The following is a 121,529-nucleotide window of genomic DNA, read 5'->3' on the forward strand; positions in this document are numbered from 1 at the left end:
GAATGCTATTCAGCCCATTGTATATACATACCAGACTTCTTTATTCAGTCATCTGTCAGTTGACATTTAGGTTGTCTCCACGTCTTGGCTTTTGCAAGTGGTGCTACTATGAACACACGGGTACATGTATCTTTTCAAATTATAGTTTTGTCTGGATATATGCCCAGGAGAGGGATTGCTGGATCATTTGGCAACTTTAAGCAAATGCAATTCCTAAACAAATAAGATGTTTTGAATCAATTGACTTTAGTTAATTTTCAAATAATTTTTCTATAGCAGTATTTTTAGGTGTAATTTACATACAATAAAATGCCTACATCTTAATTATACTGCTGGATGAACTGGACAGTCATATTCACCCATGTAACCATCACCCTGATCAAGATATAGGACATTTCCATACCCCAGAACATTCCATCTAACTGCCCTGCAGTCGTTTCCCTCTTCCACCTGCCACACAGAGCCAGCTGCATCTACAATGGGTACTATATTCTTATGTGACCAGAAAATGGAACCAAAGATGATTTTACAATTTAAATCTGATAAAATAGCACTAAGACCCATAAAGCTCCATGTTGCCTGCAGCTGGTCTTAATAAGCTTCTATCCCCTATCAAAAGCTTGTCTAGAGACTTTCCGGGTGGTCCAGTAGTTAAGAATCCATGTTCGAATGCAGGGGACAAGGGATCGATCCCTGGTCAGGGAACTAAGATCCCACATGCCTCTGGGCAACTAAGCCTGCATGCTACAACTAGAGAGCCTGCACACCTCAATGAAGACCCTGCACAGCCAAAATAAATAAGTTTTTCTAATATGTGATAGGAAGAAAGGCAAATGACCTTGAGCTTAGCTCAATTAACAGTGTGAGTGTAGATGTATGTGTGTGTGTGTGTGTCATGTTCAACTCTTTGTGACCCCATGGACTATAGCCCTCCAGGCTCCTCTGTCCATGGGGTTCTCCAAGCAAGAATACTGTCCATGGGATTCTCCAGGCAAGAATACTAGAGTGGTTTGCCATCTCCTACTTCAGGGGATCTTCCCAACCCGAGGATCAAACCTGTGTCTTCTGTGTCTCCTGTATTGGCAGGTGGATTCTTTATCACTGAGTCACCTGGGAAGCCCCAGAAGGTAAAGTAATTTACAGCTAAATACAAAGTTTACTTTTTAAAAAACTTCTGATTTCACCAGGTCATCATTTGAGTTGAAGTTGCGAATTAGGTAAGCTAAACATCTTTTCTTTTGTCCTAATCCAACATTTTTTTTTTTATTGGAGTATAGTTGCTTTGCAATGTTGTGTTAGTTTCAGGTATTACAGCAAAGTGAATTAGTTATACACATACATACATACACTTTTTTAAAAATTCTTTTCTCATATAGCCCATTATAGAGTAATTGAGTAGAGTTTCCTGTGCTACACAGCATATTCTTCTTAGTTATCTATTTTATATATAGGAGTGTGTATCAATCCTAATCTCCCAATTTATCCGTTCTTCATCCCCCTACCCTTAGTAACCATAAGACTGTTTTCTACATCTGTGACTCTGTTTTGTAGATAAATTCATTTGTGCCCCTTTTTTTATAATCCACATATAAGCAATATATAAATGTTATATAATATTGCTTATATGTGGAATACTAAAATAAAGGCGGGGACCTGGAAAATTTCAGGACTGTATAGTCCATGGGGTCGCCAAGAGTCAGACACGACTGAGCGACTTCACTTTCACCTTTCACTTTCGTACACTGGAGAAGGAAATGGCAACCCACTCCAGTGTTCTTGCCTGGAGAATCCCAGGGACAGACAGGCCTAGTCGACTGCCATCTATAGGGTCGCACAGAGTCGGACACGACTGAAGCGACTTAGCAGCAGCAGCAGCAGCATACAGAGAGCTTCTGAGTACTCTCTTCCTACTTAGAATCAATTTACTCCACTGATTTTTCAGTGGTTCACTTTTCCCAGTTTAAGGACATAGGCAATGGTAATTGACATATAAGAAAATTATGAGAAAGGCACTTGCAGGTTTTGGTACACTGCAGATTTAAGAAACCACTAATACTAACAGTTCTACTTATAAACTCAGGTAACCAATTCTGAAGTGTCATATCCAAACAAGAAGTCTGAGACCACATATATTGAAATTCCTGGTTCCTCTCAACCAATGCATCCATATCCTAGAGAGGCATTTTGTCTCTAATTACAGCCAATGGTGTGCTGGCTTCCAGGAGTCAGAGCTCTGTTTGGGGGTGCGTCGCTGAATACTTGGGTGCCAGTTCTTTGATGAGATTCACGTAGTCGGTTTTTTCTGCACAGGCCCGGCACTCTTCTCCCCAGCCATGCAGTATCTGCTTCAGCTCTGCTACTCTTAACTTGGACAGGTCCACTGATGCCAAGTCCAGTTTCTTTTCTTCATGACAAAAAGGAAAGGGATACATTAAAAAAAAAAAAAAAAAAACTAAGAAAAGCAAATGGTGTTACTTATCTTGGTATTGTCTACCCTGTGATCCAAAGTGGGGAAGAATTCCAAGGTCTATGGAAACCAAGACATACCTAAGAAAAATGTATCATATATAAAGCTATTTTAGGATAATTCATGATCTATCAGATTTCCTCTCCATGGAATCATACTTGTTGCAAAACGGGGACCTATGCAGTGTTCCTAAAACAAATAGCACCACATCCTAATTGCTACTTTTAAGGCAAAAAGAAGGGAATCAAGAGGCTGGTGCCTTGGGATGGCCTTGTGTGTGGCCAACTGAAAGCATGGATTGTAATTTACTAGAAAGTATGGTTCACTTTCTCTTTTAGTTTTTTTTTTTTTAATGTGGACCATTTTTAAAGTCATTATTGAATTTGTTAAAATATTGCTTGTTTCATGTTTTTTTTTTTGGCTGTGAGGCATGTGGTATCTTAGCTCCCCAACCAAGGACTGAACTTGTACCCTCTGCACTGGAAAGTGAAATCTTAATCACTAGGCTCCCAGGGAAATCCCATGGTTCAGTTTTTATAGAAAGATATGTCTGAGGTAAAACGGGTGAGCATATATATCACAAAGCACTAATACAAATTAGTTTTTAATACAAATTTAAAGAATTTAAATACAATTTTAAAATATAAATTTAAAGAATATAAATAAAATATAAAGAATTTAAGCTAGTTTTAGAATACAAATTTAAAGAAACACAAACACATGAATGAAATTAGGAGCATTCTCACCAATCCTTAACTATTCTGGATCTCAGCTTAAACTCACCTGATTTCCCCTCCCCTACTGAGATCACCAAGCCACACAGAGTTGATTTACAGTCCTTTGGGGTATACCAACTTCTCTAATGCTGATGCTTCTGTACCAGCCAATCTGGTTCCTAACATTCTTGCCAATAGTATCTGTCACCAGCATCTAACTCCTCTAGCAAGACTACTATTTCCCTATTTATAGATTATCTTCAGAGGATGTCAGGAACTCAGCTACCGCTCTATTGCCAAGCCCAAAAATAGAAAAAAAAAAATTAAGCTCATCTGTAATATACTCATGACTATGACTTCTGTATCAGAAAGGGGCAGTTTTTCTCTTTCAAAGGAAAATGTCCTACCCACCTCCCCAGCCACTAGGTGGATGCTTGCTCATAGCTACAGCACTTCAGTTGACTTATTCAACTATTAGTTCTGGGACTTCTCTGGCTGTCCAGTGGTTGAGACTACACACTTAGCTCCCCAACCAAGGATTGAACTTGTACCCTCTGCATTGGAAAGTGAAATCTTAATCACTGCAAGAGGCGTAGATTTGATCCTGGGTCAGGGAACTAAGATCCCACATGCTGCATGGTGTAGCTAAAATATTTTTTAAAAATTAGTGGCATCCTAGGACTTTTTTGGTTTGACATCTTCTGAAGCACTTCTTTTTGACACCTACATGAAAGAACATGGCATTTAAAAGCCTTTTAATAACCTAACATAGCTGTCAAGTGACCTATCAAAATTTTCCAATAAGTGTATCCTAATTTAAAAGTTGAATTTTAGACTTAGGAAAAAACTTAATCAAGGCGGTCAAAGATCTGTACACAGAAAATGACAAGACTTGGATGACAGAAATCGAAGAAGACACAAACAAATGGAAAGAGATCCCATATTTATGGTTTGGAAGAATTCAGAATGTCCATACTGGACTTCTCTGGTGGTACAATGGATAAGAATCCACCTGCCAATGCAGGGGACACAGTTTCAATCCAGGAAGATTCAACAGGCCACAGAACAGCTGAGCCCGTGGGCCACAAGTATTCAGCCTCTGCTCCAGAGCACAAGTGCAACTACCAAGCCTGTGCACTGCGATTACTGAAGTCCACATGCCTGGAGCCTGTGTTTTGCAACAGGAGGAGCTCAGCATTTGAGTATGGCGTGCTTAATCATGTCTGACTCTTTGTGACCCCATAGGCTAGCCCACCAGGCTCCTCTGTCCACGGGATTTGCCAGGCAAGAATACTGGAGTGGGTTGCCATTTCTTACTCCAGGAGATCTTCCCCACCCAGGGACTGAACCAGGTTTCCTGCGTCTCCTTCATTGGCAGTTGGATTCTTTACCACTGCGCCACCTGGGAAGCCCTCTGCAACAAGAAAAGCCACTGCAATGGGAAGCCTGCACACAACTAGAGAAAAGTCCGAATAAAGCAGCAAGACCCACAGCACAGCCCAAAATCAATAACATGAAGTTTTTTTTTTTTTTAACTAAATGTCTATACTATCCAAAGCTATCTATAAAACCAATGTAATCCCTACTAAAATGCCAGTGGCACTTTTGCAGAGATAGAAAAAAAAAAAAGTCCTAAAATTTGTATGGAATCACAAAGGACCCCGAACAGTCAAAGCAGTCCTGAGAAAGAACAAAATGGTGAAGACAGTTAATAATGCTGTATTGTATATTTGAAAGTTGCTGAGAGAGTAGAGCTTAAATAGTCTCATCACAAAAAGGAAGGGTAATTAGATGATATAATGGAGCTGTTTGCTAACCATCACAACTGGTAATTACATGATAATGATGGAGATATTAGCTAACATGGTAATCATATTACACTATATAAGTTTATCAAATCAACATATTTTATACCTTAAACTTACCCACTTTTATATGTTAATTATATCTCAGTAAAGCTGGAAATAAATCAAAGTTGTATACAGAGCCTTTTTTATTTGGAGGGTCATTACACTCTGTGCTGCAGAAAATTCTTCCATTCGTGTGTGTGTTTGTATTTTGAATTTAAACTTTTTATTTTAATTGGCGTGTAGCCAATTAACAATATTGTGATAGTGTCAGGTGCATAGGAGAGGGACTCTGCCATACATATACATGTATTCATTCTTCCCCAAATTCCCCTCCCATCCAGGCTGCCACATGACGTTGAGCAGAGTTCCCTGTGCTATACAGTGGGTCCCTGTTGGTTATCCATTTTAAATATAGCAGTGTGTAAATCTCAATAACAACCTCCCTAACTATCTTTTTCCGCCACCCTTCCTCCACTGGTAACCATAAATTCGAGAATCTTTACAATTTTTAACAATGATTCCTATTCTTTTAAAAAACAGAGAAAGCAGAAACATCCTCTCAGGTTCAAAACCAAATAACACCTTCCTGATTGAAAACATATTCCAAATCTACACTTACCTTGTTTTTTAATTTCACGGTTGATATGACAAAATAATACCTTTTAAGAGTAGAACCTTTTATAGCCCAGATTTTAGTATTCCACAGCTCAAAGGCCCTTGTTCAATATCAACTTTTTCACCAAAAGGAAGCTGGGAAAAATTTAGAGCTAGTGGTCTATTCAAGATAAATAGTGGAGGGAGAAAATTACTTTCTTTTAGGTGCTGGTAGTTTCTTCAGGTTATTCTGGAGAACTTATCATTTGATATCAATTTAAAAAGAAAATTCTCTATGGCACCCTAAAGCTACAGGGGAAAGGTTGATACCAAAAGTAAATCCAATCCATGGCTCCCCAGGGGCCTCTAGTGGCCAGCATTGCTGAAACATTAGTTAAGTATTCATTCCTTCTCAATACTATCTGATGAATTTTTCTATTATTCAAGGAGCCCAGTAAGATACCTTGCTCATAGCAGAAATTATTCCAAAGAAATGTGCTAAACAAAAGAATCAGTACAGTTTTGTCCCTTTGGGGACTGTTTTTCCTACGGACTCACAGTGATTCCTCCTTCTACTTCATTACTTGGAAGCTAAGAAAAAGATGCTAGTCCATCACCACCACCCTGGAAGTTAGGGCTTGCCCTTGCCCAGCTGAGAAACAGGTTGTCTTTGATATCTTCCAGACATTAAACCTTTTCAAAGCCAGATGTGTAGCTATGGCGCACAGGCATATTACACAGCCAGGTTGGAAAATAAGACTAAAGTATTAATGATTCAGAGTTGGGTGCTAATTACTTAGGTAGTTTAAAATACTACGCCATGTATGTAATGTGAAAACAATGACTTAAACAAAACAAATGGACTTCTCCTGGTGGAACTGGAGGGGTTAAAGGATAGGCTAAAGGCGGAATTCCCCAGCCTTCTATAAGTCCTATCCATCTACCCCAAAGGCTGGCCCAGATACAAATTATCTGTATGAGAATAGATATATGTATGTAAAATTTATAAGGCCAAGGATAACATTTTAAATAGGACATCTTCCTTTTCTGGCTGTTTATTTTTGGCACTCTTCATAAGTCTATTTCATCAGCCAAAATCTGATTTAATGTGATTAACCTATTTCCTAAAAGTTAAACCTGGCAGAGTGATAGACTTAGGAAGAATGTTAGAGCCCCATTTAAAAGTTCAGGGTCCTTACATTACCTTTGAGTAGATGCACCTTTGGTCTTGATAGGTTCGTAAAGTCGCTCAGTCGTGTCTGACTCTTTGTGACCCCATGGACTGTAGCCCACCAGGTTCCTCCATCCATGAAGTTTTCTGGGCAAGAGTACTGGAGTGGGTTGCCATTTCCTTCTCCAGGGCTTAATAGGTTACCAAGAGCTAATTCACCATGTATAGCTGCTCCCTTGAAATTTTTTTTTTTTAATTGGCCATACCACATGGCATGTGGGATCTTAGTTTCCTGATCAGGGATTCAACCCATGCCCCCTGCATTGAAAGGGCAGAGTTTTAACCATTGGACCGCCAGGGAAGCCCCTCCCTTGATATTTTGAACTTTTCCTTGACATATGTAGTTGAAAATGTCTTGGTGATTTAAGAGTTTAAATTCTGCCATTTGGGTGGGCAGTTTCACCTAATGCTGATTGTGCCAGAATTCATTTTTCTTTCCTGAAAGAAGCTCAGACAACACAGGACACCATCCAGTAGCCCAGCATCCTATTAGCAAGTGTAGAATTCCTGTCCTTCTAACACTGTTTAGAAACCTGGCCCCATGCTTAGGGAACTGGCAATACATTGGACATTTGGGGGAAAAACATTAAGCTCCATTATACCATATTTCAGCTCACAGATCTGACTGTCCATCTTCTTCAGCTTCTCACAAATCTTCGCTGCAGGCATGTGCACACTCATCGGGCGAGTGACCTCACTTAGGATCTTAGTAGCGGCATCTTTTGTTGCTCCTAGGTAGTAGCACTGAAGGGGAACAAAGAGAATTTAGGGTCCCAGACACTGGAAAAAGCAAGCAGTATAATTTCCAGAAGTGAGAAAGAGGTTAACCTAGTTTTCCTGGGCCAGGTCTTAAACTTCACCCCTACTCACTAAGACATGAGAAAACAATGACTCCATTCCCATGATCAGCCTAATTTGAAGAGCCCTGAAATTCACATTAAACTTAGAGACCAATGATGAGAGATAACAGTTGCTAAATGTTTTGTCTGTATCAGATGCTGCTCTCAGGGCTTTAAAGGTATTGATATATTTATTTCTCATAACAAGGCTGTGACATTGGTACTAGAACTTTCCCTATCTCACACCCAAGCCAACTGGAGGTCACCCAACCGGCAAGTAGAAGAGACTGAATCAATTCAAAAATCTAGCCTTCTGGCTCTGGGGTCCATGCCCTGTTCCATCCTGTTGTACTGCCTTTCAAGCTACCTGAAAAACATTTTACATTTAAAAATATAAACCTTAATGGTGCAGATAAATGCTGAGATTTTTATAGTGTGTCAGTGGTGAGCAGTTAACAAAGCAAATTTAACTGACAAATTCAATACAACAATTTTAGGCAAAGCAAATTGGCCCAAGATTGTCTTTAATAAAGACAATATATTGGAACAAGTCATTTGTGTTTACCCAGGAAACACCATTTCAAGATAACAAAAATACTTCATTAATTATGCATAAATAATGATGTAAAATATTTTGATAGGTTTCACTAATTGTCTTGACTAGAAATGTAAAGTCTACCCACACTTAACTCAGGACACTAAATAAATTCTCATTAGGAATTCAATTGTATAGTAAATAATTTCATTTAAGAAAATATGGACTTGGTTGCCTATGTTTTTTCCAAAAAGCCAGATGAAACCAGACATATTGTAGGTGAAAATACATTGACTCCATTTTCCTGAAAGATCAGTTTTTGCTGGCCTTCTACAGGGAACATGCTTGGGGCAAGCATCCAAACAGGAGAACATTAAACTCAAGATAAGAAATGAAACAGCAGTTTTCTCCAAGAACAGGAGGGAAATGAAAGGTGAAAATTTACCATACCAGGCGGTTTTCTTTTCCTTTGACATCCAAGCAAAAGTTGATTAATTCCTTTTCTATGGTGTCCAGGGAAAATTTGACTCCTCTGGCTATCAAGGAGTTGTAGAATCGACTCAAGAATTCTTGACATACTATAAGGAACGAAGAAATTATGTATTTGTGTATTTATGTACAGTGTCACCACTACCACACCTATGTACATGTCCCTCCCACCAAATAAAAAAGTATGATTCAATGCATCGTGACAACAAATTCATATTATAAGTAAGAATGGTTTGGGGTCTGTACCTATTCGCTTAGTATTGGGCCTTGAATAACATAAGCTTATTGAATCAATCCAGTCTGTGAAACCAAGTTCCACTCTCAAATATGAGAATTTCCCACCTAATATGAAAATGTCACTAACCCTATAGGAACATATAGCCAGCCTCCTCTGGGACATGATGCTAGGGACAGCTTTGGTAAAGCACAGAGAAGAACAAGAGTATGTGTCTTGAATGAAGCTCCTTGGTAGTCGGCATCTGTGTCTTTGTTCCAGTTTGAACCCCTATCTAAACAATCATAATCAGTCCCAGGGTCCAAAGTCAATGAAGAGATGATGATCAGAAGAGGCACAGGCAATAAGAACAACCCTAGTTACTGGCTGTTGGCACCATTCTGAGTACTTTATGTGGATGAACTCATTCCAGTCTCAGAACAGAGCTCTGATGTAGATACATTTCTACCCCTATTTTGCAGATGAAGAGGCTGAGTCAGAGAGAGGCCAGTGAACTTGCCCAGTAAATGGTGGAGGCAATTTGATCCCAGGAGGTCTCACTCTGGTGCACAGCCTCATCCACTAGGTTACTGTGCAACAGGAGGAGCTGCTTTCCCATGGTGCTGGCTCAAAGGGGCAGGTGTGTGGTCCAAGCAAGCTGAGAGGGAGATGGAAACCAGAGCTTATGATGGAACAAAGCAGCCCTAATATTAGAAAGAGGATTCTAGGGGAATATCATAAGGAAGAGCAGCAAATTCTACGGTTGTTATTTAGTCACTTAGTCGTGTCCAACTCTTTGCAACCCTATGAGCTGTAGCCCACCAGGCTCCTCTTTCCATGGGATTTCCCAGTCAAGAATACTGGAGTCGGTTGCCATTACCTTCTCTAAGGGCTCTTCCCAACCCAGCGATCAAACCCGTGTCTCCTGTGTCTCTTGCATTGCAGGCAGGTGCTTTATTGTTGAGCCATCAGGGCTCATTAAAAATTCCAAAAGTTTCTGTCAAATCAGATTTGACGAACTGATCCAAAAATACATATGAATAAACAAGAGCAAATGAAAGCCAAGAAATTTCTGAAGAAGGAACTTGGGGAGCAGATCTTGCTGGTATCAAGACATTCTAAAGCTATATCATTTAAAACATGGTGGGACTGGCGCAGAAAAAGAAAAGCTGCTGGAACAAAAGTGAGACTAGAAACAAATCCAGAAATCTAGAGGAGCTTGGTATAGGATGGAAGGAATGTTAAAAATCAGTGGGGGAAAAAATGCACAAGTCAATAAATGATACTCGGACCATGTACCTTGGGAAAAGTTCAACTTAGATCCTTATCGGAAACTACACAAATGTGAATCCCAGGAGAATAAAGACATAAGAGAAAAGCCACAAACAAGTTTTAGAGGAAAGCATCTTTTTCAGGATAAGGAAGAATTTCTTAAAGAAGATACCAAACCAGAGACTGTACATTTAATTACATCAAAATTAACCACTTTTGTAAATGCAAAATAAATCATAAGCAAATGATAAGACAAGCCACAAATTGGAGGAAGGTATTTACAACTTATATAACTGACAAAGGATTAATATTCCAAACACATTTTTGCTGTGGTCATACCCTTAGGTCCGGTCATTACCAGTGACTGTAACTTCTCTGTATTCTCAGTGGAAATATTTCGTTGTTCAATCTTCACCTCCCATCTTCCCAGCTCACATCCTCTAACATCCCAGCACTAACGATTCTCTGACCCCGCCAGGTCACACTGATTCTGCTACCTCTCTACCATGCTTCCTCACCCAGCTTACATTCTGTGGTTCAACATTATAATCACTCCTTTTCACGCAAATTCAACTCCCTTGTATCACTCTCCTTTGTTGGACTCACCCAGCAAAATCTTAACGCTGGTTGAAACCTCTTTCCACCCACTTGACACCTACACTCATTTAGCATGGCAGGAGGAAACTGCACCACCAGGCTCACTGGTCTTCCTGTTAATTCATGACTGCTGATTTCAATGAGCCCCCAGTGCTTCCAACAATCCCACTGCTTGGACCTCACCCACACTCTGTCCCACTCCCAAAAGGATGACTACACAGCAGCTCTCTAGCAAGCCTTGCCTAACACCTACACCCCATCATCATGGTTGATCCTGCTTCCCATTTCTTCGAGGGGCAAAAAAAAAGCAACAAAAGAGAACTCTCATTTGCCTCTGTCACCGCCTCTACTACACAACAGAGTCTACTTTAATTCTATGAATGAAGTGTGACAACTCTTCCACCTGCTAAGTAGATCCTATCAGCTCCCTGCTCCTGCACCTCTGCCCTCTCTCCTGTATTGTTCCCATGAACATGCTGTTAATTCTCACATCTTAAAAGCAACAAAATCTCCCTCAATACCCCTCCCCAACAACAAACACCATCCCATTTCTCCACTCCTCTTTAAGAAAATCACTCTAAAATAAATTTTATACTTGTTTCCAAGTCTCTCCTATTTTTAGTTTTCAATATTTATTATAGGTTTTTCTGTAGAAAAGAAAGATTTAGTTCTTTTGCCTAAACCCATCTCCTGTAAAAAGCGTTTGGTTGAATATTTTTATGTAGCCTTAAAATCTTTGTAAGGACAGGGAAGCCTGCGTGCTGCAGTTCATGGATTCGCAAAAAGTCAGACACCACTTAGCAACTGAACAACAGCAACAGTATTTGTCTCCTAACTTGAGTATTTACAACTTAGTACTTAAAAAATATAATAATGCCACCTGCGGGAAAAGAGCTACAACTTTTTTTAAGATAATGATAAAGTTTAAAATCAGGTTAGTGAAACTATTAAACTACCCATAAACTAGAAACATTGTTTCCAGCAGTTCCATCCACACCTTCTAGAACTGAAGTTGGTACCACATTATCTGCTCCACTTGATTTTGGATGGTAAAGAAGATACCAGATTAGTCTTGCTAGTGTCAGCACCAGGGGGAATTGCTACCTAGGAATAAGATACATGTTATAATGCGTTGAGACTTTAAGAATAACCAGAAGTTCTTGAATAAATGTAGGCTAAACTTCATCATTCCAATTTTATTTTTACTGTTGCCTTAAATAAATTAGTTCCCAACTCCATACTCAGAGGCAATTTAGAAGTGACTCAGTGCTTGGGCTCTGAAGCCAAACTTTCTGGGTCCAAATCCTGGCTTTACTATTTAATATTTATTGGCTGTGACTTCAGGCCTTTCAACGTTGAATCATCTGACAGTCTAATTGCCATTCCTTTGAAGTTTTATCAGTTTTCTTTTTCTGTGCTTAAGATTTCCTTTTGTGTTTTTCGGTTTCCTTCTTATGTGGTTAGATGTGGAGTTATTTTTATTTATACTGTTTGGAATATGCTGGACTTCAAAATCTGTGGATGGGTGATTTTCATCAGTTTGGAAAAATGAGTTACCATCTCTTTTGCTCCATCCATACCTCTCTCTTCTCCTTCTGGAAGTCCAATTAACATACGTGGGAATTTTTCTCTTGATCCACATTGTACCTTTATCTCTGTTTTGTATTTTTATTCTCGGAATCACTCAGTGATTCCTTCTTGACAGTTTCTTCAGTCTTCAACTCTCTAAGTCTTTTTCTCAGCTCTGTCTAACCCACTATTAATCCCACTTATTTAATCTATTTGTATTTGTCTGGCTGAGCCGGGTCTTCGCTGCTGCGAGTGGGTGTTCTCTAGTTTCAGTGCACAGGCTTCTCATTGCAGTGGTTTCTCTTCTTGCAGAGCATGGGCTCTAGGCACCCAGGCCTCAGTAGTCGCACTCGTGGGCTTAGTAGTTGTGGCACACAGGCTCAGTTGCTCTGAGGCATGTGGAATCTTTCCAAACCAGGGGATCAAACCCATGTCCCCTGCTTTGGCAAGTGGACTCTCCAATACTGAACCACCAGGGAAGTCCTAATCCTACTAATTTCTGTTTGTGCATGCTTATTTGGTTCTTTTCCACATATGTTGGAAATATTTTTAATAGTCTCCTGCCCTTTATTCATAGTTTCAATCCCTTCATTTCTTTACATATAATAAACATGTTTTATATTCTGTGCCTGATAATTCTAATCCCTGAAGCCTTTCCAGCTGTGCTGCCTCTCTCGGCTCAACTGGCTGCCACTTAGGATGCTCTTCTTCCCATGTGTTTGTGACTTTTCAAATCGTGAGCTTTCTTTCTGAGAACTTTGTTGGAATTATTAGAATTTTGTGGGACTGGGTTGAAGGTAGATTCCTATCAGTGAGATTAACATTTGCTCATACCTACGTGAAACCCCTTTAAACTAAATTCTCAGTTTGAGATGCTTTGGATCACCCAGGTTGGCTGTGTACATTTGGACTTCAATGCATATGTGTGGTAGCTTGTGACTATGACTGATTAGGAGGTATTTTTTGTTTTCCCTTTTATTCAGCAAAAAACTTCAAGTACTACAATTCCCTTTAGTCTCTAGCGATGGTGGTAGAGTTGTGGTTATTTCCAGGTCACCTTTTATAATGAAGGTCTAGCTCTCCAGGGTTTCAAACTAATTGGAGGAGGATTCAGTTATTATGTGCCTAACTTGAGAAGGTTCTGGACTATATCTTTATCCTTCTTTTTTATTGTATTCATTCTTTTTATTTTATAGCCATGAAAAATCTAACTTCCAATCACCTGGGTGGCAAATACTCTCAAGAAAAGTCCCAGTCTCAGGGGTCCTTTTACCTCCTTTGGTTCCCATTTTCACATTGTTTTCAGCCTCTGAGTATGCCGTCCTGGGCTTCCCTGGTGGCTTAGTGGTAAAGAGCTCACCTGTCAATGCAGGAGACATAGGTTCCATCCCCGGGTCGGGAAGATCTTCTGGAGAAGGACAGGGCAATCCATTCCAGTATTCTCGCCTGGGAAATACCATGGTCAGAGGAGCCTACCAGGCTACAGTCCATGGGGTTGCAAAACAGTCAGACGCGACTTAGCAACTAAACCACAAACAACAAGGCCTGCCTAACTTACACTTCATATTTTTCATTTTATCCAGTGTTTTTAGTTGTTTTCAGCTGAAGGACTGGAAATGTCCATTTTTAGAACATGATTTTTATGCTATTTAATAAAAACAGAACACTAAATATAATAGCCATGTTGTGGTTTTAACAAACATTTATTGAGCAATTAGTAAGTGCCTGACAGTATTCTACAGGCTGTTGGAAAAACAAAGTTCCTACTCTCAAGGATTACATTCTAGTGAATAAATAAAAGTCTCTTGTGGCTATGAAAGAACATCAACTTGGTAAGGAGGATAGAGGGTGACAGGGTAATAGTATTATTCTAAATGGGGTGGTCAGGGAAGGTCTCTCAGATAAAGTTGTGTTTGAGCAGAAAACCTAAGGAAATGAGAAAACAGATTAAGTGGACTGCTGGGGAGAAACTCTCCAGGCAGAGGGAAGAATAGGGCAGGCGTGTCCTTGGCAGCACCAGGAACAGTCAGGGAGCCAATATTGGGGAAGTAGAGTGATGAAGAGGGATGGTAGTAGAAAATGAAGTCAAATAAAATGAGGCATGTCAGGTCACCTAAGGCCTTGGGGCCATGGTAGGGACTCTGATTCCTGCTTTGACAAGGGATGCCATTATAGGTTTTGAGAGGAGTGCAGTGGTCTGACATGACTTTTAAACTATGCCTCTGGAGGTTCTTCAGAGAATACTCTGCAGGGGGCCAAGAAGGAAAGGAGGCAGAACAGTTTGGAGGTTGTTAGAATAGCTGCCTATCTTGGACCAGGGTGGGAGCCTTGGAGATGATGAGATGCTGGATATATTTTGAAGGCAAAGCCAAAAGAATTTACTAATGGATTAGATGTGGCATGAGAGAGTCACAGAGGTGTGGGCAGAGACAGAAGTCAAGAATGACTTCAAGGATTTTGGCTTGAGATATTGTAAGAGTGGAGTTTACCATTTGCTAAACTGGGAAGCTCAGCAGGAATTCAGTCTTTTTTAAAATCTATTTTTATTTATTTGACTGCACTGGGGCTTAGTTGCAGCATGTGGGATCTAGTTTCCCGACCAGGGATCAAACCTAGGCCTCCTGCATGGGGAACGCATAGTCTTAGCCACTGGACCCACCAGGGAAGTCCCAGGAATTAAGTCTAGACATACTTCAGTGAAGTTTGAGATACTTCTAGACAAGTGTGACATTAATGTTACATGCATCCACTTGGAGAGTGTTTTTGAATGAGACTAACATTTAGATCCATGAACTCTAGGTAAACGGATTGCCCTCCATGATGTGGATAAGCCTCTTCCAATCAGCTGAAGGCCTGAATAGAACAAAAATGATTGCCCTTCCCAAACATGAGGGATTTCTCCAGTAGACTGCCTTATGCACTATCAACTCTCCTGGGCCCCCAGCCTGTTGGCCCATAATACATACTTTAGATATCTCAGTCTCCATAATCAGGAGAGCCATTCCTTATAATAAATCTATCTGTATGTATGTATCTATCTATCTTCTTGGTCTGTTTCTCTAGAGAACGCTAATACACTATTTGACACCGCAAACAGTAAGGAGCAGCTAGGTATGTACATCTGGAGTTATATGATTATATTCTTTGCAGCCAAAGATGGAGAAGTTCTATACTGTCAGCAAAAACAAGATTGGGAGCTGATTGTGGCTCAGATCATGAACTCCTTATTGCCAGATTCAGACTTAAATTGAAGAAAGTAGGGAGAAGTACTAGACCATTCAGGTATGACCTAAATCAAATCCCTTACGACTGTACAGTGGAAGTGAGAAATAGATTCAAGGGATTAGATCTGATAGACAGAGTGCCTGAAGAACTATGGATGGAGGTTCGTGACACTGTACAGGAGGCAGTGATGCAAGACCATTCCAAAGAAAAAGAAATGCAAAAAGGCAAAATGGTTTTCTGAAAAGGCAAAAAGCCCTTACAAATAGCTATGAAAAGAAGAGAAGCGAAAGGCAAAGGAGAAAAGGAAATATATACCCATTTGAATGCAGAGTTCCAAAGAATAGCAAGGAGAGATAAGAAAGCCTTCCTCAGTGATCAGTGCAAAGAAATAGAGGAAAACAATAGAATAGGAAAGACTAGATATCTCTTCAAGAAAATTAGAGATACCAAGGGAAACTTTCAAGCAAAGATGGGCACAATAAAGGACAGAAAGGATCATCGAAAAAGCAAGAGAGTTCCAGAAAAACATCTATTTCAGCTTTATTGACTATGCCAAAGCCTTTGACTGTGTGGATCACAACAAACTCTGGACAATTCTTAAAGAGATGGCAATACCAGACCACTTTACCAGCCTCCTGAGAAATCTGTAGGCAGGTCAAGAAACAACAGTTAGAACTGGACATGGAACAACAGACTGGTTCCAAATTGGGAAAGGAGTACATCAAAGCTGTATATTGTCACCCTGCTTATTTAACTTATATGCTGAGTACATCATGAGAAACACTTGACTGGATGAAGCACAAGCTGGAAGCAAGATCGCCGGGAGAAATATCAATAACCTCAGATATGCAGATGACACCACCCTTATGGCAGAAAGTGAAGAACTAAAGAGCCTCTTGATGAAACTGAAAGAGGAGAGTGAAAAAGTTGGCTTAAAACTCAACATTCAGAAAACCAAGATCATGGCATCTGGTCCCATTACTTCATGGCAAATAGATGGGGAAACAGTGGAAACAGTGACAGACTTTATTTTCGGGGGCTCCAAAATCAGTGCAGATGGTGACTGCAGCCATGAAATTAAAAGATGCTCCTAGGAAGAAAAGTTATGACCAACCTTGACAGCATATTAAAATGCAGAGACATTACTTTGCCAACAAAGATCTGACTAGTCAAAGCTATGGTTTTTTCAGTAGGCATGTATGGATGTGAGAGTTGAACTATAAAGAAAGCTGAGCGCCAAAGAATTGATGCTTTTGAACTGTGGTGTTAGAGAAGACTCTTGAGAGTCCTTTGGACAGCAAGGAGATCCAACTGGTCAATCCTAAAGGAAATGTCTTGAATATTCATTGGAAGGACTGATGCTGAAGCTGAAACTGAAACTCCAATACTTTGGCCACCTGATGCAAAGAACTGAGTCACTGGAAAAGACCCTGATGCTGGGAAAGATTGAAGGCAGCAGAAGGGGACGACAGAGGATGAGATGGTTGGATGGCATCACTGACTCAATGGATGTGAGTTTGAGTAAACTTCAGGAGTTGGTGATGGACAGGGAGGCCTGGAGTGCTGCAGTCCATGGGGTCGCAAAGAGTTGGACACGACTGAGCACCTAAACTGAACAAAATGCTGTTAAAGGATGAGACCACAGGATAGGGAGAGATCCCAGGTCTCAGTGTGATGTTAACTCCATTGTGTAGGAGTTGAAAAGATGTAAAGAATAAGAAGAGACTGAAATAAGAAGCCAGTAAGGTAGGATGAGAACAAAGAATGAGTGTGTCCCAGGAGACAGTGAAGAAAGCGTTAAAAGGGACGGACTAACTCATCAGTTGTGTTGAATGTTACTGATACAATGTGGAAAACATGCATTTTGCTAAGTTTAACTAGCAAATAGACCAAGTATGCAAAGGAGATACCTGCTGAAGTGATCAATGCAGAAACCATCTTTAAAGCTTCCTGGCGACCTCTGATTCCCCTCTTCCTGCAAATGAAACCCTGTGTTCTGATGCCTCAAAGCTCCTTCCCTATTCTCAAATACACCTTCAGATGATACACTTCAACTGTTGCTCTGTCAATGTATTACCTAGATGATGGAAGTTGGGAATTCTAACTTACACTTTGAATGATACACTTTTGACTCACTAAAACCTATATAACCTGTTATTGAAGCATTATATAATGCATGTTCAACAGAATTGAACCATGGTAGCTGCTGGAGATGATGTAGGAAGAGAAAAAGTCTTGACTGTCAAGGAAGGCACACATGGAGGAATCCAAAATGATTTCTCAACACTATGAAACAGGTACTAGATGCAAAAGGGAGGCACCTCCCTGGAGGAAGTTGGAAGATCAGTAAAAGATACTATGTATGAGAATTACATGATCACCACACTAGGGGAAGGATGCAATTGTGGCAGCTGAAAATGGTGAAGGTTGGTAACAAGGCATTGGAGCTGGGCAGAAGAAAGGAGCAGAGTCAATCAGAAGGTAGAGTCAATAGCCCCAGTGTTTGATGGGTTTAGGGGATCAGGCAGAGAAGTCTAGTCTAGTGGAATAGTTATATACTGGTGTCATAGCATAACAGACTTGGGGGACTGAGAAGGAGAGGAGAAAATAACTTTGCTTTGTGACTCTGTTGAGTTTGAAGTAGAAGATATCTAAATAGAGGTGTTCAGTTGTCAATTGGATGCAAGATCTGGGACTCCAGAAAGGAGATGGGGTCGGTTTAAACATCTTGGATTAATCAGACTATGGGTAGGTCAATTCCAATTGCACAGAAGAGTGTGTAGACTGAGAAGAGAAGAGGGCAGAGGGCAAAATTCTGGAAAATTCTAATACTGAAGCCATGGCTAGAGAATTAGAAACTTACAGATACTGTCAAACAAATGACCACAGAGACAGGAAGCAAAAGCAGGGGTAAAGCAGTATCATAGCCATGAAGAGAAGAAATTGTAAGGACTTCCCTGGTGATCCAGTGGTTAAGACTCTACCATTCCACTGCAGGGGGTGCAGGTTCCATCCCTGCTAGAGGAACTAACATCCATCCTGGCATGGCCAAAAGGGAGAGAAGAAAACTTCTGAAAAAGTTAGCGGTGTCCCATGGCAAAGAGAAGTCACAGTAAGAATGGAAAAGATTCCTTGGGCTTACATGAAGAGAGTAATATCACTATAAATCAACTAACAAATTAGTTTAAGGATTCTGGCATGTATTTAACCAGATAACCATACTCCTTTTACTTACGCTGTAGGGTTTTATTTATTACAATTAGTCCCATAAGTGAATATTAATTATCAAAGTAAAAAAGAATTTTAATAGTCCCATAATACTATCCTTTAAATGAGATTCAGAAATATTTACTTTTTTTTTTTCAATAAGCTTCACATGACCTAAAACAATCAGAAACTTAAATATTCTCAGGACTCAGATAAAATGAATGGGTAAGCCAATCCAAGCACCAATGGGCTGTCCTTTCTGAAAAGAGCAGCCACAGCTAATTCCCACTATATGGAATTAGACAGATGGGCTAGTCTTGACTGGTAACCTGGTTTTCAAGATAAGTCAGAATCTGAATTTTTAAATATGACATCTCCCAATTTCAAAATACAGCCAATTAATTTGGATGTTTTGTCAGTTCTTTTTATTGATAAAAGAAATCAGTGGTGTCCCATGCCACAGAATAGTCATGATAAGAATGGAAATTTGCCCTACATTATGTATAGTATAGCATTTTAATCTTACAATGGGAAGTTAATTGGCTAATGATAAAGACTCATAAGCAGAAACAGACCCAGATCTAGACTTTTTCCTTTTGTTCTAAAACCAGTATTTCCTTCGCTATGATTCTACAGTGTTAACAAAGGGGAACACACACCCAGGTTAGTCAGACATGCAGGTTAATAATCACAATATGCTGTAATAAATTCAAGTTAGAAGCTTCAGATTTAATTAATCCTTATGTTCTGGCTCTTCTGAAATGTTTGTAAGTAGAAACTCCGGAAACTAAACTGCTGATGATTAATCCAATCAATGTTTATGCCTTATAAGTTCTGCTTTATACGTGTAGGACCAAGTTAAGTTATACAGGACCTTTAAACAAAATTACAATATTTAGCTGAGTAACTGCCTGTATCTAAAGTTTGATAATAACATCATGTAGGTATTTTAAATTTCTGGAGAAAAGCTTACTTATTGCAGGGCCGACAGAAACCTGGACTCCAATAGTGAAGACTTATTCACTTATATGGTACAGTCTGTAGTTACCCATTCATTCAACATGTATTGTGAGGTTACCATTTCCTGTTATGTGAGAATAGATTTTCAGGCTTAGGGCTGAGTGAAGGATATACATCTAAGGCAATTATTTCAATGAATTAAACACGAGGTAAGTGCTCCAATAGCCCAGGAGGAAGGGGCTTAAAGTCAAAGTAGCTCAGTCGTGTCCGACTCTGCGACTCCATAGACTATACAGTCCATGGAATTCTCCTGGCGAGAATACTGGAGTGGGTAGCCTTTCCCTTCTCCAGGGGATCTTCCCAATCCAGGGATCGAACCCAGGTCTCCCTGATTGCAGGCAGATTCTTTACCAGCTGAGCCACAAGGAAAACCCGGAGAGGGAGGAGCTAGCACAGCTAATTATCTTCTTTGATCTCATTAACAGCCCTCTGAGATAGGATTATCACGTTGATTTTTCAAGAACCAGTTACAGTGCCAGTTGGAGCCAGAAGGCTGAGTGAGACATAGACCCATATATTCTAGCTGCAAGTCCACAAAGGAGATTCTGTGAACAGAAAAGGACTCATTCTCCTGTATTCCTTTTTCTAACCAGTTAAAGTACTCCTTGTAAAGCACCTTTTCCCTGTGAAGTCCTAACAAATGTTAATTCTGTCCTCTGATTTAAGCCATTTCACCTCAATTACAGATCGTTTGTCACGTTTTGTCTTTTTGGGAGTTACAAACTAATTTGAACTTGAAAGACTTCTGTGCACTACAAGTGTTGCCGGTTAGGGCAGCAAGTGCCTCTGCAGCTAGACGTGTGTGCACAAAATTGAGTCCAAATCTAAACGTACCAGCTTTGACAGCGGCGGTTTAATAGAGCAAGACCAAGAACGCAGTCTGAAGGTGTCACTGGGCCCAGCTCGAACTTTTGCCTAGGCTTGGACGAAGGCGATCAGAAACCAGCGCCAGGGCCCGCATTCCTGAGTGCAATGTTATTAATAGCCAAGGCTGGGAGACGCCAAAACTAACAGCTGCGTTGTGACCTGGTGCCACCGCCATGCAAGCAGGTCTCATACCGCTCACCTTCACAGTCGGCGCCCGGGATTCCCCCGGCCTCCTGGCCCTGCGCCCGCCCCGGGTTAGAGACCCAAAGTCCGGCGCAAAAGGCCACCATTGCGGCTGCGCCGCCGCACCACATGCTGAGCCAGCAGTTTCAAACTCCTCGCCACCTACGAAAAGAACAGCCGCCTGGGTACCGCCCGTAGTACGCAGCAGCGCGGAGCCTGGGATACAATGAATCTACCCGAAGTTGCTAGGACAAATGACGCAACTCAACCGTGAGTTTCCATTGGCTCTCAGGAAAAACGGGTGGGACGAAGGAGCCGTTTCGTTACCAATCCCCGACCTGCGCGTGCGCAATATCGCTCAAGCGGTGCTGCCCCGGCGGGGAGACACTCACAATAGCTAATCGCCGACTGCGCGACAGAAAAGGCGGGACCTTCACGCTGATTGGCGGCGACGCGGGCGGCCTCGGCGAGGGCCGGGGCGCAGTGGGTGGACGGGAACGTGAAGTCTCCGCGGTGCCTGATGGGGCTGTGCTGCGGCCCGGCGCTGTTGCTGCTGGGAAACCACCCGTTAGTGTTGTCGGCGTCTCTGCCGCCTCATGGCGGCCATCGGGGTTCACCTGGGCTGCACATCAGCTTGTGTGGCCGTCTATAAGGTGAGGGACTCGGGGAGCTGGGTTGCGGGTGCAGCGTCCTTTGGGTACGAGGCCAAGTCCTTTGGTCTGCGGGGTTGTGAACGGCGTGTCGCCGGCCTAGGGACGTCGCACGAAGAGGCGATTCTGCGAGGAAGTCTTGGGGCTAAGGGCTGGGCGGACTCGGCCTCTTCCCCCGCGGCCCCTCAGGAAAGGCAGCTGCGGACCCAGCACATCCTGGGCGCAGGAGGACCCGACGACATCCTGTGTTCCGAAGGCCCCCGAGCCCAGGGGCGGACCCAGGGACTTTCTGGGCGCCGGAGGCCCCGGGGCGGGGGCGGACCCGGGAACGTCCTGGGCGCTGGAGGCCCCGGGGGTTGGGGAGAGGACCCAGGGACACGCTGGGAGCTGGAGTCCCCCCCGGGGGTGGGGACGGACCCGGCCACGTCCTGGGCTCTGGAAGCCTAGAGGAGGAAGGCGGACCTGGGGACCTCATGGACGCAGGAGGCCGGGAGGGGGACCCGAGCGTCTGGTAACCTGAGGTTTCTGGACGTTTGCCAAGAAAGAGCAAGGTGGCCGCGATCTGGAACTGGACCTGTTAATCCCGAGAAGCGTAGGAAGCCAGTTGATGGTGTGTGCTCTATTCACTTGTCCTTTCTGGAAATGAGTGTGTGACTAGGAGTTTAGGGCTTCTTCTCGTCTGTGGGGACGCGGAAGGAACAATAATAAGGGACAGCCCTGATACTCGTCTCACGGTTAAACGTCAAATGATTTGTAGGGAAAAGCCGAAGGATTGTTGCTAATTCATCATATGTAAAAAGAGGGAAGAAGGATGAGCGTTTACAGGGAAAAGGAAAAGGGATAGAAAGGTTAATGTATTAACACGTTATTTTATATAGAGGTTATTATTTCGTCTCTTCTGTTATCAACTATGCAGAACAGACTGAAAAGAGGCAGCTGGTTGTAGAAGTCTGGTCTTCTTAAGATCTAGGAAATACAGTAAAGCAGTTTTTGTTTCCATGTATATGTCAGTCACAGGGCTCCACATATGTCTGAATGTATCTAAGGAGACTATGTATTTCATTTCAGAATAACTAATACAGTTGTGTGTTTACCTCCAGGATGGCCGGGCTGATGTGGTTGCAAATGATGCAGGCGACAGAGTTACTCCAGCCATTGTTGCTTACTCAAAACATGAAGAGGTACCATTCTCCTCATTTTTGTACATTGAAATAAGTATAAAATGACATATTTAATAGATTGCTCTTTTTCAGGTTGTTGGATTGGCAGCAAAACAAAGTAGAATAAGGAATATTTCAAACACAGTAATGAAAGTCAAGCAGATCCTTGGCAGAAGGTATGGAGTAAAATAATACTTTCACCTATGGTAACAAAAAACATGTTTATAATTTGAATGTAAGCATAATTTGAAATGAAACCAGAAACACCAGTGTGTTTTTTGCTGTTTTTAATGACTGAGTCATTTCACAGAATTCCCCAGTAGGCTGTTATCTTTTGATATTAGTGCTGAATTTTCTGAAAGATGGGATTCACGGAGACATTTGCTTCTCACTTACAGGTCTGTTAGTATTGGTAGATGCTAGTGTGCATTTAGCTTTGATAATTTGTGTCATTCAGAGGTGGCAGTTTGAACTTAACACGTTTTTACAGTACTCTTTTTAAACTGGGAGATTGTGTGGGAATTTGAAGATTTCTTTGCACTATAGTTGAATTTTGTGAAGTCGATTGTAATTGGTGAATATTTATGTAGAAGCTATTGATTTTCTTCTTCAGATCTCTTTGTGACACTTTCTGGGAACTAACTTTTCCAGTTGGCTTACACATTTAATCATTAGGGAAAACAGCTTAATTAATGTCTTAAGAATCAGGTTAATCATCTGCTATAACTTTAATTAAAAGATAAAAGAGGCCTGCTTCCCCAGACTTCTGTCTCCTCAAATTATAGATTACCTCAAATCATAATTATAAATTATGGGTTTTTGTTTTCATTGGAGTTTTAATATGTAATATAGTGTTTTTAAATTTTCAAAGTGCTTTCACATCTATTATTTAATCCAGAGAAATCCCTGTAAGATTGGTAGGGCAGATTTTATACCTCCTCATTTCTGGATAAGAAAGTCAAAGCACGCAGAAGTTACAGTATCCCTAAATTAGTTTAGTGGGGTGAACTCTACAGGACTGTAGTCCAGGACGCCTAATTCTTAACCTCAGGTTCTTCCCTTTCTACCTTATTCAGGTGAGAATTTAAGTAGAAATTTCCTTGTGTTGTTTTTAGGTTTGGGAAGTCATGGATTAAATTTATATATATATATATTTTATACATACAAATTTTTTTGTTTTTTTACTATCTCTTACCTATATTTAGATAAGTTGAACTTAATGCTCATTTTTTTTCTTTAGAATATCTGTGATTAAGTCAAAAACTGTAGTGTTTTGGAGAGAATTCAAATTGTTGTGAAGATAGATACACTCTCATATCCATTTATCTGTTGACTAAACTTAGTACTGAGCATATTGAAAATAAATTGAGTTGCTGTCAAAATTTTTCAAATTATAAACAAAAAAAATGGCAGGAAGTAAGCAGCCAATAATGTTTTTTATAATTAAACTTTTTTATTTTGAGATAATGATAGATTTACATTGTTGCAAGAAATAATACAGAGAGATCCAGTCTATTTCTGGATTAACCATTTTCTCCCAACTGGAAACATCTTGAAAAAACTATACTAGCTATCACAACCAGGGTACTGGCATTGACACTGTCAAAATTCAGAATAGTTCTATAGGTGCATCTCTTTGGGAGCCCTTTTTGGGTTTTCTTGATATTTGGGGGCAGGTGGTGGAAATAAAGATGTGGATGTCTTCTGCCATATTATGCAAAAAGCTGTGTATTAGTGAGAACAACTTTAGCTTGCTTTTCTGGCCCTGGAAGTTACCTTTTAACAAAGGAGTGCAGTGGTGACAGTCAGATGGGTAATACGTAGATAGCATAGCGTGCCACCCAGGCCGAGGTTAGTGAGGAGTGAGCCGCAGCAGACACGTATTACTGCACTACTGTCCTGCTATCCCTTCTCCAGAGTGATGTGCCTTAGGATCCAGGCATCCCGCCCGTTGGTCTATCTACTTACAAGACCATGGTGATTTTTACAGATACACGGTGGTTCCAGGTCTCAGCCTTGGAAGCATCCTGCCTTTTGTGGAGAAGCCAGTCCCCTTGTTGCCAAGCCAGTAAGGCCCTTTGTAGCCCTTGGTCCCCATCCTGAGCGGACTCTCAGAGTTGGGCTTTTCTCAACCCTGGCATCCTTTCTCTTTGCAACCTACTTACAGGTAGCACCACTTAACTTACTGCCACAATTATCCTTACACCGTTCCTGTAACTTTGATTCCCCTGTGGCTTTCCAGCCAGAAATGCGGTCCTCCGACCTGGCTTCTCAGCAATTAGCCCAGAGAGGGAAGAAGCGGCCGGCTCCTGGAGATAGACTGGAGCACACAGAAACTCCTCACACCTTCAGGTCGGCACCCTCCTGCCCAGGAGCCTCCTCCAGCTAGCCTTTTTTCCCAGTCCACCATGGCCACTTCCAATAGCAGTGCGGGCATCCGGTGGTCCAGACAAGAGACACGAACGCTTCTCTCCATACTAGGCGAGGCAGAGTATATTCAGCGCCTGCAGACCGTGCATCACAACGCAGATGTCTATCAGGCCGTGTCCAAGCGGATGCAGCAGGAAGGCTTCCGCCGCACCGAGCGTCAGTGCCGCTCCAAGTTCAAAGTCCTGAAGGCATTATATTTAAAGGCCTATGTGGCCCACGCCACAAGTATGGGCGACCCACCACACTGTCCCTTTTATGATACTTTGGATCAGCTTCTCCGAAATCAGATAGTGACTGATGCAGACAACTTAATGGAGGACGCTGCTTGGGCCAAGCACAGTGACCTGAATTTAGCGGCCCCTGACACGCCAGGGGAGGAGGGGACCAACATTCTGGGAGCAAAAAGGACTCAGGCAGCAGAGCATCAGCCTATTTTGAAAACAGTGAAGGAATCAGATGATTGTCAGCTGAGGGTCAGTGACCAGATGCCAGAAACCAGTGACCTCGAGGACTCCTGGGATGAATCCTCGGGTGCAGGTAACCCCCAAGCGTGTGAAGGGTCGGGGTCCCAGAGTCACTTGGTTCTCATCAGTGTGTGTTTGGATGGTGACCTCTTCAGCGTAGTCGCTATTTCAGCCCCTGCCCTCTCGTTTAAACCTAATGGTGAGAGAAAGGGCTCCAGATTTTTTAAAGCTGTAACCCTAGGTATGTATGATATTAGAACTCTTTTAAACCTCCAAGTACTCTTTAGAACCAAACTAGTTTGGGCATTATTTATAATGGGGACTTAGGAACTTGTGGCTGTAGAAAGGCTTGGATAGCACCATGGAAGGCAGAGGGGGAAGTTTTGGACATACTGTTATAGCAGACCAAAATATCCACATGAGAAAATGAATTCTTCCCCACCCCCTGCAGAGAGATGCCTTGGTTTTGTCCTTGTCTCTCAACTCTGCGGCTGGCTCCAAGCATTCCCATAGCAGGAATGTCCTCTCTGCAACATTGTTGCTTTGTTTTTCAGGGTGCTCTCAAGGGACCCCCAGCTACAGCAGCTCCCATCACCTTTTCAGAGGTGCAGCTGCCCCCTGTCAGAGCATCCCCATGACCAGACTGGCTGTGTCCGGTGAGCCCAGCCCCTGCTCCAGCTCCAGCCGAAACACTCATGGGGTGGCCTCCGCACAGCGGCCTCCAGCCTCCTCCTCCAGGGCTCCTTTTGTTTCTGGTGGGGATAGACCTTTGACCAATGAGCCCCCTCCCAGGTGGGCCCGGCGAAGAAGGCGGTCAGTGGCCAGGACTATTGCAGCCGAGCTGGCAGAAAACAGGAGGTTGGCACGAGAACTTTCAAAGCGGGAGCAAGAAAAACTGGATCGGCTGATTGCCATTGGCGAGGAGGCCAGCGCTCAGCAGGACACTGCCAACGAGCTCCGCAGGGATGCGGTGGTCGCGGTCAGACGCTTGGCCACTGCAGTGGAAGAGGCAACTGGGGCTTTCCAGCTAGGACTTGAAAAGTTGCTTCAGAGGTTAATTTCAAACACCAAAAGTTAGGAGCTGATCATGCAAGGGTGTGTTTCCTGCACTGGCAGAGCCTGGGTCCAACCGATGCCTCCTGATACCCCGGCTCCTTTTCCATGTCCTCAGACAAAAAAGAGTGGATGGATAGTTAATGTGGAGTGGTAGGAACATATGTGCTCATGGCTGCTCCCAGGTGTCTCCGCTAGTTGAAAGACCCTTTAGAAATGCAAGGGGTGGCCCAGTAGAAAAAGGATGCAGCCAAGTCCACAGAGCTAGCTAGCCCTGACTTTGTCGCTGATGGGAGACACTTTAGTTTACCTCTCTACACCAGCTTCCTCAGCTGCTAAACCTGCCTACCTCACAGGGTTGTTGTGAGGATCAGATGGCTGAAATAGATGTGAAAGGGTTTAAAGCACTATACACATGTAAGTTATTAAAGCATATGACCTTGGCTGAGAGAAGGCTGGGGTGAGGCACAGTAGTTGACAAGATACAGAATTAGGGTTGTACACCATGACCTCATTGCTTAAATCTCTACTAGTTTAACTTGACTTCTTCCTGGAGTTTACAATCTTCATTTCTTAAAACCTCTCTGTAGTTCATTAGGCTAATGTAGACACAACATGTATTGGTCCCTTTTTATATTTGCTGTGTCTGTGACATAACTACTAGCAAGCACGTAATAGTCAAACCATCTTTCCCTCCATTTTACTTGTCCTTAGTCTCTTATCTCTATGGATATGATTCAGAACTGGTAGGAAGCCACAATCATGTGTTTTGGTTCATGTTGATAATCTTTGATGAGAAATTGGCTATCATAAAATACTCCCTATAAGTAAATTCTTTGCATTCCATGTTTAGGTTTCCTTATATTCATAATTATATATATTTAGGTTTGGTTTGTCATTTGGACATCATGGAAACAATTTGGATTATAATAAGCTTCCCAAATACTTGTAGCTAATTTTGTTCTCTGTGTCTTTGTTTTCTGTCTAGAATGTTGCAAAAGGCAAGACTGAGAAAATGTTTCTTCTAGGAAACTCTCCAAAGTCACTTTTTCTCACAAAGTGTAGACAAAAGTTCACCTTGTTAATGGCATGTATTAGAAGAGAATAGCTTTGGTAACAATTGAGGGTGGTAGGAATAAGGACAGCCTGCAACAGATAGCTCTTTTTAAAAGCACCAGCCCTTCACAGGTACATCCCCTTTTCTCTCTGAAACACACACATTTCCTAGAGGAGATAAGATGGTATTGAGCCAGGCTTCCAACTTATTTTAGAAGGGAAGCCATAAATGACCATCATTAACCTGACTTAAAGCTTTTAGTGGTTATTTGGGCTTCCCAGGTGGCTCAGTAGTAAAGGACCTGCCTGCTGATGCAGGAGACGCAAGAGACATGAGTTATTACAGGAAATATAAAAAAAGCATACTTGGAATTTAAAAAGCTTTCCTATAATCTAGTGGTGGTGGTGGTGGTTTAGTCTCTTGACTGGTGTCTGACTCTTGTGACCCCATGGACTGTAGCCCGCCAGGGTCCTCTTTCCATGGGATTATCCAGGCAAGAATACTGGAGTGGGTTGCCATTCCTTCTCCAATGATCTTCCTGATCCAGGAATCAAACCTGTGTCTCCTGCATTGTAGGCAGATTCTTTATCGCTGGAACCACCATGGAAGCCCTCCTGTAATCTAGAGAGTGAAATAAAAAGTACAGGCCTGTTGGGAGAGGTTTTGTTTTATATTTTGCAGCTCGGTTGCTTACCTAAATGCTGGAAATACTGTTAGGTGGAGATATGGTCCAAACCACAGTGGGAACATCCCTGGAACCAGGAACAGATGGCAGGCAGGCAAGCTGCTCTGGTGAATGAGTGATTATGGAGGAGGCGTGAGGTAGACTACACTGGAATCGAGTTAGAACTCCTGGTTCTGATGCTGTCACGCTTTGTTACATTGAGCAAATCACTTGTCATTTTTTGTGCCTCAGTTTCTGCATTTCTAAAGAGAAGTTTGTACCAGATGGCTTTTCTTGTACCTTCCAGAAAATTAGACGAATAGCATAACAGAAGACAAAGTGAAGTTTCGATTGTCATGTGTCCAGTCACAGCAGCATATTAATGTATGTTTGAAACACTGCTAACAGTTGTATTTTAAGGAAAGATTCTACAGTATTGATTTTTATGACTTCTCATGGACTTCTATTAACTCCACACCCAGACATAGATTCCTTGCTTTAAAAAGGCCTGGAAATGGAGATATTTTTTTTTTTCTTCCGTGTTGTTTTAGGCCCTTATATAGAGGGATCCATTTCAGTTGCAACTGGATAACACTACTGTAGATAGTTAGATTTTCTGAAAAATTAAGGAAATACTTGAAAGAGTTAGGCCCATACTCTATTAATCACTTAATGGTAGCAAAGTACTCCAGCAGGGATTTATTGGACATAAGAGAAGTGCTAAAGCATGAAGGTCAAGTTGAACTTTAGAGGCAGCAGTGTGCAGACCTGATGGTGAAGTAACTTGAAGGTGGGAATAAAACTGAAGGGAACGATCTTAAAGAAGTCAACAGAATAACAGGCCAAAGCCTGTTAAGAGGAGGAAGTTGTAATAAGGGGAGACTGGAGGAAAACAGGCCCAGATATTGTGCCTAAACTCTAGGCCCAGCCGGGACTCCCCATCCGTCCACAAGCAGGTCACTTCACCGTTCTGTACCTCAGGTCCCTCCCCTCTGCAGTGGGAGGCCATCCCAGCTACCTCATAGGAGCTGCATGAGGACCCAGTGGACAGATGGCTGTAACAGGCTCTTTGCTGGGACGGTGGGGGGAATAAGCCCAGTAGCATGTTAGTGTGGGGCGAGGATCTGCCTATTACAAGGGGCCCTTCAAGAAAGAGGAGGAAGAAGGCCAGGGTACCCTGGTAGGAGTGATGCTCTGCCTCCTGAAGCCTACAAAGTAAATGGTGCTGTGTATACCAGCCTTCCACCATCCTCTGTCTCTGTGAAGTGACTTGATCCTGGTGTGGACAAATAAAGTTGCTATCTGTACACAGATGTGGGTCAGTCCACTACTTTCTGGCGCTGCTGTGAACATTTGTCCATCATCTCCATCCTCTGCTTTCTGCTTATCCACTGGCTAACCTCCAGGACCTTACCTCTCTGAGACCTTCAGAACTACATGTGCTTTCTGTCTTCAAATGAACGAGACCCTCAGTTGAGAAAGAATTTTCCATTTCTAAAAGTTCTTTAAATCCCGTTAATCCTATCGGGTCCAAAACTGCCATTTCTAAGAGTTCATTAAATTCCATTTAAAGCCATTAAAATACCCTTTTCTGGCAAATTATCTGAGTGATGGATAACATACTCAGAGAAATCATCCTGGTTGACTTAAATTCTGTTCTAAAAGCAACTGAACCACTACGTGTCAGGCCAACATTACAGCATTGATGGGGAAAAAAGCTACCATAGGCACACTTAGTCTTTTTTTTTCTTATCCTTAAAATATTTGTCTAGGATACGGTATAAATACTGGGTTTAGACAAGGGGAGGAGTTAGTGGAAAGAATACTAAACTTTATATGAAAGATCTGGATTCCAGCCAGTTGTGCTATTAATTAGCCAGGTGACGTCAGACAAACTGCTTACCTGTGATAGTGGAGGTGATAGGAGGAATCTACAAGTATTGCCAACAAAGTTCTAAGCCAAATTAACCCCATTTTAAGCCCCTTTCATTTCCCCCTTGTTTACGCAGATTAGGGCCCTCATGTTCGGTAACCCTTCAGTGAAGAGCCACTGTTAATTTTCATCGCCTCCTACTAAACAGTTTTAAGACTGGTCTCTGGACAGAATAGCTGCAGTCCCTTGCAAGAAGGGTTAAGTGGAAGGATTGACCTTATCTTCATTTCTAGATGAAATTAAGCCAAGAATCAGACTTTTATCCCTGCTCAAGGCAAAAGTCCCTTAGTTCACTGTCTTCACTGCAAGGCAGTCTACCTAGCCTGGTAGAGAAGACCTGGGATGAAGTACTGACTCTTCCCCTTATCAGCTTGTAAGTTGTTGACTGTAAATCTGTTTCTCCTGAATACTGTCTGCCAAACTAACCCTGCTTAAGTGCTGGGAAGATCCAGTGGAAACGTTTTATAGTCTGCATTCATATTACCATTTTGAGCAACGTAACACCCATTGTCTTAGTTTCTTTCCTTGCCATACACATTTCTTGAGTACCTACTTTGTGTAGGACAGTATCTATCTACTTATAGTACTCTGTCCTTTTACATATAATAATATTCTTACTTTTGCTCAGTGCTTTCAGGTTTCAGACATTGATTCATGTTCAGAAACCAAGCAACAAAGATGGTGTTAGGTATTCTGGTTTGAGGTTTTACCTCCTTTTGTCCTTTTTAATCTCAGTGGTTTGGCTCTGAGATATGATCAAAGATATGATACTATAGGACTTAAAGTAATTGATACTATGAAAATATTCTCAAATGTATAACATCTATTGATAGTAAGATCAGAACAAGTAAGAGTTATTTACTTTCAAATGTGAAGATGCTTTCATGGAATTAACTGTAATTATATTTTTATATTTTTTGGTTTGAAGAATATAATCTTTAAAACTTACATATCAATGATGATGATATAAATATTTATATTTGTCTCTATGGACAGCTCTGATGATCCTCAGTCTCAGAAATACATCACGGAAAGTAAATGTTTAGTGAGTATGCTTCCATTATTACTTCCCTGTTACACAGAGTAATTGCCAAGGTCGTGACCCAGTTATATTGATTTGAAACTTTGCATTTTGTTAAAATCATTTCTTATTTTAACACACTTCTTTCATAGGTCATTGAAAAAAATGGGAAGTTACGATATGAAATAGATACTGGAGAAGAAAAGAAATTTGTCAGCCCAGAAGATGTTGCCAGACTGATATTTAGTAAAATGAAAGGTATTGAGCAAAGGGAAAGATCTTTTTAAAAGTTGACCTTTTAAAAAAGCTGGAGGTGTTTTTTGATCTGGAGCGAAGCAGGGTGATTGAGCAGATGTACAGTGAGAAGGCCTAAATTATGCTAGACCTGACTGGCCTCCTAACTGGCCATGTGGCCTTGATTAGATGACTTTTTTCCTTGACTGTGGTTTCCCCAGAAGAAATGTAAATGGATGGGGCCAAATCAGATTTTTCAAAACTTCTGAAGACAAAGTGGCCAGTAAGCTGGTGAAAAGTGAATTATTATGTCTCCCTCAAGATACTACAATCTCCACAGTGTTTAAGCAGATTAGGTAGGTCTGGCTTTATCACTTCAGGCAAAAGCTTGGAGCTGTGCAGCCTCCTGTGCAACAACTTGAGAACTTCTGGAGTAGATTGTTGATGAGGCTTACTTCAGCTCTGGAATCTGTGATGAAAGTAATTGGGATCGAGGGCAGCTTTTTATGGTAGTTGGTCTGCACCTTTGTGCATCAGAAGCCCATTCTCAGTGGAGCCCATCTCATTTGGGAGGTGGTTGAAATTTGGAAGCCTGAGAACTACACGCTTTAGGAAGTACCTAGTCACATGTCCACAAACTATACCAAAACCGTAGAAAGTAGTGCACAGTTTAAGAGAACAAGAGAAGGAGATCAGTGGGGTGGGACAGCCTCACAAATTGGAAAAATCTTTATAATAAAAAGATCTTTGGCACAAATGAATAAACCTCAGTATCACTTGACGTTTTTGTGTATTGTCAGAATTTATGTTTCCTTCTAGTTTTATTGAGCTATAATTAACGTACAGTACTATATGACTAAGGGGTATAGTGTAATGATTTGACTTATGCATGTCATGACATGATTACCACATTAAGTGTCATGAACTTAAAAAATGTTTTTTCATATACAGAAACGGCACATTCTGTCTTGGGCTCAGATGCCAATGATGTAGTCATTACTGTTCCCTTTGATTTTGGAGAAAAGCAAAAAAGTGCTCTTGGGTAAGTATAATATGAAGAAGTTTCTCTTAACTTGCTTAAAGGAAATATAAATTTCACAACATTGCTGTATAGTAAAAGGTAAAATTATATGTGAAAATACCTTACACAAAATGTTGTGTTTGTAAATCATGTATATATTTATATATGTAAATCCTGTGGTAAAAGCATGGTAATAATCATTAATATTTTCTATATTTTATGAAGTGTCAAAAGAACCTGAAACTGCATGTATTAATATCTTCCTTGCTATTTTGATTGGAAACATTTGATGACCAGATTAAGTTGACATTTGTGAATCACTTTGCCTTAGTGTATTGTAATTAAGGCTTATGTAGGAATTGTATAAAAATAAGCAATTTTAGAAAATATTTGAGTTTTTTTTAACCTAGATAAACTAAACAAAAAATTTTATCTAGTTTTCATAAGTTGTTATGCAAATATAATTGGCAAGCACCCAGTCTTTTGCTCTGTGGATAGAGTTCCCTGCAGGGCTTTGCTGAACATCTGAGTTGCTTCTGGGCCACAGAATTGCTTTGTTTACTTGTACTTGTGGAATGTTAAAGCTGTGAACCTAAAGTAAAGAAATTGGAAATGTATTATAAGTGTATTATAAATATGTATTGTATTAACTCTGAAATGAATTATAAAATATGTCCTAGTCTCTTTCTGAGATTTGTAAGCTCAAGCATTTGGAGAGCTTTCTTTTCCTTAATATGGGCACATGTTATCGTCTTTGTCAAGAAAATAGACTCTGAACATTATTATTTTAAAGAGAAATTGATTTCTACACTTCAAGACTTAGGTCTGTTTCTTGTGTTTTGTTATCTTGCTTCTAAAAGATCATTACCCTTCATGTTCTGCTTGTGAAATCTTATTTGCTATTGCATAAAATCTTTAGCAGAGCATTTCTAAAAATGTAGACTTGAACATGTGATACCAAATTTATTAAAAGCACATTGTCCACAGGGAAGCAGCCCGAGCTGCTGGGTTTAATGTTTTGCGGTTAATCCATGAACCATCTGCAGCTCTTTTGGCTTATGGAATTGGACAAGACTCCCCCACTGGAAAAAGGTAAAAACCATATTTTCAGCTTTAAGTTTTTCAGTGCAGAAAACATTTTAGATTATAGCAATTATTTGAATAGAGATTGTTATATAATGCAGTCATTCCAAGCTTTTATAGATGGAAAGACATCAAAATTCTCACCTAGAGTTTTTCAAATAGATGAGAAAGATGTCCTAGAAAGCAGAGAACAGATACAACAGGAGGGAAGGTTGCGCCCTTCTGCCCTTCTCTTATCATCTAACACTTTGTCCCTTTAGTGAAGGAAGATGTGCAGTTTATAAGCCAGCCAAATTACAACTGAAGCTCTAGGGCACTGTTAAATTTACTACCAATTCGAATATTAAACATGCTTAGAAAAACAGTGAGGACTTTCATGGCAGGAGATAACAGAAAAGCCAGCATGGGAATTTAAGATTTCATTTGATAATGAAATAGTAAAATGTACTCCTAATTTAATTGTAAAACTGGTCCTAATAGATCTGACACATTATGCAACTTTAGGGATGTCAATTCAGATGTGTTAATTTTCCCTAATTGTATCTTTTCATTCATATCTCACAAAGAAACTAATATAAATCACTAGGAATTTAAGTAATCTAAAATACAGAATATCAGAAATTTTGGATTTTGATTCATAGGAAATTAATGCCTAGTTTTGCATATGTTTTAACTTTTGTAGAACATGGGCATTGCGGTAGTAACTAAGAGTGTTAACAAAGTTTCTATATTTAATGCTCTTAGACTGACTTTAATTGCAAATCTCTTTTTTATTTACTTTGATAAGTTAGTGTCTTGAACTCCAGTTAGTGAGAAAGATTATAATTTTACCAGCAGGATTAAATAAAAATGGGCTTTGACTTAAAATCAGAAGATCTGGTTTCTAGGCTTGATTCATTCCTAAGCAATAACCTTGGACAACTCAATTTCTCCCATAAGAGCTGCAGTTTCCTCATTTGTGATTTACAGGGGTTAAACTAAATGACTTCTTAGTTTAAGAAATCAAAATTGGCTTTACAATACTATGATTCTCTCATAACTTACTCGTGGTGTTTTTTTTTAGCAACATTTTGGTGTTCAAACTTGGAGGAACATCCTTATCTATCAGTGTCATGGAAGTTAACAGTGGAATATACCGTGTTCTTTCAACAAACACTGATAATAACATTGGAGGTACCCACTTCACAGAAACCTTAGCACAGTACCTAGCCTCTGAGTTTCAGAGGTAAGTATTAATGGACTTGATATGTTTGATGATAAATTTAGCCTCAGGTTTAATTTTTTTTACCCAATTTATTTGAAATTGTCCTTTCAAAGGAGGGCATGGTTTTTCTACGGAAATGGATATTTTCATGTCTGAAATTATAAAATCTGTCCTGGCAAACAGGCGAAAGCAGAGACCCAGCTGCCTAGTGCAGTATACTTAGAGTTTTCACTCAGTGTAAGGGACCACCAGACACTGAACTGCATGAACTTGGATCTCAAGTTCAACTTCCTAATTTGTCAGTGGTTGCTTTTATGTTTGGGTGAAGGAGGGTAAAAGCAGTAAGGCTTCACTACCTTCTGAACAGTTTTTACAGGTGTAAAAGATTATGTTGTAGTTAGATTCCAGTGGACCAGTCTTATGGGGTATCTATTACCACAAGGAATATTTTAGTTTTGTTGCTGGATGCAATTATTCCATTCAAAATTCTAATCCTGTTTGGCACATCATGAGTCAACTATATAAAGGTTATATTTGGGACATCACTGCTCTAAAAAGTAGTGTTTTCATCAGTTTGACTACACTGGGTTAAAAAACAGTCCTGAAAAAGTGGTAATTTCTCATTTGTTCAATAAAGACCTATGCTGCTTTTTGTTATAAAGGTGTTCCAACTCAAGGAAAGTGAAACAAAGTAAAAGTCACTCAGTCATGTTTGAGTCTTTGCGACCCCATGGATTACACAGTCCATGGAATTCTCCAGGCCTGAATACTGGAGTGGGTAGCCTTTCACTTCTCCAGGGGATCTTCCCAACCCAGGGATCGAACCCAGGTCTCCCGCATTACAGGCAGACTCTTTACCAGCTGAACCTCAAGGGAAGCCCTTCCCACTCAAGGAACGGCACTGTTAATTTTATTATGGGTTTTAAACATGTTTAAAAGCAGAGCCATCAGTCACCACTTAGCGAGCAGTTTTAGTAGTTAACTCACCCTGGAGGTAGAAGAACTGTAATTTTACATATTTTATATGTTTCAAATTTCTTTGAAGAAGCACTTTTAGTTTTTGGTTGTTTTTTTTTAATGCTGGACAGATAATTCTATGCCATTCAACAAGAATCATGTTACGGTTGTAAAGGGTGAAGTATGAGACTTGACCCAGTTGCATGAATCTCCTTCAACGTCCTTTTGTCTCATCTGCAAAAAGATGATGGCTCCTGTACTTCTTCAAAGCAGTCCATAACTGTGGTTAAACAATCCAGCAATTCAGAGTCTTAAGGATATTGGTTATTCATTTTTCCTGAGACCCCTCTTCAAATTCTCTTTCCTTATATATTCTGAAAAAATAAAATCTGGTATTAATATTGATTCTTGAGCTTATTTATTTATTTTTTTACTGGCCATATGGCATAGCATCCAGGATCTTCCCGACCAGGGATGGAACCTGCACCCCCTGCAGTGGAAGCACAGAGTCTTAACCACTGGACGCCAGGGAAGTCCCTGATTCATGAGCTTACAATTATCCTAATGGGGATTATCCAGATTTTAGTTACAATAAATTCTAAATGACCTAGTAATTTTTAAACTTCAAAGACTGTATTTCTTGTTTAGATCCTTCAGACATGATGTGAGAGGAAATGCCCGCGCCATGATGAAGCTAATGAACGGTGCTGACACTGCAAAACATTCTTTGTCAACCTTGGGAAGCGCCAATTGCTTCCTTGACTCATTGTATGAAGGTCAGGATTTTGACTGCAATGTGTCCAGGTAAAACTGCATTTTGAAAAAACTTCAAAAAGTTCCAAATGTATTCACATAGTAATTTTCTCACTTCAGATTTTTCATTTTCTCACTTGAGGTTTTTAGCCCACTATAAAAGGAGAGCTTTTCTGTCTCTGCTTCCAGGGTTTTCAGCTCTTATCAGACTAAATGACTGTTCCCAAAGCAATCATGTCAGTGATGACTGCCCTGTTATGTTAAACCTACCAGGAGCAGTGTGTGACAGGAGCATCCCAGACCTTTGAAAGAATGATGAGGGGAGACTTGAAAGTTTGAGATTTGTAAGTTTCCTTTCTTGACTAGCAGTCCCACTTGTATAGTCCCTAGTTCTTTGTGGGGCTTCCACATGCATCAGTGCTTGTTTACTATTGCATTGCTAACGCCTGTGTGGCAGGCTATATTCTAAGTTCTTTCTTATGTATTAACTCTCAAATTCTCATAACAACCTAATGAGGTAAGTGCTGTTGTTTTCCTTACTTTACGCAGGAGGTTTCATTTCTTGTCCAAGGTTATCCAGCTAGTAAGTGACAGACCTGGGATGCAAACCCAGCTAGTTTGACTCCCGAGTTTGTGCTAATTACCTATCACCTTACTCTGAGGATTGATCTCTGTCTTGGTTTTATTTGCTTTGTCATCCATTGGCAACATTTTAAATTTTAGTAGCTTTTGTGACATTTAGTAAACACAGGTTTAATGTGCATAAAATTATTTTTAATGCTCATATCTTTTCCATAATCCAAAACATTGGTTACAAATGATTGCACGTCCACCCAGGAATGGGTAGGGGAGGCCACTGTACTCTCATTGTGTGTTGTGTATTACTCACCATACTAATAGCTACCATGAGTTAGCACTATTTAAACCTCCCAACAAGCTAACAGGTGACTTAGAAGCATAGTGAATATCCAGAATACAGTATTACATTATTTTTAGGCTTTCTACTCACTCTGTTTGATTAAATTCTCTCTTTGTCTGGCCCTTGTAGCTTGCTCCCTCTTTCTCCCTGGGTTTTTCCCGATTTCAGGTCAGCACTGCCACCAGTGGCTATTTAAAATTTTTAGTTAATTAAATAGGTAAATAACATTAAAAATTCAGTTCCTCAGTAGCATTAGCCGGAGTTAAGTGCTCAGTAGTCTCAAGTGGCCAGTGGCTCCAGAAAGTTCTCTAGATATTTTAAGAGATTTCAAGCTACAACCTAAAAGAAAGTTGTTCCATTGAATTTTAATCTCTTGTGGGCAAGAGAGTCTTTATATTTTTTCTGTTTCCAGAATATTTAACTTAGTGCTAAGTTTGTCCAAATACTCAGTAAATGTTTGCTTATTCATATCAGTTATTAAGAAGGAAATAGAATTTGTCATTTTATTTGCTAGCATTCAGGCTTCTCAGGGGGTGCAAAATAACCAAACTTAAATGCAGCAGAGGCTCAGACCATAAAGAAAAGTAGTAAGAAACAGTTTTTTAAAACTTTAAAACATAAACATAGAAAAAATTTCCAAATTATGGTTTGATTTGAATCAACAGATTTATTGGTAGAAATCCCATACACTGAGAATTTATTTTTAGGTTTTTTGACAGCTTATAATAGGCAGGCTATGGGTATGATAATTTTTCTATGTAAATTTAATATTATATACATTTGTAGATGAATAACCTAGACTTTTTCCTCGCATGATATTGCTCTGCTGAGTGTTTAATATCCTGTTCTGATCATAAACCTACTCTTAAGAGACCTATCACAGTAGGTTTTGACATTACCCTTTACAAGAAAAAGATGTCTTGCTTAACTTATTTCTGCTGTCTCCTCTGTGTTTATTTGTTTTTACAGAGCAAGATTTGAACTTCTGTGTTCTCCACTTTTTAATAAATGTATAGAAGCAATCAGAGAAGTCTTAGAACAAAGTGGATTTACAGCAGATGATATCAACAAGGTAATAACTTTTGTATTTTTTTATTTATGGTAGGAATAGTTTTTGACTGGGAATTTAAGAAATGGCCCCTTGGTATTGAAAGAGTATTTTTATACATGTAAATATTTTCTTACCTTACATTAGGAAATAAGGAAATTGATAAAATTTTGATTAATGGCTCTAATGAACTCACAGTTCTGTGTGTTTATTAGCAAAAAAGATTAAAATTCCTTTTCAGTGTATTTTTTGTATATAAGCAAAAACTGACAAATATTAGAGTGTTTCTTAGGTGTCAGGCACTGTTTCTGAGTGTTTTACATGAATTAACTTGCTGTATCTTAACTAGGAACCTCTATGAAGTAGGTGATATTTTTTACCTCCATTTTATAATTGGAGGCACAGAGGTACAGAGATATAAGTAGCTTCATGGTTATCATGTGGCTAGTGGTAGAACCAGGATTTAACTCAGTGTGGTTCCCAATTCTGCTTTTAACCAGTACAACAGACTCCTCTCTGTTTGCTGAGAAATATTGCATATTTGCTTGCATAAGAAAAGATTTAGAGACTTTCAGAAATATTCCAGCTGGTTTGTAGTTTTTTTCCCAAGATTATTTCTACTATTTTACAATATATATAGATTTTTTCATTGTTGTTGATAAAGGAATTTTCATATAAGAAAACTCAGAAAATAGGACCAGTGTCTTACTTTATAATAAACTTGTCAAATTTGTTGCACAATTTTGAATTTTATGTTCCTTATACAATATTACAACCAATTTCTCTGTCCATATTACTATATAGTCTTCATCAACACAATTTTAAATAGACTCTTGGCCTTCCCCAGTGGCTCAGTGGTAAAGAATTTGCCTGCCAAATCAGGAGACAGGGGTTCAATCCTTGGTCCCGGAAGATACCATCTGCCACTGAGCAAGTACACCCGTGCGCCACAACTACTGAGCCTGTGCTCTAGAGCCCTGGAATCACAGCTGTGTAGCCAGTGCATCCTGGAGCCTGTGCTCCACAACAAGAGAGTAGCCCCGCTGTCCGCAACTAGAGGAAAGTGCATGCAGCAGCAAAGACGCAGCACAGCCTAAATAAGTAAATAAAAATTTAAGAAATAATTTTAAATAGGCTCTTAGTATCCTAGAAAAGGAAGAGCACCATAGGTTATTTCATTGTTCTTTTGAACTCCTAGATCGGGTCTTCCCCTCGCCAGAAAAGTGATGCCCATCTCTTCCTATATTTAAGATTATTCTTTGGGATAGGTTTCTATAATAAAAATATTGAGTCAAAGAATATAAATAGCAGAAGCCTATTTTTACCTTCAGTTACTTTTCAAAAGAGCTGAATTAACTCATACTTTCATCAGCAGTATATGAGAACAGACATTTTAGTATAACATTGCTGACACTGAGTTTTATCATTTAAAGATAAATTTTCCATTAAGTAGTTGAAAAGAGATATGTTTTTATTCTGTATTTTATTGACTGTTATAGGATTCTTTGAAAACGTATTATCAATGTTCAGTTCAGCTCAGTCGCTCAGTCATGTCCTACTCTCTGCAACCCCATGAATCTCAGCACGCCAGGCTTCCCTGTCCATCACCAACTCCTGGAGCTCACCCAGACTCACGTCCATCGAGTCAGTGATTCCATCCAGCCATCTCATCCTCTGTCGTCCCCTACTCCTCCTGCCCCCAGTCCCTCCCAGCATCAGAGTCTTTTCCAATGAGTCAACTCTTCGCATGAGGTGGCCAAAGTACTGGAGTTTCAGCTCTAGCATCATTCCTTCCAAAGAAATCCCAGGGCTGATCTCCTTCAGAATGGACTGGTTGGATCTCCTTGCAGTCCAAGGGACTCTCAAGAGTCTTCTCCAACACCACAGTTCAAAAGCATCAATTCTTCGGCACTCAGCCTTCTTCACAGTCCAACTCTCACATCCTTACATGACCACAGGAAAAACCATAGCCTTGACTAGACAGACCTTAGTCGGCAAAGTAATGTCTCTGCTTTTGAATATGCTATCTAGGTTGGTCATAACTTTTCTTCCAAGGAGTAAGCCTCTTTTAATTTCATGGCTGCAGTCACCATCAGCAGTGATTTTGGAGCCCCCAAAAATAAAGTCTGACACTGTTTCCACATCTGTTGCCCATGAAGTGATGGGACCAGATGCCATGATCTTCGTTTTCTAAATGTTGAGCTTTAAGACAACTTTTTCACTCTCTTCTTTCACTTTCAGCAAGAGGCTTTTTAGTTCCTCTTCACTTTCTGCCATAAGGGTGGTGTCATCTGCATATCTGAGGTTATTGATATTTCTCCCAGCAATCTTGATTCCAGCTTGTGTTTCTTCCAGTCCAGCGTTTCTCATGATGTATTCTGCATATAAGTTAAATAAGCAGGGTGACAATATACAGCCTTGATGTACTCCTTTTCCTATTTGGAACCAGTCTGTTGTTCCATGTCCAGTTCTAACTATTGCTTCCTGACCTGCATACAGATTTCTCAAGAGGCAGGTCAGGAGGTCTGGTATTCCCATCTCTTTCAGAATTTTTCACAGTTTATTGTGATCCACACAGTCAAAGGCTTTGGCATAGTCAATAAAGCAGAAATAGATGTTTTTCTGGAACTCTCTTGCTTTTTTGATGATCCATCGGATGTTGGCCATTTGATCTCTGGTTCCTCTGCCTTTTCTAAAGCCAGCTTGAACATCAGGAAGTTCACCGTTCACGTATTGCTGAAGCCTGTCTTGGAGAATTTTGAGCATTACTTTACTAGCGTGTGAGATGAGTGCAATTGTGCGGTAGTTTGAGCATTCTTTTGCATTGCCTTTCTTTGGGATTGGAATTATCAATGTTAGTAAATGTTTAATTTTGTATTTCCTTATGTGTAAATATGTCATATTCTTTGTTTAGTCAAATCTTATGGATTTTTAAAATTTATTTGTGTAAATGCTCTGTATAATCAGAGAATTAACTGCTATTTACTGCAACCTTCTTTTGAAGCATGCAGTTTACTATTGAATTGTGGTTCTATTAGGGAGGATGGGTGTTTGACACACTGAGGTTTCATTTCTTGATCTATTTAAATCTGTTGTTCTGTTACTCTCAATTCTTCAGCTGCTTCTGAATTTAGCAGTTTCGTCTTTGTTCAAGTGTTTGACAAATATTTATTACTGTTTTCTTTTAATTTGCTGTAATTTGAAAGTTTTATATTTTCACTATTTTTGTGTATGTTGTAACATGAAAGTTGCATTCTTTTGTCTATAGAGGTTTCAGTTCAGTTTTTTTTTTTTTTGCATACATAAGCTATGCATTGTGGTACGTGAGTAGAAGTGTGGCTTATAAAGATGAAAGCGCATGGTATAAATGATACAAGGCAGTGGTGGGAAGGGAATGAGTTTGGAGACAGATCCAGCTGAATTGGAAAGCTCACAGTGCTAATAGTTCCAGAATAGACCAATCACTTAATTTCCTGAGCCTTACTGTCTTGTCTCTTCTTACTAGGAGGGTGATAATACTTAACTTTCAGGTAAGTATTATAACTTATTTTATAGGGTTGTTGTGAAGATTAAATGAAAACCATGTATGGCACAGGGTGTGACGTACCATAGATGATCAGTTCATGTGAGTTCTCTTCCTTCATTAACTGGTAGTACAACCCTGACATTAGATATCACAAATGGTACAATCCTCAGTTGCTTGACTAAAGATCAAGTAGATTCTTAGAATTAAGGATTTTTTTTTTTTTGGTGTATAATTGCTTTACAAAGCTGTGTTAGTTCTGCTGTACAGTAAAGTGGATTAGCTGTATGTATACATTCATCGCCTCCCCACCCCTTTAGGACGTGACTGAGCACTGAGCTGAGCTCCCTGTGCTATGCAGCAGCTTCCCGCTAGACACTTCTGAAATACAAGCTTTTGAGAATTTAAAAATATAGTCTTGTCTCTGTAGTTTGTTGACCTTTTGACTGTAATGAACAACCCCCAAGTCTCACTGGTTTTCTGTAGTGAACAGTTTTTTCTTGCTTGTGTTCCACATGAGCAGCTGGAGGTGGCCGTGTGTCAACTGCTTTGGCATTTTTCTGTGTGCTTCTCATTCCACAACCCAGGCTAAAGGAGCAGCTCTCGTGGAGGAAGGGAAAGAGGAAAGGAGATGGCAGAACATGCAGGGCTTTTAAAACTTCTGCTTAGATATGTTGTACTCCAGTGTATTCACATTCACCTGGCCAAAGCTAGACCCATGGCCAGTCCTGAGTATGGAGCAGAGAAATAAAAGGGAGAAGTTGCAGTGTCTGGGCAGTGGCTGTGGGTGGAGATGTTTAATCCTCTTACAGGGACAGAGGGAGAAAATGATGGGCTTTATATTCACTGAAACATTTAATCCTGGCAATATTCACTGAAACATTTAATCCTGGCAAAATCAGGAAATTGGCTCTCCGTTTACAGATGAGGAAACTGTAGGGTCGGCCAGGAAGTTCCTTTTCATAAGCTGTTATGGAAAAACCTGAACGAACATTGTGGCCAACCCAACAAAAGGTTTCCAGAGAGGGTAAGGACCTTCCCTGAAGTAATGCTGGCATGTAAGTGATAGAGCCAGGATTGGAACTCAGATACTCGGCCTCCATACCCAGGGCTCTTTCTTTACTCTTTCGTCATTTTAAACTTTGTCATTATAAGTAAAGAATATGTTAAATATTAACAGTGTACTAAATGCATGTTTATATGTGTATATTTTATATGATAAGTTTAAAATAATATGCTAAAATAGGGCTTCTTATATTTTACCATGTGATGAAGATGGCCTGTTACATCTAATTTTGAGAAACAATTATTGTTCTGAAAGTAAAAAACTGAAAATTGTTTTTATTTTCTAGGTTGTCCTTTGTGGAGGGTCTTCTCGAATCCCAAGGCTACAGCAAATGATTAGAGATCTTTTCCCAGCTGTTGAGCTTCTCAATTCCATTCCTCCTGATGAGGTCATCCCTATTGGTGCAGCTATAGAAGCAGGAATCCTTATTGGGAAAGAAAGCCTTTCTGTGGAAGATGCTCTTCAGATAGAGTGTTCAGCCAAGGATATTTTAGTTAAGGTATGTTTAGCTTATCTTTACTTTTCCATACATAGTATAAAGTTATTGCCACAGGTTTACATACATATGGTTTTTAAAATAAAACCTTGTACTGGTAAAAATTTTAAATTTAGGTTTATAATTTTACTTGTAATGAGTTTCTGATATTCTTTCAGTTGATATTAACCTGTTAATTTCTTAATTATCGTTTTAATCATAAGCTTCTAATACAGGTTGAGAAGTGTATGTTTCAATTTATTTTTAAAGTGGGTTGGGATTAAGGATTGGTTCCATTTTTTTCTCTTTGCTGCTTTATAGTGTTGAGATTATCAACAAGGACTATATCGTCATTTCTAATAGTGATTTTTTTCTCATTGCAATGATTTCAAAGGATGTGCATATTATTTTCCTGCTTATTAGGGAGTTGATGAATCAGGAGCCAACAGCTTCAAAGTACTGTTTCCATCAGGGACTCCTTTGCCAGCTCGAAGACAACACACATTACAGGCTCCTGGAAGTATATCCTCAGTGTGTCTTGAACTCTATGAGTCTGAGGGGAAAAACTCTGCAAAAGTAGAAAACAAGTTTGCACAGGTGAATTTATTCAGATTATACTATGAATTAATCACATGAAACCTTTTAGCTTTTCCTTCTGGTTTAGGCTCTGTTTAACATTAATTCATAAACTGTGCATATAGGACATTTAACACTTTTTTTTAAAACAAAACTTATTTAGACAGGCTGAAATGATTATATGCTAATTTGAACAGGTAATCTGTACAAAAAATTTTCATTTTTTATTTCCTTCATGTTGGATTCCATCATGTGTGCTTTGTTCTTTCTTTAGACCCCCAAAAAATACAGTCTATTTTTCAACCAGTCATTTATTCCCCTCTTTGCCTTGTTTAGAAATTCTTAGGATCCCTCAGACAGTTGCTTCTGGAATGAGCTTTCCTCTTCTCCCCCAGCCAACCCCAGTGGGTTCACCTTTACAGGCTTTGGGACTAGGACAGGGAATGAGACATGAATGTTTCTTCACTGGGATTAACACATTGTTATGAATGGATTAATTGTACTTATTCATTTTGGAAAGAGAAGAAACAAGCTATTTCAATTTGAAAGAGGAAAACGAAAACGAAGTACAGTTGTGTTTCTACTGCTTCTCTTTGTGCTCTCTACCCTCCTTGACAATCAGGTCAGTGGCAGGGGAAATGACATTTATTTGTTTGCTAAATGCCAAGTGTGCTTTACCAGGCAATTTACAAACATAATCCCAAGTGCTATGAGAAAGACATTGTGTGCATTTTATAGGTGTGTAAGAAACAGGCTCATGATAGTAAATACCTTGTGCTTGACTGAGCTGAGATTTATCCTCAGGTTGGTTTTACTCCTGAGCCCATGCTCTTGCCATTGCACCATGCTGCCTCTGACATAGGATAAGTTTGCTTTTTCAAATACCACATGCTTAGATCATATGATATGGTCCTCTGCAACCTTTAAAATGCATCATATGGAGCCATGTAATTTGCTTAGAAACATGCCCAAGAAATAATGGACTCCCCAAGTGGCACAGTGGTAAAGAATCTGCCTGCCAGTGCCAGAGACACAAGACACCTGGGTTCAATCCCTGGGTTGGGAAGATCCCCTGGAGTAGGAAATGGCAACCTACTCCAGTATTCTTGCCTGGGCTCCTTCAAGCTAGTAAAGGTTTCAAAGCTCCTCCATATGCTTCTGCAGTGTATCACTGTAAAAGTACTTTGCTGTGCAACAGGCTCTAAACTCAGATGGAAGTCTAGTATTCATCTCTTGAATCAGTGCATTTCTTACATTTTCTCTGGACACACTACTCGGAGACTCTGCAGCTGCCAGATGCTGGAAAGGAAAAAACTAGTCACATAATACTGAATTTGGAAGAGAATCTTCTACAGATTCCATCTCTTCTAACTACCTCAGTTTACAAATGAGTAAACTTGGTGTTTACCTAAGGTCGTAAAATTTCATGTTGGCAAAATCTGAAAAGTCACTTTCAAACTTGATCTGTTGGTATGCCTTTCTGTAGGAAACCGAGTAATTTTATGGTAAATCCATTAATAATTCTTACTTACAAATGTAATCATAGTGGTAGTAGTAGTACAAAGTAGCAGTAGTAGTACAAAAGAATTTGACATGTATTTCTTTTAAATGGTTTTTTCAAGTGCATTTAAAATATTTGAATTTTTTAAAGTATATATAAAAGGCTTGCCAAAATGTAATGTACGCATTACTGTAGTAGTGTAATCACCAAAAAGAAAAACAGTCTTTATTTTCTGAGACAAACAGTATCATTTTAATCTAGGACATGACATTTAGGAGGGACAAATAATATTAGTTATCTTCCATGCCCTCCTTTTAGAGGAGATGTGTCAGTTAAGAGAGCTTAATTCTATGCTCTGAATTATGATAAATGGTAAAAGAACTGAAAATAGCCCTGTTTTAAAAGGTTTTTTCAGTAATGAATAAGATTTAGTCCATTGGAATAATCGATGCATCAATTTATTAATGTCAAAATACTGAATCATCTTTGTATTATTTTTGCCTAAACAGGTTGTGCTCCAAGATTTAGATAAAAAAGAAAATGGATTACGTGATATATTAGCTGTTCTTACTATGAAAAGGTAAAAAATTAATGTACTTCCGATGTTAAGAAAATTTGCTTTGAGATTCTGCCTTTTTTCAAATTGATTCATCTGTTGTAACTCTTGAGAAAATCATTTATTAAAAGCTTATAAAGATCTTATCAGTAACTTAGATTTTTCCCTGTAAAATTAACTGTATTTACCAAGGAAAGTATATCTCAAGTCATTATCATTCTGAATTTTTTGTGACTTCTTTTATTATTATGGGTGTAGTCAACCTAAAAACTTGGTCCATGCAAGTTTGAGACATAATTTTTATCGACTTTAAATATGATTTCCTAAGGTTTACATAACTGATTTTTGTCCTATGAAAGGGTAAGTTTATTTCAGTATTTCAACAGGAAATCTATAGGACATATACTACAAATTAAATTCAGCTGTTATCATTTCTTTAACAATAGTCCATCTGTAATACTGTGTCTTAAAAGTAAATCATTTCCAAATCAACATTAAGGTTAGTTTATTCCATAACTTATATTTAGCCAGAATGTAGAATTCATTAGGGTAGATCTGTCATGGCTCGGGACTGAAAACAACTCGTTGTATCTTGAACTTGCATAAAGTTTTTAACTCAAGGTCTTTATCATCATGAGTTCTCAAGGAATACAACCTTCATCATAGTGACACAGAAGGAGATTTTTAAAGAACAGCTGCCCAAGTATGGCATATGATTCTAAATGTAAGGCATGAAGTTGTGTTTCAGTTATTTATCTCTTAATACTCTTCTTTCAAAAGGTAAAATGATCTCTTATTTACTCAGAGTCCTCAAGTAGTTTCTGACGAACTTTCTGCTTTTATAAATTGAGCTTATGAAGTGTTACTATTTTTTGTTTGCATAGGGATGGATCTTTACACGTGACGTGCACAGATCAAGAAACTGGAAAATGTGAGGCAATTACTATAGAGGTGGCATCTTAGTATTTTAGAGGAACCATGAATTTTTTAAATCTAAAATGTCAACATTATTTCATTTTGTTTAAGAATGTTTATATTAAAATACTTTTCAAATTACCTGTATGATCTATGTTTCTATTAAACTATAGTATATTGGTAATTGTTGCAAACTTATTTTTGTTGTTTTCCACTTAAGATTTCCATTATTAGTGGGAAATACAAGGAACTTTCTCTATCATGAACCTACTTAGAATAAAATCAAGTGGCTTGAAGGAAACTTTACCAGAAATTTAATGTTGCAGTTAAAAATGTTTTTTGTCTTTATAATTTCTAATTTTAAGAAATTCTTATTAATCAGCTAAGAACAGTTTAAAAGTCTTTGATGTTAAATGAAAGAAACCATAGAGCCATGTGCAAAGTAAGATACCATTTTTGCTTAAAAAAAACACACACAATTGTTTATAAATCCACATGTGACACATGTAGAGAGAAGAATGGACAACTGAACGCCAGACTCTTAACAGTGGAGGGAAATACATGGGGTGCACTTGCATAATTATCTTAAGGTTTGTTTTTTCCCTCTGACAAGCATGTTTTCCATTTGAAGTTGAAAGTTTTTTTTTTTAATTTTGAAGAAAAGCCTAGCCATTTTCTATTCACCAGAAAATGCTGACTAGCGCATTGAGAATACTTAGGTGGATACTAAGGAAGAAGCTTTTTCTCTTAGTAAAACAAGACAACTAATCTGCCTGTGTTGAGGAGAGAGCTTGAAGGTGAGCCATGTGCATCCGACTCTAGATTCATTACCAAGGGAGGATTTTCCACTCATTTCTTTCCTTTGTTCCCAGTGGACTTGAGAAGGGGAAATATCTTTACCCAGTAAAATTTTAAAACTGCTGTTTTTTCACCTGTTCAAGACTTTGAAATGTGATTTATTATTACCATTGATTTTTATGGAGACAGATGACAGTAATCTTCTATTTCTTAAATGGAGAAACTAGACTTAAATCTATTATTCTGCATCAAATTATAGACAGAAGCACCAAGGAAAATTCAGATATGAGTCTAATAAGTCCACAAAGAGGCAGCCTCAAAGGTCTGTCCTTTGATTAAAGGCTAAGTAAGTACTTAGTTATCTTTTATTATCTTGTCCCCAGTTTTAAAAACTTTGAAATAAGGACTTCCCTGATCGTCCAGGGATTAAGAATCCTCCTGTCAATGCAGGGGACACGGGTTCTACCCTTGGTCTGGGAAGATCCCACAGGCCACAGAGCAACTAATCCCATACATCACAACTAGTGAGCCCACAGTCTAGAGTCCATGAGCAACAGCAAAGACTCAGTGCAGCCATAAATAAATAAATAAAACTTTTTTAAAGATTTTGAAATAAAATGATTATATATAAGCTATTAAGTGTTTCTAGAATTTAGGAAAATACCAGCTAAACTAGCTGAACTGTTACATCTGCTTTCAGTTATACTTTGGAAAAGTGCTGTAGGATTTTATTTTGTAGCTATAATTAGCTGTTTAGACCAGGGGTTGGCAAACTATTGGCAATGAGTCTGTCCTACCCTACACCTATTTTTGTCAATAACAGTTTTATTAGAACATAGCCCCACTCAATCATGTACGTGTTGTCTGCGGCTGTTTCTCACTATAATGGGAGCGTTGAGTAGTTATAGCAGGGACTGTGTGACCCACAAAGCTTTAAATATTTACTGTCTAGCCCTTTACAGAAAATGTTTGTCAACCCCTTAAATAGATTAGTGAAATTTACAGAGTAAAATATCATAAGCATTTATCCAAGAGTTTTCTTTGCTTCCATATCCAGGTAACACTTTACTTATTTGACTGTTTTCCCCACTGGATTATTAAGTATTGTGAGGGCAAGAGACTCTTAGTCTAAGACACCATTGTATCCCAACCCCCAGAATAGCCCCTGAACTATGTTCTCAAGAGTCTGCTGTACTCCCAAATTTTCTTACATCCACAACTGGAAGATTTGCCAATCAAACTTCATAGTTTTTTGTTTTTTTTTTCTTTTAATTTTTCAAGGTGAAAATACCTTTAACATTTTTCTGATTGTAAAATGACACATACTCATTATAAATTAAAATTAAAGAAGCAAACATAAAACATCCTCTATTCTAGCACCTTGAGTAACAGCTGTTAAGTTATTTTTGGTGAACATCTTGATAATCTTTTCATTCACTTACCAACCCATTTTTGCAGTGTCTCATATATGTTAAAACACTTGAGTACTTTTATCAGCAGAAGATTATGTCAGATTATAATTTTGCCTGCTGACATTTACATTGTCTAAAGGAAAGAGCCAAATACAAAAAGAAATGCCTGTATACAGTATGATACCTAATAATACACTCACAGTATATATACTATTGTATATTTCTTCACAGTATATATAATACTGTGAAGGTCTTAGGAGGTCACAAACTATTTCATCACAGTTTTTAAAAATTGAGAAAACAGTGTCAGAGCACAAAACTGGAGGGAAATGCCAGAATTTCTAAAATAACGGTGATCATGTAACATTTATAATAATATTGCTCTTTATTTGCTTTATTTCCTTCCTTTTTGAATTGTGATCTTGCCGTGTGAGTACTCTGCAATATATAGAGAGTAATATGGCATGTATTATTTTTGTGTTCTAGATGGGGAAATAGATTCAGAGAAGTTAAATAATTTCCAAAGGTCCCAGAGCAAATAAATGGGTTTTGAACTAATATTCAAGTGCTTTTTTGGTATACTTAATTTTTCTTGATTGCCTACTATGCTAAGCACATTATGTGCATTTTTTTTTTCATTTAAATTCACATTTTCTGATGTCCATTCTGCTACTATTCTATAAGTCTCAAAGAAGAAAATTTATGTAAATGGAAAAGGAGACATTCCATGGATTTCAAAAGTATGTTTTCTGTGGTTTTTATAAAGAAAAATTGGGAGGTGGAGGCATAATTCTGTATTTATTTTTCTTGAGGACACTGGTGTACGTTTGTTGTTCAGTCACTAAGTTTAGTGACTTTATTTCCCTCTTCATCTACGGCCAGGATTCACCAACATCTCAACCTGTTTAGTCTCATGATTGCTTTATACTCTTTGAAATTATTGAAACCCTAAGGAACTTTTGCTTGTGCTTGTTATATATATATCTAGCTATTTGTTGTTACTGTCCAGTCGCTAAGTCATGTCTGACTCTTTGCGATCCCCTGCACTGTAACCCATCAGACTCCTTTGTCCATGGGATTATCCTGGCAAGAATACTGAAGTGGGTTGCAATTTCCTTCTCTAGGAGATCTTCCCGACTCAGGGATTGCATTAGCAGGCAAATTCTTTAACACTGAGCCACACGAACTTCCTCCATAGTGTTATTTACCATATAGAAATTAAAGCCAAGATATTTTTTAAATAATCATTCATTTGTAAATTAAGTTAACATTAGCACAAGTAACATTTTTGAAAATAACAAATTTAGTGGCAAGAGTGGTATTGTTTTATATTTTTCAAATCTTTTTAATTTCTGGCTGAAAAAGATAGCTCTATTTTATTATCTGTTCCTTCCTTCAGTCTGTTCCAGGGTCCAAGTTGTGTAACCTCTGGAAAACTTCGTCGTATACTCATCAGAGGAAAGTGAAGAAGGCAGATAACATCTTGGTATTATCATGAAGTAGTTTGAAATTATGACCCCCTGGAAGGATCTTGAGGTCCTTTTACTTTACTTTGAGAATTGCTGCTCTAGACAGTAGACACAGTAATGTGTGTTGAAGACAAAAGGCCTAATCTGTCCCCTGGAATTAATGGGATCCAAGACTAAAGAGAAGGCAATGGCACCCCACTCCAGTACTCTTGCCTGGAAACTCCCATGGACGGAGGAGCCTGGTGGGCTGCCGTCTATGGGGTCACACAGAGTCAGACACGACTGAAGCGACTTAGCAGCAGCAGCAGCAAGACTAAAGGAACAAAAGAAACGATTCATGAAAGAGTCCAATACATTCTCTAAATTGCTACTGAAACTGATCAAGACCCCCAAAACAGACAAGATAACAGTTTGATAAGTACACTAAAGAGTGCAAGGGGGAGATAATCTATTTTACACAGGGTGACCAGGAGAGGTCTCTGAAGAAGTGACATTTAAGCTGAGACCCAGCAATGTGAAGAGTGGGAGGACCATGTCCTCTGAACTAGGAAGTAATTTGGGCTACCTTACATTATTTCCTTGTTTATTATCTGCTCCTCCCACAAGGAGTACAGGGTCTTTCTCTTTCTTGTCCATTGTTACATTCCCAGCACCTCATATAGAACCTGCCAAGTAGGATATACACATTGACAGGTGTTTTTTTTTGGCGGCACCACACAGCATGTGGATCTCAGTTCCCTGTTGTTGTTTAGTTGCTAAGTCTTATCTGACTGTCTATAAACCCCATGGCCTGTAGCACACCAACCTCCTCTGTTCATGGGATTTCCCAGGCAAGAGTACTGGAGTGGATTGCCATTTCCTTCTCCAGGGGATCTTCGTGATCCAGTGATGGAACCCACGTCTCCTGCTTGGCAGGCAGATTCTTTACCACTGAGCCACCTGGAAAGCCCTCTTAGTTCCCTGACCGGGAATCAAACCTGTTCCCCTTACATTGGAAGCATAGAGTCCTAACCACTGGACCACCAATGGAGTTCCATAATGACAGGTTTCTGAATGAGTAAAACAAGTCCTAAAGAATAGTGAGCAGAAGGAGAGAGACAAAGGTTCAAAAGAGGTTTCCAGTCCCACTAAGATGTGTGGGCTATTAGAAGGTTGGGATTGTATTCCAGGCACATTGGGAGATGTTTAAAGCAGAAGGAGGCCACGTTCCACTTAGGTTTGAGTCCACATTTTCAGCTGTATGGAAGATGGACTGGAGGGGAGCAATAGTAGAGTGACATCAGGTAGGCTTTTTGCAAGACTCTGGTTGTGAAATGATGGCCTGGACTAATAGCAACAGTGATGGAGAGGAGAGGCAGAAGCAAGGTGTACTTTAGACCTATAACTAACATGACTTGCGGATGGAGTTAATTTGGAGAATAAAGATAGGGTGAATCAAGATGATGCTGGAATTTCTTCTTAAATACCTGAGCAGGTGGTCCAGCATATGGAGATGAGACAGTTCATGGGGCTGCAGTGGAGAAGACCAGGCTGGGAGGCAAAAATCAAGGGTACTTTTCTGAGTACAGTCAGTCCTCTCTTACACAAGCCTTCACCTTCCAAAGTTTCAGTCACCTACACTGAATTCCATAAATGGAAAATCCCAGAAATAAGCAATAATCTTTAAATTGCACACTGTTCAGCATAGTGTGGTGGCATCTTGGCTGCCCTGGGACTTGAATCATCCTTGCCCATTGTATCTGTCTTGCCCCTCAGTCACTTAGTAGTAGTCATCATCAGATTGACTGTCGTGGTGTCACAGTGCTTGTGTTCAGGTCACCCTTATCTTGTGATCCACACAGTCAAAGGCTTTAGTGTAGCCAATGAAGCAAAAGGAGATTTTTTTTTTTTTTAATTCCCTTGCTTCTTCTATGACCCAGCTATGCGAAAGCATTTGACTGTCCAGGATCACAACAAACTGGAAAACTGTTAAAGAGATGGGAATATCAGACCACCTTACCTGCCTCCTGAGAAACTTTTATGCAGGACAAGAAGTAACAGAACCCAACATAGAACAAGGGACTGGTTCAAAATTGGGAAAGGCTGTATATTATCACCCTGCTTATTTAACTTATATGCGGAGTACATCATGCAAAATGCCAGGCTGGACGAAGCACAAGCTAGAATCAAGATTGTCAGGAGAAATACCAACAACCACAGATATGCAGATAATACCACTTTAATGGCAGAAAGTGAAGAGGAACTAAAGAACCTCTTGATGAAGGTGAAAGAGGAGAGTGTAAAAACTGGCTTAAAACTCAGCATTCAAAAAATGAAGATCATGGTATCTAGTTCTGTCACTTCACGACAAATGGGAAAAGGTGGAAACCATGACATTTTATTTTCTGGGGCTCCAAAATCACTGCAGATGGTGACTGCAGCCACCAAAATAAAAGACACTTGCTCCTTGGAAGAAAAGCTATGACAAATCTAGACAGCATATTAAAAAGCAGAGATATTACTTTGCTGACAAAGGTCCATATAGTCAAAGCTATGGTTTTTCCAGTATTCATGTACAGATGTGAGAGTTGGGCCATAAAGAAGGCTGAGCACCAAAGAATTGATGCTTTCAAACTGTGGTGTTGGAGAAGACTCTTTAAGAGTCTCTTGGACAGCAAAGAGATCAAACTGGTCAATCCTAAAGGAAATGAACCCTGAATGTTCATTGGAAAGACTGATGGTAAACCTGAAGCTCAAATACTTGGGCCACCTGATGGTAAGAGCCAATTCATTGGAAAAGACCCTGATTCTGGGAAAGACTGAGGGTAAGAGGAGAAGGCAGTGACAGCGGATGAGATGGTTGAATGGCATCACTGACTCAGTGGACATGAGTTTGAGCAAACTCAGGGAGATGGTGAAGGACAGGGAAGCCTGGTGTGCTATGGTTCATGGGGTCACAAACAGTCAGACATGACTTAGTGACTGAACAACAACAATAGCCTTAATAATGACCCCACAGCACACAAGGAGTGATGTGGCAATTCAGATATGCCAAAGATAAGACATAAAGTACTTCATTTAAGTGAAAGAGTGAAAGTTCTTGACTTAGTAAGGAAAGGGGAAAAGTCATCTGCTGAGATTCCCATGATCTTTGGTAAAAACGAATGTTCCATAAAATTGTGAAGAAGGAAAAAAATCCGTGCAAGTTTTGCTGTGACACCTCAAACTGAAAAAGTTACCACCACAGCAAGTAATAAGTGCTTCATTAAGATGGAAAAGATCCAATTTCTACACGGTATTTTGAAAGAGACCACAGTCACATAACTTTCATTACTATATAACTGTCCAACCATTATTATTTATTTTTGTTAATCCCTTCAGTTCAGTTCAGTCACTCAGTCGCATGACTCTTTGCGACCCCATGGATTGCAGCACGCCAGGCCTCCCTGTCCATCACCAACTCCCGGAGTTAACTCAAACTTATGTCCATTGAGTAGGTGATGCCATCCAACCATCTCATCCTCTGCTGTCCCCTTCTCCTGCCTTCAATCTGCCCCAGCATCAAGGTCTTTTCAAATGAGTCAGTTCTTCCCATCAGGGGGACAAAGTATTGGAGTTTCAGCTTTAGCATCATTCCTTCCAATGAATATTCAGGACTGATTTTATTTAGGATGGACTGGTTGGATCTCCTTGCAGTCCAAGGGACTCTCAAGAGTCTTTTCCAACACCGCAGTTCAAAAGCATCAATTCTTTGGTGCTCAGCTTTCTTTATAGTTCAGCTCTCACATCCTTACATGACTACTGGAAAAACCATAGCTTTGACTGGACAGACCTTTGTTGGCAAAGTAATGTCTCTGCTTTTTAATATGCTGTCTAGGTTGGTCATAACTTTTCCTCCAAGGAGTGAGCGTCTTTTAATTTCATGGCTGCAATCACCATTTGCAGTGATTTTGGAGCCCCCCAAAATAAAGTCTGACACTGCTTCCACTGCTTCTCCATCTATTTGCCATGAAGTGATGGTGCTGTGCCTAATTTGTAAATTAAACCTTCATCATAGAAGTATGTTTAGGGAAAACCATAGTATTTATAGGGTTCAGTACTATCTGTGGTCTCAGGCATCCACTGGGAGTTTTGGAACATACTCCAGGCGAATAAGGGGATATATACAATCTGATATGTTGGTTTAAACACCTAAGTGGATATGTCAGCTAGGCACTGTGGATATTCAAGTCTGGAATTGAGAATAGAGGTCAGGACTAGAGACAGAAAATTGGGAATCTTAACTGGAAAAGATATTTAAATCCATAGGAATTGAGGCAGTCACTTAGGAAAAGAGCGTAAGAGAAATGCCCCAAGGCCAAATCTTGAACCCCAGCATTTAGGTTGGATAGAGGAAAGGGAGCCAACATAGGAGTTAAAGAGTGGCCAGTGAGGTGGGGGAAAACCAAGAGGGAAGTAGAGGGCAGTTGAGTGAGGCTGGATGCTATTGAGTGAGGGTAATCTGAAAACATAGAAGCAGAGGGTATACGGGGGTGGGGGGTTCCCAGGGGGGTAGCCCTTGGAAGTAGGTGAGGTGCTATCCAGGTCTTAAAGGGTCTGTAGGAATCATCCTAGCATAGGCAGGGGGAGAGTTGGCATTTTCTAGGCAGAGGGAACAGGTTTGACAGAAATCCTGCAGACAAGGGCAGGAGATTGAATATTTGAGGAAGTTACAATTAGAAGGAAATGAGCAGTGAGGCTTGAGAAGTGGGCAGGAACCACCATATCACAAAGGGCCCTCCATGTAGCAGGGTTGGATAGGACCTTCTATTCCTTATTATCAAGGTAATAAGATGCTCATAACCTTGTAGCTCAGTCAAGTATACACCTTCAATGCAGGAGGAGTCTGCCTGGAGAGTCCACCTGCAATGCAGGAGACCCCGGTTCAATTCCTGGGTTGGGAATATCCCCTGGAGAAGTAAATAGCAAGCCACTCCAGTATTTTTGCCTGGGAAATCCTATGGACAAAGGAGCCTGGCTGGCTAGAGTCCATGGGGTCACAAGAGCTGGACACAACTTAGCGACTAAACCATTACAAGATGCTCATTATAGAAAATTCGTAAAAACAAGAAGTCAAAAAGGAAACCACTTCCCTGAGACTTTATTATCTATCTTCCTATACATTTCTTAACATAGTTGAAACTATATTTTACAGCTTTTGGTTGTTTTATGTTTTAAGAAGTTTTGTTAAACACTTCTCCATGACACCAAAGGCTTCATAAACGTCTTTAATGGCTTGACAGTATTTCATAATGTAATCAAATTAATTCCTTTAATGTTCTGTGTTTATTCCCAACATCGCAAACTTACATAGGATGCTTTAAAATCTTTTTGTATTTTACATAAATTTCTTTTAAAAATCCTTGGTAGACGTCAAACGGCTTTCTACCGAACTTCTGCGATTTACTCTTGGAAGATTTCTGCTTCAGATCGTTTAGAACAGTCACCATGGATGCGGTGTGATGGATGGATGGGGACGGGGTGGGAGTGGAGACCTGTGTGGTCCAGGTATGAGGACCTGGGCGTCCTGCAGCCTGGCTACAAGGATGCGGCTCCACCCCCAGGCGTGGGGCGTAGTCCGGGAGCTAGTCAGAAACAGAACTCCAGATCTCAGCCCAGCTCGCCGCACCCCCACCCCCATTCCAATCTGCATGTTAACAAGATGTCCAGATGACTCCTATGCCCTTTCAGGTGTGAGAAGCACTGATCTAGACCAGTGGTTTCAAATTGCACACTGAGAATCACCTGGGGAGCTTTAAAAATTCCGTTTCCGTTACACCCCATTCCTATTGAATCTCCGAGAGTGAAACAAAAACAAAACCTCCAAGGGGTCCCAACGTACAGCCAATTTTGGGAACGTGTGATCTAGAGGCCGAGTCTAGAAGGAAACAAGGGTTTGTCGTGCTCAGGTGGCTGAGGAACAATTATGACGGAGAGGGGGTGGGAACGTACACTGCGCTTGGAATTCTGCACATTGCACACCCAGCACCCAGGCAGAAGACATAATTACTGTAGGAAAGCCTGACTGATGCCCGTTCCCTGAACTAAGCGCTCAGCCAGCCAAGCCAGTGCTGGTGGCCGCTCACCTAAGCGAGCGCTCCCACATTCCGACCGCTTGTCCCGCCCCCGTCCGCGCGGTCCCCGCGAAAGACTTGGGGCGCAGGCGCAGGCGCATTCGCCGCCGCGGCTGGGACGGCCGCCGCTGACGTCAGGACGCCTCGCGGGTTCTAGGCCCCCGCCCGGGCTCCCGCGTTCCGCGCGGGCTGTGCGGAGGCGGGGCGTTGGGCCAGCGGAGCTATCCCGTCACACCGCGCCAGTTTGAATGAAAGCTCCTCAAGATGGCGGCGGCCGGGGCCGAGGCGCCAGGAGGTGAGGGCTGGAGAGCGGCGCCCCGCACTGTCCCCTGTCCGCCGGGCAAACTCCCGAAGCCCGGGAAGCCGGGCCGGAACGCGCGGGCCGCCCGCAGAGCGACGCGGCGAGACAGCGCCTTCCGCGCGACTGACACTGCGGCCCCCAGACGCGCGCCGCGGGCTCCTCCCTGCCCCCGGCCCCTGACCCTCCTCGCGGCTCGGCCCGCCCGCTGCCCGCAGTCGCTTCCCGCGCCCGGCCCTTGCGAGGCTCGGCCCGCGCCCTCCGCTGCCGTCCCACGGACCCGGCGGCCCAGCCCCCGCCGCCGGCCGGCCCAGAAACCCCACCCCTCCCGACCGCTGTTTGGGGGCACCCGGGTGGCTACGGCGGATCCTTGCGCGCCTCGAGGTCCGTGGACACGAGGGGGGCGCGACTCCTTTGTGATGGTTTGAGCGGGACGTTTGCAGTCGGGCTAGCTTTGGAACTGGGAGCGGGAGGATCCCGGGGCTGTGGGTGTGACCTCAGTGTCGGAGGAGCAGAGAGAGGTCGGGGCTAAGAGAGGTGTGAAGGCTAAGAAAATAGATGAGTGAGGATGTACCCCGATTCGGACGCACGGGGAGGACCGGTTCGCCTTTGGAGGAAGTCCCACTAAGTGGGTACTGGAGGCGTTAGCCCCTGGCTCACGGGAATCGTCATCCCCGCCGGGAGGGAACTTGCGTGCTGTTCCTGTGGTCGCCAAAGAATTCGGTGCTGAACGTGTGTTTGTGCGCGCGCTCCAAGACTGGAACTTTCAATGCCTTCTGAAACGGAAAGGTGTTTTCCAGCACTGCGCCTCTCCGCATGGATTATGGACTCATTATCGCCCAACTTTTCCTCCGCTAGGGGTTAGTGTGAACTAGTGTCTAGTTTTTGTGGTGGTCATGAAATGTTCATTCTTACCAATGAATTCTCTTTCTACTTTATTAGAGATAGTCAGATTGGTTACCAGGGGGGTTGCGGTGTCGTGTGTTCCAAGTTTTACTCTCAAAACTAGCATTTCCGTGGAGGGTTGCGTCTTGAATTCTTCTGTTACTTGCACTAAGTGAAATTGGTAGGAACAGCAGACAGATACACCTTCGGTAGAAAGTCCAGGTGATGAGCATAACGAGGTTAACTCTACACAAAACATCCTGAGGCTTTTTAAATGGAAGGGATGGATATAAGGGGTGGTTTGTATTTCCACTACTCCCCTACCCCCAAAACACCCCTCAAATTTTTTAGGGGAAAATACATTTCACTTTCTTGATCTAGAACTGAGTTATTTTTTGGGGGGTGGAGCGGCTGGAAATCATATTTCAGGTTTTCTGACCATGAGACCCCTGGGTGAGTTTGGGAGGGCGAGGAACGGGTATACTAGGAACAGCTCTTCTCTCTTTCTGGAAGATTACCTCCAAACCCAGAAGGTTATCACAACTACCTTGGAGAGCTGCCAAGTAAAGCGTGCGTTTACTGATGGGTTTTGTTTGGTTTACTCCCAGTTTACTCCAGCCCTTACATTTTTTTCAGTGAAGCTGAAACCCAGAAAGATGGAAACCTCCCTAAAGTCATGTAGCTAGGGGGCCTCGCGGGGCCTGGAACAGAGGACCCTTGATCCTCTCTGGTGCTTCTCGTGGCACTAGCCGGAAAGCCAAGTTTATTCTGTTTCTAAATGTCAGTTTGTGTTAACCTATTTAAAAAAAATATTTATTTACTTAATTTGGCTGTGCCAGGTCTTAGTTGGAGGTACACCATATCTTTTATCTTAGATGCTGCATATGGGATCTAGTTCCCTGACCAGGATTGAATCTGAGCCCCTGTATTGGGAGCTTGGAGTCTTAGCTGCTGGATCACCACCCTGTGTTTACCTATTTTTAATGCAGTGTGGTGGCATACTCTTAACAGGAATTTGAGGGTAGACTCTTCCACAGCACTGTTACTGGCTTCTAGAAGGTTGATGATGAGTGTATCTAATTTTCTTCAGGCTTGGTGTAAATTGAATACTCTGTATTGTCATCCTTGGCTTTGAAAACAATACAGGAAGTGAGTATTACAAAACTCAGTATACTCTTCATTATTTTATTGTAGCTCTTGGGTTAATTTACCTTGCTAAACTACATTGCTGCATGGGCAGAATTGAAGTTAAAATTTCATACAACCTTCCCAAATAGGAAAAGTGGGTCATATGATGTCACCAGTATATAACTATAGAATTAGATTACAGTTCTTATTGCTGGACAAAAGGAAAGGGAGAATTACTTTTTAACAATGTAAGATTATTTTTAAATATATTTAAGATGTATCTTTAATAGTTTTGTGCTTGATGTCTACATTTGACTAAAACAGCAATTCTATATAGAATACAATGAAAAAGTTAAAAATACTATCTCAGCCTATCTATGTGTAATCTTATGAAAGCTTATAGACATGAAACATTTTGCTCAGGTGGCCTAGTGGAAATTGATATAGTAGGGCAGAGACGCATGAGAAAATCCAGGAAGAAATATTTACCAAAATAGTTCTCCAGTGGTTAAATTTTCTTAGATATGTAAATGGTTTCTTGAATTTTTAGTCTTATAAAATTGCCAGTTGAAGGGTGGGGATATAGAAGTCAAGATTTTTTGTTTTATTTTATTTTAATTGAGTAGCTATTTCATTAGTAAAGAATTCTATTTTCTTATTGTAGCTTGGTGTGTGCCTTGCCTAGTTTCACTTGATACTCTTCAGGAATTATGTAGAAAAGAAAAGCTCACATGTAAATCGATTGGAATCACCAAAAGGAATCTAAACAATTATGAGGTGGAATACTTGTGTGACTACAAGGTAGTAAAGGTAAGGCAAATATCTAGACCCTTAAAAAAGACCTAATCAGACCTCCCTTTAGTATTTCATATTTCTGTAACATAAAGATAACCTTAAAAGTAAGCAAAGCTCTTCTAATGGTTACAGTTCTTAGCCATGATAAATTTATATGTCCTGTCATCTGTTTTGCCAACTAACATTGAAAGGATTTTGAAGCATAAAATGTTCTTACATTCAAATATTTCAAGGTGCTTATGTCATTCTACATCCAACTCTTGATTATCTCCATGTGGATTACCAGAGCAAATGTTTTAGCTCAGATTGGCTTCTCCTGTCATTCGTTTTGTTCCTGAATCATATTTCCCCACTATCAGTCACCTGAGATGAACCTAGAAATTCAAGCCAATTTTAATGTTACCAAATCTCAAGAAGCATCACCATTTGTATTTCCTGCCGTCCTGTCAAACTCCAGACAGCAATGAGGTTTTGTTGTGCAGTAGAACAGCCTGGAGTTCAGTCATTTCTAGCCTTTGCCTAGTACCTTGTGACTCCAGAAAAGTCATTTAACTTCCCTGGGCCTCCCTGTATTTGTTTCTCTTGAAAATGGCAGGGTTGTTCTTCAAGAAGCTCTTATAATCTAAACTTTACCAGATGCTTTTGAGTAATTCATCTCTCCATTGCCTACCTATTCTGTAAGAACTCTGGTTGTTCATCTCTCAGTTCTTCCGGATGAATCAATCAGAAATCCTGTTTTCCTTGTTTTCCTTCTCTTTCATCTTCCACATGGATTCTGCCATTAAATCGAATTCTTCCTTTGAAACATCCATCTTCTTTTGGTCTCACTGGCTTCCTCACTCAGTGGAATGTTGTGATGAAGCATTTACCTGCCTAGCAACTAAACAACAACAAAATTACCTACACTGTCGGCACTCTCTGTACTCAAGGTTGCAGTCTTCAACCCCCAAAGAGCCCGGTCATCTGCCGTTACAGTTTATAAACTCTTGCCTGGCTAGTATAGCAGCAGGGGTCATAGAATCACACTTCTTGGCTCCATTACATATTATTTCTGTTCTCACACTGCTCAGTTCCACAGGACAGGCTTTTTATCTTTCGCTTGCTTCTTCCATTCTTGTCACCAGTTTTCCCAATTATAACTTTTCTGGACTTCTTACTCTGTCCTTCACCCTCTCATACTCAGCTGCAGACTTCTACCTCTTCGGATTCTTCAAGTATGAACTCTCAACTTACTTCACACCAGTTATCTGTATCTTTGTTCAGAGGTTGCACCTATTTTTCTTTTTTTTCCCCTGCCCATCCCCTTTAGAACTTTGCTCAATCTTTGATGTCTTTTTTTTTTAATGAAGTGCTATTTTTCCACTGGTTTATCTTAATTGATAAATCAGATTTTCCCTAATCTTTCTTTGATCTTGGGTCCCCACTCAAGCATTTCCTATCTTTTCCTTCTTCCTCATTTCCCATCAACTTTAAAATACAGCTTTATTGACACATGATTCACATACCCTGCAATTCACCAGTTGAAGCTGTACAATTCAAAGCTTTTTGCACACTCACAGAATTATTCTAAAATTGGTTGTAGCAGTGGTTGCACATTTTCATTAACCTAAAAAGAAACCCCATACTGCTTAGCCATCACCCCCCAAACCTCTCCAGATCTTTTTCCCGTTAATCCTCAGCAACCACTAATCTACTTTCTGTCTCAATAGATGTCCCTATATGAACATTTCATGTACGTGGAATCATATAGTATGTATGTGGTCCTTTATGATTGGCTTCTTGCACTTAGCATAATATTTTCAAGGTTCATTCATACTGTAGCATATATCAGTACCTTTTTTATTGCCAAATATGTCATTATATGGACATAGCACATTTGATTCATCTGTTCATTACTTGATGGACATTTGGGTTGTTTCTGTCTGGGAGCTGTTATAGATAATGTTATGAACATTCACATGCAAGTCTTGGTATGGACATGTTTTCATTTCTCCTGGATATATACCGAGGAGATGAGCTGTTGGGTCATGGTACCTGTGTGGTTTAACCATCTGAGGAACTGCCAAACTGTTTTCCAAAGTGACGTCACCATTTTACATTCCCACCACCAGTGTATGAAGGTTTTGATTTCTCCACATCTTCACCAATACTGTTACCTGAGTTTTTGATTATAGCTGTCCTAGTGGGTGTGGAACATCTCGTTCTTTTGATTTGCATTTCTCTGATGGCTAATGATGCTGAACATCTCCAGTGCTTAGAGCCATTTGTATATCTTCTTTAGAGAACTATCTATGCAGATCCATTACCTATTTTTTAAAGTTTTTAAAAATTTATTATTTATTTTTGGCTGCACTGAGTCTTCATTGCTGTGCAGGCTTTCTCTAGTTATGGCGCGCGGGCTTCTTACTGTGGTGGCTTCTCTTGTTGTGGAGCCGGGCTCTAGGGCACAGTTTCAGGGTTAACGGTGCACGGGCTTAGTTGCCCCGTGCATGTAGGGTCTTCTCGGACCAGGGATGGAATCTGTGTTCCCTCCATTGGCAGGCTGCTTCTTAACCACCGTACCACCAGGGAAGTCCCTACCTGTTTTTTTGAATTGGGTTGTCTTTTTCTTACTGAGTTGTACTAGTTCTTTGTATATTCTAGATAGTCCCTTATCAGATACACAGATTGCAGAAAAGTCTGTGCTGTAGCTTGCTTGTAGTTTCCCGTCTTACTTTTTAACCCACTCTACTTTGATTTATGCTCCTATAAGTGACTTCCTAAATTGTCACATTTGAGGACCTCAGATCTATTCTCCTTCTCTGCAGCATCCTACCCTGTTGGCTACTCTTTCCTCCTTGAACCTTTTGTCCTGGAGAGACTGCCTGGGTTCAGATTCTGGCTCTGCCGTGTACTAGTTGCAAGACCTTCAGTACATTACCTGGTTCTCTTTCCTTCAGTTTCTTCCCTGAGATGAGTGGACAGTACCGCCTCAGGGGTTTCTGTTAGCAGACTGACCCGTGGTGGTCATGTGGTAGCAGCATGTGCTGTCATTGTTTCTCACCTCAGTCTCCACTCTTTCCACCACCAGTTTCTCTTAATGCTCTTTCTGAAGCTCCTTTGCTGTCTCTTGCCTGTCCTTCCTCTGAAATGTCGATACATACTCGCCAAGGCGCTCTCGGCCCTTTTCTCACCTGGAAGCTGCTCTGGGGATGGCCTCTTCTCCGTGGTCTCTACTTGCATTGATTTGGCTGCTGCTGCTAAGTCGCTTCAGTTGTGTCCGACTGTGCAACCCCATGGACTGCAGCCCTCCAGACTCCTCCATCCATGGGATTCTCCAGGCAAGAGTACTGGAGTGGGGTGCCATTGCCTTCTCCGTTGATTTGGCTAGTGACCCTCAGATCTCTGTGAGGCATTGTTTTCTTTCTGAGCTTCATTTCAAACTGGGCACCCTGTAGGTAACCACACTGAACATATTAAAAACTGTACCCATTTTCCCCATCAAACCTGCATCCTGATTGAGTGTCCCCTATCTAGCTTCATCAAAGTATAATCTTCACAGTGACCTATCCTTATAAATTCTTCTTTCCTCCCTACCCTCTAAATCTAACAGGTCATCTCATTATATGGTCTTTACCTCTTAGAGACCATATGCCTCTGTCTTTTGCTGTTAATTCCTGTTCCACTTTAATAGAGAGTTAATTACCAAGGAATCTGCTTACATTGAAGGAGCTGCCAATCTTTTTTCTTATTCAGAATTCTTAGTCTTACAGTTCAGTTTGGGTAACTTTTGCTGTCCTTCAGCCTTCTACTTTTGGTTTCTTACTTTGGAATAAGCACGGTTCCCGCACGTATGTCCTCGACAACCCACTTATATCCCTCACTTCTTCTCCTGTCTAACACAGATTATTGAATCTGTAAGCCAGTATTACTTCAGTGTATGTCTGCCTTTTCTGTCTGTCTCTCTCTGTCTTACAGTCAGGGCAGGTGAGAGATCTTATGACCCTGTCCTTTTCTTACATATTCCCCTCCATTTAGTTCATAAAAGAGATTGTCTCAGCACCATCTTCTTCAGAGTCATTACAGTTTCTGAAACACAGCTCTGATTGCACTAGGACCTTCCTTTAGCCCTTTCAGTGGCTCCCTGGTGTCTGCCAATCTAAACTGAGTCCCTTTGGACTGATGTTCTCTATCATTGGGCCTCAAAACCCCTTCCCAGCTTCATCTCCTATAACATATCCTACTTCCCAACCACACTGATATGCTAGAAAGTTCTTCCATGTAGCTAAGGCTTACTGAATGTGTAGTATGAGCTGAGCACTCTTCTGAGCATTGAGAATTTAGCTTAACAACAGACAGAGCTTATATTCTAATTCCTGAACACATCATGCACCTTCGTGCCTTTTGACTTTTCTCATCCATTTCTCTCTCTGAAACATTGTTTTTCTTCTCTCCTTTGCAAAATCCTGCATGCCTGCAAAGTTCAGCTGAAAGGTTACACCAACCACAGAGGCTCCTTCCTTGCTTACCTCAGCAAAATTACTTTCTTTATATTCAGCATAAGTACTGTTCTTGTCATTATTCTAAAACTTGTCACATTTTGTGGCTTTGTTTCATACATTCCCTGCTTAACCATCCACCATTTGAGGGCCAAGACTATGTCTTACTATAAACTGAAGTGTACAGTGGATATTTAGTTCATGGTTGATGAATTGGTTTTTTATGTCAGTGGTTTCTCCAGTCCTCACAGTGACCGTTGGACCAGGTCGTCATAGCGTCATGCTTAAATGACAGCACCAATTTACTGACTGATGTCTGCTGATTCATCTTTCTGTAGTCTCACTCAGTAAACATTTGAGATTCTTCTTTGTATCAAGTGCTACATTAGGCAATGGGAAGATAAAGATTAATGAGAAATGGTCCCTAACCTTAAGGAACTCACAGCCCAGTGAACAAAACTGATAAGTAAACCATCGAATGCTGTATTGACTAGTAAGTGCTAGGACAGACATCTGACACGATTGGTGGGAGGAAGGCCCAGGCTGACTCTGAGAAGGCTTCCCGGAAAAGATCACATCCATCTGGGACCTCATGAGACGAATGGAGTCTCACCTTAAGGCTTTAGCACAGAGAATGGAGGGGAAGGATCTGGGATTTGGAGATGGTGAGAGACAAGTGAAGGAACTCCAGCCATCCTACTGCAGAGAGCATCATCTGGTTCTACAGAGTGTGACACTATATTCGGAGGGTTTTCTCTTCTCAGTGAGGGAGAGAGCGGATTAGCAGGAAGGGAGATGACACATGTGCAGCCTGCATGTTCTGAAAGGCTGTTGTAATGTGGGCGAGAAGTGATTGTGTCTGAACTAAAGTAGTGACAGTCAAGATGAAAAGATGTAGATGATTTGCTTAATTATCAAGGATGTAAATTTTCAGTCCGTGGTTTAGCAGTCAGGGAGTTGGTTGGGGATCCAGCACTGGAAAGCTTGCAGTGGTATTGGTGTTAGTCCTTTTCACCAAGACCCAGACAGGAAGATGAGGCTTAATATAAGGAGGAGTAGGATAGGGGGCCAGATTGAGGTTGGAGAAGAAGGTTGAGAACATTTAAAAGTGAGCTGAACCAGTAGGTGGTTGGAAGTGAAGTGAAGTGAAGTCGCTCAGTCGTGTCCAACTCTGCGACCCCATGGACTGTAGCCTACCAGGCTCCTCCGACCACAGGATTTTCCAGGCAAGAGTATTGGAGTGGGTTGCCATTTCCTTCTCCAGGGGATCTTCCCAACCCAGGGATCGAACCCAGGTATCCCACATTGCAGGGAGACTCTTGACCCTCTAAGCCAACTTGAGGAAGACAGGTGGTTGGAAATGTGGCTTTAAATCAAGAGTGAGAACTGACTGGCGACATTGCCCTTGAAGTGATTGGTGGAAGAATGGGGACTGAAGCCCCGGGACTGGGTACACTTGCCCCTTCATTAACCCACAGATATTTCTCCAGTCTTCTTCCGCCTATCATGTCACACCCTGGGCACTAGCGATCTCAGCGGTGAATGACTCAGAAGTATGGTCCCTGCTGTCATGGAATTTGCCTTTTGGTGAGTGGAGAAAAACCTTAACTATCACTGTACCAAGAATTTAATAATAGTTGAGATGAGGCCAGTGTAACAGAAGGCTGTAGCTCATCCTGGAGAGAGAGGCAGTTGTCCATGAGGAACTGATTTCAGACTTAGTACTAAAGGGTGTAGAGATAATGGGGAAAGGTCCTGAGTCGGAAGAGAGCCTGACTTCTGCAAAGACTTCGAAGTATGGATGGAACATAATAAGCCAAAAGGATTGGAATGAGGCTGGAAGGATGGGGCGGGGCCCAGAAAGTGCCACTTCTTGTAGGCAGAGAGAGGAGCTCTTGACTTTTAAGTTCTGATCAGGGGAGTGACATGGGGGAGAGGGGTCAGGAAGGGGGCTGTTGCACCATGAGTGGGTTGGAAGGGTAAGAGGCCATTGCAATAATCCACACAAAAAAAGGGGAGACGAGCCAAGATCAAGGAGCAGGAAGGGGTGCTCACAGGGAAGAGCTGTCCAAGGACAGACACAAACTGGCAAGAACGGTAAGAGAATCAGAAGAGTAAACCATGGAAGCCCGAGGAGCGGTTCTCGTCAGTAAGACAGAGTCATGACGAGCGGGGTCAAAGCAGAAGTGGAGCGCTCCCCTCTGGACTGAGGAGGGGACAGGTCACTGATACCCTTAGAGCAGTTCTGTGGCTTGGATAGAAGAAGCCAAAATAGAATGAATTAAAGAGTTAGTTGGAAATGAGAAAGTCAAGTCAAGTAGCGTGGGCAACTCTTCAAGAACTCTTGCTTTCACAAAGGGATGTGTAGGGTCTAAGAGTGTTGCTAATTTAATTTAAAAAAATATCTGACTAGATAATGTGATTTTTAAAATTGAATGTTATAAAGCATTTTATACTGAAAAAAAAAAAAAACCTTCCACCCCGTGACCTTAGTCTCTGTAATTTATCATATCTTTTAGAGATCCCTTCTTTATTCAAGCATTTATATCTCAAAGGAGGTTTAGTTTAATTTTGCTTTTAAAAAATTAAGGGAGAGTCAGATGCTGGTGAAAATCAGGAGAGAGCAAGAAACTGAAGAGACAGGAGAGGGAGGGAATTGGTGGAGGAAGGGCATCTCTCCTGCTGTATCCACGGTCCCCTTCATCTCTAGTTCCATGTCCATGGAAGGGTGGAAAGTCGAAAGTCAGGGCTGTGTAGAGAAATAATAACCTCCCCAAAATAATAGGGGAGGTGGGGGATAGGGACCTGGAAGAAAATGGAGAAGGTCTGGAATAGCCAACTCAGGATGGGGAAGGAATACCAACTGGGGGAACAACAGGACGATTACCGTGATGGGCTCCTCTTGGGGTCCAGTGGAATTCAAAGGATGTGAATTGGAGTCTCGGTGCTGTGTGATTTTTTTTTTTTCCTTAATGCCACATGTTTGGCATTGTTGCCCCTTCATGCAGAAAAGTTTGTGACAAAACTGTGAGTGCTCTTTATTGACAAACTCAGCTCATCACTGAAGAAGTCCTTGGGAATCAAATATTAAAGAAATATTACCTAAAGCTTTGACTTCTTAAAGTTTCCAGGTCATTCTCTGTCTCTAGGACTAGCACTAGACTGAATGACACATATTAACAAAATATCCACATTTCACCATAGTCATATTCCTTAAAGACAGCTGCAGTTAGGGTGGTTTGTTAAGAAATGGAATAATAGAAATCATTAGACTAAAACCTAAATTTTAGAGGTCAGGAAAACAGAGCTCCATGACTTTTCCAGGGTCATGTTGTTCATTTGTGTCAGTTTTGGGCCTCTAACCCAATCCTCACAATACGTACACTCTCTCAATCAGTGGTGTGAAAATCCAGTGACTTTCCATTGACCAGAATAATTCTCAAACTGTGTTCCCACGTAACAGTGTGATTTTCATATTCAGATTCATGCTCTTCTACCATTAATATGGAATATTATGATCTCAAAACTTGCAGGGGAAAATTAGCTAATGAGAGGTAGATTTTAATTGTTTTTCTTTTTTGTGCTCCCACATAATATGCATTTTAAAGAGTTTGTGCTTGCTACCTCGTTAGTGGCTACAGACAAGAGGTAACAGATACTAACAGATATTTTAAAAAACTCATAAATTGTTATCTTCAGGTTAAGTTGAACAACTTATATTTCTTTTAAGGATTCATATGGTTACTATTGTGATTTTTTAATATTGCGTACATATTAGTAGTCACATTTTTTGTTACACATTCAGAAACGTTTAGTAAGTGCCTAGGATATAGTGGGGAATTGTGCTTGGTGCTAGGGCTATCAGGAATAAGATTGCTTCCCTCCTGCAAATGAGTTGGCCAAAATATTTGTTTGGGTTCTTCCATCAGATCCTACAGAAAACCCAAACGAACTTTTTGGCTAACCCAATAGTTTCTATTAGAAATGGGAACACAAGTTGTCAATAATCAGTCCTCCTCGGTCAAGAGTGGCAAGGAAGACTCCACAGGAGAGATGACATTTGAGCTGAGTTTTAAAAATGGGTAAGTTTTTCTGCACAGAAAAGATGAGACTGAAATAGGTGTTCAGTAGACAAATGGAAGCAGACATTCTAACTTGAAATAACTGTGTGAGCAGAGCAACATAAAGGTAGGAAGACAGCAGTTCAGTGTGGCTGGAGGGTGGTGTGTGAATGGGGCCATATTGGAACACTGAGTCAGAGACCCAATCAAGAATAATCTTTGTTATAATTGGAAGTTGGAGTTAATTCTTTAGGCAGTGGGGGAACCATTAAAATTTTTAAGCAAGAAAATAACAGAATGACTGGTACTGTGGTGGGGGGGTGCTTTTTATTTTTATTAAAAATCTGCACTTTAGTAGAGAAGGATAGATGGATTGTTGTTAGTCCGGAGGCAGGGAAACCAGTAGGAGATGAGTGCCATAATCTGGGCAAGACTGAAGGCTTGAAGTAAATAGCATTATGTTAATAGAGATGGATGAAAGGATCTAAGGAAGTTCGCTGATGGGGGATTGACCTCCTGATTCGCGGCTTGTGTGACCAGGCAGATGGGGGTAAGGCTGCTTTGATGAAAATACAGAGGGAAACTGCTTAGGAACAGTGGTGAGTTCCCTGTGGGCAGATTAAGAACCTACTGGACATCCAGTAGGTCACTGACTCCATGGGGTTGCAACTAAAATTCTGGGAGTGTCAGCGTACAGTTAAGACCGTTAGAGTAATGAGGTTGCGCAGAGAGAACGTTTAGAGGAAGAATTCTTAGACTAGAATCCAAATATCCTGAAATTACCCATTGTATCATACATGTAATTTTTGATAGGGAAAAGTCTGTAGCTCTCTGGAGATTCTCAAAAGAGACAAACACTTGTTTAGTGTGAAAAGGGACCAAGGACAGAATCCTGAGTGACTACATTGTTTTAAGTGATGAGCAGAGATCTCAGCAAAGAAGGCAGAGAAGGAACAAATGGAGAGAGAACTATGATACCAAAGCCTAAGGAATGGCCAGATGAGGACTAAGTTGGCTTGGCAGTTGGAAGATTGGTAAAATGTTTTAATAGACAAGATAAAACTAAATGTATTTATTTTGAATGACACTTCCTACAGAAACACCATGGTTTCTAAGAGTTAAAACCATTGGCCTACAACAAAGCTCAGATGCCGCAGTCAGGTGTTCAAGGCTGTCCCAAATTTGCTCTTCTCTTGCTGTTGCAGTTTAATCTCTTGCTTCAGTGTTCTCAACCTCAAAGCTAGCTAAATCTGTTTCTTCACTGTTTTCTGGATACTTCATGCAAATCTTAGCTCCAAGCTTCGCTTGTGTTTCTCATCCTGCCTGCCCTGTGCCCTCCGCAACAAACGCTATCAGTCTTTCACAGCGTAGTTTGTTCTGCTTCCTCTGTGCCTTTTTCTCATTGACCTATATTGATTTCCTTATGTTTTAGTGGTATTTATTGTCTTCCTTTTTTTGGCCTTTAAAGTTGTACCACCTTGCATTGCTCTTTATTTTACATACTACTGTCTTCCTTTCCCAATGAGATTTTACACTTAAAGGCTAATATTATCTTACATCTCATCCCGCCCCCTAGTGACTGAACTTCCATATGCTCATTATAGACACTAAAATATTTGAATGAATTCAACCTAAGCCAAACATAGTGGGGGAAAATGTTTTGAAGAAAAAATTTCATATGATGCATTCCAGATTATACAGGAGTGGTTAATGGATCATTCTTACGACTCCACTCCATTTTTATAGGTAATCAAGAGTTGACTGCATGTCTGAATAAGATATTGACATCCTGTGAGACTTAAGAAAGTTTTGACTTTTATTTGAGAGTTTAGGGTATTGAAGTCATTGCATTTAAGTCAAACTGATTTCTGTATAAAATTATCTTATTTTTTAAAAAGGGAAATTTTTTATATAAAAAGTAAAATGAGGCATATATATAAAAAGTAAAATTTTCATTCTTATAAAATGGAAGAAATCTACAAAGTAGAAATAAAATGTTACTAATATTTACATTGCACTCATACTTTAGAAGCACCTTTACCATCCATAAGTTAAGTAGGTACAATGTAATTAACATACAAAATAATCACTAAAAATGCAAATGACTCCTCATTGAACAATATATTATTTTGAAAACGACTTCAGTGGCTTAGTGTTTTTAGTGTTTCATTGTTTGCTGGCAACTTTTGGTGTATAACTCAGGGCTATGGTAGGAAAAATTGTAGCAGGAAAAAAAAGAGGACCAGGGTTGCACTGTTTTATTTTGGAATCAGAAAAATGTAACTTTTATTTATAATTAAAGGGAATAGGTAATGTTACACAATGCCAAACCATCCTCATTGTAATTGAGCATTTATGTGCTAACAACAGTTGCAAATTGTAGTCACCTGATAGGGAGAAACCCATGTTATGTTTTAGTGAGCCAGTTTGACTAACACTTCAATATATGTCTAGGCTTTTTCTTCCCTGGAATCATAGTATATATTTTCATAGAAGTACAGTTTTTATGCATATGTTCATGCCATAATTTAATCACTTTTTTTTTTGACTAAACATTTTTATCAATTTCACAAAGAAGCAGAGCTCTTTTCATTAACAAGCATTATTGTGTATTGAGTAGAATATAATAAAACATGGAGATAAGCTCCTTGAGTAGCCAGGTTGCCTTAATGCTCCTTACCCCATCGTGCCTCAGTACATTTTCTGGACCTGCCAGGTCATAATAAACTAGAACTAGTATGACACCCTTATTTTATAATAAAACCTCTATTTAAAATTTCAGGGGAAATCAAATGTATCCCAGTTAATTTTTTATCAATATCTATGAATTAAAATGCTAACTAAAAACCATAGAATGCAGTTTAATTACTTTATATTTCAGAAGACATTTGACCTTGGCACTCATGGGTATATGTTCGCTATTCTAGAGAACAAAGAAAATGGAGACTTGAACAATTTATTATGTACAGTGTGTACACTAGACTTCTGCCTGCCAGTGCAGATGTAAGAGACCCAGGTTCGATCCCTGGGTTGGGAAGATCCCCTGGAGGAGGAAATGGCAACCGACTCCAGTATTCTTGCCTGGAGACTCCCATGGACAGAGGAGCCTGGCGGGGTGCAGCCCATGCGGTCGCATAGAGTCGGACACAGTGGAAGCGACTTAGCACACATGCACGCACACTAGACTAGCTTTTTAAAGAGAAACTTAATACAGCACTGGGAAAAGACACAGCCTAACTCCTGGGGTGGGAGAGCAGGATTTCGGGTACTATGGTGACCAACAGCAGTCTGAAAGAGAAATCAAAATATTTGATCTTTGGTGCTTTGAGGGCCTGTCACCTAATCCAGCCACAGGCAAGTGTCTCTGGAATTGTGCTGTTCAATAGAAATATGATACAAACTACAGGTGTATACAGTCGGCCCTCTGTATCCCCAGGTTCTGCACCACAGGATGCAACTAACCTCAGAGAGAGAAAATATTTGAAAAAGAGAAAGTTGCAAAGCAAAACTTGAATTTGCCATGCGCTGACAACTATTTATATAGCATTCACATTATATTAGATCTAGAGATGATTTAAAGTATACAAGTAGGTTGTATGCAAATACTATGCCATTTTACATTTGGGACTTGAGCATAGTGGATTTTAGTATCTGAGAGGGGTCCTGAAACCAATCCTCTGGTGAATACCAAAGGACAACTATAATCTTAAAAAAATTTTTCTCATAACTGTGTTAAACAAAATGGAAAGAACCAGGTGGAACTTCTTTTAATAACACATTTAATTTAACCCCAAATATTATTTCCACGTGTAATCAGTGCTTTTAAAGTAAACAGTATACATTATTTTTGTGCTGCGTCTTCGAAAGGCAGTGTGTGTTACACATAGAGCACATCTCACTTTGGACCAGCCACATTCAGTAGCGACATGTAGCCAGGAATGACGGAGACAGTTCACTCTGGGAAATCTAAGGAGCTGTGTGTGTCCTGGACATTAATGAAAAGGAACTACCCTCATATCCAATGTAAAATATTAAATTATAGACCTTGTTCAGTCACCAAGTCGTGTCCAACTCTTTGTGATCCCATGGACTGCAGCACTGCAGGCCTCCCTGTCCCTCACTGTCTCCTGGAATTCGCCCAAGTTCATGTCCATTGAATCGGTTATTACAGACCTTAGAGGGTGGTGCCTCCGGCTGTGCTGGCCAAGCAAGCCACTGACCTATGTCATAAATTCATTTTGGTACAACTTATTTCCATATAAAGATAAATACTGTTTTGTTTAACTTGATCACTGGTAACATATTCATGAATTTCATTACTTTTATCTTTCTCCAGGTGTGACTCTCTTGCCTGTGGTCAAACATTATGCTATATCTAAGTTTTCTGTACATATTTTATGTAATATAAAGAAAAACAGCTTTATTTTATGATTTGTATTTCATCTGCTAGTAACCTGTAACTATTATGAGTTTTATTAAGAAAAATAATAATGAATACCCTTCAAGATATTAAATTATTTTCGGTAAATGGATATGTCATAATCTGATTTGCATTTTCTTTTAATTTTAAGGATATGGAATATTATCTTGTAAAATGGAAAGGATGGCCAGATTCTACAAATACTTGGGAACCTTTGCAAAATCTGAAGTGCCCATTACTACTTCAGCAGTTCTCTAATGACAAGCATAATTATTTATCTCAGGTAAAGAAAGGCAAAGCAATAACTCTAAAAGAAAATCACAGAGCCTTGAAACCTGCTGTTGCTGAATACATTGTGAAGAAGGCTAAACAAAGGATAGCCCTGCAGAGATGGCAGGATGAACTCAACAGAAGGAAGACTCACAAAGGAATGATTTTTGTTGAAAATACTGTGGACTTAGAGGGGCCACCTTCAGACTTCTACTACATTAATGAATACAAACCAGCTCCTGGAATCAGCTTAGTAAATGAAGCTACCTTTGGTTGTTCATGCACAGATTGCTTCTTTGAAAAATGTTGTCCTGCTGAAGCTGGAGTTCTTTTGGCTTATAATAAAAATCAACAAATTAAAATCCCACCTGGTACCCCCATTTACGAGTGCAACTCAAGGTGTCAATGTGGACCCGACTGTCCCAACAGGATCGTACAGAAAGGCACACAGTATTCACTGTGCATCTTTCGAACTAGCAATGGCTGTGGCTGGGGTGTAAAAACCCTTGTGAAGATTAAAAGAATGAGTTTTGTCATGGAATATGTTGGAGAGGTACGTTCACCTTCTCTCATAGCAGATAATGTACAAGGAAGGTTTATGCTTTTGAAAAGTTGCCTTTTTAACCTCCGTGACAAACATTTGGTATGTTTTGATAATTATTGTTGCAAATATGTACAAATTTCAGGTTTGAAAGAAGGGTTCACTGGTATCATTAAAAATATAAACTTGAATATGAATCAAAAAATTAATGACAAATGTAGTAGTCATCTTTCAACAAACACCCAGTCATAGTCACTGAAACTGGCATTTGTAAATTTGAAAATCTGACAACTATTTTTACACAAGAGTCCTAAGACAATTTTGAAAATCAGATCTAAATACATCCTGACTTGGAAACTTTGCGGGGTGGATGGTTACTTTTTAATTGGAGGAAAATTGCTTTACCATGTTGTGTTGGTTTCTGCTGTACAGCAACGAAAATCAGTCACATATATATGTACCCCTACCCCCTCCCTCTTACGGCTCCCTCCCCCCATCCCACCCCTCTAGGTCATCACAGAGTACCAGGCTGGGCTCCGGAAACTGTTAAATTGTAATTCACTTCATCCATTTGACCAAATATGATTATGTGTAGTCGGCAAAACTCGGTTTTGTACCAGCAGGAGAGATTGTAGAGTAAATGGACGTTTTATGACCAAGTACTGTAAAATACCCATAAAAACAGGTATTGCATCCGCCAGCAAGGAACGTCCAAATCCTTTGTAACTCGGTTACAAAGACTGTTCTCTAAATTACCAAATACTAAGCAAATTGTTTTTATACATGCAGTGTAGATCTACAGAAGATAGTATTTACTGCATACTATTCTAAGCACCTTGTGTTTTAACTTATGAATTCTGTCAGCAACTCTATGACATGGTAGCATTCTCTCCGTTATTATACAGGAGGAAACTGAGGCACAGAGAAAAATAAAGCAACTCACCCAGGGTCACTTAATAGTAACAAAGAACCAACATTCAAAACCAAGGCTCTAGAATCTTGACCCCTGCACCATTCTTCCCCAGACTGAATGGTGGGAGAGGCTGTGGCTAGAAAAATACAAGTGTGACTGCATATCTGGGGTTGTCAACTCAGATATTTTAGAAGTTGTTTGGAACTGGATCACCTTTAAGTATCTGCATTCACCCAGAATTCTCAGGTTAAATTGCATCCCTATTTTGATCCTTAAATTTTTAGGCAATGGCAGATTATTATAAATCACTGTTCAGGAGACTAGATCTCATATAATCAAATCATTCTCTTTTTGAGTTTAATAAATGTAGCTGAATTTGGTTGCCACCATGAATCACTTGAGACATTTTTGGTTTCTTAATCTGAGCATGTGGTGAAGCGGTGTTCTTCAGAGCGGAGCTGTATAGATGATGGTCGTGAGTTGCAGAATTTCATGAAAACCACCTGTTCTACAAAACTAAACTTGCCATACAGTTAACTGTGGATTTAACATACGTTCTCTCCTGTATTTGCAACTTATTTCCATTTGTAACTACACACAGATTAATTATAGGAAAATTAGCTATAGAGCACAGATACTTGTAAACTTAGTTCTTTACATTCTGGTGTGTTCTACAGAGAGCTATCGTTTAGCTCCTGTATTAATATATTGAACATATCAATAAATCAGAACCAAAGTAGTATACTATTTCAGCTTGATAATTGTTGGGTTTTCCTAATTCTCATTTAAATAGTCATACTTAGCACCCTCATTTTCTCCTCTCGTTTCCCCACCTCTTTTCATCTAGTTTTTCTAGAATAGTTTATGTAAATGTTTATTTTGATGGCACTTTTATTTATTTTTATGCACTTGAAGGCCATTAATATATTAATAGATTTATGGATGAATGTTTCTTCAGCAACAGCCATATAATATAGTTTTTTCTTTTTAGGTAATCACCAGTGAGGAAGCCGAGAGACGTGGGCAGTTATATGACAACAAAGGAATCACGTATCTGTTTGATCTGGACTATGAATCTGATGAATTCACAGTGGATGCAGCTCGATACGGAAATGTGTCTCATTTTGTGAATCACAGTGTAAGAGATACTTATTATAGACAGGACTAGGGCCACTTACTATAGACAGGACTAATTAGTACTGTTTTAAAAGATTTTCTGTACTTGAGGGATAATTATATACTTTTTCATTATTTCCAAAGTATTTTAATACAAGGGCCTTTTCTGTTAATTCCTGGTATTACTGCTCTTTTAGGAAAATTCATCAAGGTGTCTACCAAATACTATCCATTTTAAGAATCTTCACATGTATTACTTCATTTAAACTTTCCAACAACTTTATAAGATAGGTATTATCCTCATATAGAGAAGGAAATTAATCACCAGAGGAGTTAAGAGGTAAAATGTTGAAAAATTAACACAGCTATATGGGTTACAGAAGTTAACACAGCTAAATTTAGGATGTATGACTAAAGAAAGATTGCTGTGTTCTCTAAAATTTTAGGATTTCTAGAGTACTGAAGTATTTAGGGCTACTTTTCCAAATTATGAATTAGTATTCTTAATTCCTATTTGAAACAAATTTAGAATACAGTTAGAACCTTAACTCCAGAAACTTACACTGTAAAACGCTACACTCTATAAAAACTATAAGGGAGGTTAGGAGTTACTAGACACCTATTTAGTGCTCAATGGATAACAAAGTTTTAGGCTTGTGAGATTGACATTGTCTCCATTTTATAGATATAAGGAAAATGTATCTCACAGAGTAAGTCTTATAGTTGGCCACAGAAGGAAGGTAGCCCATGATAATCTTTTGATGGGTTTTATACCAAGAAACTAGTTTATGATGAGTAATGAAATATCAGAGACCTTCTGACATCTTAGTTTACTGGTTTACTTAAACATTTAATTTTTCCTTAATGATAAAATCAAAATGCTTTCAAAATAGATAACTCTATTCAAGGACAATTTAACAGTCATTTTTATTTCTTAGTATGATTGACTGGATCTTCCTTGCATATTCTAGAATTTAGTGTAGAGTTCTCAAAATGATGAATAATTCCAATCAAAAGTTTTAAGAAATAAAACTTCATGCAATGTGAAATTGCATGATATGATTTTTTAAGAACAGTTACTGCAGTTCTTTAAGCCTGACTAGAGCATCTTTTACTTTTAATAATCTATTTCTATTTCTAGATGTTCTGCGTGGGCCTTTTTTGACTGTTTCTAGGCTTTTCAATAAACTTTTGATGCAGTAGTCCCTGCTTATCTGCAGTTTCACTTCCCATGATTTTAGTTACTGCTGTCAAACATTCTCCAAAAATATTAAAAATTTTAGAAACAAGCAGAAAATATATATATGCCTTACTAAAATATTTACAGGTAAAATGATATTATCTAACATTTGTATTAAAATTCTCCAGAAACAATTAAGAAGTTGGGATTAGATGAAACAAGAATGACAGAAACATTAATAGTCCTTGAAGCTGCATAGTGGATGTACGTGAACTTACTTTCTCTAGGTTTATGTCTGAAATTTTCTGTAAGGGAACACTTTTTCAGTGTGCATGCCTCAAAACCCTCTAAACAGTAAGCCACTTAATTTCTCATAGAATTTAACACTAATACTCTGGGAAATTAATGATTTTACATAGCATATAGAAGAGCTTATTCATGTCATTTTTACTTAAGTGGGATCTCATGTTCCTTTTTAGTGTGACCCAAACCTTCAGGTGTTCAATGTTTTCATTGATAACCTCGATACCCGTCTTCCCCGAATAGCATTATTTTCCACGAGAACTATCAATGCTGGAGAAGAGCTCACTTTTGATTATCAAATGAAAGGTATGATTTTCAAATAGTTTCTTTGATGGAACTTCAGTGTGAAAAATCTAATTAGAATAGAAGACCTTAGAACATCTGAACCAAACTAAATACTAACTAAATAGAAAGGGGCAAAAAAGGCTATAAGAGTTTGTCTTTTCAATCAAGGGCACAAAGCTAATCTGATAGAGCTAGTGCTAGAATTCAGGTCTGCCTGACCTTGGGGGCTGAGTGATGCTGTTTCTTTACATCACGTTGCTGCCAGCTTTTTTCAGAACTTCCACATAGAAGCTTATTTATTATAAGATCTTTTTTCAGTATTACTTGTATTTAAAAAATTTTAGCGTTACATTTCTGAATGTTTACTAAGATGTATATTCAAAAGATTGAAAATATGATGTAAATCATATATGAGCTTATTCCATTCCTACTTGAATCTGGCTTTTAAAAAGAACATTGAATTCTCTTTGCTTTACTGTGAACACTTAATTTTATGTGCTTTACTATTTTCTTTGCTTAGGAAAGAAAACACATACTGTTTTTCTAAGTATGATGCCCTTTACATATTGTGACTATTTGACCTTGCTTTATGGCTCTTAAGAAATTTATGAAATGAATGCTTGTATATTGAATTTTACTAGTAAGTTTCATCATTTCACAAATCCATCCTCATAAATATCGGGTAATAACAAACACTTTACCTCTGACTAGCCTATACCATCCTTTCATGACATTTCATAATAATTTGTCTCTGAATATTCACACTTATACTTGTAACTGATACAAAATTTGAAACTCATTATGAATTCTTAAGTCTTTCTCTTGTATTTCTTTTTCTATGTATCCAGGTTCTGGAGATGTATCTTCAGATTCTATTGACCACAGCCCAGCCAAAAAGAGGGCCAGAACTGTGTGCAAATGTGGAGCTGTGACTTGCAGAGGTTACCTCAACTGAATTTTCAGGAAATAGAACTTACGACAATTATAGTGTTTTTTCTAATGTTAACATTTTAAAAGTATTTTGGACTCTTTTCATATTATCAAGATTATACACTACGATGATTTACAATTCACCTTTCAGCCTATTGACCAAATGCATTACTGATACTTTTGAAGAGAGGAACATAGGGTCACATAGACTAATTCTAAATATACATATTTAGTGGTTAGATACCAAACATGAAAGGAAAACTATTTGTAAGTCAACAGCTATATACTTAAGAGGAAGTCTATGTGAATATAGAGAAACGCCTCCTTCAGTGTTTAAGTGTTAAACTGATGATGTAACAGTTGCTAAGATTGAACATTCAATTTGCCATACACCTTGAATTTAGAGAAATAGAGTTAGTTCATATTGGACAAATACACAGATTCTATTTTTGTTACTGTCATTCCTGTTTACCTACTTACAATTCTTTGTATTTGTATTTGAGACAAATAGTTGATACTGAATTATACTCTATTTTCTACTTTCATTAAAACATTGGTATCTTAATGATATAGAAATTTAAGGTCTAAAATTAAATGTAAAAAAATTTAATTACAGCTTGATTTAATATTTTGAAGCAGTCTAGACCAGTAGGAGGAGTGGATATCTGAACCAGTAAAAGATTTTTTAATCTTATAGAAGAAAGGTATCTGAAGTTTCCCTAAAATTCTAGAATGGCTGGCTGATGCACTTCTTAGAAAGGACGGGGCATGGGGCCATGAGGGTCTTTTGGAGTGCCAAGCAGGGGAGATGGAGCACTTTATAGGACCCTCTTGATAATATGAATCAGGCGATCTCTGCTGAATACCTCTGGTCTCCACAGTAAAAAGATTATCTCTTTAGAACAGCTGTATGTAATGATAGTGTTCCACACAATAATTAACATTGCATCTTCTGAATTTCAAGTAGTTTTAACATTTCCTTGCCACTAAATTTAATTATTTTTATAATTAATAAAGGGCCTGCATGCCTTTCTTAAGAAGTGATCTATATTTTGAACAGATACTTATTTTATACGTGAATTTTTTTAATGTGATAAAGCTAAACTTGGCTTGGCCAAAGTATGTGTCTGAATTATGAGACCATTTATTACTTGAACTCTGAAGACTGAAGTGACTATATTGTTTAGGGCAAGGGGGTTGTTTTGTTTTTTCCTACATAGTGAAACCTAAGTTGGGGAAAAAACTATTTTCATCTCCTTCAGATCCCGGGACATGGTGTCCAACAGGACAGTGGCAGCAGCAGCTAAGTCTGGCTTTTGGTATTCCTGACCCACAGAACCCTTGGGTAAAACTGAACTGACTTCAGGAATGCAGCATTTCACATCTTAATCCTTAACCTCTCTTCTTGGGAGAAGCTGCACTTTGTTAATATTGCTGTCACAGGACTTTGCTTTTTCATAGTACAGGGTGAATTGTTTACATGTTTGGAGCCTCAGAGTATGTCTGCTTACCAAAATTTGGAGGTGCCAAAGAAAAAAAAATTTTTTTAGTGCCATTTCTTGTTCTTGATAAAAAAAAAAAAAGTCACAAGGTGTCAGTGATTTTTTTTTTTTTAAGTCACAAATTTACAGCTGCTCCCAGGGGCCAGACTTACTTTGAATTATAATTCTCACAGGTTCAAGATGTAACATTGGTCAGTGTTTTACTGTCTAGTTATTTGATCTTGTCTACTCTGTGTTAAAGAAATGTAAAGCTGGAGAAGAAAGGGAAAAATGATTATTTTCGGTAAACTCGCACTTGGTCCTTATTATAATAGAAATGTAATAAGCTTTTGACATTTTAAATACCCGCACTAACCGTGAGTCGCTAAAAAAGCTGAACTTAAGCGGTAAAATAATAGAAACTAAATGAAGCTGTTGGGAGCTTTAACTATTTTAAGTCAACATCTAGCTTCTTGTTTCCTAAGTTGTCAGAATTTGTTCTCTCAATATCAAGCAAATATGCAAGGGAAATATTTAGATCAAGTTTATAATATTTAGATCAAGTTAAAGCTGTAAATTAATCCACTGTTCAAGTTGTATTGATAGCAAGCACTGTTTTCCATATCTACAGAAAAGGATTCTGACACACAGTTGGTAAGCTCAGGGTTTTTTCCCCACATACGCGCAAAATCTAGACTGCACTTACTTACAGTTAAGCAGTTTCTCTTAGCAAAGTAAACTTAGTCTGGCATTTGGTTTTCTTTTATTATGCCTTAGCTGCATTTCTGACTATTTTACTGCCATTTTCAGTGAAGCTAAAGGGGCAGAAAATTATTGATGCATTCCTGACTACCTGTTACCGAGATTAACCAAAGGTTTATACCATTCTTTTAAATATTACTTTTAAGAAAGTTTTATTATTGTCATGGCTCATGTATTTGAATATTAAAGTACCATTTTCTACTTAGCATAAGGTAGATGGATGCTTAAATTTTTTGAGCATTAGTCACCAAGTACTTAAACAGTTTTGCTAAGTTCTGCCTGGAAGTGCAGAGGAATTTTAGAATTAGAGCTGATAGCCTTTGAGCAAGTCTTAGGCCCTGTTTATGTCCTCCTGGGCCTCTCATGAGTCGAGGAGGTTGGTGCTGTCTTCCCTAAACACACTGAAGAAATGGGCTTAGACTGCCGCAGTTAATGTTAGCATCCCCACAGTCAGAAACTACACTTGACTGCTTTTAACGTATTTGACCAACTTCAGGCAGATTTTTTTTTTTTAAATCAGTTTCTACTGTTAGTTTAAATAAACTGAAAAGTCCTGGATTCCTCTCTAAGGAAATATGGCTAGCCATGGGGTTTTTTTGTGATAATATAGCTTGGCATTTTGAAACTTTTTTCACTTATACATCACAGTTCTTGAAGTAAAACTCAAATAGCCAGGTAATTAATCCTATCCACTTTTATGCTCTTTTTGAGAGGCTTTAGTGCACAGTGGTTAAGAGCATGGCCTGGGGTGCCTAAGTGTCTTGTTTGAGTTCTGGCTTCACATCTTACTAATGAACTAACCCCTCTGCCTTAGCCTCCTCCTTTGTGAATGCAGATGGTAAGTGTGCCTACCTCATAGGGTGGTTGTGAGGAGTAAAGAGTATGTGAAAGAATTAAGCCTTGTTACAGAGGAAGTACCATATATCAGTATTAGCTGTAATTATTCTATACTGTAAAATATTCGGTGATCACTGCAGGGTTTTTGATCAAAGTCTGTTCTAGTACTCTTAGCCATTAAATACATTCAGCTAGCATTTATTATGTTAGAATCACATCTGAAACAATAAAAATATGGCCATATGGAGTATTAAACTGATGGTGATTATAAAATACTACAAATATATTCAGAAGAACGTTTACAGGCATGTTTTGAACACCCACCTTGGATCATGAGCTCTACTGTTAAGATGAAGTCTTAAGGGTCAGTGAGTATGTACAGATATATACAGTAGTTACATTTGATTATATGACTTGTGATAATGAAGTATAATTAATTTTTAGAGCTAAAAATAAAAAATGAAGTCTCTGGGTTCCTGTAATAGGCCAGTTGTAGTTATGAGAGTTAAACATTTTGTAGTTGCCACTGGTCATCTCTAGTGACTTTATATTCATGTTGAATTTAGGTAATGGTACTCATAGGGGAGCTGTGCAAAATAGAATATATAATTCTTCCCCAGTCACACTGAGTCTGTAGAGTGTATTTCATCAGAAACTCAGGGTAGCATCTGAGCTAGAAAAAAGGTTCCGTGTCCCCTTAAAACTCTGCATTCTTCAGCTCCTTCACCAGCAGCTATATTATGGTGCTCAGCCCAGTCTCTGTTGGTGTATGTATTAATAAACTAATTGTTGAGTAATTTAGGACAGAGACACTTGCTGTAAATTATGATTCAACATATTCCTCAAAGAACAGAAAGGAGTAGCACCAGGCCCCCAGCCCTCAGCCCTGAGCCTTATCACGTTGGGTTACCCCTCTCTGGTGCCAGTTTCTTAGCTGAAACTTAAAAGTCACTGTCCAGTTTTCCTCCCATGTAAATGGACACAGGCTAATTTATCCTTCTCCCAACACTTGGTAATGGAAAATTCCCTTCTGAACAAGTAAGAGGGCTGGCTTCCTAGGTCCACTTGGTATTGGCTCCCCTGAACACCCAGTTTATTCTCCTCTCCCACTGATTCTGTCCTATAACCTTAATTAGTCTTATGGATTCAGTACTTATTTTTGGTTTATCTACAATGCAGCATGGTGATAATGCATTTCAGTTTCATTGATCTGCAAATTGATTTTTAAAGACTCCACTTAAGTGAAAGCTCTGCTTCTGCTTTCTTAATATGAAATATCAGCAAACCAAAGTGTTTATGAACATCTGTGAATAAGTATATTAAATGCACATACATAACCTACTGGTGGATTTTAAAGAGGTTGAATGCCTTTTAAGTATTTTCTTTAGGTTTTAATTTTACCACTGTCTTCCCACAACATTCTTAAAGATGATGGAACACCTGAGGTAGGTAAGAGGCTGACTTTCTTCTGTAGCCATCAGTTTATAGTAATAGATTCAAGCTTATTTAAGTTTGAAGTGTGTTTATGACCTAGGATATGATCCATCGGTGAACATCATCCTGTGTGAACTCGAAAAGCTTGTATTCTGCTCTGAAGTATACTTTTATCAGTTAAATCCAGTTGGTTGAGGGTGCCATTCTGTTCTTCCATATCCTTATTTTTCTAAACTTATTCTGTTATAGTTGTAATCGTGTATTAGTTTGTTTTCTTTCAGTTGTTTTCGCTTTGTGTATTTAAACGTTGTTAGGTGCTTAGGTGTTAGAATCGATTTAGGATTCGATTCTGTCCCAGTGAACTGGACCTTTTAACTGGAATATAGACAATGCATCTTTAAGTAACATTTTACAGGGTAAAGTTTTCCATTCTTTCACTGGTACACCTACCCAAGTCTTTTGAAGTCAGTTTTCTATAGGCAGTATATAGTTGGTTTACTTTTTTTCCCCTGTTCCCATGTAATTATTGATGTGTTTTGGACATGAGTTTGAGCAAACTCTGGGAGGTAGTGAAGGACAGGGAAGCATGGGGTGCTGCAGTCCACAGGGTCGCAGAGAGTCACACACAAGTCAGTGACTGGAAAACAGTTGATAAGTTTGGATTTAGTTCTCCTATGTCATGTTTTCTGTTCTGTTTTTCGGTCATCCATTTCCTCTTTACTGCTACCTTTTAGGTAATAGGATCATTTCTAAGTATTCCATTTTTATCTATTATGATTTTGACTGGTATCTGTTAGTATAGATTTTTTAGTGGTTGCTCTAGAATGAAGTAAGCCTTTTCTTTTTTCAACTACTATACTCTCCCCTGTTGCCAACTTCTCATATAAATACTGTAAATGTTCTTGTTTAGGAAGCTCAGCTTCTGGAGTGCAGGGAATTTCAAAATCAGAGGAGCTTTGTGAATCCGCACTGCTGCTAAGAGTCAATGGCCTTTTCTCCTGAAGCATCTGTTTCCCACTGCTTAGAGTGGTGGTTTCTCCAGCACTAGGAAGTATATTTACATCCTGATCTCTGCTTCTGAAATCCAAATAAGTGTCCTTTAGGCAAAGTACATTTTGTTCTGGCTGAGGGGCAGGAATATTCTCTTTGATTCCTGGCCTATAGACCCCTTTGTTCAAAGAGGTAACATCCCCACTGTTTCTGTCCTGGGAAGATAACAAAACAGTGTCCGATTGGCTGTCCCAGCCTTGACTTCCTTGTTCTGATATGTGTGTTGACTGAGAGGAGGCCTGGGAAGAAATGTGCGTTGACTCCCCATCAGAATCGCTGAAAAGCTTAGGGGACTGGGAGCCCCCCGCCTCTGTGGAAGACGGGAGGTTTTCCAAACAGTCGTCTGTGCCTTCGGCATCTCTTTTAAAGAACACCTCCCACTGCGGTACTTCCCCATCGGCCCTCTGCTGGGGCTGGAAGACAGGACCCATGTCTCCCTGAGCTGATCCTAGGATTTCTGATTCTTCACTTTCACTGTTGGATTCCTCGCAATCTATAAAGTTTGCCCAAAGGACCGTTGGCATACTCTCTGCTTTGAAGCATCCTGTGCTTTCTCTCCATTTCTCAGGCTGGTTTTGTGATACAGTAGGCGTGGGAAATGCCTCAGGGTGAAGAGTCTTCTGGTTTGGAACCTTGTGCCTTAAAGGTGCCGGCAGAAGATCATCAAAGAGACCATCGTCATCGTCCTCCTCTGTGAGACAAACAGAACACGTGTGTAGGTGACAGAATGCAGAGGAACCAATTCATGCTTTTAATTAAAAATCCAATTTACAGCACTTAGCTGCATTTTTAAGTTCACAGAACTGCAAATAATGGGAATTCACTCTTCTTCCTGGAGAAGTTAAAAGGCCGCTTATTATTCTGAACAATCTGACCTGACTACCAGCCTTCAGCTTGTCATAAAGCCAGGCAGTGAGTTGAGACTAGAGACCTGCACTCCCCAAATAAGACCACAGAGTCTTAATCAGTGGTTCTTACCTGGAGAGCTTTTTAAATAAAATAGCTTTCTACGTTTCATTTCAGACCTACTCAGTCCCTGAAAGTAGGACCAAATAATTTATTAAGTTCTACAGCTGATTCTTTACATCATTTCAGCTTTGACACCGTCTACACTAGGAGAGAGATTTGCAGACTCTTTGTGCTCTGCAGCCAGTAGATGTTCAGTGCATTGGCTGATTTAATAAAAAGACAATTTTTTTAAGTTTTCCTTCTATGAACATTTTTTGATATCTGTTAATAATTCATGCATGTTACAGGCTAAATGTCTGTGGTCCTTTCAAAATTCTTTATTTCTAACTCCACAATGGTGTTTGGAGGTGGGACCTTTAGAGGATAATTAGCTTATGGTCGGGAAGGGGAGGTGACACATACAATGGGATTAATGTCTTTGTGAGGAGAGGAAGCAGATTTCTCACTTCCTCCAGGCCCATGCACAAAGGAAAGGCCCTGTGTGTGCACAGTGAGAAGGTGGTACAACCCAGGAAGTGGGCCCCCACCAAGACCCAGACCTGCCAGCACCTTGATCCTGCCATCGCAGCAGCCCCCAGGACCGTGAGTAGCACCCAGTGTCTGCTCGTTGCCATGCAGCCTGTGCCAAGTGCACAAGGCCATGAGAGACGTGGAGGGGGTGGGGGGAACAGGAGACTTTAACCAAAATACCGAGTAAGCCACGTCTGGTGTCACGTTACTGTCTCAAGCATGCTGCACTGGCCTGAAGTGAACCCTGTCCACGTACATCCTGAAAATGAGGAAATCTTACATAATGAACTTTACATAAGTTAAAATGACATGGCATGGAATTAGGGAAGGGGAAACAAATATTTTCCTGCCCTCTGATGGTACCTGAGCTTGAAGAATGAAATGGAATGCTCATGAGACTGCTTACTGGATAGGGTAACTTACTATTCTAGTGGTGAAGCTGGTCTTAAGAAGCAGGTAATTATAAGTTAAGTATTTCCCCAGTGACAAAGGGTATAGCTTAAAACTACATTTTTTAAAGCTGCTTTAACGGGGAAGGGAGGTATAGGAACCATCATCAAGCTTCCCATCTTACCACTGAGGAGACAGGCCTGGAGAAGATATGTGACAACGCGAAGGTCAAGAAACCAGAAAGGCCGATTAAGGGAGGAAACCCAGCTCTTAAAGTCCAGGGTTCTGTTACAACTGACAATTGTTCAAACAACCAACTGTTTATCTTCTCATCTTCTAAAGGACTTACGGTGACTTAAGATGTCTAGCTGCTGTATCTGTAGTCATCCTAATGTCCAAGTTACGGCTTCATTTTAAGCCAGGGATTAATACATTTGTTATAGCTCCTTCACAATGTGCCAAAGTTACCTTTCTGTGGAATGTGTTTGTATCACCTCTAAAGCTGGACAGCTTCATGTTCTTCTGAATCAGTGACTATAACAGTATCATGGTATGTTTCAACTCTAAAAATAATCTGTCAGAACATTTTCACATTAACTCACCTGTATGTGTCTGAAAAAAAGTAAAATTTCTATGCTATTAGAAGTTTATTTTCATATTATTCTATGCTACGACAATATAAATACTGTAATATCTACAATTCAATTTAACCCAATAATGAGAGCTGTGAAATAGACTTTAACATGTAATGTTCATCACAATATTTATAAAATGGGAAAGTTCAAAATAAATGTACAATGACAAAGATCAAATATACCATTATGTAGTTAACGGCATCCAATAGGTGTGTAGAAAGGTGAGAAAATAAAACCTATAATAAGGAAAAGTCAAAATTGACCCAGAAATTATAAAATATGATAGTAAATCCTCATGATCTTGGATTAAGCAATAGTTTTTCTTAGATATGACACCAAAAGCAAAAGCTATAAAAGGAATTAGATAAATTGAACTTCATCAACAGTTAAGTTTTTATACTTCAGAAGACACCACAAAGACAGCTTTCCCCAGACCATAGCACCCTGAAAAGCAGCCTTGCAGGGAAACCCATATCCATGACGTCAGAGTCATTCTTCCTACCTGAGTCTAGGTGGATTGTTCTAGCTCTCTTCAGTTTTCCAAGAGGTTTGTACTTGGGCTCAGTACTTTGGGAAGATCGGCATAAAGGCTTTAAGCTGAAATAATATGAGGATTTTATTTTTCCTGTTGGAAAAGCTGCTGGAATGTAAGTGTTATAGAGGTTATGAAAATCTGACTATGGCGGGGGAAGCCGCTACTATTAAAAGCAGAAAAGCAATGTTTAATAATCAAAAATCACTTTCCTGTAACAAAGTGGTAAATACAAGCATTTGAACAACCTAGTAGACCTCATCTAGCTGTAGGACTGGGGAGAGCAAAACTTTTCTCTTTGTTCTTGCACTGCAGAAAAGCAGGTCCTTAGCCTACTAACTAGTAACTAATAGAGGAACACCTTCTGGCATTCAGGGAATTTCAGTATCACAGCAGCTCCCTTCTGCCAGATTGCCAGAAGCCTTTAGGATTATGTAGAATACACTTGGTTGAAGAAAGCCGATGTGCCCCTAACCAGCCTGTTTCACATCCTTGCTCCCACTTTCAGCCCAAGACTATTCTCTAGGTCCATCCCATTCAACAACATAAATGCCACAGGTAGCCCACTCACATTTCTTTAACTTTATCCATAGTTGTGCCCAACGGGATGACATTTGGATAGACATTCACAGGACAGATGTAGCTCAAGAAATCTTTAATCTGGAAGAAGGAAAACAAAATGCATCAATTATCTCTCCCATGAAAACCCTGGGTGTTAAAGAAGAGCAAAGCGAGGAGAAGCTGAGGTCTCTCAAGAGACCTCCCAACATCGGCTGGACTTGAGGCATGTCCAGGACCTTTCAAGAAGAGATGCACAAGGTGCAGGCCCTATCCCCAAAGATCCCCTAACACCGAGCTGCAGTGGGGCCTGGGAAGCAGTGATTCTGGTTGCCAGTAAGGTGTGAGTTTAACTAATGACTGGGATTCAGAGATTCTGTCCTTCATACGACATTAATTTCCTTACCCATAGTGATCCATTAGGTCACTCACCCATAGTAAATACCTCTCCTTCCAGGAAGTTGGGATTTAGCTGGGTATTTAATATGCACAAGGAAACAAGGTCTTCAAACTGCATTCCTTTCCTCTGATGTGTAATTGTTAGCAATACACCAAGAGGAACTACACCTTTGAGATTGCCTAATTTGTTCTCAGGATTTATTCTAAACGAGGACAATGACATGCAAACATGTCATGTCATGAATACCCTCTGCAAAGCTCGGAATGCTAAACAAGAACTTTCACCATTCCTCAAAACATCTTAACAACCCAGACAGGCTTGTGCTTTGTCACTTACTAGATCTTGGTGAGCTTGTGATCTCAGTCAAGTTACCTCATGTCTCTTCGATTCATCTAAGCGTATAAATGACATGATACGTGTGAAGTGCTTAGCCTGGTACCTAGCACATGGTTAAATATTCAATAAAACTATTAGGAGTTGGTCATGGCAATGCAAAGATTTTTATTTCTTTCTGTACATAGGGAGACTGAGTATTAGCACCCAACTTTTTCAAGTAAAGCACCACAAGAGGTAGGGAACTCAGCAATTATTAATAACTGGATTAAAACAAAACAGGAACCTTAATTAAGCCTAGGGGAAAGACAAAAATCCATTCTTTGGCTGCTGCTGCTGCTAAGTCACTTCAGTCGTGTCCGACTCTGTGCGACCCCATAGATGGCAGCCCACCAGGCTCCCCCATCCCTGGGATTCTCCAGGCAAGAACACTGGAGTGGGTTGCCATTTCCTTCTCCAATACATGAGAGTGAAAGTGAAGTCGCTCAGTCATGTCCGACTCCTAGCGACCCCATGTACTGTAGCCCACCAGGCCCCTCCGTCCATGGGATTTTCCAGGCAAGAGTACTGGAGTGGGGAGCCATTGCCTCCTTTGGCTACTTTTCATAAACAATTTCATTTGCACTTTGGAGCAGGCATGCAATGAAAAACCATTGTTACCTGCCCACAACCTATATGATTTTGTATAATCAATCCAAAGTTGAGGCTGGTAGAAATCCGAGGCTTTTGAAGGGAATAAGAATGAAGAAAGGAAGGTCAGACCTACACACCAGAAACAGTTTAGGGAGACAGACACCCAGTACACTCTCCTGCTTGTCCATAAAGTCACTGCAAACAGTGGACCGCTGTTCCTGGTGGAATAACTACAGGGTTCTCGTGAGCCTCTAGTCACAGCACTTTGTCAACCAATCAAATACACAATCTTGCTTTATGTGAGTTTCTCTTTAAAGATATCTTACATAATATATACTGTTGGTCCATGAACAGTAAACTCACGGCCAGTGGCTCTGTAACTCACAACTGAACAAAAATCAAACAGGCACCTCCTCTATAAGGCACACTGCAGCCTCCTTGCGCTAGGAACACTTGCCAGCACTTCAGCATTACACCTGGGGGCTCTTTCAAACAACAAAATCACCCCAAAAGCACAAAAATGTGGAAAATGGCAGCAGCAAATAGTGAAAAGGACACTTGTTTACAGTCTGTGAGCTGAAACATGAAGGCAGGAGGCCACCATGTGCGACCTGAGTCGGGAATGTGCGTGTCAGGCGAGTCCAGTCCTTTGCTTCCCGGGTGTACATGTGTGCAAAGGACCAAAGAGCACCATGCACACTGATGTAAGGGTTCATACAAGTGTCAGTGAGCAGGTGGGTTTGTAATAAGGAATCCACGAATAATGAGAATAACACTTGGGGCGGGGGAAGAAAGGACATAGAAAACAAACCTATGGTTACCGAAGAGGAAAGGGGGCGGCAGAGGTATAAATTATGAATTTGGAATTAACAGATACACAGAATTATGTATAAAATAGATAAACAAGGACTTGCTGTATAGCACAGGGAACTGTATCCGGTATTTTGTAATAACCTATAAGGGAGAAGAATCTGAAAAAATGTATACACACACACATACATACATACAAATAACTGAATCACTATACACTAGTGAATTTGCTATACATTAGAAACTAACAACATTGTAAACTAACTATACTTCAATAATTTTTTTTTTTTAAAGAATGTCATTAACTGGAACTGTTCAAATCTTATATAAAAAGTATCCTCACATAACCATATTAAGTCCTCTTCAACTGATCCCTACTAAGGACAGAGTGTATACCCCAATCAGCTTTGTTCTTCCACACTTCTGAATATTGAGGACCATTTTGTAAATGGCTTTCAGTACAATCAAAATCCAGAAGGGGCCAAGAATCTGGCCAGTACAAGGCAGCATATCATGAGGTTTTATCTGCAGTGCTCCTTCAAATAAGATTTAAGATATTTTTTCAGTCTTTTTATTGAAGCACTCCTTCAAAGAAGATTTAAGATTTTTTTTCAATTTTTTATTGAAGTATAGTTTATGTACAGTATTATGTGTCATAGGTATACAATGTAGTGATTCATTATTTTAAAAGGTTATACTCCACTTGTACTGACTATATTCCTTGTGTTGTATAATGGAGTATTTTACCTTAACTATGACTTCATTAGGGACACTTTTTTTTGTCTGTTAGCCTTTAACTTTTATTTATTAAACTATAGCTGATTTATAGTATTGTATTCACTTCAGGTATACAGCTTCAGATTCTTTTCCATTATAGGTCATCACAAGACAGTGAATATAGTTCCATGTGCTGTGTAAGATTTACGATGCTTTTATGACAAGTAAACAGAATTGGAGTGGGGTATTTCAAATAAATTTAGAAAGCAAGGCAGAGAGAAAACCTTAATCGTATGTTTTCTTTAATGTTTCGGTTGAAAATGGTGATGATCAGCAATTTCCTTTAGACTTAGTGACATACCTCATCCACTGAGATGTCTTCCCCACATTTCTTTAGGAAAAGCCACAGCCCACCTTGAGCAGTAGAAAAAGAGATGCCCCCAGAAGCCACGAAGGCTGCCAAGGTTCTGAGCCTATGGGATCCTCTTACCTCACTGTAGGAGGAATGAAAAGAAAAGCAAGCTCTGTAGGAACTCTCTCCAGTCCTGGTGGGAGATGCAAACACAAAATTAAAGGTCACTTGATCAAAACTAAGTTCTAAACGTCAAGTCTTTTCATGTAGGCTACTGCAGTGCGAAATCATCCTACCATCAGTAATTTCTTCCTGGCACAGGGGGAGCCCTTTCCAGAAATAAAAATGTTTGTAGACATTCTGAATAGCGAACATCAAGGAAATCTGCTAAAACATAATGGTCAGTGTGGGGCTCCTCTACTCCACCAAGGGCTCTACTTCCTACAACATCCATTCATGACTCCCCGCCAAGCAAGACACCTCAGCTCTAACCCTCTTGTCTGTCTAATGCAGATAGACTCTGAAAGATACTGGCCAATAGATAGGTTTGGAAGCAGCATTTCTTTAGTTCAAACAGAGTTCAAATTTCAGAGGTTATTTTCCACAACTGTAATGGATCCTCTTCTTGGGCTTAGGCTGCTGCTGCTGCTAAGTCGCTTCAGTCGTGTCCGACTCTGTGTGTCCCCACAGACGGCAGCCCACTAGGCTCCTCTGTCCCTGGGATTCTCCAGGCAAGAATACTGGAGTGGGTTTAGGCTAGACTGCACTTAAACCATTGATTTAATTGATGCCTTCGAATTGTGGTGCTGGAGAAGACTCTTGAGAGTCACTTGGACTGCAAGGAGTTCAAACCAGTCAATCCTACAGGAGATCAGTCCTGAATATTCATTGGAAGGACTCATGCTGAAGCTAAAGCTCCAATCCTTTGGCCACCTGATATGAAGAGGCAACTCACTGAGACATTGAGGCTAGGAAAGATTGAAGGCAGGAGGAGAAGGGAGCAACAGAGGATAAAATGGTTGGATGGCATCATCAACTCAATGGACATGAGTTTGAGCAAGCTCTGGGAGATGGTGAAGGACAGGGAAGTCTGGTGTTCTGCAGTCCATGGGGTCACAAAGAGTCAGAAGTGACTTAGTGACTGAACAACAAGGTTTCTCTCCAGAGACACTGCTTGCTTACCTCACAATGATGTTGGTTTTTCTGGTTCTTTCTCCAAACCACATGGTAGATGGCTTAATGCTGATTGTGTGGAGTGGAATTTTATTTTTGGAAGTAATGCCACATGGTAACTTATTCCACTGAAAATATTCCTCTGCCTAAAAACATTGTAAAAATACAGAAAATCAGTTTTAACATTTTCAACAAGTCTGTCTGTAGGCAGGGTCTCAAAAACAAACATAGATGAATTTTCAGACATAGATAATAGACAGACAGACATGAGGAAACAGGTAAGTCCAAAGTGAAGAACATTCCACAAAATAACTGGCCTGGACTCTTCAAAAATGTCACTGTGATGAAAGAAAAGCAAAAGACTGGAGACTTACTTGATCTACATCAAAAGAAACTAAGGAGATCTGAGTGAATGCAACACATGATTCTAAATAATATCCTGGGGACTTCTGTGGTGGTCTAGTGGCCAATACTCTACACTCCCAATGCAGGGGGCCCAGGTTCCATACCTGGTCAGGGAACTGGCTCCTACATGCCGTAACTGAGAGGTCATATGCCATGCTAACATCCGGCGCATCCGAATAAATAAATATATATTTCTTTAAATCCTGGACAGCCTTGCTCCTCCCTCCACAAGCCATAAAGGACACGAATGGGACAACTGGATATTTGAACATGGACAATATCACATCCAACAGTGTTGTATCGATGCTGAATTTCCTGAGTGTGAGAATTGTACTGTGATCATATAGGAGAATGTCCTTGTTTAGGGTGAAGTGTCATGACTCAGATGGGTTGGCAGGGGGTGGAGGGGGTGTGGCGTGCTGGTGACACACACACAGGAGAGAGAGATGAGGCTGCAAGGAAGAAGGCATGGTGGTGTTAACACACAGTGGAATCCAGATGAAGGGACGAGGTGTTCATATGACCCAGTGATTCTACTCCAGGGTATACATCCGGAAAAAAAAAAAAACCAAGAACGCTAATTTGAAAAGATATATGCACCCCAATGATCACAGCAGCATTACTTATAATTGCCAACATGTGGAAGCAACAAGATGTGGTCCATATATACACCATGAGCTATGAGAGGGAAGTTTGGGGGAGGATGGATACATGTGTATGTATGGCTGAGTCCCTTCACAGTTCACCTGAAACTATCACAAAGCTGTTAATTGGTTATACCCCAATACAAAATAAAAAGTTAGAAAAGAAAAAAATAATACAAAACAGGAGCATTATCCCCTTAACTAACACTGATCATGTGCCTTAAGAAAAGAATGAAATTTTGCCATTTGCAACAACGTGCATGGACTTGTAGGGTATTAAGTGAAATAAGTCAGACAGAAAGACAAATACTATATGATATCACTTATTTGTAGAATCTAAAAAATACAACAAACTAATGAATATAACAAAAAACAAGCAGACTCACAGAGAACAAACTAGTGTTAACAGTGGGGAGAGGGAAGGGGGAGGGACAGATAGGAGTAAAGGATTAAGATGTATAAACTATTAGGTATAAAATGAGCTACAAGGACATATTGTACAGCCTGGGGGAATAGAGCCAATATTTTATAATAACTATAAATGGAGTGCAACCTTTAAAAACTGAATCACTATATTGTATACCTGTAACATATAATATTGTACATCAACTATACAAAGTGTAGCACTCAGTTGCTCAGTCATGTCTGACTCTTTACAGCCCCATGGTCTAGCTCGCCAGGCTCCTCCAACCATGAAATTTTCCAGACAAGAACACTGGAGTGGTTTGCCATTTTCTATACCAAGCAAAAAGAAATTTGCCAATTAAGACATTTATGGGGTATTGTTGGGAAAAAGACAACAAGTCCCACAGAAAAAGGACAAAACAGTTTCTACTTTGTATCAACATTATTTTTATCCATCCATTAAATAACTGCATGGTGTGTGTCTGTGTTTGTGTGTATATATACATACACAAACAAAATGATGAAGTTAAATTACGATGTAAATTATAACATGCAGCTGAACAATCATCAAAAGAATGTCTTAGCTCGTATCTCTCCTGTGGTGGTTTGAAATAGAATACTCCATGGTATGAATAACAATCTTTTTTTAAATTTTGCTTTACTTTAGGGCAAAGTGGCTGATGGAGTTACACAGTATTACTACTACAGTGATTATCCAAATGTATAAATGTGCTATTTACTAAAATAAAAATTACTCAGCATTTGAATGCCAAGATTAAAAATTTAGAGAAAAATTATGATCACACGAACCCCCTGCATTTGATGGTCACTAATGAGTAGTTGAGTTACACAGAATGACAATATAAATTAAAATGGCACTGTTAAAGCCAAATTCAAAATTGAATCCTTGGCAGTTAATATGAGAGGAAAGTTCTATGATGTCATCAGAAAATCAATTACCAGTGAGTTTCAAAGATAGTAAAAATATTCATTTGGAACTGGATCACCAATACACGCAACTACTTCCAAATTTAAGGGACTTCCCTGATGCTCCAGTGATTAAGACACCACACTTCCAATGCAGAGGGCATGGGTTTGATCCCAGGTCAGGGAACTAAGATCCTGTATACCATGTGGTGTGGCCAAAAAATTTAAACAAAAAAAAGCAAAGTTATATTTAGATATTTACTTCAAATGAGAAAAAATATAGTTTATAAATGTGCATGTGTCATGAGTTTCAAAAGTAAACCACAATGGATGGTGATTACATTTTGTTAAATTTTAAATTATAAGCTCTAATGGAATAGTGGCCGAGAGGCACCACCCCGCGTCCGAGGCCAGGGCGGCGACCGGGAGGAGCAACCCCACGCCCAAGGAGTGGTGGCTGTGCGGGCACAGGAGGGCCTAGAGGAGCCATCCCATGTTGAAGGTCAGGAAGGGTGGCAGGAAGAGATACCCCTCATCCAAGGTAAGGAGCAGCGGCTGTGCTTTGCTGGAGCAGCCGTGAAGAGATACCCCACGCCCAAGGTAAGAGAAACCCAAGAAAGATGGTAGGTGTTGCAAGAGGGCATCAGAGGGCAGACACACTGAAACCATACTCACAGAAAACTAGTCATTCTAATCACACTAGGACCACAGCCTTGTCTAACTCAAAGAAACTAAACCATGCCCACAGGGCAACCCAAGACGGGCGGGTCATGGTGGAGAGAGCTGGCAGAATGTTGTCCACTGGAGAAGGGAATGGCAAACCACTTCAGTATTCTTGCCTTGAGAACTCCATGAACAGTATGAAAAGGCAAAATGGTAGGATACTGAAAGAGGAGCTCCCCAGGTCATTAGGTGCCCAATATGCTACTGGAGATCAGTGCAGAAATAACTCCAGAAAGAATGAAGGGATGGAGCCAAAGCAAAAACAATACCCAGCTGTGGATGTGACTGGTGATAGAAGCAAGGTCCAATGCTGTAAAGAGCAATAGTGCATAGGAACCTGGAATGTCAGGTCCATGAATCAAGGCAAATTGGAAGTGGTCAAACAGGAGATGGCAAGAGTGAACGTCGACATTCTAGGAATCAGCGAACTAAAATGGACTGGAATGGGTGAATTTAACTCAGATGACCATTATATCTACTACGACGGGCAGGAATCCCTCAGAAGAAATGGAGTAGCCATCATGGTCAACAGAAGAGTCCGAAATGCAGTACTTGGATGCAATCTCAAAAATGACAGAATGATCTCTGTTCGTTTCCAAGGCAAACCATTCAATATCACAGTAATCCAAGTCTATGCCCCAACCAGTAATGCTGAAGAAGCTGAAGTTGAATGGTTCTATGAAGACCTACAAGACCTTTTAGAACTAACGCCCAAAAAAGATGTCCTTTTCTTTATAGGGGACTGGAATGCAAAAGTAGGAAGTCAAGAAACTCCTGGAGTAACAGGCAAATTTGGCCTTGGAATGTGGAATGAAGCAGGGCAAAGACTAATAGAGTTTTGCCAAGAAAATGCACTGGTCATAGCAAACACACTCTTTCAACAACACAAGAGAAGACTCTACACCTGGACATCACCAGATGGTCAACACTGAAATCAGATTGATTATATTCTCTGCAGCAAAAGATGGAGAAGCTCTATACAGTCAACAAAGACAAGACCAGGAGCTGACTGTGGCTCAGATCATGAACTCCTTATTACCAAATTCAGACTTAAATTGAAGAAAGCAGGGAAAACCGCTAGACCATTCAGGTATGACCTAAATCAAATCCCTTATGATTATACAGTGGAAATGAGAAATAGATTTAAGGGCCTAGATCTGATAGAGTGCCTGATGAACTATGGAATGAGGTTCGTGACACTGTACAGGAGACAGGGGTCAAGACCATCCCCATGGAAAAGAAATGCAAAAAAGCAAAATGGCTGTCTGGGGAGGCCTTACAAATAGCTGTGAAAAGAAGAGAAGTGAAAAGCAAAGGAGAAAAGGAAAGATTTACGCATCTGAATGCAGAGTTCCAAAGAATAGCAAGAAGAGATAAGAAAGCCTTCTTCAGTGATCAATGCAAAGAAATAGAGGAAAAGAACAGAATGGGAAAGACTAGCGATCTCTTCAAGAAAATTAGAGATAGCAAGGGAACATTTCATGCAAAGATGGGCTCGATAAAGGACAGAAATGGTATGGACCTAACAGAAGCAGAAGATATTAAGAAGATATGGCAAGAATACACAGGAGAACTGTACAAAAAAGATCTTCACAACCTGGATAATCACAATGGTGTGATCACTCATCTAGAGCCAGACATCCGGAAATGTGAAGTCAAGTGGGCCTTAGAAAGCATCACTACGAACAAAGCTAGTGGAGGTGATCGAATTCCAGCAGAGCTATTTCAAATCCTGAAAGATGATGCTGTGAAAGTGCTGCACTCAATATGCCAGCAAATTTGGAAAACTCAGCAGTGGCCACAGGACTGGAAAAGGTCAGTTTTCATTCCAATCCCAAAGAAAGGCAATGCCAAAGAATACTCAAACTACTGCAAAATTGCACTCATCTCACATGCTAGTAAAGTAATGCTCAAAATTCTCCGAGCCAGGCTTCAGCAATACGTGAACCGTGAACTTCCTGATCTGGCTGGTTTTAGAAAAGGCAGAGGAACCAGAGATCAAATGGCCAACATCCGCTGGATCACGGAAAAAAGCAAGAGATTTCCAGAAAAACATCTATTTCTGCTTTATTGACTATGCCAAAGCCTTTGACTGTGTGGATCACAATCAACTGTGGAAGATTCTGAAAGAGATGGGAATACCAGACTACCTGACCTGCCTCTTGAGAAATCTGTATGCAGGTCAGGAAGCAACAGTTAGAACTGGACATGGAACAACAGACTGGTTCCAAATAGGAAAAGGAGTACGTCAAGGCTGTATATTGTCACCCTGCTTATTTAACTTATATGCAGAATACATCATGAGAAATGCTGGACTGAAAGAAACACAAGCTGGAATTAAGATTGCGGGGAGAAATATCAATAACATCAGATATGCAGATGACACCACCCTTATGGCAGAAAGTGAAGAACTAAAAAGCCTCTTGATGAAAGTGAAAGAGGAGAGTGAAAAAGTTGTCTTAAAGCTCAACATTCAGAAAACAAAGATCATGGGTCCCATCACTTCATGGGAAATAGATGGGAAAACAGTGGAAACAGTGTCAGACTTTATTTTTTGGGGCTCCAAAATCACTGCAGATGGTGACTGCAGCCATGAAATTAAAAGAGGCTTACTCCTTGGAAGAAAAGTTATGACCAACCTAGATAGCATATTCAGAAGCAGAGACGTTACTTTGCGGACTAAGGTCCATCTAGTCAAGGCTATGGTTTTTCCAGTAGTCATGTAAGGATGTGAGAGTTGGACTGTGAAGAAGGCTGAGCGCTGAAGAATTGATGCTTTTGAACTGTGGTGTTGGAGAAGACTCTTGAGAGTCCCTTGGACTGCAAGGAGATCCAACCAGTCCATTCTGAAGGAGATCAGCCCTGGGATTTCTTTGGAAGGAATGATGCTAAAGCTGAAACTCCAGTACTTTGGCCACCTCACGTGAAGAGTTGACTCATTGGAAAAGACTTTGATGCTGGGAGGGATTGGGGTCAGGAGGAGAAGGGGACGACCCAGGATGAGATGGCTGAATGGCATCACCGACTCGATGGACACAAGTCTTAGTGAACTCCGGGAGTTGGTGATGGACAGGAAGGCCTGGCGTGCTGTGATTCATGGGGTCGCAAACAGTGGGACACGACTGAGCGACTGAACTGAACTGAATGTTACTACTTTCCTTACAAATAAATTGTTCGTTACATAATTCACTACAGATAAACATATATCAATTGTATACATATATTTCATTAGAAATTACAAGTATCTGTGTCTGTTTACTAATTAGGTTTATGATAACGGAATATAGTGATGTACCGCTGCATGATCCTGATCTAATACCGGGATCTCAGCCTCACTTTTCAGATCTGGAAATTGAAGAGCCTAGAAAATGGGATTTCTGAGGTTCCTTCTGAATCTAAAATTCTGGTTTCTGTGAATCATACAAACAGTAAGAGTTTACCACGTACCTTTGGATGTCGACACGCGTGGATCTGAGTGTGACGGTCTGTTGTCAGATGGTGGAGAATGTCAGGCATGTTTCGAAACATGTCTAGTTTATTCACGTGAACCTGAGGAAAACGACACAAATAAGCACGTTATTGGAATTGTATTTCCTGTAAACAAAGTATTCAAGGGTAAATTGGGCAGGGGTTAGAAAAGAACTCTTTTTCCTCAAAGCCTAGTTTTCAGCTCTCTCAATGCCTGTTAGTATCTGCCAGGACATCGAGATCCCAAGCCCTGCAATCAAGGTTACTGTCCATTGTGGGTGGCAGTGAAAAGTGTGGTGACTTGGCTGGTGGATTTCATTGGATCTGTCCATCAAGTCATTCAATTCGTATTTCTTGTACATCTGTTCTACATCATGCTTTATTCTAAATTTTGGGTTTATTTGCAGTGTACATAGCAGACAAAAACAACCAAGAATCACTTGCTGGACTTCCCTAGTGGTACAGTGGATAAGAATCTGTCTTCCAATGCAGGGGAAGGGGGTTTGATCCCTGTTCCAGGTAGATCTCACATCCAGCAGACCAGCTAAGTCCATGTGCCACAACAACTGAGCCCAAGGGCTTCAACTACTGAAGCCTGCCTAAAGCCTGTGCTCTGTAACAAGAGAAGGCACTGCAATAAGAAGCCCACGCACTGCAACGAAGGGTAACCCTACTTAACTGCAAAAGAGAAATCCTGAGAGCAGCAATGAAGAACCAGTTAAACCAAAAATTAAATAAATAATTTAATAATTTTCTTTAAACGAGTCACTTGCTTATATAATTCCCTAGCAGGTTTAGTGGGTAGGACTTGGTGCTTTCACTGCCAGGGCCCAGGTTTAATTCCTGGTCAGGGAATCAAGAGTCTGCAAGCAGTGAGGCATGGCCAATAAATACGTAAATAAATAAAATGTTCAGAAAAGGACTCACTTGCTCACGAAAACACACACAATGTGCTGTATACTGGCAGCTGGCAGGAGGGGAGGCCAGCAGGAAGAGGAAGCAGAGACCCAGATCCTCCCTTTCCACACTCTTCTTTATTGGGTGAAAGGAGGACTCTGGCAGACGCAACAAGGCAAAACAGAACAAAGCTCAGCCACCTTCAGAATTTTAAGGCTAATACATTTTAAATTGTTAAAACCAACATGTTGGTTTTACTTAAATCTTCTGGGTATTTTAGAGTAAATAACAAGTACCTAAATTGATACAAGGATAATGAAATGGCACCCTCCCCAAAGCATTCTAATTTTTAAGTCTGAATAACAAAACAGATTAGACTAATGTTAAATCAATGTGGAAATTAAATACCCAGACAGGTGTGGAAAGAATCCAAGCCTTGACTTAGCCTTATTCCTCTCGCTGCCTGTTTTCCTAATGACTAACAAGAAGAAACAACAGATGGATTTTTCTGGCCTAAGCAGATAAAAAGAGGTGAATTCTGAGATGTACAGAGAGACACAGGGAATTTTCATCCTCACAAAAATGAAGGTGCTTGAAGAGGTTGCTATAAATCAACCCTCAGATCTCATCTTTCAGATCCTTCTGTCAAAACACCTCACTCTTCTCCCCCCTTTTCTGTGTGCTCTTTTCCCACCAGGCATGTAGGATATTAGTTCCTCAACCAGGGATCGAACCTGTGCCCCCTGCACCAGGAGTGCAGAGTCTTAACCACTGGACCGCCAGGCAAGTCCCTATACTCCCTTGTCTCTAAAGTTGTTTCTGTTCCCTACAGAGGGATTAAGAGACTTTGCGAGAGGGCTCACTCCAGGCTCACCTTCCTAGGACCTGCCTCCTCTCCACCATCCCTGGGCACCTCCTAGGCCCGGGGTTTCTCCCTGCCAGCCCTCTGAGCTGGAGCTTCCAGTCTTATAGATCTCACACACCACTGAAATTCACAAAATAAATTCAGGATTGACAGGTGGTGGCTAGCTTTATATTTTGCCAAGAAAGGACATGAAGGGGGGGAAAGGCAGACTAAAATACGCAAGTTTGCACACACACACAACATATAATTACTGTGATTTTTATTTAAAAGGCCATTTTAACACCAAAAACACATAGGAACCACAATCTCAGAATGAAAGCAAATCTATCCCAAAATGGAGAATTGGGAGCTTTATGCCAAAAATATTTGGACAGGAAAACTTAAGGAAGGAAGAAATTAAGGAAAGAAGGACTTAGAAAGTAAGGCTTCCTAAGGCTTATGGAGAGCGGCAGAAATTGTTTAAATTTCAAATGTAAAAGCACTAAACCGTTTTACTAAATTGTGTTGTATATAAGTGTTAAGTTCATGGCAGAAGTCTGTTAACCAGAGGATCAATAAAAGATGCCAAATGAAGCAGAATTTAAACATCCAACTCGTTCCAGCATTTCTTTTGTTCAGAGCCACCACCAAAAATCCATCTTCTCTCAGGGGTCGTGGGCACTGCCAGAAGCAGTCACTCTGCTCACCTTGCTGCCGGAGTTCCCAAAAGCCCAGCGCTCAGCTCCCACGGAAGGGACAGGTGAATACTGACTCCCAGCCTGACCTGATGCGTTTCCTTCAAGGGGAAGGGGCTTAGTGCCCTAGGACAGTATTCTCCATACACTTTCAACCATGATCTCCAGTAAGAAATACGTTTTGAATTGTGATCTTTTCCCAAGCTGGCGATTTGTGGCACACTGCTTTCTCGGGATACTGGGCAGAGGCGGAGCTGCAGCCCCTGGTCAGGCACGCAATCGCGAGGGTGAACAACTCACACACTGACTGAATGCCGTAAGTGAAACCCAGAATGGTTGTGTGTATCGGCATTCAGTAAGTTACACAAGACTCCCAACACTTCATTGTAGATAGGCTTCGTGTTGGACGGTTTTGTCCAACTGTAGGCTAATCTGTGTTTGGAGCACATTTCAGGTAGATGAGGCTAAGCTATGATGTTCAATGGGTCTTGGCTATTAAAGGAATTTTTGACTTAATGATAAGCAATGGACTTAGCAGGACAAAGCCCTGTGGTTAACTCAAGGAAGGTCCAGATAGGCATTGTCTGATTCCTGACGTAAATTTTCACATGACAGTGATTACTCTTAACTGTAAGCAACCCCCTCAGATATTTCCTAGTTCAAATGTATTCTCATTGCTGGCCACAAACACTAAATTTCATGACCCGCGATTTTGAAAAAAAATACATCCTTTAGGGAACTTCTCACCAAAGGGCTCTTCCCACTGTCAATTCTCCCAAGAGGAAGCAAACAAAGATGACAAAGGCTGTGTTCAGGGCTTCCCTGGTGGCTCAGTGGTGAAGAATCCACCTGCCAAAGCAGGAGACACGTGTTTGATCCCTGATCCAGGAAGATCCCACATGCCACGGACCAATTAAGCCTGTGTGCCACAACTACTGAAGGCTGCATGCCCTAGCGCCTGTGCCCCACAACAAGAGGAACCTCTGTAATGAGAAGCCCATGCATCGCAATGAAGAGTAGCCCCAGCTTGCCACACAGCAACGAAGACCCAGCACAACCAAAAATAAATTAACTAATTAAAGACTGTGTCTATCTGTTACGGTTTTCAGTCTGGGGGATGCTGGGAAGTGGGCATGAGGAAGGGGAGGAGAGGAGGAGGCGGGAGGATGGAAGCTCAGAGCAACAGAAAAGAAAAGAGTCGTCAGGTACCTGGAGTCCAAACTCCTCGCTGAGGTTGGTGAAGAGATACTCATAACCATAGGCAGCCTTGCAGTTCAGCCACACCACGTGGTAGGGGCTCCGTGAGATCCAGTTTCGGACCAGCTCCATGATTCCACGCAGACACTCCTCCTGGGCAGGAAGGTTCAAAGGCAGTTAACACTGCTCCATGCCTGGGCTTCCCAGATACCCACGGCAACAGGAACAATTAACATCCCATCTGTTACTCTCCAAACCGCCCTCTTAAGAAATACAGCTGTGCTCCAGGGAGACGTACCCGACTAGGAATTTGATAGTATTTTGGGTCGCAGAAAGTTGTGTCTAAGTACACACTCTGGATGTCTTTCACTCTGAAAACAAAATTGAAACAAGGGGTGTGACTCATTTCACGGGAAATAAAATATGAAGCCTACACTTTCAGTTATTTTACAGTTTGTTCTGTCATTTGGATTTTTTCTTGTATCAACTTTGTTGGGAAATGATTTCCATATGATGAAATAATACAGCTCTTGCATATATGGTTCAGTGAATTTAGACCAATTCATGTAATTACCACCTTGATCAACACACGGCATGTTACCATCCCCTCATTTCAAGAGGAAAAATGTGCCTTTCTGTTATAAATATTATTATAATCCAGTTAGATTTCTAAGAGAAACAAAGGCTGGTATTTAGTGGGGAGAAACGAACAATAAAACCTTTAAAACAATGCAGTCATTAGGTTCCAGAACTCCACAAAGCCCAGTACCTGCCCCCAGAGTGCAGAAGCTCCATTCTGGCAGCTTCTCCTTTAGCCAATCTGAAGTCTCCTGTGTACAAGACAGTTCCATTGTTGCCCTGAAATAAAAACCTGGAAAAAAATAGATCTCAGTGGCTTCTAAGTCTCATACAAAATTCTAATACATTTATTCTAAGTCCATATACTAAATATATGTGCCGTGATTAGTCACTCAGTCGTGTCCGACTCTTTGCGACCCCATAGACTGTAGCTCTCTCCAGGCTCCTCTGTCCATGGGGATTCTCCAGGCAGGAATACTGGAGTGGGTAGCCATTCCCTTCTCCAGGAGATCTTCCCAACTCAGGGATCGAACCCAGGTCTCTCACATTGCAGGCAGATTCTTTACCATCTGAGCCACCAGGGAAGCCCAAGAATACTGGATTGGGTAGCCTATCCCTTATTCAGGGGATCTTCCCGACCCAGGAATCAAACCAGGATCTCCTGCATTGCAGGTGAATTCTTTTTATATATATATATAATTTTTTAAATTTATTTGCTTTTGTCTGTGCTGGGTCTTCTTTGCTGCATGGGCTTTTGCTAGTTGCAGTTTGCGGGTTTCTCACTGAGGTGACGTCTCTTGTTGCAGAGCACAGGCTCAGCAGTCGTGGCTTATGGGCTTAGCTGTCCCACGGCATGTGGGATCTTCCCAGTCCGGGGATCGAACCTGTGTCCCCTGCACTGGCAGGCAGATTCTTTACCACTGAGACACCAGGGAAGCCCTGCAGGTGAATTCTTTACCAGCTAAGCTACCAGGGAAGCCCACTAAATATATACTAAATACAAATATAAACTAAATCCATAGCCCATGTTGTCTGCCAAACACAGCCACTGTGGTACGGTGCTGATGTAATTCCCAAAGTGTTAAACCACACTGAACCCTCAGCTGTTACGTCTTCCCAAAGAGGGAAAAAATAACATGGTGGAGATATCGCTGAGTTTGCAAGAGATGTCCCCTAAAATGCATCAGCACCTTCGACCATATACAGAGATCACCCCTGCTCATGGAGAAAAAGATCCATATGATGAGAAAATGCAAAGTCCATGGAAAGATTGCTACTGAAGTCTTCCATTGTAAGAAAGCCACATTTCAAACTTGACTTGTGCCCCAGTCCCCCCTAGTTTAACCCTGGAAATGAAGGTTAAAGGAATTGCCATCACAAGAAGCAAATCTCCTGGTACATGTTATTTTCTAGACCCTACAAGTTTATTTCTACAAATGTATTACATAACAACACAAAATAAATGGGCAAAATAAATGAACCCCCTTACATAACTGATCCTGGGCAATGACCAGCAGGTAAAAGAGTCACAACAATCTCTTCCTTCTAAAAAGAAAGAAAAATAAATAATAATAGAAGTTATCATTAGGACCCAGCTACACAAAGCCCTCCTGAGTAGAAGGTACACAAGTACTTCTCAAGAACGTGCTATATCTTGATCCTTTCCCCACTCTCCAAATCCTGGAGACAAGTGGAATCCTTATTCACAAAACAAATGGTTAAAAGTAGAGTTCCAATGCAACACAGCACTTCCACTCTTGGGAAGAAAGAAATGAAGTGATGGGCCTAGAGATTGTCATACTGAGTGAGGGAAGTCAGGCAGAGAAGAAATATCATATAACATCCCTTACATGCAGGATCTAAAAAGAAATGATAAAAATGAACTTATTTACAAAACAGAAGCAGACTCAGAGACTTAAAGAATGAACTTATGGTTACCAGTGGGGAAGAATGGGGGGAAGGGAAGGGATAGTTAGGGAGTTTGGATGGACATCGACACAATGCTGTATTTAAAATGGATAACCAACAAGGTCCTACTGTATAGCACAGGGAACTCTGCTCAATGTTATGTGGCAGCCTGGGTGGGAGGGGAGTTTGGGGGAGAATAGATACATGTGTATGTATGGTTGAGTCCCTTCGCTGTTCACCTGAAACCATCACAACATTGTTAATCGGCTATGCTCCATCACGGTAACTCCTCCAGTTATGTTTGACATTGTTCATTCCCCAGGCCCCTTTAAAACAGGCTCTCCCACTGGTTGGAGCTGGAGACAAACACACAAGCCTCAGTGTGTGAGAAGAAACAGAAAGACCAGAGTGGGGCGGCAGGACTCTGACCACTGGGGGCCACCTGCTGCCTGCTACCCAAGTCTGAGAAAGACACTCACTAACACAGGCCGCCAGGGACTGAGAGCATCTCCCAAAAGTGCCAGCTAATGGAGCTCAGGATGGCTTTCAGGAAGGTTTCAGGCCATCCCTTCCCTCTCCCTCAGAACAGTTACTGTAAAAGTAGTTTAGTGTTTGATCTCCTCCAGGGAGGACATGTGAAAAACCTGTTCCTGTCCCATGACAGCCACACCACCAAAGGCACTCTTCAGATTTAAACGTGTCAACAAAGCAGGTTCTAATTGGGCTACGTAACAAATGTTAACTGTATTTGCTGTAAGACAGGAAAACACCTCCCAGCCCGATGTTTAATTTGAGATAAAAATAAATGTATACATAAATGGTGGGTCCGCAATCCTAGTTACTATTAAAAAAAAAAAAATTGAACGCACAACACAAAAGTACCTGCATCTGAATTTAAGGACCAAAAAATAAACGAGATCCACTTGAACAATGTCTTTTTCTTGAATAAGAAAATGATTCAGAAAAAAAATCACAATATACATAAATTTGCTGCAAAAACATTAAACACTGTTCTATATACCTAACATTATAATAAACTTAATACATGTGACAGTCATACTACACAGTAATCATACCATTACTACGGCACTCGTATAACTAGCATGTGGCACTAATAGAAGCAATTCTGTCCTTAAAATTGGATAGAAGCCATGTTCAGTCCCTTAGATGTAGAAAACAAATATATCACAAACTTTTTTTTTTTCCTTACAAACTCATTCACTTACTATAAATTTTATTTCTGGCTAAATCAACATTCAAAATCAAGGAGAAAGATAATCATTTAATGCTAAATAACAATTTTTAGAAATACAATATTTAATATTTAGTTACCTCGCCTGATGCTTCATCGACTAAAGATATCTGGGTAGGAGTTTCAATTTCAATTGATACCTATTAAAATAAGACATCAGGTATATATCATATTGTACACAGTCTTTCATGACTTTATATGCCTTTGCCATCTAAACACAGAAAGGGAACTAAGAGATATGACAGACTCTCGGAACAATTTCTGATTTCACTATAAAAACAGTTTTACAGCTTGAAAACATGATAAAGTTAAAATTACACCTTTCTTGAGGTTGATGTGGCAATACGTATATATTGGATGCCTTACAAACCTGTACATCCTCAGACACAGCATTTCTACTATGAATTCAATTTCCCCCCATCACCTCCCCAACCCTCCCATTCCCATTGAACTTGAGTCTTTACAACATGTAGTCACACGTTCTTTGTATTTAGATTTTCTGCTGCAGAACACAGTCTGCCATCAGTCTGTGATGTGTTGGCCTAATTCACAGATTCAAGAAGCTATCCACACACGTTATAGAATGGCAACCAGCACAGAGAAGCATTCAGTAAGTAGTTGACGAATGAAGATAATTCCTCTTTTTAGTCCACTGATGTCATAATACCTACAGTGAGGTTCAGGTGTGAAAATAACCTTACATTTTTGGATTAAACACACAGTATTCAGGATGTACTATTTTTTTGATACTGTTAGATTCACTATTGGGATGTTCACATGTGCTCATATAGAAATGGCCTTTTTGTCCCATGTATTATTATTGTCCATTTGACAGTGAGGTTGAGCAGCTTATCTTTTTATTCTCTCCTACAGTAGGGATCATTTGTTCTTTGAATGCTTGGCAAAAGGCAAGATAAAACCATCTGGGCCTGGGGCTTTTTTTGAAGAAGAGATCTTTGAAAACTGCTTTAATGTCTTTGATGGCTACTTCTTTATTCAAGTTGTCTACTTTTCTTGCCCCAGTTTGGGATTTTCCTCCTTTTCCTGCCTCAATTTGGGATTTTCCTACTTTTCCAGGTATTTATCCACTCTATCTAAATCATCAAATATACTATATTAATTTTCAAAACAAGGCACTGCTGTTCATTAAGTTATTTTCCTTTATATCATTTGTTATTTTTATATGCATCTTTGTTTTTTCAGTCTTGGCAGAAGTTTATTTCTCTACAGACCAGCTTTTACTTTTATTCATCTTCCTTTTTATTTTCTGTGGTAGGCAGGGTGGAACCCAGGCAGGGACAAAGTGGCTTGTGTGGCCTGAGAAAATGGGAGTGAGTGATCCTGGTTTTTACTGTGGTTACAGGGTGGGCCTGGGCTTGCATCTTCGAATGCCATGTAGGTGCCAAGGAAGGTGTAGACTTTTTAAAAAATCAGTTTGCCCACAGGTAGGGCAGAAGGGAAAGGCGGACATGGGAGCTGAAAGTTGCCAGCAGTCAGACGTCAAACAGACTCTTGTTCAGAACTCTCTGCTAGCTCCCCCAGTTATTGATGGTTTAATCCATATAATGACCCCTAATTCTACCTTCTCGTTGTCGGTTGTTTCTCTGATCAGTCACTGAGTGATCAGGGACTATTATATCTGGTCTGAAGCTATTTTGTTAGTTGCATATATGTTGATATCTTTTCTCTTTTTTGGCTGCACTTTGCAGTTTGTAGGATCTTAGTTTCCCAACCACAAAGTGGCATCTTCTTGATACTTTTAAGAGGTTGTCCCTTTGAACAGTAAAAACACACTCTTTGAAATTAATGATATTTTTTGCCTTCAACTCTCTGCGTGATATAACAGTTGCTACTCTGGCATTTTTAGTTTCTAATTGTTCAGTATATCTTTTCCCTTTCCCCCCCACCACTTCAACCCGAACTTTTCCTTTAATGTTATCTATATGTCTTGTAGACCAAAACTTGGGGATCTATTTTTTTTAACCTTAATCAAGAATTTGTCTTCTGATCAAAAGTTGACATAAATCCATTTATATTTAGAGCAATTACTCTTATAACATAAACTTGCCTGCCATCTTCACATTTTCATACCATGCTTTGTTTTTCTCCCCTCTACTATAACTTTCTATTGGAGAGATCCATTTTATATGGCCAGATTCAAAATTATCCATTCTACTTTTATTTCAGTTCTTTATTATAAATGATGTTATGTTTATTTTTCTTATTATAAACCATAAGTTATGTTATTTTTCCTAATCTATTCCATGATCTAAATAAAAGGTTTATTAATTCTGTCAATAAACAATTTACATTCTAAAGCATTAAAATGCAACTCAGCAAGACAGCTTGTGAGATTAGACAAAACTAAGCATCTAGGTCAACATATTGGGGGACAAGAAAGAAAAATGAACAACCATAAAATGTCAACTTCTTCTAAACTAATGAATTGCAAAGGATAAATATCGACATGGTGGTTACTGTGGATAAATACATTGTGTGAGGAAGTGGGCTTTGAATAACGACAATATTTTGTTCAGTACACCTCGAAAAATATTTCCCACTTAAAAAAAAGAATTAGTGTCATTCAAAAAATAAAACTTACAATTCGTTTCTCCCAAAATCTGTACTTCGGGCTCGTTAACAACAACTCTTTAGTAACAGGTGAACAGTATAAGCAAACCTTCAAGCTGGGGAAAAAAGACAAAAGAAAAAAGTCATTTGAGTGCAATTCAAAATGAACCGCCATCTGGGTGACTAGGAAATATGTTTCAATGTGTGTCAGTTGTCAAATAAATCAGAAACTGTGCTGACACAAATGTATTAGAATTGTTCCCAGCACCCAAGAGTCCAACCACTTCAGTCCCATGGTGGTGTAAAGCGACAGAGAAGAAGCAGAGGACAGATTGGATGGGGCCCGCTGACCTCCTCAAAGGCTGGTCCTCACCATTCTCATCTTAAAGACATGCATTTTACAAGATCAGCTGTGTCTGGAGAGATAATGTGGGTAAACTACCTCTGCAGAAGGTGCAAGGGGACAGAAGACATCTGCCTTGTACTTCATATAAATCTATTCCATTTATGTTTTTAGTTGGCAGAAATCAATTTCATGACAAACTTTAAAACTTCAACAAGCCAGTTTCAGTTCAGTTCAGTTGCTCAGTCGTGTCCGACTCTTTGCGACCCCATGGACTGCAGCATGCCAGGCTTCCCTGTCCATCACCAACTCCTGGAGTTTACTCAAACTCATGTCCATCGAGTCAGTGATGCCATCCAACCATCTCATTCTCTGTCATCCCCTTCTCCTCCCGCCTTCAATATTTCTCAGATCAGGGTCTTTCTTCACGTCAGGTGGCCAAAGTATTGGAGTTTCAGCTTCAACTTCAGCCCTTCCAATGAATATTCAGGACTGACTTACCCTAGGATGGACTGTTTGGATCTCCTTGCTGTCCAAGGGACTCTCAAGAGTCTTCTCCAACACCACAGTTTAAAAGCATCAATTCTTCGGCGCTCAGCTTTCTTTATAGTCCAACTCTCACATCCATATATGACTACTGGAAAGACCATAGCTTTGACTAGACAGACCTTTGCTGGCAAAGTACTGTCTCTGCTTTTTAATATGCTGAGGTTTAATATGCTAGGTTGGTCGTAACTTCTCTTCCAAGGAGCAAGCGTCTTTTAATTTCATGCCTGCAGTCACTATCTGCAGTGATTTTGGAGTCCAAAAAAATAAAGTCTGTCACTGTTTCCATTGTTTCCTCATCTATTTGCCATGGACCAGATGCCATGATCTTAGTTTTCTGAATGTTGAGTTGTAAGCCAACTTTTTCACTCTCTTCTTGCACTTTCATCACGAGGCTCTTTAGTTCTTCTTCACTTTCTGCCATAAAGAATCCTTCAATGCAGGAGACCCTGATTCAATTCCTGGGTTGGGAAGATCTGCTGGAGAAGGGAAAGGCTACCCTCTCCAGTATTCTGGCTCTGGAGAATTCCATGGACTGTATTAGTCCATGGGGTTGCAAAGAGTCCAGACACTCCAATTTAGAGGTTAGGAATGCAGTCTATGGCAGATCATACTTTCCAAAGATGGCCATGTTAACCATATATTCCCCCCAACCACACACGGTCCTCTTAACAAAATGGTCATGGAATTTCCATTGACGGAAGGGGTCTGTGTTGACCTCCCCTTGAACCTGAACCAACAGAATGTGATGGAAGTAATAGCGTAGGGCCTCCGTGTCTAGATCTCTGGACAATACGGCCGCCGCTAGCTCTCTTCTATAGGCCTCTGCTGGCCAGATGGTCAAGAATTCGCCTGCAATGCAAGAGACCTAGGTTCAGGCCCTGGGTGGACTGATACCCTGGAGAAGGAATTGGCAACCCACTGCAGTATTCTTGACTAGAGAATCCCAAGGGCAGAGGAACGTGGTGGGCTATGTCCACGGGGTCGCAAAATTGAGTCGGACACAACTGAGCAACTAACACAGCTCTCATCTGGGACGTACACTTTTTTTCCCTTTAAAAACTCCAGCTATCCTGAAACCACTATGCTGAAGAGATATTTTTAGAGGTGGAGATATTTTTAGAGGCCCTTTGGGTAAAGGGCCCCGACTGCCTAACCCAGGTGTCAGACATTGAATGAATAAGCCTCCACTACGTAACGTCAGCCCCATATAATAGCCAGTCAGGCAGAAACCAGCCATCCCCACTATGCCCTGTCAGAGCTCCTGACCCTCAGAAACAGAATACAGACAGAATACATGATTAGGGTTATTTTAAGCCACTGAGCTTGTGGGTAGTTTGTTACACAGCAATAGATAACTAATATACCGGCTCTAAAATCAAACAGACCTGGTGGGAATCCTGGTCCTGCCACATTACTAGCTGTGTGACCTTGGGCAACTAATCTAACCCCTCTGGTTCCTCAGTTTCCTCATCTATAAAAGAGAATTGATTTCACAACCAAAAGCTAAATAATGACGACAAAAGCCAGAAGAGAGGTTATCTGTGAGTGGGAAAGACTGAGTGGGGGAGGCGCAGAGTTCTGTACCAGGTGGTTGCTGTTCTGCTTCTCACCCTGGGCAGAAGCTACATGTGTTTACTTCTGAAAGTTCATCAGACTGTTTCCTTATGAGGTAAGTACTTTCCTATGTAGATATTACAGCTCAATTAAAATTTTTACTTAAAAAAGCACACACAAATAAATAGCAAGAAAAAATTACCTGCATTCCAACCTTCTTTTCAAGCTAGGGGCTCTTAATCCTTTCATATGATCTGAAAACATAAAAGAATCAAATATCATAAATACATTATTTTTTCAGAGGATTCCTTGACCCAGGGAAACTGAGCTGTCTGTTGTTTATAGATTTCCTTTTTAGAGAAAATAAATGAGAGCTTCACTTTTATAAGAGCATTGATTTGTATGAGCTCTTGCTTCTGCAAGTGAAGAATCCACTGAAAATAGGACAAGAACCACCAAAGTTGACCATCTCTGAGCCAACAGAAGCCATTTAAAAGGAGAATGAGCCTCTGTATCTTAGGGCAGAGTCTAAATCACTTGCAGTAGCCACAGAAGAATGCATGACCAGGGTCTCATTTGGAACTGCTTCCATCATTTTCCTCTGCTCTCTTATTTCAATACAACCATCTTCGGACCATGCTCACTCTAACCCCTTCAATTCCAGTCATTAAGTTAGTCCATCTGGAAATTCAAGTTTGCTTCCATGGAATCCTTGAGGAAACCATTCAGGCTTAGGCCAGAATAAGAAGAGTTTCATTAACTTTTCAGCCAACTGTGACTGCTGGGTTGAAAATCAATAGAGACACTGGACTTAAACGAACATTAGAGTAGATGAACTTCACAAATATATACAGAACGTTCCATGCAAAAGCAATAGAACACACATTCTTCTCAAATGCACAGGGAACATTGTCCAAGACATACACATATTAGGCCACAAAATGAGTCTCAATATATTTAAGAAGATTAAAATCATATCAAGCATCTTTTCCAACTACAATGGTATAAAACTAGAAAAAAATCAATTACAAGAAAACTGGAAAATTCACAAGTACATGGAGATTAAACAACACACTACTGAACAACCAATGGGCCAAAGAAGAAATCAAAAGAGAACTTCAAAAATACCTTGAAATGAATGAAAATGGAAATAAAACATACCAAAATATGTGGGATGCACAAAAACAGTTCTAAGGGGGAAGTGCAAGTGATAAATTTCTACCTCAAGAAATAAGAAAAATCAACCTCATTTTACACTTCAAGGAACTAGAAAAATAACAAAGCCCAAAACTATTAGAAGGAAGGAAATAAAAATTAGAAAAACAAAGAAACAGGGGCTAAAAAGGCAACAGAGAAAAATCAATGAAACTAACAGCTGGTTCTTTAAAAAGATAAACAAAATTGGCAAGTCTTTGCTAGACTCACCAACAAAAAAGAAAGATACACATAGGACTCAAATGAATAAAATCAGAAATAAAAGAAGAGTTATTACAACTGTTGCCACAGAAAAGAAAGAGTAAGAGACTACTATGAACAGTTATATATCAACAAAGTGGACGGCCTAGAAGAAACTGATAAATTCTTAGAAACATACAACCTAGAAGGACTGAATCACGATGAAACAGAAAATCTGAGCGGACTGATTACTAGTAAGGATATTAAATATCCTTTCTAATATCAGTAATTTTTTAAAAATCCAACAAACGAAAGTCCCAGACCTGATGACTTTGCTGCTGAATTCTACAAACATTCAAAGAACTCATTTTATGAAGCTAGTATTACCCTGATACCAAAACCAGAAAAGGATACCACACACAAAAAAGAAAATACAGTCCAATATCCCTGATGTACATAGAATAAAAAATCCTCAATAAAATATTAGCAAACAGAATTCAACAATATATTAAAAGGATCATACACCATGGTTAAGTGGATTTATTCCAGGGATGCAAACTTGGTTCAACATCCACAAATCAATCAATGTGATAATCTCATTAACAAAATGGAGGATAAAAATCATATAATCATCTCAACAGATGCACAAAAGCACTGGACAAAACTCAATATACATTTATGATAAAAAAATCTCAATAAATCAGGTACAGATAGAACATACCTTAATATAATAAAGCCATATGTAACAAGCTCTCAGCAAACATTCACAACTACATCAAAAAGAATAAAATGCCTAGGAATAAACTTAACCAAGGAAATGAAGGCTTGTATATTTAAAATTATAAGACATTAATAAAATAAATTGAAGATGACACAAATAAATAGAAAGCTATTTCATGTCCATAGACTGAAAGAATCAATATTGTTAAATTGTTAAATTGTCCATACCACACAAAACAATCAACAGGCTCAATGTAACCAATATCAAAATTCCATTGACATTATCCGTAGAAAAAGTTCAAATAATCATAAAATTTGTATAGAACCACAAAAGACTCCAAATAGCCAAAGTAGTCTTGAAAAAGAACAAAACTGGAGACATGTTTTCTGATTACAAAATGTATTTCAAAGCTATAGTAATTAAAAACAGTATGGTACTGGCATAAAAACACACAGATAGATCAACAAAACAGAATAATAAGCCCAGAAATAAACCCACATATATAGTGTCAATTTATGATAAAAAGTGAAAATGTTAGGCACTCAGTTGTGTCCGACTCTCTGTGACCCCATGGACTGTAGCCAGCCATGCTTCCCTGTCCATGTAATTCTCCAGGCAAGAATACTGGAGTGGGTTACCATGCCCGCCTCAAAATTTAAGACTAATTACTCCCAAATCCATAGTTGTATTTATATATATATATAATCTTTACTTTTTTATATTTGGCTGTGCTGAGTCTTTGTTGCTAAGCTCAGAATGAAACCTAACCACTGTCTTATACTATACATAAGAATTAACTCAAAACAGATTAAAGACTTGAATGTAAGATCTGAAACCATAAAATTTCTAAATGAAAACACAGGCAGTAAGCTACTTGATATGGGTCTTGATGATGATTTTTTTAATCTGACACCAAAAGCAAAAATAAACAAATGATCAATACAAAGTGATTTTTTTAAATGGGCAGATTTAAATATACATTTTCCCCAAGACATACAGATGGCCAATAGGCACATCAAATGATGCTCCACATCACTAACCACCAGTGAAATGTAAATCAAACCCAGTATAAGATGTTACCTCATACCCATTAGAACGGTTATTATCAAAAAGAAAAATAACAAATGTTGAAAAGGATGTAGAGAAATGGGAACCCTTGTGCGCTGTTGGTGGGAATGTAAATTAGTGCAGCCTATTTTATAGAAAACAATATGGAATTTCCTCAAAAAATTAAAATACAGAACTATCATATGATCTGGCAGTTCCAAATCTGTGTATTTATCTGAAGAAAGATATGTGCACCCCAGGTTCATTGCACTGTCAACACCCAAGACATGGAAACAACCTAACTGTCCATCAATGGGTGAATGGATAAAGAAAACTGTGGTTTATATGCACGAAGGATATTTTCAGCCATGAAATTGCTGTCTAACCACAAATTAACAATCTTCATTATAAGTTTTCTAAAAGCTGATAATAAGTTTAGTAAGTTTAAAGCTAATTAAAACAAAAGTATTCTCTCTATATAACTTTTTTTCAGCTCTTTTAAGGTTAACACATAAATGCTGCTGGAAATTAATTTTACTTAAAACTATAACTAAGTTGGTTATTTTGAAAGTCATTCCCTCCTCAAATCATTTACCAAAATTGACTTTCATTTGCATTTATGTAAACACTGCCCATTACCACCCCTGATGAGAGCAAAGACAGTCAAGCCTGGTTGTTGGGGAGACAATGTTAAATAGCGTGGCAATAACCCACAAGAAAAATATCTAACTACCCTATTCACTACCAACACTAGAAAAGGTCAGTTTTCATTCCAATTCCAAAGAAAGACAATGCCAAAGGATGTTCAAACTACAATTGCACTCATCTCACATGCTAGCAAAGTATTGCTCAAAATTCTCCAAGCCAGGCTTCAACAGTACATGAACGGTGAACTTTCAGATGTTCAAGCTGGTTTTAGAAAAGGCAGAGGAACCAGAGATCAAATTGCCAACATCTGTTGGATGATCAAAAAAGCAAGAGAGTTCCAGAAAAACATCTACTTCTGCTTTATTGACTATGCCAAAGCCTTTGACTGTGTGGATCACAATGAACTGGACAATTCTGAAAGAGATGGGAATACGAGACCATCTTACCTGCCTCCTGAGAAATCTATATGTAGGTCAAGAAGCAACAGTTAGAACTGGACATGGAACAACAGACTGGTTCCAAATTGGTAAAAGAGTACATCAATGCTGTATATTGTCACCCTGCTTATTTAACTTATATGCAGAGTACATCATGCAAAATGCCAGGCTGGATGAAGCACAAGCTGGAATCAAGATTGCTGGGAGAAATATCAATAACCTCAGATATGCAGACGATACCATCCTTATGGCAGAAAGCAAAGAACTAAAGAGTCTCTTGATAAAAGTGAAAGAAGAGTGAAAAAGTTGGCTTAAAGCTCAACATTCACAAAACTAAGATCATGGCACCCAGTCCCATCATTCCATGGCAAATAGATGGGGAAACTGGAAACGATAACAGACTTTATTTTTCTGGGCTCCAAAATCACTGCAGGTGGTGACTGCAGCCATGAAATTAAAAGACACTTGCTCCTTAGAAGAAAGTTATGACCAACCTAGACAGCATATTAAAAAGCAGAGACATTACTTTGTTGACAAAGGTCTGTCCAGTCAAAGCTATGGTTTTTCCAGTGGTCATGTATGGATGTGAGAGCTAGACTACAAAAGAAAGCTGAGCGCCAAAGAATTGATGCTGTGGTGTTGGAGAAGACTCTTTAGAGTCCCTTGGACAGCAAGGAGATCCAACCAGTCCATCCTAAAGGAAATCAGCCCTGAATATTCATTGGAAGGACTGATGCTGAAGCTGAAGCTCCGCTACTTTAGTCACCTGATGCGAAGAACTGACTCATTGGAAAAGACCCTGATGCTGGGAAAGATTGAAGGCAGCAGGAGAAGGGGACAGCAGAGGATAAGACGGTTGGATGGCATCACCAACTCGATGGACATGAGTTTGAGTAAGCTCTAGGAGTTGGTGATAGACAGGGAAGCCTGGCATGATGCAGTCCATGGGATTGCAAGGAGTCAGACACAACAAAGCAACCGAACTACCAACACACACACCCTCAAATTTGTATGTAATGATCCTTAAACTAATGAAAATAAGGCCATCCCCACACCTCATGTGGCCGACGCTGACCAAACACATGCCTCTACAGGACAGTCCACCTGCCCCCTCAGAGGGTCATCTCCTCATGTCACTGCTGGTCCAGGCTTTTCAGGACAATGAGCACATCCCAGAGCAGGACTCCCTGTTAAGTAGTTTCTAAAGTGTTTGAGTCATGACAAATAGAAGGCTGACTCAGGACTCTGCTCCATGTTCCCAAACCAATTCAGTGGGCAGCACCCTGTTCCATCAAGACAGTCCAGCCCACCACCCCAGGCTCCTTCCTCACGGGCAGTCAAGAGAACCTGGATGAGCTTACTTTGTGATGCTAGTGGCTCAGTGGTAAAAAATCTGCATGTAGTGCAGGAGACCCAGGTTTGACCCCTGAGTCAGGAAGATTCCCTGGAGGAGGAAATGGCAACCCACTCCAGTGTTCTTGCCTGGGAAAGCCTATGGACAGAGGAGCCTGGTAGGCTACAGTCCATGGGGTCACAACAGCTGGACACAACTGAGCGACTCAACAACAACAAGGACTGCACCCAGTCTCTTTTCCAGGGCCTTTTTTGTTTTCCTTGACCAGAATAAATCATCTTAAGTTGTCTCCAGAAGGGGTCCTCCCCACCTCTGGGCCACTCTCATAAGGCTATGGGTCCCCTCTTGTCCTCCAGGCCTCACTGGTGCTTAGTCAAGTCTGCCCTGAGCACAGCATTGGATTCCAGATGGGCCATAAACAAGCATCAAGCAGGTCCATGGCCCACCTTAACTTTCATCAAGGTGTGATGCTAACTGTATGTGCATGTGTTAACAAGAGGCCATAGATCTTGTCAGACATCCTGTGTCACTCAGCTCAGGCTGCAATAACAAAATATCAGAGTCTGCATTAAGCAGAGATGCATTTCTAACACTTCTGGAAGCTAAAGTTCAAGATTAAGGTGATGAGACTGGTTTCTGGGGATGCCTCTCCTCCTGCCTTACAAACAGCCATGTTCTTGCTATGTGCTCACACCTTTCCTCATTGTGCATATGGAGGGAGCGAGCTCTCCTCTTCTTCCAAGGCCACCAATCCTATCAAATTAGAACCTCACCCTTACAATCTCATTTAACCTTCAGGTGTTAGTTACTCATTTGTGTCCGACTCTTTGCGACCCCATTCAGTGTAGCTCATCAGGCTCCTCTGTCCATGGAATTTTCCAGAACATTGGAGTTAACCTTAATCACTTCCTAAAAGTCCCTTCTCCAAATGCAGCCACACTGGGAGTTAGGGACTCAGTATCTGAATTTGGATTTTGGCCAAGGGGGCGGGGGTGGGCAGGGGCGGTGTACAAGTCACTCCATAACACATCCAAAGAAATCTGTTTCCCAAAATGGTTATAAACCACCAGTGGGCAATGTGGCAAACCTCAGAAAGCAGAAGGAGAGTTCTTGCCCTTGATGAGTCTACATCCTTATTGGGAAAACAGACCCATGTGGGATCAGAGAATAGGAAAAGTTATTATAAAGTGCTGGACAGGAGAGTCTTCGTTAATGTACAAACTAATGATGATGATTTCACAGCTATTCCTCAATTTAAAAAAATAAGTAAAAATATAAATACACATATAAATACAAAAACAAGCAAACATACAAATTCCTTTAGATGAATATGAACTCTTTCTCCAAATTCGCTACTGCAAAATATGAAGGCCAAGCCCTGAATCCATTCTTTCATTGTGGCCACCACATGTGAGTTCAGACACCTCCCGTGGAGACTCAACAGAAAAGGTAAAAATATTCTCACCCAGCAGTGAATTCCCAATGAAAAACAAGGCAAAAACAAAAATGATATCAAGTCGCAGAAAGACTGTACAGAGGCTCCTATGCTCTTCAGTGAATCAGGAAAGGAGGTCCAGATTTTTCTCATTAAAGAGAGGGGAAAAAAGAGCTGAGAGCTGGAAAGCAGAGGCATTTCCCCAAAGCAGAAATTTCATCAATTTACACTACCTTAAAGTGACTGATTCCACACACAAAACAACAGCTGGTCTTCACACCAACCGCATGATGAGGGCCAAGTTTTGGTATTTGCAGTTTACTTTAATATCACACGGTGTGATTTGTACATGAATAAGTATCTGAGTCATTCCTCAAAATAGGGGTTGGGGATCCTACTTAAGCTACTCTGGAAGTCCACACTCAAGAGGCAGCTTCCAGACGGCTCCAGTTAAGCTTCATCTCTGGTCAATGCCCAAGGCTGTGCTAATTAGCACAATGAATATGGAGCCTGTTTTCATAGGTAAAGTTAGTGACCTATCAGTCAGCATGTCAGATGTTAAAATGGAAAGTGGTTGTGAAATCAGCAGGTACCTCAGCCCTGGAGACAGGCTAAAACGTTTTAGAGATGCTCCAGCCTTGCCTGGAGCAGTTAGCCTTGGGACACTATCGTTAGAGGGTGATACCAGGCTTAATTCCTAACAGCTTCCAGCTGTGAATCATTAGTATTCTAGTTGCCTGACCTGGCCCTCTATAAAAGAAACCTGCATCCCACCTCTAGACAGAACATCTATAAGGGAGGGGAGCTTGCACTTCGTTGAGCTTACAGACAGGACTTTTCAGTGCCTGCATGTTTGCTAATCTGTGTGTAGGAGTATGGCACAAGACGCTTCTCTCAGAAGAAAAGCTATGACAAACCTAGACAGCATGTTAAAAAGCAGAGACATTACTTTGCCGAGAAAGGTCTGTCCAGTCAAAGCTATGGTTTTTCCAGTAGTCATGTATGGATGTGAGAGCTGGACTATAAAGAAAGCTGAGCGCAGAAGAATTAATGCTTCTGAAATGTGGTGCTGGAGAAGACTCTTTAGAGTCCCTTGGACTGCAAGGATATCCAACCAGTCCATCCTAAAGGAAATCAGTCCTGAATATTCATTGGAAGGACTGTTGCTGAAGTTGAGGCACCAACACTTTGGCCATCTGATGCTTAGAACTGACTCGTTGGAAAAGACCCTGATGATGGGAAAGATTGAAGGCAAGAGGAGAAGCGGACGACAGCGGATGAGATGGTTGGATGGCATCACCGACTCGATGGACATGAGTTTGAACAAGCTCCGGGAGTTGGAGATGGACAGGGAAGCTTGGCGTGCTGCAGTCCATGGAGTCGCAAAGAGTCACGACTGAGCGACTAAACTGAACTGTATGGCTGAATTTCATCTAAACTTGTCTTTATAACATAATCCCGAGGATGTGGGGGAAGACTAAGTAATACCCGTCAACCTCTGACTATAGGGCATTGGGAGAGCTTTCAAAAGAACCGAACAGTTGTGGCAGATCAAAGTGGCGTGGGTCAGTGGTTCCTGTTCTATCCCGCAGTATGAGGGATGAGAAGATAAAGTCTCGGATAGACTGAAGAGCCCGGCTGGGACAAGGTCCAGGCTAGTTTCTCGCATGGCTTCCCAAAGCCTGCACTTCCTCCTGCAAGACCCTCGCCTTCCCTCTCTCCAGACATGGGTGACCTCCTCTGGAGGCCCGATCCCACGCAGCCCGGGTCCCCGGGAGGAGGCGACGCGCTGCGCTCACTCACCTTTGTGGCAGTGGGACAGGAAGTAGGCACGGGCCCTCAGGTTCTCCCTGTCGAAGCGGTCTATGGAGATGGTTGGATACTCTGCCATCTGACCCTCGAAGGAGCTCATAGCGTCGGTCCACCTTAGCGGACTAATCGCCTAGCTAGTGAGCCGCGGAAGCCCCAGCCGGCCGCGCCGCTACTTCCGGGAACTTGCCACCGCCTCACCATTGGCCGGCCGGGCGCAGCAACGTCCAATCAGAGCAGCTCTGCTTCCGGGGTGGGCGGTGCCAACGAGCTTCCTGTCATTTCCGGCCTCCAGTCACCTGCGGGTTGAAACCAACCACCTGCTCTGCGTTCACAGCTGAGAGGCTGGGTGGAATCTAGGCTGTAACGCGAGCAGTGGGCCTCCTCGCGGATACCTTGGCACAGCACATCGTCGCTTTTGAAGAGTTGCCTGGGTCTGTGCAGGAAGAAGAATGCGAAGGGAGACAACGTCCAGAGCAGGCGACTACATCCAAGGATGCGAAGCGAGATGCGGAGCTTGGCTTTGAAATCGGACTGCATTCTGCTTCCTTCTTGTCCACTGTGTTCCTGAAAGCTTGCTTTGGCTTCTCTTCTTTCTGTCCCTTCCCAGTGTCTTCTTTATGGGATAATCGTGAAGATTGTGTGAGAAAATTGTATCAGTCTTGTGGTATATTCGAAAACTATTAGTCTCAGTTTCCATTTATAATCTACAAACTGAGTAAAATACACAATCTCTGACAATCAAGCTCAGATGCATGATCTTAGGGTAGATAAGTAAAGATCCCAGGGAGAGTTTAGCTGCTAGCCTCCCCAACATCCAACTCTTCTGAGATGTTTTATTGTTGTTATTGTTTTCTGGAAGTTAGAAACATGTATAAAAGAAAAAAATGGTAGGGTGATAGATGAAAGGTCTGAAGTTTTTAAACATCAAAGCAACTTTATGGAAAGGTTTGCTAAAGTATTGTGTGGGCCTACATGCTCAGTCGTGTCCGACTCTTCCTAACTCTATGGACTGTAGCCCACCAGGCCCCTCTGTCTATGGGATTCTCCAGGCAAGAATACTGGAGTGGGTTGCCATTTCCTCCTCCAGGGGATCTTCCTGAACCAGGGATGGAACGCATGACTTTTGTCTCCTGCACTGCTGGTGGATTCTTTATCGCTGAGCCATTGGAGAAGTCTTGTGAAAATATTAACATTCACCAAATAGTCACAATAGCATTATCTGCACCCCTTTTGTAGCAAGTCTCCTTAGACAGCACAGTATTATTTTAATCACAACTCCAACACCTGTGAGTTGTGCTTAGCATTGTGCAAAGTACTACTTTGTGCTAGCACTGTACAAGCCCTGCCATGATGACAGAGATGACTAAGATGTGCCTACAAGTCATTTTCAATCAATTTGGAGATAGACCTTTGCAGAACATGGTAAATAAATGCTTCCACAGAGGCACAAGGTAATGTAGGAATAATTCCAGCAACAATTCGTTTTAACCAGGGAAATCAAGAATCAGAATGTCACCCTCAGAGAATATTAGCATATTCCTGCAGCCCTGGCAGTCAATTCTATTCAAATACAGATTCTGATGATGCGCTGAGGAGGAGGAGGAGGAGAAGAACAGTAAGAAGAGAAAGGG

At 40.3% G+C, this 121,529-nt stretch overlaps 4 protein-coding genes and 1 non-coding gene across 9 annotated transcripts; 2 read left to right on the top strand and 3 right to left on the bottom strand.

Annotated features, from left to right (window-relative positions):
* Positions 1 to 1,272: 1,272 nt before the first annotated feature.
* Positions 1,273 to 21,033, bottom strand: CDNF (cerebral dopamine neurotrophic factor). Its single transcript, XM_052650683.1, has 4 exons — positions 20,892 to 21,033; positions 8,683 to 8,810; positions 7,461 to 7,602; positions 1,273 to 2,404 (listed from the first exon to the last, which is right to left on the bottom strand). The coding sequence occupies exons 1-4, from the start codon at positions 21,004 to 21,006 to the stop codon at positions 2,226 to 2,228; spliced, it is 564 nt and encodes a 187-aa protein (XP_052506643.1). The 5' UTR covers positions 21,007 to 21,033; the 3' UTR covers positions 1,273 to 2,225.
* Positions 21,034 to 21,397: 364 nt separating this feature from the next.
* HSPA14 (heat shock protein family A (Hsp70) member 14) lies at positions 21,398 to 47,203 on the top strand. Of its 5 annotated transcripts, XM_052650675.1 has the most exons (16): positions 21,398 to 21,528; positions 22,626 to 22,706; positions 22,779 to 22,861; positions 24,676 to 24,753; positions 31,283 to 31,331; positions 31,460 to 31,565; positions 32,493 to 32,583; positions 33,550 to 33,654; positions 34,709 to 34,870; positions 36,455 to 36,610; positions 38,448 to 38,550; positions 43,402 to 43,614; positions 44,014 to 44,187; positions 44,687 to 44,788; positions 46,177 to 46,247; positions 47,108 to 47,203. In XM_052650675.1, the coding sequence occupies exons 1-16, from the start codon at positions 21,472 to 21,474 to the stop codon at positions 47,184 to 47,186; spliced, it is 1,710 nt and encodes a 569-aa protein (XP_052506635.1). In that variant the 5' UTR covers positions 21,398 to 21,471; the 3' UTR covers positions 47,187 to 47,203. The 5 variants fall into 5 exon arrangements, 4 of the variants coding, with proteins under 4 accessions (XP_052506635.1, XP_052506637.1, XP_052506636.1 ...); XR_008200429.1 differs by lacking the exon at positions 47,108 to 47,203 and having other exon boundaries at positions 44,692 to 44,788; positions 46,177 to 46,246; XM_052650677.1 differs by lacking the exon at positions 44,687 to 44,788.
* On the bottom strand, positions 44,514 to 44,637 carry LOC128058988 (small nucleolar RNA SNORD22). The gene has a single exon (XR_008200576.1). It is a non-coding gene; the product is annotated as a small nucleolar RNA SNORD22 (small nucleolar RNA).
* A 9,970-nt stretch (positions 47,204 to 57,173) lies between the features above and the next one.
* On the top strand, positions 57,174 to 78,537 carry SUV39H2 (SUV39H2 histone lysine methyltransferase). Its single transcript, XM_052651166.1, has 6 exons — positions 57,174 to 57,204; positions 59,885 to 60,030; positions 73,126 to 73,797; positions 75,690 to 75,836; positions 77,474 to 77,603; positions 78,431 to 78,537. The coding sequence occupies exons 1-6, from the start codon at positions 57,174 to 57,176 to the stop codon at positions 78,535 to 78,537; spliced, it is 1,233 nt and encodes a 410-aa protein (XP_052507126.1).
* Positions 78,538 to 83,790: 5,253 nt separating this feature from the next.
* Positions 83,791 to 120,006, bottom strand: DCLRE1C (DNA cross-link repair 1C). Its single transcript, XM_052650943.1, has 15 exons — positions 119,890 to 120,006; positions 111,252 to 111,303; positions 108,635 to 108,719; positions 106,113 to 106,172; positions 104,362 to 104,417; positions 103,063 to 103,164; positions 102,592 to 102,664; positions 102,306 to 102,446; positions 101,844 to 101,945; positions 98,640 to 98,741; positions 92,098 to 92,234; positions 91,054 to 91,108; positions 87,684 to 87,772; positions 87,083 to 87,177; positions 83,791 to 84,767 (listed from the first exon to the last, which is right to left on the bottom strand). The coding sequence occupies exons 1-15, from the start codon at positions 119,996 to 119,998 to the stop codon at positions 83,791 to 83,793; spliced, it is 2,235 nt and encodes a 744-aa protein (XP_052506903.1). The 5' UTR covers positions 119,999 to 120,006.
* Positions 120,007 to 121,529: the final 1,523 nt, after the last annotated feature.

The sequence above is a fragment of the Budorcas taxicolor genome, chromosome 13 (assembly GCF_023091745.1).
Source record: "Budorcas taxicolor isolate Tak-1 chromosome 13, Takin1.1, whole genome shotgun sequence".
Taxonomy (NCBI): Eukaryota; Metazoa; Chordata; class Mammalia; order Artiodactyla; family Bovidae; genus Budorcas; species Budorcas taxicolor.

Bases quoted from the DNA above. Each gene is read 5' to 3' on its own strand.
- HSPA14 (XM_052650675.1), top strand. From the start codon at position 21,472: ATGGCGGCCATCGGGGTTCACCTGGGCTGCACATCAGCTTGTGTGGCC. The intron at 22,707-22,778 runs GTACCATTCTCC...GCTCTTTTTCAG, and splicing joins CTTACTCAAAACATGAAGAG to GTTGTTGGATTGGCAGCAAA. The intron at 44,789-46,176 runs GTCAGTGGCAGG...TTGCCTAAACAG, and splicing joins CTACCCTCCTTGACAATCAG to GTTGTGCTCCAAGATTTAGA.
- DCLRE1C (XM_052650943.1), bottom strand. From the start codon at position 119,998: ATGAGCTCCTTCGAGGGTCAGATGGCAGAGTATCCAACCATCTCCATA. The intron at 106,173-108,634 runs GTAAGTTTTATT...TTATTTTAATAG, and splicing joins GATTTTGGGAGAAACGAATT to GTATCAATTGAAATTGAAAC. The intron at 91,109-92,097 runs GTAAGCAAGCAG...ATCTCCCACCAG, and splicing joins AAAACCAACATCATTGTGAG to GACTGGAGAGAGTTCCTACA.
- CDNF (XM_052650683.1), bottom strand. From the start codon at position 21,006: ATGTGGTGCGGCGGCGCAGCCGCAATGGTGGCCTTTTGCGCCGGACTT. The intron at 8,811-20,891 runs GTGAGCGGTATG...CGTTCCTTATAG, and splicing joins CCCGGGCGCCGACTGTGAAG to TATGTCAAGAATTCTTGAGT. The intron at 2,405-7,460 runs GTATAATGGAGC...TTTGTCATGAAG, and splicing joins GATCTGTGAGCTGAAATATG to AAAAGAAACTGGACTTGGCA.
- SUV39H2 (XM_052651166.1), top strand. From the start codon at position 57,174: ATGGCGGCGGCCGGGGCCGAGGCGCCAGGAG. The intron at 57,205-59,884 runs GTGAGGGCTGGA...TTCTTATTGTAG, and splicing joins CGGGGCCGAGGCGCCAGGAG to CTTGGTGTGTGCCTTGCCTA. The intron at 60,031-73,125 runs GTAAGGCAAATA...TTTAATTTTAAG, and splicing joins GTGACTACAAGGTAGTAAAG to GATATGGAATATTATCTTGT.